Source organism: Synchiropus splendidus, chromosome 3, assembly GCF_027744825.2.
Source record: "Synchiropus splendidus isolate RoL2022-P1 chromosome 3, RoL_Sspl_1.0, whole genome shotgun sequence".
NCBI classification, from domain to species: Eukaryota; Metazoa; Chordata; class Actinopteri; order Syngnathiformes; family Callionymidae; genus Synchiropus; species Synchiropus splendidus.
The window spans coordinates 6,578,296-6,699,421 of record NC_071336.1 but is presented as its reverse complement, the minus strand read 5'-3'; the positions used below and the strand labels follow the sequence as shown (position 1 = coordinate 6,699,421).

The 121,126-nt window shown below is 44.1% G+C and overlaps 13 protein-coding genes, 2 long non-coding RNA genes and 1 other non-coding gene across 31 annotated transcripts; 9 read left to right on the top strand and 7 right to left on the bottom strand.

Moving 5' to 3' along the window:
* The first annotated feature begins 899 nt into the window (after positions 1-899).
* LOC128756441 (uncharacterized) lies at positions 900-6,795 on the top strand. The gene is made up of 4 exons (XR_008414232.1): positions 900-1,067; positions 4,806-4,868; positions 5,393-5,485; positions 5,595-6,795. It is a non-coding gene; the product is annotated as an uncharacterized LOC128756441 (long non-coding RNA).
* mettl3 (methyltransferase like 3) lies at positions 6,381-12,480 on the bottom strand. The gene is made up of 11 exons (XM_053860959.1): positions 12,265-12,480; positions 10,641-10,828; positions 10,105-10,569; positions 9,844-10,019; positions 9,133-9,346; positions 8,874-9,061; positions 8,633-8,671; positions 8,446-8,554; positions 8,308-8,373; positions 8,127-8,239; positions 6,381-6,557 (listed from the first exon to the last, which is right to left on the bottom strand). Exons 1-11 carry the CDS (start codon positions 12,365-12,367, stop codon positions 6,443-6,445), a joined length of 1,776 nt encoding a protein of 591 aa, XP_053716934.1. The 5' UTR covers positions 12,368-12,480; the 3' UTR covers positions 6,381-6,442.
* A 265-nt stretch (positions 12,481-12,745) lies between these two features.
* Positions 12,746-18,360, top strand: ttc5 (tetratricopeptide repeat domain 5). 2 transcript variants are annotated; one of them, XR_008414164.1, is made up of 10 exons: positions 12,746-12,950; positions 13,383-13,515; positions 13,592-13,803; positions 13,957-14,107; positions 15,817-15,908; positions 16,002-16,205; positions 16,569-16,783; positions 16,858-17,002; positions 17,076-17,280; positions 17,827-18,360. XR_008414164.1 is itself a non-coding variant. In XM_053859605.1 (9 exons), exons 1-9 carry the CDS (start codon positions 12,888-12,890, stop codon positions 17,193-17,195), a joined length of 1,335 nt encoding a protein of 444 aa, XP_053715580.1. In that variant the 5' UTR covers positions 12,746-12,887; the 3' UTR covers positions 17,196-18,360. The 2 variants fall into 2 exon arrangements, 1 of the variants encoding a protein (XP_053715580.1); XM_053859605.1 differs by having other exon boundaries at positions 17,076-18,360.
* On the bottom strand, positions 17,927-20,231 carry LOC128755688 (E3 ubiquitin-protein ligase CCNB1IP1). 4 transcript variants are annotated; one of them, XM_053859610.1, is made up of 5 exons: positions 20,022-20,231; positions 19,087-19,278; positions 18,857-19,003; positions 18,524-18,689; positions 17,927-18,263 (listed from the first exon to the last, which is right to left on the bottom strand). In XM_053859610.1, the coding sequence occupies exons 1-5, from the start codon at positions 20,157-20,159 to the stop codon at positions 18,106-18,108; spliced, it is 801 nt and encodes a 266-aa protein (XP_053715585.1). In that variant the 5' UTR covers positions 20,160-20,231; the 3' UTR covers positions 17,927-18,105. The 4 variants fall into 4 exon arrangements, with proteins under 4 accessions (XP_053715585.1, XP_053715584.1, XP_053715582.1 ...); XM_053859609.1 differs by having other exon boundaries at positions 18,608-18,689; positions 19,087-19,431; positions 20,022-20,081; XM_053859607.1 differs by having other exon boundaries at positions 19,087-19,431; positions 20,022-20,077.
* Positions 20,232-23,040: 2,809 nt separating this feature from the next.
* On the top strand, positions 23,041-29,452 carry si:ch211-212k18.5 (sal-like protein 2). Its single transcript, XM_053860796.1, has 3 exons — positions 23,041-23,337; positions 25,032-28,369; positions 28,680-29,452. The coding sequence occupies exons 1-3, from the start codon at positions 23,262-23,264 to the stop codon at positions 28,836-28,838; spliced, it is 3,573 nt and encodes a 1,190-aa protein (XP_053716771.1). The 5' UTR covers positions 23,041-23,261; the 3' UTR covers positions 28,839-29,452.
* Positions 29,453-33,585: 4,133 nt separating this feature from the next.
* slc7a7 (solute carrier family 7 member 7) lies at positions 33,586-42,710 on the top strand. Of its 2 annotated transcripts, none has more exons than XM_053860797.1 (10): positions 33,586-33,672; positions 36,289-36,881; positions 40,213-40,338; positions 40,523-40,667; positions 40,843-40,966; positions 41,044-41,147; positions 41,218-41,314; positions 41,401-41,550; positions 42,043-42,226; positions 42,412-42,710. In XM_053860797.1, the coding sequence occupies exons 2-10, from the start codon at positions 36,389-36,391 to the stop codon at positions 42,477-42,479; spliced, it is 1,491 nt and encodes a 496-aa protein (XP_053716772.1). In that variant the 5' UTR covers positions 33,586-33,672; positions 36,289-36,388; the 3' UTR covers positions 42,480-42,710. The 2 variants fall into 2 exon arrangements, with proteins under 2 accessions (XP_053716772.1, XP_053716773.1); XM_053860798.1 differs by lacking the exon at positions 33,586-33,672 and adding an exon at positions 34,637-34,714.
* Positions 42,711-43,376: 666 nt separating this feature from the next.
* Positions 43,377-47,129, bottom strand: oxa1l (OXA1L mitochondrial inner membrane protein). Its single transcript, XM_053860211.1, has 11 exons — positions 47,004-47,129; positions 46,258-46,392; positions 45,933-46,049; positions 45,633-45,864; positions 45,415-45,558; positions 45,241-45,326; positions 44,798-44,962; positions 44,205-44,309; positions 43,971-44,133; positions 43,813-43,893; positions 43,377-43,586 (listed from the first exon to the last, which is right to left on the bottom strand). Exons 1-11 carry the CDS (start codon positions 47,106-47,108, stop codon positions 43,468-43,470), a joined length of 1,452 nt encoding a protein of 483 aa, XP_053716186.1. The 5' UTR covers positions 47,109-47,129; the 3' UTR covers positions 43,377-43,467.
* Positions 47,130-47,371: 242 nt separating this feature from the next.
* LOC128756144 (ubiquitin carboxyl-terminal hydrolase 47-like) lies at positions 47,372-51,120 on the bottom strand. 2 transcript variants are annotated; one of them, XM_053860392.1, is made up of 9 exons: positions 51,019-51,120; positions 50,842-50,947; positions 50,655-50,770; positions 50,372-50,442; positions 50,192-50,305; positions 49,540-49,635; positions 48,785-49,078; positions 48,683-48,717; positions 47,372-48,617 (listed from the first exon to the last, which is right to left on the bottom strand). In XM_053860392.1, exons 1-9 carry the CDS (start codon positions 51,059-51,061, stop codon positions 48,464-48,466), a joined length of 1,029 nt encoding a protein of 342 aa, XP_053716367.1. In that variant the 5' UTR covers positions 51,062-51,120; the 3' UTR covers positions 47,372-48,463. The 2 variants fall into 2 exon arrangements, with proteins under 2 accessions (XP_053716367.1, XP_053716366.1); XM_053860391.1 differs by having other exon boundaries at positions 50,192-50,442.
* A 4,411-nt stretch (positions 51,121-55,531) lies between these two features.
* On the top strand, positions 55,532-64,106 carry LOC128755230 (uncharacterized). 5 transcript variants are annotated; one of them, XM_053858392.1, is made up of 18 exons: positions 55,539-55,738; positions 56,944-57,178; positions 57,274-57,447; positions 57,555-58,049; positions 58,127-58,354; positions 58,418-58,642; positions 58,968-59,111; positions 59,229-59,331; positions 59,935-60,044; positions 60,376-60,446; positions 60,514-60,639; positions 60,716-60,811; positions 60,944-61,072; positions 61,143-61,271; positions 61,720-61,754; positions 61,839-61,870; positions 61,936-61,974; positions 63,254-64,106. In XM_053858392.1, the coding sequence occupies exons 2-18, from the start codon at positions 57,001-57,003 to the stop codon at positions 63,388-63,390; spliced, it is 2,451 nt and encodes an 816-aa protein (XP_053714367.1). In that variant the 5' UTR covers positions 55,539-55,738; positions 56,944-57,000; the 3' UTR covers positions 63,391-64,106. The 5 variants fall into 5 exon arrangements, 4 of the variants coding, with proteins under 4 accessions (XP_053714365.1, XP_053714366.1, XP_053714367.1 ...); XM_053858393.1 differs by having other exon boundaries at positions 55,540-55,738; positions 61,720-61,732; positions 63,254-63,339; XR_008414089.1 differs by having other exon boundaries at positions 55,532-55,738; positions 58,493-58,642; positions 61,839-62,399; positions 63,254-63,271.
* trnal-gag (transfer RNA leucine (anticodon GAG)) lies at positions 62,482-62,554 on the bottom strand. The gene has a single exon. It is a non-coding gene; the product is annotated as a tRNA-Leu (tRNA).
* A 1,308-nt stretch (positions 64,107-65,414) lies between the features above and the next one.
* LOC128755233 (uncharacterized) lies at positions 65,415-69,903 on the top strand. The gene is made up of 4 exons (XM_053858401.1): positions 65,415-65,920; positions 66,530-66,630; positions 67,026-67,172; positions 67,269-69,903. The coding sequence occupies exons 1-4, from the start codon at positions 65,758-65,760 to the stop codon at positions 67,722-67,724; spliced, it is 867 nt and encodes a 288-aa protein (XP_053714376.1). The 5' UTR covers positions 65,415-65,757; the 3' UTR covers positions 67,725-69,903.
* Positions 69,904-74,639: 4,736 nt separating this feature from the next.
* On the bottom strand, positions 74,640-77,475 carry LOC128755232 (tubulin beta chain-like). Its single transcript, XM_053858400.1, has 4 exons — positions 77,302-77,475; positions 76,519-76,627; positions 76,321-76,431; positions 74,640-76,242 (listed from the first exon to the last, which is right to left on the bottom strand). Exons 1-4 carry the CDS (start codon positions 77,356-77,358, stop codon positions 75,182-75,184), a joined length of 1,338 nt encoding a protein of 445 aa, XP_053714375.1. The 5' UTR covers positions 77,359-77,475; the 3' UTR covers positions 74,640-75,181.
* A 3,039-nt stretch (positions 77,476-80,514) lies between these two features.
* LOC128755234 (uncharacterized) lies at positions 80,515-81,510 on the bottom strand. Its single transcript, XR_008414090.1, has 2 exons — positions 81,356-81,510; positions 80,515-80,961 (listed from the first exon to the last, which is right to left on the bottom strand). It is a non-coding gene; the product is annotated as an uncharacterized LOC128755234 (long non-coding RNA).
* A 9,585-nt stretch (positions 81,511-91,095) lies between these two features.
* LOC128755231 (uncharacterized) lies at positions 91,096-101,190 on the top strand. Of its 5 annotated transcripts, none has more exons than XM_053858398.1 (20): positions 91,099-91,295; positions 92,076-92,310; positions 92,406-92,579; positions 92,687-92,886; positions 92,962-93,181; positions 93,259-93,486; positions 93,550-93,774; positions 94,095-94,229; positions 94,325-94,427; positions 95,006-95,115; positions 95,447-95,517; positions 95,585-95,710; positions 95,787-95,882; positions 96,015-96,143; positions 96,214-96,342; positions 96,788-96,822; positions 96,907-96,938; positions 97,004-97,042; positions 99,148-99,197; positions 99,849-101,190. In XM_053858398.1, the coding sequence occupies exons 2-20, from the start codon at positions 92,133-92,135 to the stop codon at positions 99,933-99,935; spliced, it is 2,367 nt and encodes a 788-aa protein (XP_053714373.1). In that variant the 5' UTR covers positions 91,099-91,295; positions 92,076-92,132; the 3' UTR covers positions 99,936-101,190. The 5 variants fall into 5 exon arrangements, with proteins under 5 accessions (XP_053714374.1, XP_053714373.1, XP_053714371.1 ...); XM_053858396.1 differs by adding an exon at positions 91,940-91,993 and having other exon boundaries at positions 92,687-93,181; XM_053858399.1 differs by having other exon boundaries at positions 91,096-91,295; positions 92,687-93,181; positions 93,625-93,774.
* A 1,394-nt stretch (positions 101,191-102,584) lies between these two features.
* On the top strand, positions 102,585-105,535 carry LOC128756058 (E3 ubiquitin-protein ligase ARIH2-like). Of its 2 annotated transcripts, none has more exons than XM_053860208.1 (4): positions 102,585-103,403; positions 104,021-104,121; positions 104,354-104,500; positions 104,592-105,535. In XM_053860208.1, exons 1-4 carry the CDS (start codon positions 103,241-103,243, stop codon positions 105,051-105,053), a joined length of 873 nt encoding a protein of 290 aa, XP_053716183.1. In that variant the 5' UTR covers positions 102,585-103,240; the 3' UTR covers positions 105,054-105,535. The 2 variants fall into 2 exon arrangements, with proteins under 2 accessions (XP_053716183.1, XP_053716185.1); XM_053860210.1 differs by having other exon boundaries at positions 102,601-103,403; positions 104,354-104,514; positions 104,592-104,734.
* Positions 105,536-105,759: 224 nt separating this feature from the next.
* LOC128756091 (E3 ubiquitin-protein ligase ARIH2-like) lies at positions 105,760-108,887 on the top strand. The gene is made up of 5 exons (XM_053860285.1): positions 105,760-106,420; positions 106,499-106,656; positions 107,949-108,049; positions 108,171-108,317; positions 108,397-108,887. The coding sequence occupies exons 2-5, from the start codon at positions 106,521-106,523 to the stop codon at positions 108,856-108,858; spliced, it is 846 nt and encodes a 281-aa protein (XP_053716260.1). The 5' UTR covers positions 105,760-106,420; positions 106,499-106,520; the 3' UTR covers positions 108,859-108,887.
* Positions 108,888-121,126: the final 12,239 nt, after the last annotated feature.

Here is a 121,126-nt window from a genome sequence, read left to right as displayed (position 1 = left end):
TTGCTTTGATTACTGCTTTGCTCTCTCTTGGCATTCTGGCACTGAGCTTCATGATCACGTGGTTTTCCAACAGGTGTACCTCTCAACCAAGCGTATGGTGGCTACATTGAGTCACATCAAATATAAAATACAAGTTATAGAAGTTATTTAACATTTTTCCTTCCTCGCTTCTTAACTCCATTTATCTTGCTTGATATACAGGCTGTCTTCAGCACGTGTCTACAATGTAGGAGACGGATGAGAACTGAATGAGACTTTTGACTGGTAGCGCACATGAAAGGAAACATCATGCATGTGGTTGAACATGGCCATGGTTGGGCTGGTGCCTTCATGTTCTTGTGCCATATGAGCTCTGCAGTGCAGTCAGTGCCTTCCTTGACTTTGATTTAAGCTGCTGTTGTCCTCCTACAGCTGAGGGGTACAGGTCACTACTTACAGTAATGGTGGAGAGGGTGTGGCTTGTGCGTATGGACCAGATACTTTAAAACAAAGTGCTTTGAGGAGCATGTTTCACAACAATCTCTTATCGTGACAGGAGTACATGGCATTGAAGCAAGTAAACATAGGGAGACAGTAAATTCGAAAGGCTCACTTTGTTTTTTATGTCACAGCCTATGTGCCAGTGATGCTTCTGTGCAGAGACTGCAGTGAAAGCAGACAGGGAGCTCTGCAGAGGAAGTTAAAGAAAGTATGGTGAGAGTTCACAACTGACACGTGTCACCAGCAACACAATTATTTATACACCACCAACTATTCCTGGAGTAGCCATTGTTTTTCAACAAATGACCGTGAAGGGAGATGGAGGTAGAGGGTGAATGCAGGCCATCAGATGAAAGTAGCAGGGAGAGCTGGAGGGAGGGGTGTGAGAGAAACAGGCGTGTCCCGCTGCAGCTCTCGGGATTTGCTATTTAAAGTTGAGTCTCTGCTCCACTGTAACGTTTCATGGTGCCAACACTGACGCGTCTGCATGCGCGCAGTTTTTAGCACAGAGAAGTTTTGTGGTATTTGGAGACAGCGGTGATAAGAAAATAAAAGACAGGGTGGTCGGGACAACACAAACATCCAAGGTAGGTTCAACCCTCCTCTCGGACGTTTCTATACCGCTTTCACGGACATCAGTGAGGATGGGGGTGTGTCGGGGTGGAACTGTGATCGATCCGGAACATTTGTTTTCCTCCACTTCTCTTCCACACGTGAAAGAAAACTGTTGAGCTTGGATCGTGTTCCACCAACAGAGAGTGTTGCTGAACTAAAAGCGCATGAGGCTGCGGTTCCTGGATGATCTGCTGTGTAAACAAGCATCGTTTATTTGAGGAGGCAGATGAAAAGAAACTTAATAACAGCCTGCTGCACCCGGCTTGTTCCGAGTAAACATGATTTCTGGATAGAATTGCTGATGTAAAACCATGATGTTTTCTGGGACATAATACGTTAACAAACCGGGCATGTGTTTGCTCAGTGATTAAAATCCTTCACCATCGTAAAGATCATTGTGCGCGTGTATTTGGAAGCGCATGAAGTGATGATTTTTGTCTCGGAAAAAAAACCAAAACAATCATAAATACCTTTAAAGCATTACAAAACTGTTTGTTAACTGTAACAAATGAGAGATGTTAATATACAATGTGTGTGTGCGCGAGTGTGTATGCAACCTTGTTGGGATCGATTTGCTTAAATTTGAGGGATAAAATTGAAATGTTATTATTATTATTATAATGGGGTGTAAGTTTGATTGAGTTTGGACATTTGTTTTGGATGGTCATGTTTAAGGTGAGAGGCTGGGGAAGGCACTATAGCAATTGAAATGTCCCCACAAAAGATAGCAGTACAAGTGTGTGTGTGTGTGTGTGTGTGTGTGTGTGTGTGTGTGTGTGTGTGTGTGTGTGTGTGTGTGTGTGTGTGTGTGTTTAAAGCTCTCCCTGCCACAATACTGCACTTTCATTCCACAGCCCTGGCGAGTGACCTGTAAAAAGGGGGAGTGCAGCTTAAATGTGGAGCTGTAAGAAGGTTATCTACGAGTGACTGTGTGTGTTGTGCGGTACATTTCCCAAGCAGATAAGAGGCTGAGTTGTTCCTCCCTTCCAATACACTGGACACTGATTTAAAATAGTGGCAACTTGTGAGAGGGTCACAGCGATAAATCATCAGCCTGGAGCAGGAGGCCACTTGCTAATGTTTCTGTGAGGCGATTGCACAATTTTTCCAGCTCCCTAAACAAGGCGCCACTGATTGAACAAGTAAAACGGCATTATTCACTCGCACTTGTGGCCTGCAGTCAGGCAGAACATCCAAACTGTGAGTTGATATTTTCCCCAGTTTGTATCTATATCTACACATCACGTGTTCGACCTTCTTTTTTTTTTTTTACATGCAGAAAGTGTTTTTGCCATCTGGGTTGTTTTTCTCCTCCGTGTCCCCAGGCAGCTGGCACACACCCCAACTCTCTCCAGCCAGTCATCATCTCAGCCAAGATTCCAGACCACTGACCAAAGCCCAGTCAGAACAAACCAGCTAGAATGGAAAACAACACAAGAACTGTGTTGGTTTGTAGACATTAAAATGAATATATAGTGAGGTTGGCACATATTTGCTACACAGACATCGTGGATCCACCCATTAAGTCACTATAAGGAAACAGATTTCAGACTGACAATAACATTGTGTTGTCGTCGAGTTTGTCGAGACCAGAGCGTACAGAGACCAAGAGCAATGAAAGGATTTCAGTTTTTGATTTATTTTGGGAAAAAATGACAACCTTTCAGAAAGAAATAAATGACGTGTCTATATAACTAAGGCTTGTGCTTCTGTGTTATGTATTCTATGTATTCTAGGCTGTTTGGTCTCGGTCTTGGCCTCTGTATGCTCTGGCCTCGACACAATCTTAACTATAACACAAGTATAAAGTATGGCCACATTCCAAAGTCACAGGTGCAGGCATGACTACAACGGGTTGTAGAACAGATCATTTTCTTTATCAGCTCTTTCCCCGACTCCACTTTGCAGATGATCAACACATCTGTGTTATGGAATAAGAGAGGCCTCTACCTTTTCCAGATGGCCCTATGGGTTGAAAACCCTACGGTAACATAAACAAGCAGCTTTTTGTTTGTCCATTGTCGTGAGCATGACGTAGGATTGAAGCTGCCAACTGCTTCTGTGTCTGCCCGGCATTTGTAATGCTACCGGATGAACAAGAAGATAGGAGGGAAGCTGGACGCAGGAGATAAACAGTCAGCGTGGTCTCTCCTCTGCTAACAATGTGATCTATAGAGGCAGCTATAATGGAGTCACTGTCAGTATTTGAGGCTCAGGTTTCAGAACCACGCCTTTTAGTTAGGTAGACAGAGGAACGCAATAAGAAACCTGAAGAAGTAAGATTTTAAGTGGAAGAGAAAACTGCAGATCAGACTACTCCAGAGGTCAACGGGTCATGGCTATTCTGACCATGTCTGAGGATGGAGAGAAACCATTCACCAGTGACCAATGGAGGACTTGTAGATCCATTACTTTTTGGGCTCTTAAATAATTAAAAAATTAAATTCATTACGTCACACATTTTGCAGCTTAAGAATCTTACCGTCACTTTATCGAGGAACTGAACAAACAGTGGTAGGTGCAAAATCAGTCACATCATTGTGACCATGAACATTTTCATGGGAAGTGTTTTTTTCTCAGGGAGCAAGAGCTGTTCTGTGGTCCCAGTCACCCATGGGGATGGCACTTTCTTAATGTAGAATAGGCAAACAAACTCACAATATGTGGTTGATTGATGTTGAACTCATGGTAAATTTTCTCTCAGTGTGAGGTCGCTGTGATTATGCAGTGATGGGTTGGAAGTGGGGCAACAGAGAAGAGAGCAGGCCAGCAGGTCAAATACTGTGGGTCAAATTGGAAAGAGGAAAAATGTTTTGCAGATAAATAATTCAAACAATGTGATTTTCAAAAGGCATTTGTCCCTCGCTGCATTCCAACATGAAGTTATTCAGTCCATTCACTTGACATTTTCACTAGAAATGAGGTGGATTGGTGGCAACGCTCCACTGACCTATTTGTAAACATGAAATAAATAGCAAACAAAGCTTCATTCTGGCCCTCTGACTTATCTTATCGCTCGCAGGCGCTGCAGAGGCTGAACTGTTCCTTGTCCATTTAGATTGTCAATTAGATATTTTTGAATGAGGATAGAGGACAAACAGGGCCTTATCAGTTAATGGAGCGCAAATCAAACCATGGCCTGAATGAACGTGCGAGATAAGGTGTCCAGGCAGGTGCAGTAACTTTGAATCATAAAAAAGTGGATGTTCCTTTTGGCTGACGGTCTCCGCCCCTTATGACGCATCAAAAACATCAGGAAGTAACAAGAGGTCAGCCAAAATATTGACGAAAATGAGGTTGAGTCTGGGAGCTTCCTGGCCATTTGGAGGACGCTGGTAAACACATGAGAAGACAGAGCCACCTCTGGGACACATTTAGCAAGGGCCTGCACATGAGCACAGGGACAGACCCTGTGGTTGGAAACAATGGCTGTGAGTCATAGGAGATGACCTCTGGAGGTGTGAGTAACGAAAGGGTTTACCAGTGTCTGGAGCTCATTGACGTCCAGGATTAGACTACGTTGATCGTCTGGCTGCAGCCTCAGTCTCACTCCCTCACGCTGTCAGATTACATTAAGCTGGAGAGTGCAGGTTGAAAATTCCATTAAAGCATGACCTGCTGAGGAGACAAGGTGCTGTCGTCAGAGGCAGAGGACAAGTGAATCACAAGACTTTACACTGATAACACCAATTCAATTTGGTGTCTTTCAGATCCCGGTTCAGAACACGGACGAGAATAAGTGACCCGGATTTCCTTTGACAGCCAACGATACGGTATGTGACAAGTTCCCTGAAAATAAACAACCTACTGATAAAAGGAATTTCAAGCTCAGTTGCTCAACAGTCCAGGGTCCTGTGTTGCACCGATCATTTTCACAGCCCGATGAGACCCCGGGCTCTCCCCTCCCCAACTGTGCTCAGAAGCTGCTGTTGTTTTTGATATCACCATGGTGTAACTGGGATGTCCTTGAAAAAGACTTGGACAGCAAAGCATGCTGGTCACATTCCGGAGGGACTGTGTTCAATGAGCAGCTTCCCAAAGTTTACGAACCGCTCTCTGCAGCATGAGGACTCAATGTCGCCTTCAGTCTTGGAAAGAAGGATTGAAAAAAGCAATGAAACACGAGATGTCCACATCACTTGAAGGAAGGAGGATGATCCTCTTTCCTTCAAGCATTCTTTAATGGAGTCCGGAAGAATGAAAATGACCAGTATGACCAGTGAAGAAACACAAACCGGTGTAATTAGTCTAAGTAATGAATTAATTTGAATAATTTTGTCCTTCCGCTGTTCCGCAGACTCAGTCATGGGTGTGAAGATGCTCCAGTGTTTTCCCTTCTACAGGCGCAGCAAGGAGCGCTGCAAGGGTAGACAGAGCCCCCCTGTGGCCGGTAAATGGAACTGTACACTGTGTTTGAAAGACGAGCAGTAAATTGAAGAATTTAATTTTCTCTGACTGTGAAATAGAATGTAACGGAAACTGATCTTCTCACCGTTCAGTGTCGGTCCAAGATAGGAAACCACGGCTGGCGTCCACAACATCCTGGGGGAGCGACAGCGAGGGGTCAGGGGGCCTCAACCGGGGCTCTCAGATTTATTTCTCCACGAAAGCCAGGGTCTCCTTCAGACACCAGCTGGACAGCAACATCAACGCAGTGGACGCCACATACTGAGGATGAGAGAGCCTGGGAACTGATCCAACCTCAAGGGACTGGTCACTTTCTGCAGTTCCTCTACTTCCAAACTACTGCTGAGAGACAGCGGCACAGGACAGGCTCCACCAGCACGAGGACTGGAACAGTTCAAACCTGGCATAAAGTGATGAACTGGATTTTTCTTCCATCAAAGTCCATGTCAGTTTACACCAATCACCATCATGTGCTTTATTTTTTATTTTAGAAAAACTCTTGAAAATTTTCCACCAAAATGTGTATATTTCATGTACAGTAGGTCAACGTGAAGGAGGATGGCTCCACTGCAGGATGAGCTGAATGACTCTAGATGATACTGGGTCTGACTAAACAAATGTGATCACGAGAAAAACAGAAATTCCTTAATAAAACTTACTTTGCATAATACTTTTCATGCATATTTTCCACTGACTGTTTTGGTATTAAAGAGCTAATTAACAGAAATACAAGCACATTTTTGGAGACAGAGTTTTAAATTGCATTCTGCATTTGGTCAGGTTTCATTTATGAAACCTTTCTGTAATGAAACCAATACAGTGTGAAATGTGCCCCCCAAATATGTCCCTGCTCAAAGATCAACCAAACAAAGCACAAGTACGCCGATTAAAGCGTTTATTTCAAAATGTTGGCGTTAAAAAACTAAAAGATGACGGTGGATCACTGCATGCTCTTGGGTTTGGAGATGACACCATCAGGGTAGCGCTTCTTAAAGCGGGCGACGACGTCAGGGTCCAGGAGGTGAATTCCATCCAACTGATTTCCCAAAGTGACCCTAAAAGGAGGGAGTGAGATAACAAACTCATATTACCACACTGCTTTGAGGTGTTGTACCTCGTGCAGAGCCAAAACAGACTGGTAAACAAAACAAAAAAGAAAATAGTGAGATAGAAATAAAAGATCACAATGAAATTGCTGAAGATTTGAATATTTTTAACACGCTCCATTCAGGTAATATCTGTTTTCCCAACCTTCTGGTTATGAATCTGTTCCTTTCAATAAGGCACAGCCCACCTTCAATAGAGATGAGATAACTGAAACTGAAGTCGGCAACATTATTAGTTCGGCTAAGGAAGACGCTGATGCCAACTTCATAAAAGAGCATTTACACAGACTGGCGCCACCAATCACGCATGGTGAATCTGTCACACACTCAGCAGCAGTCCCTGCTACATGGAAATGGGTGTGGTCAGTCCAATATTCAGATACGGGGCCAAAACAGACTAACATAACTATAGACCAATAACATCCTTCCCATAAAAATAACATGGGTTGTGAGATTATTCATGGGACAGTGTAACGTGAGTCACAATCCTCTTCATTCAATGCAGTTTTTGCACCCATCATTCACCTGAGGGCGTGTGTTTTTAGAAAACAAAAGGTTTCCTGGAAAGACTGGTTGGATCGGTGCAGGATTTTTGATCTGGACCACAGAATTTGTACTCTATTAAAATTTCTTTTAGTTATTCCCAAAATGCCATTAACTGGATGAAATATATATATGACCAATAGAATGCAGCGTGTTGTGGTCAACGGTGTGAACTCATCATCTCGGGAGTGTCCCACGGGAGAATCTCAAGGTTTCATTTTAGGACCATTTCTTTTAAGAGCTCAAACTGGCGCAAGCCTTCAAGTACCTTACAATGTGAGAGTGGTCCCTCATCCCACTCTCATCTTCAAAAGTCAGGTCAAGAAACACTTAAATTTAACCTTCACAATTTTAGATACACTCGATCATCAACGTCACCTCGGATGTTTTTGCATGCTATACTGTTTCCACATACAGAGTACAGTTTCACAAACTGGTTTCTCACAAATGAAACTATACTCAGACAAATATGAAAGAGCAATAAAATACTGGCCAGACCAACCAGTCTCATACTATCACGGGCATATTCTGAAGATTTACAAACTTTTGAGACTTTCAAACGTTTTAAGTTTGCTTGTACTATATATAATATACTCCATGGACTTGAGAACTACCAAGACAGAGCCGCTCGGCCTGTGATCAGAAGATACTGTCAGGTACCCTACCCAACAAGCCACCTTTGGATCGTTTGTTCAGTCAGTCAGAGGCTATAACATCTGGAACATACCGCACAACATCAAAGAAGGCCTCTCATATAACACCTTCAAACCAGGACTTTTACTGTAGTTTCTATTAATTTTGTACACAATACACTGTACACTGTCTTTTTTGTCTGTTGATCTGACTGAGGACAACAGATGGAATTTAGCCAATGGCTACAATCAGGTGTGGCATGTTTACATGCACATACTTTATGCCTTGTTCATGAACAGGCACTGTCCTGACCAAATAAATCACCAAAAGAAAGCATTTTACCAGTTGGGCTGCACGTTGTGTGGCCGACCAAACAGCTCTATCTTGCGTGTCCCAGGTGAGAGCCTCTCTATCATCCCGTAGATTTCATCTGGCTTGTGACTGGTGGAGCGCACCTGGGAGGAGAGACGTCCGGATAAATCCCACGGTCCTTGCAGTCACATTTCATCTGACTGTCGCTCACCTCAGCCACAATGACATCACAGTCCAAACCCCGGTTAAATCCCTGAGGGTTCCCTTTCATGCCCACCTGAGCAAACACATATTTTATCAACAATGTAGGCACACCAGGTTCAAGAGTCCAGACAAGAGTGGAGAGTACCAGGCAGTGCTCCTTCCCATGGTTGAGCCAGTGGCCCGTCCTGCCGGTGCGGATGATTCTCTGAAGCTGGTTGGTCTTCACCCAGATGATTTCATCCACATGCTCGTAGCTAAACAGACACACACGGCGCTCGGTTTGTCTCCAGCTGAGGAAGTGACCTGACGTCCAATGCTGTGTAAACACCTACCCCCAAAGACTGAGACACTCCCGACCCAGCTCCATGGCTCTGAGGAAACAGATCTGTCATCAGCTGCTACGAGGCTTATTTCAATATACAATTAAATGGATTCATATCAGCACAAAATGGTTCAGCGTAAGTAGTAGAGGCTCCACTCTGCACTTCACAAAGACCTTGGGCTTTTTAGTCGCTCGATGAAAACTTTCATCATGAATTCAGTCATGCTAGTCCAAGACGTTCCACTTGGTACCTGCCAGTGACCCAAAGGAAGACGAAGCCATCGTCCTGCAGCATGGGGATGTGCAGTTTCCTCATCTCGTCGTCAGTCAGGGTTCCGTAAGGCAGCTCCATGTGGATATCCCATGGAGGATCAGCCATCACCACAGCAAACTTGCCCAGGATGGAGACGTCCAGGTAGCGGATGTCACAGCAGATCCACTGCAACAGAGCACTGTCAGTGCTGCTCCACGCTCATATGAGCACGGGTTCTGTCTGGCGCTAATCATCACCTGCGATGGGAACAATTTGCCCACGTTGCTGTCAGCGTCTCCGGAGTGCAGACCGAGCTCTGTGGCCCCCGCCTGAGGCCCCAGCAGGCTCCCCTCGGCCTCTGGGACGCTGTCGATTTCGTAATGGACGTACTTACAAGTGTCCATATGAAAGCACGTGTTGAGGAAGGAGCAGTCGCCCAGGCTTTCGTCTGTGTGCTTGTTGATGATGCGGCTGAGGGCAGAGAGTTGTACATGATGTTTTAATAATCTTTCACAGGAGTTTCACTGATACTGATGCACTTAACGCAGTAGATTCAGTCACCTTCACTATCTTTTTTCAAATCTTTTTTAAAGGTTAATTTCCCATCCATCAGCCAGTCGCCAGCATTGTGGACGTTTTGGTCATGACATCACATTTTGTAATGTGGTGCCCCTGGTATTGGTGACTGAGAAAAGTCCCCTGTCAAAGAATGTTTATAGGGTAATTGGTCTTATTTTTGTCTGTAGTTAATTCATGGACAATAATCTCTTGAAGTCCTGGCCATAATATTTTATACATGCTCCCTGAAAATCTGATTACACCTACAAATAGTGTTGAAAATGGTACAGTACAATGCAGTGCCAAGTCTGTTCCAACTGACAAGTAAAATGTTGTCTTAGTTTAGGAGAGTGTAGAACCCAGACCCAGCATACACCTGAGGTAGCCATGACAGAAGAGGGAGGACCTACCGAAAGTGCAGCTTGGTGCACGGCTGAGGTGTATCCCCTGAACGTACACACTCTTCTTTTGTCCCATGGTCACAAAACTCTTGGACCTGTGCTCGGCCACGAGACCGGAACTTTTCCACAATAGATTGCTCCTTTGCAGTGCTGGTGTTGAGCAACTCCAGGATTTCTCTGCTGACCTGCACAGAAACATCCGCGTTATCTACACCGAGGGATAGTAATTATGTGGATCAGAGTTCCGACGTCAGCACACTTGGCTTCTACCTTCTTACTCTGCTGCTCTTTGGTGGACTGTTGGCTAAGGAGGCTCTCAATCTCTAAGTCCAAGTGTGAACACTGACTTTTGCTGCTCCGGCCTTTCTTATCGGCGCTGCTCCCTGATGCTGATGGTACAGCCAGTTGCAAGGATGAGGGTGGCGGGGCAGATATAGAAGAGGAGTGCGGTGGAGAAGCAGAGCTCTGTAAGGAAGGCGAGAAACCTGCTGTCCTTTTACTATGAATTTGGTCCTCCGCTTTTCTCTTGATGCCTGTCCGCTGGGCTCCAGACGCTGATCCAATCATGGCCCAAAGCTTGGTGTGGTCCACTGCAACAACAACTGTTGAGGCGGCGGGTGTAGTTGTTGCAGTAGATGAAGACAAAGAAGCAGGCTGTCGTATCTCTATGAGTTCCTGAGCTGAGAACTTCATCAGAAGACTCCTGATGCAGCCATGACCAACAGCGGCCTCAGACTGGAAGCAGGTTGGAGGAGATCAGAGTTGAAAACTATTTGAAAGACTGTGTGATCTAGAAGACAACTTACGGTTTTTAGATCATTTGTGATGGCTAGAGAGTCAGTTGGCAGTGACAGACTCAGATCGGACAGATATCCCAAAAGCCTCTTCTCTAACTCTGGGTCGGGAATTTGTTCTGTCTGGTCCTGAGCGGGGCTTGGTGCTGACGGAGTTGGACTGTCGCTCCTGGCAGTAATGGCATCTGCTCCTCCAACATCTGAAACAAAGATTATTGTGAGAGCTCAGATTATGAAGTGCTGACCTCCAAGAAAAATGCAAAAATAAGTTTTTTTATCTATGAATAAATGTAAAATAAGTAAATCAAATAAATACATCTGTTCACTTCCACAAGCTATGATACTTCAAATGGTTCTGGATTTATCTCATTTTCCTTCTTTTCATTGTGCTATTGAGCTCATCATTGATGAGGTGACAAAAAATGGGAAACAATGAGGCAAGGACACAGATGGTGTACAAGTCAGGGGAGAGCTGGTATTATATTCTGTGCACAACAGCAGTGTCATTGGAACACGACACCTGGGAGCATTTCCACAAGAAGGACCGCTGCACTGCAAAACCTCTGCCATTCCTTGAACCTCTGTGTTACAGGAATGACTTCTCCGTAAGGTGTAGCTACCCCATGGTAATTTCAACAGTGAAGATAAACATTTAAGAAGACATCCAACACAACCTGCTGCTGGAGAATACAAGGCATTCGAAGCAGGCGCTCAAACAGGTCATCTCCACGTTGCTCTCATGACAGTCAGTGGTTGTGAAGTTTGTTATGGTTGGATGGATGATTACACAATAGCAAATAAGATGGTGTTCATATAACTTGCTGTTTTGATTCGGATGTAATAAATAAGAGATTTATTTCAATCAGGAATGCTGTGTTTCACTTACTCAAATGTGTACTTGACCTGTAATTGACGATGACCCTAACGCCATGGTGTACAATGAAAGTAGGAGTTTTTCATTTAAAGCAGCAATACTTCCAAATTGTATTTATTTCATTTTTACTAAGGTTGCGACGACTAGTCCACATATTGGACCATAATGAACTAATTCATTAGCTGTTGAGGCTCGGGTTCCATCAGAAAATAAACCATTGAAACCACATTTTGAGCAATTACAATGTTGATTTTCAAAACACAACGTAGTAAATATCACTACGATGTACACATCATATGCAGACAAATAGATTAATCGTTCATATAGTCATGACGAGCCGAAAGTCAATACGTGTGACAATTTACATTACATACATTTACATTCTCTAATGACTATATACACCATAACCACACAAGTATATGTTCATACACCGAAAAGTTCCCTAACCGTTATGACAGTTGGTGTCTAGTCCACTTCCATTGGTTTGAAAAAAGATGAACTCATGCATTGTAAACATTTCGTTTTCGACGAGACAATGTCATCAATTTTTATTATAACAACTGGTGTAAAAAAAAACCAAAAAAAAAACGAACCACTTGAAAAGAAATCAATGCCCGGACTGAAATCTCAGAGGTGAGAACATGCCACGGCACTGCATAATTGGGGAAGGTCTTTAATACTAAGATAATCAGTTATTTTTAATTCGATCATTTACATGACTGTTCTAAACTTGGCAGAATTACTTGAAGATGCTACACCAACCCGCTGCCAGCACAGTTGGATCCTTCCGCCGCCGCTGGAGTCTTTCGCGCAGCGAGTCCAGCTGCTTCTTGTGCGCCTGAATGTTGCTCCATGTGTCCGACATGTCAAATTTGAACAGATGATTGAATAAACGTCGAAATCGGATATTATCTTAAAAACATAAACAAAGCGCTACCCGCCCAAGAGCGAGTGCACAATGTGAGGTACACCGCGAAAACCGTCTGCTCAACAAGATATGAACAACAGTTCCGCATAAGTCCTTCTCAATACATCGTGAAGGGTGAACTGAAAGGACAAACATAATAAACAAGCGGAAACATAACTGTTAATCAAAATTTTAAAAAATGCATATACGATATTTAAAGCGCAATAAAACCAACAAAACGGCTATTTCAATATGAGTTTTGTTTCCCATCGGAATCGTTTTAGAACGCAACACTGGCAGCGTCTGGCAAATTAAAAGTCCATTTCCGGTTGTCGATATTTGCGTTTCTAGTGGAGATATCGTGGTGGAAGTGCTTGCCTTTTTACGGCGTAAGAGCTCAGCTATTTTGGCTTTAATGCCCCAACTGGTTTAGCCACATTTAAAAGCACCTGTGTGTAGAGTGCTCTTGGACAAAGAGATGGCGGAAGACGAAAAGAGTGGCGAACCGTTGGGAGAAGAAAACGAATTACAAATTATTAAGGTAAATCCTTGCCAAAATGATTGACGTTTATTGGTATACCATCATATACAAAGGCATCTCCACTAGTTATGTATGCATACATAATCTACGTGTCTTATATGTATATGGGTTACTATAACAACAGGGTCTCAGATCAGCTTTCAGCTCATTTTACATTCTCTGTAAGAGCCGTATTTCCGGATTCACCGTTTACACGAAATCAACCTTTCAATATGTCTGCATTTAAACACTACATTAGTGTTTGGTGTCGACGTACGCGCAACCGAAACTGTTGTAATAACGTTGTTTTTCTGCTTGAGAAGGTGGGTTTGCATCCTCAGCAGGATGACACAGTACTCCTGTGCTCGACAGAACATAGTTGTATATACCTAAATGTCCTGCAAACATAAATGTGCCTATGATTGCTATATTGAATTTTTCTTTCCGTTCCAGGAGCTTGTCGATCAACTGTACAACTTCAGAGACTGTTATTTTGAATCTCACAGTGTAGAAGATGCTGGTAAGAAACAGCAGGATGTGGCACAGGAGCAGGAGAAGACACTGAAGAAACTATTGGAGAAAGAAGGTGATGACGGGATGTTACTGGACAGACGTTTGCCTGGAATTCCAGTGCTATTTATTAAATATTCTGTCTTCTTTAGAAAGCTTCAAACACAAGGCTGAGTATCTGCTGCAGAAGGGCAGGTGCCTCAACGTTGCTCCTGAATTCAGCAAAGAAGCAGAAGAATGCTTATCCAGGGCTGTGAAGCTGGATCCAAGCATGCTTGAGGCCTGGAACACATTGGGCGAGCAATTCTGGAAGAAAGGAGACCTGGCTGGGGCCAAAAACTGCTTCACTGGGGCTTTGCAACAGGTGAAACCATAATATTTAACCGTGTCTACAATATCTCTTGAATTAAAGTAACCTGGGATCAGGTGGTTTGAAAACACTACCAGAACCCCACTCCATCTACTGATGTAGCCTGGTAGTTTGTTGTCTTACTTTGGATCTATCCATCAATTCCAGAGCAAGAACAAAGTTTCGTTGAGGAACTTGTCCATGGTGCTGAGACAGCTGCCAGCAGCAGACAGCACGGCGCAGGGCAAGCAGGTGATAGAGAGTGTGGATATGGCCCGCCAGGCCGTGGAGCTGGATGTGAAGGATGGCACATCCTGGTGTGAGTATCAGTGTTTTTACTAGGGATGCTCCGATCGATGGGTCACCGATTATGATCGGCTGATACCAGCGTGATCTGTGAATGCCGTTCACTACCTGTCATTGCGATCACAACAACTGGTCACCTGTGACAGCCGGCGCTCTGATGAAGCCCTGCTGGTTGTGAAGCGTCCACTCCTCCCTACTCGCTGTGCACTGGGCAGCAGCGTGTCTGGCGCGAAAGTTCTGTCATGTAAAGTGTACATCCTGCAGCACATGCACAGGACAATGCTGTGAAGGAAAACGCCTTCAAATTAAACACACCATTTAAAGCACCAGCACTTGACGGAGCACGGAGAGTTTGCTGGGCTCATGAACGTGAGACCGCTGATTCCTCAGCAGCAGGCTATTAGCACAGCTGACGCTTAGCAACACCCGCCGGTCCAAGCATGACATTTGGAATGATAAGAAGTGATCATTAATTTCACCGACCTAGATGACCAGCCTTTCTCAGGTGTCGTTTATGTGGAGACAGAAACGACCGAGTCCGTCGCCGCTTTGGAGTCAGGTGCAGCGTTTGTTAGCCACCTGAATCTGAAACTTTTGAAAACATCCAGAGTGGAAACTTTCATAAATGCAGTGCTCTCTCTCTCGGAGTCCCGCTGCAGTATGTAAATATTTCACAGACATAACAAAGTCTCTAGAGATTCATGTGCGACGTCTCGCATCGAATTAAATGTTTTCCAGTTGTCCTTTTGACAGAATAATTGGTGCATTCAGCAAGTTTTTTTCTATTTTTTGCCACCTTGAATAGGTATATAGACATGTGTCTGAATTAATATGATTTAATGGTTCATGTTTTCACATCACGTACACAGAAGGTCTCATCATTTTGATTACAAATTCATTGTCAATCCATGTGATCAGTGTTGGTGATCGGTGGTGATCAGCACTCTGGCTGATCGTGATCGGCAGCAAAAATCCTGATCAGAGCATCCCTAGTTTTTACTAGTGTTCCTGAATACCGACAGGTCCACTGTGAAATTACAAGCAATGATGTTGGAAACAAAATGCATAAATAAAAAATGCATAAATAAATGCATTTATTTGAGGCATAGGATTGCATTGACATTCGCATCTCACATGGCATTCGTCTTTAATCATTATAAGACACTTTATGAGGAGATAAACTTCATAATAAGCAACGTAAAAAAAGTCTATATATGTATATTATAGTATGCCAAAAAGTCGTCTTCTATAATTTGTTTGGCACTTACATATATTTAATGAGCCGCCAATATGCTGTCGTAATAAAGGGCTCAACACAAAGTCTTTTGCTTGTCTGTGGTTAGTCGCACTGGAGGGGCTTATCGAAAACAGGACGGAATTTGAGGTTTTGACATTCATATTGAGCCTCCTCAAGCTTGTTCCTCTGATGTTGGATAGTGGGAGTGGCCTGTCGTCAGAGGACACCCTGCGGTCCTTTTGAAAAAGGGTCTCCTCCCTTAACTGCTAGTCAAGAGCCGCCTGCTCAGATGTCGTTGCTCCGATGTACTAATATGTCAACCTAAACAGCCCTGTAACATCTGAAGCCTTGTGGATCTCTTAGGTCATAGCCACTGTACCTGGTATTCACTAGGTGTTGCTCGCCTCTACAGTGATCATAGTGAAGGATTTTGTTGACGTTGTATCACAATAATCTCTAAAACATGATGTTATTGTTCTCAACAGATGTCCTCGGAAATGGCTATGTGTCATTGTTTTTCTCTTCTGGCCAGAATCCTGACTTGTCTCAACGAGCACTTAGTGCTTATGCACAGTCTGTGAGTTAATCAGCTTTTGTAAATCGTTCTATGTCTAATGACTTCTGCCAAATGCAAACAAAACCAACCAACACAATGTTTTTCCTTGTGCAGGAGAAGGTGGACAAAACAGCCTCGAGTTACCCAGAAATGCATTTCAACCGAGCCACTCTCTTTCAATATGAGGAGATGTTTGGTTCAGCTCTTGCTAGCTTTAGCCATGCTGCTGCGCTTGACCCTGGATGGGAAGAACCTCCTGAGAGAGAGAAGCTGCTGCTGAAATACCTGGGAAAAGTCACAGAACTAATGCAAAACAAGGTTACTTTACACAACATTTATATCTAATACTGCTGTACTGCAGTTATCATAATAACAGCATGCCATCTGACAAATATGAGTCGATGTTTATACTGTAGCAATATTGCAGCAGATTTATATATATAATGAGCCAAACCTTTTATCACCGACTTGGTTCTACTGAATGTCCTCAATTCACTCGAGTACAGTGGTGAACTGTAAATGAAAGAATAAGAGGTTTTGTTTCCTACATTTAGGGCTCTAAAAAGTCATTATCATTATTACATGTGGTGGAGAGCTCTGGCGTCTGTGTAGTTTTGTTCTCTGGCCTTAATATAGCACCAAAGACTTGTTCCTGTGTTCTAATGAGTTTGGTCCTCTCAGGGAAAGGTGAAGGCACGGAAGTTACGGACGATGCTCTCCAGCTTGAACACCTCAGCCTTGGGTCCGTGCCTGTCCGCTCAGTTTCGAGCCCCCTCTGGCAGGGTGGGCAACTTGCAGCCGAGTTCCCTTTCTTCTCTCACTCACGGCCTCAACACAGGGGTTGCCGCGATGGGAAAGGTGGTGTTCAGTTTGGGTTTTGAAGGGCATATGGCCTTGTAAGTCCATTTTACCAAGTGTTGTTCTTCGCGCAAAGGCAGTGCAGGGTGTTTAAGTTCTGATCTCTTTCTAGCACATTTGGTATGGTGGACAGTGAGGAGACGTGTATCGTGGTGATGGTTTACAACACTGCATTCAGCTGGGGCGTCCGGATAGGAGACACCGTAGTCATACCGGAACCTCAGGTCAAGAGACACAGTATCACACACAAAGAGACGGTCAGTGTTTCTTCCATCATTTCAAAATGACTTTGCTCTTAAATTTATTGTAATTGTATTTGCTCCTTTTCAGTCCTTTGACTTCAGAAGCATACGCGTGGACTCTCCTCTGCTTCTCATAGTCAATGGAAAAAGACCAAATGCCCAAAGTCAGATTGCCATCTCTGTCAGCTATAAAGCACAGAGTGAATGAGCTCATCACAATGCAACCGTGTTTGTGTGTGCGTGCATGTGCAAGTGTGCGGGAGATGCAGGGAAAATGTACACCTGTGAGTGAGGTTTGTTCCTTTTGTGTTTGTCTTATTTTATACACAGTTGTCATGTCGGAGTGTCAGTTGAGAGACCTGTATATTTATAAATATTCCTTTTTGTATTCTGTTGTAGTATCTTTTGAAACAAACAAAAGGGTTTTTTTTATATTAGGATGCCATCCAAACTTTCCATAATTAAGGTTAAGTTCTGTTTAGTAAGCAGTCTGCGGTTCTGGTTTGAGACTGAGGACTGTATTTTAGTTTCTTTCATTTGTGAACAGAAAGAAATGGTAAATATCAATTCATACACAGCTAAAAACATAATGACTTGCCCTATTTTTGAGTGGTCATTACCAGTTGTCACATACTTCCTTCATATATATCCACCCACTATGTAAAGTAGCCAATAGAATTGAGTAGTTTTTCCACATTTCATAAACTCATGTTTCTAGGCCAGGCGGCATTTTGTGATGCAACATTTATAATGTAAACATCCAGGACCTTAAGCAACATTTGGAGAAGTGTACCACATGCCGGTGCTGCAAGTGTTAACTCTTTTGTCTCCTGCCACAGTGAAAGAATTGACAGTGTCTCACCAAGTTCAGCCCGGGCAGCGGATTGTTCTCCCATGGTTTGTGGCCAATAAACAGATCTAAAACGCAATATGCTGCATTTATTGAAACGTAACAAGAAAATGTGTCATGAAAAGGCCTGTTTTGTGTGCAATCCAACAGTCGAGAACATTTTAGCAGGACTAAACAGTGTAACACATCTAACGCCAAAGTACAACATGGCCAACACTGAAAACACTCACCAACCAACTTAGTTAAGGTACTCATGGTCTTGCTTCCATCAGTGCCTCTTAAACTTGCATGCCTTCTCTTTAGCAGGAGAGTTGAATGGGAAGTGAGTCTTCAATCCATCTCCATTCAGACAGGAGAAGAACTGACTCTCCCCATCATGACGGTGGAACTGCGGGCTTCTCTGGGGGGACACCTGCTGAGGAAGCCCTGTGTGACCCGCAGGGAGGTGGATGTTAGCATGGTTGACTCTGGCCCACTGTGGTGGATGGCTATGTTCAAAAAACATGAGCTCAAGATAAATAAAATACTAATAAAACTATGAATTCAAAGTTTACAATTAGTTAATGATTCATTGAGCAATGTAACTACATTCTGTACAGGAAACAAACCATGATAGTTACACATGACAATCTTTCAATCTAATCTATAGTACATCATGGGAACCCAAGAAAGCTAGCAAATCCGACCTTTGTCAAATTGGTGGTATCCGGGTGGCAGGTTTTCTCGCTCGTTCACCAACATGTTGCGCATCCTGAGAGCGTCATACATGCCTTGTAGTTTCTGATACTGGCGGCTCTTCTCCATCAGCCTCTCAGACACCTCGCCATACTTCCTCTTGTACTCCTCCAACACCTATGTGGACCCACAATTGAAAAATCAATCAGTTTTAAGAGGAAACAGAAGAAGAAAAACAATTGAATACATTAAAAACCAAAATTAAAAAAAATAAATGATTCCAAGAGTGTAAAATACTGGTCCTTTCTGTTCTACTCAGAAGGATTACACTTTTAATCACTTGCTTTCTTCAGAGAGGTGATTTCTCCTCTCATGGCTGACAACTCAATCTCTCTGCTCTGGTTCTGTTGAACCAACAACTTCTCCAGCTGCTTGAGTTGGATCTCTGCTCGGGACAGGCTGTATTCTTGATACATCCGCTCCTGATAGACCTGTGTTTGATATGAAACGTAGTTCCAGTTATTAAATATTTACCAGAATAATATTTGGCAGCAGCAGAAAGACTTTATTCGACCTGATAGCTCCAGAAGGCCAGCGCGCGGGTGCTTATATCAAGCACTACGTCTGGTCGCAGACCTGCCAGGACCATAGCTTTGAAGTCCTCAGAGGGAGACAACTCAGTCCGAACAATATCCAGCTTTCCAGACAGAGCTGAGGAGCAAGCCGGGCAGGTGGCAGGAGAGCGACTGAATTCTGCTGATCCGTGCTGATCACAGAAAGCATGGGAACAGGCTGTGACCCAAGCAAAGCCACTCAGCTTGGCTCGACACTTGGGGAAGTTACACAGGAGGGTATCGTCGCAGAGGGACATGAGGACACAACTCTGATGGGACAACTGTGTGAATCGGGTGACAGAACACTGTAGAGGATTACATCAAAGAAAGGATTTTTTTCATTTGAATTCCGGTAAAATGACACAGGTCTCATTAAACTTTATTAACAAGGCAGAATATATTGTTTTAAGAGTTGATATAAATTCGTTAAGATTTTAGGTCAGACTATATTTCGTATAAACAACACATTTACACAACAATACTGTGGGCTAAATGAAGTATTTAACAGTTTGGAAATCTGTGTACTGAACCACACTGAAACTACCTTCAGTGACTTGCGAGGGTTTTCTGAAAGTAATTTCCTGCGTCGTTCAGCTTACTACTAGCACTACGCTTTACCCCGCACTTATTACAGAGAGTTTAAATGTCATATTTAACAAATAAATAAATAAATAAATATCCGTATTTTAATGGGTACATTTTCTAAATGAATCGCGTCGCTAACGGCTAACCATTTTCCATGCTAAAAGTTAGCATTGACAACTCACTTAAGTAGGGTGCAAACTAGTTATGATTACTTCATTACATTTCCTAACTTATTTTTGAAACAAATCAAATTGTCCTGGGGTTTAATTAACCCGTACTAGCGAATATTGCATGAGAAATGCGACCATACCGAAGGTTCCCGCTGCTGACTCCTCACGGACTGGGTGGGCTGCAGCAGGTGACCAGCAGGTGGAGCTAAATGACTCACAACTCGTCTGAGAGCATTTGGTTTGATAATAACTTTCAAGCCGATGACGACGTGATACATGCGCTTGAAATAAACAATAGAGACTATAATTATTTCTCTTGGTTCCTTCCATATCCTTCGTCCTTGCCTCGTGACTACTTTAATGATATCCTATCATCCTCTATTGAGAGCTTTGAAGTAAATTTGAAGTCAATCCTCAACACCCAGAAATCCCCAAATAGGCTCAAATCCCTGTGTCTGCTAGATATCACAAATTCTCATCTGCCCACAAAACAACATGACAACTTTAAATTTGATCTTTTGGAATCCCAGCTGTAGTAGGAAGGGACAAATACAGCAGAGCATTTCTACTAAAACTGTGCAGAGCCAGCTGCTGTGTCATCCATTAGCTTCGGACCCGGACGCTTCGGATTCTCCATATGAGAGCAGGCCATGTCCACAAGTTGTTTTCTACTGAAAAATGTCAAACCTATGGCCCTTGATTAAAATCAATGTCAATGTATTTGCTCCGTCCGTGTTTTTGGTCCCTTGTAGTGTTGAGTTTTGAAAAATTGCTGGTGAGATACCGGACCAAATCCATGCTGCAAGCTCTGGGTGGCCATTTGTGGCTATGACTCACAGCTTCTGTCAGCTAGAGAACAGGCATGGCGTTTAAAACATTTCATGGCATGTATGATACTTTAAGACATCACATCAGTGCCTCACATCAGCACACGAGTTCCTCAGAGTTGAGTGACTAAGTGACGACGACTGAGTCATTTGCTAAATACTGAAACCCTGTCTGTCGTTGAAAAAGGAGGAGAAAAGTAGTTGAAAGTAGTTTTTCTTCATGTTTTCATGCTATTTTTATGGAGCGAAAAAATGTCAGCCTGGCATCTTTGCCTCATCAAAATTGGGTCTTTTTGAGCCAAGTCTGGACTCCCTGCCTGGAACCAGTATGGTATCTGGTGCGCACACAAAACCCACAAGGAAGCAGGTATAGACCAATGATGACGGTTCTGGTTTACCATTGGAAGTGAAAATGTGTGTTCAGGCCACACATGGTAGCAACTTGTAGCGCACTACAGCATGAAAGTTAAAAACTAAGCCTCAATAATTTCCATCAGTATTTGTATGAATTGCAATGGAGATGGGAATTCTGATTGATAACAGACATATACAACATCATAATATCCATCCACACTTACTGTACAGGCCAAAAGTTTGGCTCCGCCTTCTGATTCAGAGTTTTTTTCTTTTTATCTTTATATCTTTCTGTATTGTAGATACCTACTGATGGCATCTAATATATGAAGCAGGATATATGGAATTGTGGAGCAAAGAAAAATAATGTTGAACACCACTAAATATTGCTGCATATTTTAGATGACTCAAAGTAGCCACCTTTGTTGGCAGCACTGCAAACCCTTGGCTTCTTAATAAGCTTCACCATGTAGCCACCTGTTGGAAAACCTTATCAGGTGACCACATCATGAAGCTCATTGTGAGAATGAAGAGTGTGCAAAATAGTCATCAAAGAAATATTGGCTGTTCTGAGGAATCTCATATATAAAAACATGTTTTGAGTAATTACACGCGTCTTTGTTTATTACATCATCCATTAGGGTCCATTCATAAGTTTTGATGCCTTCAGTGAGAACCTACAGTGTAAATAGCTGTGGACAATAAGAAAATGCATTGAATGTGAGGTGAGTCCAAATGTTTGGCCTGCACTGTATATGGTCATAACTTAATCAGGACGGGATTTTCAACTGTGAAAGTTGCACGAGAAAAGAAGCCAAAACCGAGTGACACATCAGAAACATCTGGTCATGAAATTTTACAAGGAAGGTCAGAAATCATAGATTATGGTACATGTGTGACAGACTGGAGTGGAAGAAATTAATTTGTACAATACTGTATGAGTCCTTTCATCACAAATGCAGCGTGATGGAGTGGTGTCACAGGCAGTTCTTACACCTTCTGCACTCCTACAATTGGACTATATATATATATATATATATATATATATATATATATATATATATATATATATATATATATATATATATATATATATATATATTGTGAGACACCTATACTTCAATATGACCCATTCCTCCTCCCTTTTTCTTTCTCTTTCATCCATTTCTCCACGTGGTACAGGAGTGAAGGCAGGGGGTGAAAGGGGGGCATTGTACTGTGCAGCAGTGGATCCGGGGGTTCATAGTGAGAGAGGAGAGATGCTCACTCAACTGTGTCCAGCACGCCATTGTCAAAGATCCCCATCTATTCTTTTCCTTTTAAATAGAGCTCCAGTGTAAGATGCTTTTTAGGGTGGGTGGAAGAGCGAGGTGGGTGCAGTGAAATACATGCATGAGGAAGAGAAATGTGGCCCCGCTTGCACGCAACATCCATGCTGATAATTGGCTGGATTGAAATGAAAGGTTATACATTTGGACATCTGGAAATACCACAACTGGGAGAGTGGGTTGAAATGTTACCGCTCCATTTGTTTGCTTGTAAACTTGAAAACCGAAAATCTTTTTTTTTCCTCCACAAAGTCACCTGTTTCACTGTGGTGACTTTTAGTCATCTTCTGTTTAAAGGCAATGAATTTGTGCTCTCATACCTGAAATAACAATGAGGTGTGTCAGTTTTTGCTGTTTTGCCTCCTTAGAGGAGTCATTGTCTTGTTTTTGTGGTGGGTTATAGCTGATGATGAGTGTTAAGAAAAATAAAGCAGAGGGACAGAGAACCAGGGAGCCTGTGTGTTACACGCCATTGAAATGCAAATATCATTGAAGAACAAGGAGTGGTTCTGTGTGTGTAGTGTGTGTTTGTGTGTGTGTGTCCGCTGTATGTGCATGCAGCGGGCAGCAGCGAGAGAGGAGGGGCGCAAATTGGACAAGTTTTTGGAGGAGAAGAGACTTTAGGAGACAGCAACACACGCATCCGCGGCAGCTTGATCTGACGTGTTCCTGGATTTCTCCTACCCTGTAAACTTCTGCCGCTGAGAGTCGGAACTTTTGAAGCGCTTCAAAGTTTTTCAACTGCGCTTTTGGCTTTTGAAGGATTTGAGGTGGATGGTCCGGCTCTTCCAGGAGCGCGTCCAAGTGCGCGGAAACGTGTCTGGTGTCTTTGGACCGACTGATGCCCCCCTCTCCCCCTGACTCGTGAATCATGTCACGCCGGAAGCAGAAGCGACCCCAGCATCTCGTTAATTCGGACCCAGGAGGCCCACGGTCGCTATCGCAGGGTGAGAGAACTTGTTTGGTGTTTCTTTCTGCACATTTCCAGCGAGACTATTCCTCGCGCAACAGATGCGCCTTGCCTAAGAAACTTTTACGCAGACATTTCCACAAATTAATTCATCGTGTCAAGCTTCATCGAATGCTTTTAATTCAACTATATTAGAAGATGCGCGCAGTCACGTTTCTTTTCGATCTTTTTAACTGACTCAAAAGCTGAGGTCTAAAAGTTAGTCAGCCCCTTCTGCATGGTCATTCGCTGCAATGGGCCCTTGTGAATCAGGGCCTCTGGCCCTTTGGTTAGGTCCAATCAACTTGTGCGTTTGGAGTGAATAGAGAAGGATTAACTAACATACATCTGTGGCTGTTTTCATGTGCCGTTTGTCCTCCAGGAATCCAGCTGGCCGTTCAGCGCTGACCACTGGGGGTCTTTGATTAGTATTGAGAACTCTCTTATTTGTTAACAATAAGGTGCATGGGTGGGGGAGGGGAGGCTGTGTCTTGCTAAAGATTAATCTTCCTCCCCTTATTCTCCGCTTCTTTTACTTTTCATCCATGCCTTTCTCTATGTGCACCCCTCTTCTGCCATTCTACTTTCTCAGCACTTCCCTCCCCTTTATGTCTCCCCCTCTCTCACCGCTCATTGACTGTATACTCCTACACAGTTGGGGGTTCAATGAACGTGAGGAATAGATTCATAAGTGATTGCACTCAGAGTTGTACATGTGTTGATTCACCTTTGCTTTTGAACACGGTTACCTTCAACACATTCACTGAAGGTAAACTACGTCTGGATTTAGGATGATTTCAGGAGCTTCAAACCAAAGGTATTTCACGGAGGTGTAGTCTTTCATTCCATCACTATATCTCTCCAGGAGGGAATAGTTAGTTTGTCTCTCCATTGTTGTTACCCTCCCCCCGTTTTTCCTTTTACCCTTTCTCACTCGAGAATCTGAAAGAATTTGACCCCCAAGCAGCAGAGGTTAGATTAGTTGACCAATCAGAATGTCTGGACAGTGCCCAAGACCCTTAGTATGGCCTGACCCTTGACCTCCACTGTGACGTAAGGGGGTCGGGTGAATGAGGAGATGAAAGACGTAACCACTGAAGGAGGGGGGTGGGTTAAGAGGGGTTATGGGTTGTCCTGGTGATGCCCATTGTCCTCTGAAATGTGTTGCCATAGCAGCAAGGTGGTCTGTAAGCTTTTTTGTGTGTGCAAGATGTTTGAGGAGTTTTGCTCTGGAGAGCACAGATTGAGACAAGACAACACAAAGACTCATAGACCGCAGCGGTTTTCTCTCTTGTTTATTTGCTGGTTCAAGGCCATTTCCTCGCAGGCATTTCTTTTGAGGATTGAACTGGATCTCGATGTGGACGTGAAATTTCTGAACACTGTTTGTGAACCACTCATTTTCAAAGTATGAAGTACTAAATCATTTGTATGGAATCATGGCAGTGAAAGCCGGAAATGCAGTGTGTGGTCTAGTCCCACTGGCAGATATCAAGGGTGCAGGCTAATTAGAGACAGTTTTAATTGATCTTAAACTGAACTGTGAATAGACAGTAAATTGGATTTGGGTTGGATGGTCAGAGTAAGCAGTCACATCCTGTTCTCCTGCTGTGATCCCACTTGAGGATTAGCTTGGTGGGGGCTGACAAAGCAAATGTTTAAAAAGCTATTTGCATTCTTGTTTTACTGCAGATGAACACCTGGGCATGAAGTCTCCGTCTACGTCTCTGGGCTCAGAAGTTACCTCATCTGGATCCTCTTCTTCATCCCCCACTTCTCTCCAAGACTGCCAGCCACCTCTGGCCCCTCGCCCATCCCCCGGTGGGCTCCACGCGCCCTCTTTACCAAACGAGAGTTCACCGCCTCCCCATTGGCCCAACCACATTGCCCCTTTTACCACCTCCCTTCCAAACACCCATTCTTCCCTCTCCCCTGACTTCCCTCATCCCTCCTTATCATCGCAGACACATTCGCCTCCTCCACTTGGTCAAACCTCAGGCGCCCACATACTGTCCCACCAGGGAAACTCCCATTCCACTATGACATCCCCGACAATGGGCAGTTCAGCCACCACCACTACCTCCTCCTCGTCCTCATCATCGTCTCAGTGTGCTGGGACCCAGCGTGACAGCTCAAGTCCAGGTCAGCAGCAGGCCTCTGCTTCCCCTGCAGAGCAGGGACAAATGCAGGTGCCGCCAACTTTGGCGATACTTTTAGAGGAGCTGAGGGTTTTACAACAGCGGCAGATCCACCAGATGCAGATAACCGAGGAGATCTGCAGGCATGTGCTCAGACTTGGAGGGGCTGTATTTGGTCAAGAGGGGAATATACAGGTTAATGGTGGAGAGAGCAACCAGAAATCTGTGGCCACAGCGTCACAGTCCCCTACTCATCCCTCCACAGCAACTCCAACCACAGTTTCATCTCTTCTGACAAGCCTTCCCTCCTCCCTCTTTCAACAACCCCCTGCCTCCAAAGCTGCGCCTACACATGTCAGTAAGGCTCTTTCTTCCACTGCGCCCACAATATCTGCCTCCAACCCCGCCATTCCCTCCTCTCTCTGCTCTTCGGTTGCTTCCTTGCATCCACTGTCCTTGTCATTGGGCCTGCCACCACGCTACCTCCATGAGAAATCCTCAAACACCAGTTCATTTGGACACACTAATGCGATCGGTTTTCCCACTTCCTCCATTTCAAATGGTAGCCACTCCCAGGATCACCAACCCAGCTCTTCTGTTGGAAATGCCTCCTCCTCTGGGCGCCCACAACATGTGTGTCGTTTTTGCGGGAAGGTTCTGAGCAGTGACTCATCTCTGCAGATCCATCTTAGATCACACACAGGTGAAAGGCCATACCAGTGCCCAGTCTGCCTCAGTCGCTTTACAACCAGGGGAAATCTAAAGGCCCATTTCCTGAGGCACAGGGAACAGAACCCAGAGTTGTCGCTCTCACTGCTCCCACCTGCTCTGTCAGAACAGACTCATAGTGGGTCGGCTCCTGGATCAGCGCAGAGAAGGAGAAAACGTAGAGCTGAAGATGAAGAGCCATTTAATGGAGTGAAAGGAAGTGTACCAGGGATGGCGGACAACATGGCTTTAGGGTTCTTGTCTGGAACATCCACTCGCCCTTCCCCATCTTCTCTACCTCTGCCCCCGACTGTGGACATGGCACTACTATCGACCGCTCATTCACTTCTACAGCTAAACAGAGCATCAGCTGCCGCCAGTGTGTCAAGTTCTGTGCTGTCCTCAACATCTTCATCATTGTCCTCCTCTCCCATGGGAAGTCAGTATAAAGGAGCCAAGCAGCAGCGCTTTGATGAAAATACACCGCCACAATCAGCACTCCATACACCTGCCTCATATCCCCAACTTGCACACCTTCCCAAGATTCTCTTTCCCGGCGGCACTTCACCTCATCACCTTGCACTTCTGCGAGCACCGGGCCATCCATCCACATCCCAGCTTACCTCACCCCATCAGCTTCCCTTTCCCTTTCCTCCCTTTCCCAAGCCAACAACTTCCTCCCCTTCCTCCTCGCCAGCAACCTCGAGTCAGACCTCAGACACCTCCAAGTTACAGCGGCTAGTTCAAAAGCTTGAAAAGCAGCCACAGGGTTCCTCTTCGTCCTCAAACGCGTCCTCCACCTCGTCACTAAGCTTTGCTGAGGCCAATGGGGACACGAATGGCCATGATCTGAGCACCACCTCGAGTGCTTACCGTCGGGAGATGTTAGCTGCTCTGGGTCTGAGTCCAAGTGCAAATTCTTCTGGTGTTGCAACAAGCCAGGGGGAATTGGATTCCCACACAACAACCTCCACTGCGCCATCATTGCCCACTACACAGACTGCCAATCAGTGTGGGGTTTGCTTGCGTGTCCTCAGCTGTCCAAGGGCTCTTCGTTTGCACCAGGCAACGCATATGGGAGAGCGTCCATTTCCTTGCAAGTTATGTGGCCGCTCCTTCTCTACCAAGGGTAGCCTAAGAGCCCATCTTGCAACTCACCGTGCAAGACCACCAAACTCTCGTGCCCTAAACTCATGCCCATTGTGCCCACGCAAGTTTACCAATGCCTTAGTTCTTCAGCACCATATACGCTTACATCTTGGAGGTCAGTTACCCCCGGATGAAGACATACCACCTGAAGATGGTGGTGATGTAGAGAATGGAGCCTTTGAAGATGGCGTGTGTGATACTAACGCCTCTCCAGCTAAAGGTCCACAGATTCTTCCCCTCGCCTTAACATCAGGCTTGAAGCCTGTCAGTGTTACTGACTCAGCTGCTGCTCAAAAGAAACCCGGATCGACTGACAAGTATTCCGTTAGCACTGACGGATTAGGGGGGTCAACACCGAGTGTGAGCCCCCCTGTAACCTGTAATTCCTCTTCAGTGGGAACTAATGACCCCCTGGATTTAAGAGAAAATGCCCAAGTTGATGATACCGCCGTGAATGGCTCCATCTACTCTGACCAGGAGACCAAAGTTGATCCAGGCAACACAGTTGAAGTGCCCTCAGCTGGCTCCCAATTTACTGACATGAATGGTGATGCAGAGAGTGACGACAGCCCACTTTCCCTTTGTGTTCCTAAGCCTTGTGGTGAAAATGATGTTCCACTGAAAGAAAGCGGCAATGCTGCCAGGTTGTTAGAGGAAAAACACATTCCATTGAAGGAGGATCCCAAAGTAAGCGCTGAGTCCCACCCAGAGACCCAAGCTGTGAATCCACTGCCTGCCCTAACACCTCCTGCCAGTCCACGGGCAAATTCAGAATCCAAAGAAGTGGATCCAGTGACAGATGAACTTCAGAAGACGGAGGACAACCAGAGTACAGGGCCGGGTGAGACAAGCACATCCAGAGACACAACTGTGGATGAAGAGCACATGCTAAAGGAGCCGAGTGACAGTACTGCTGAAACACCCTCAAAGGACCCAGACCCTCCTGCTGCGCAACAAACCCCTTCCACCCGCGCCGACAAGCCCTACAGCTGTTCGCTGTGTGGGAAGGCGTATGCTAGCCGCAGCGGGCTCAAGGTAAGATAAATACTGTGATGGTGGAACATTAGAGTTAAGAAAATGTCAGGGCATACAATGACAAACCATCCTCTTCCTAGCATCCTTCAACATGTCTAGCATCTCATTGGCTGTCTTCTGCTTCTCCTTCTACCTGGTGCTTCCATTCCGCTTCTCTCCTTGCTGTCCCTCTGATGTGCTACAGAAAAGCCAGTGTTTCCACAGAAACTATCCCATATTGATCAGAAATCATCATCATAGCCGGATGGTTAACATGTGTTGCAGTTCTGCTCATGTACACTGTTAAAGAGTTGTCTTTTGTTTCCTTCAGGGTCATATGAAAACTCACCCCGGGGCGACGACCACGTCCACGTCCAAGGTTCAGTCCGGTGAAGGAGACACCACGGAGGAGAAAGAAGAGAAACAGGAATGCACAGCTGCTCTAGGCGATGCTGACCAAGCTGGCGAGCCCATGGACACAACAGTCTAGTTTTATAGTTAGAATTGACGCACATCTAAAGGGTCCTGACAAAGGAATGTATTTTTCCATGTTTTTGTCTTATTAATTCATTTTTACAATGGTTTAAATTTGAGCTAGAGTGTTATTCTAAGTGTGAATGTAGTCGTCTTAGCTGTGTAGTTTCTTCAGACCACAGTGAGGCCTCAGCCCGACAGGCCTCACAGCCTTATGTTAAGAGCACAAGCACGACATGTGTTAGCTGGTGTGAGTTCTACTGACGGAGACTCGACATATACCAAATTAGACCTGAGTAAGCACTGGCCAGTGATTGTAAATACGAGCCGTAGTTGTCATTGAGATGCTGCTGAACACATGTTGATGATGAGTTGCACTGTGACTTTCTCTGGATCTGGCGATGACCTTGAAGATGATGTAACTCTTTCACAAGTGCTGTGCTTAATAAGCTGCCACTCTTGATGTATATATTTATCTGGTGCTCTTAGTGAAGATCTTGACAGCAGTGACTCCCGTCCATGACACCCCCCATCACTTGCCCATATCCTGCTTCTTCAGAAGTTGTCAGCACTCCTGCTTTCAAGCTAGTGTTTGTATATCTTGTACCACTTGTAACCTTTTTTGTAGCAATGACACAAGACATGTTGATTCTCATGTAATGTATAAAAATTCAATAAAAAATATAAAGTGAGAAAGAGAGTTCTGTGTTGTTTTCCTTTTAAAAAGAGCTGTAGTCGCCTCTTTGTCCATTCATTGATGTTAAGTATTCACTCTGTGTGACACAGACTCTGCTTGAGCCTGCGTGGATGCTGTTTCTCAAGTTCTCCTGTTTGTTCCAGCTCTGTCTGGATCTGGGCTTCTTTTGTCTGAGGTGGCAGTCTCCTAATTCTGCTTTTTTTTTCCTTCAATGTCTTTTAATATGTTTCAGTTCCCCGCCACAGCCAGTGTGTATGTGTGTGTGAAAAGGATAATCAGAGCCTGTATGAGTGTGATTGAGGACGCAGCTGTAGAGGGCACCACCTCCCTCCTTCCCTTCACCCTCTCTATGTCATACTCTTTCATACCCACCCTCTTTCATTTTCTCTTTCATTTCTCTCACCCAGTCTTTCTACTCCCCTCCTCACCCTTTACCTCCCCCTTCCCACCCCATGTAATGAGCTGACACACAGGAAGCGCTAATCCCCTCACAATACCACCCCTCTTCCCCCCAGAGTGACTGGGAGCGGGACAGGGAGCAACAGGGACCAACCTGGCCCAGCTGTCCCCAAAATGGCCGCCTTTTAATCCGTCCAGTTTTCAGTCGACAGGGGCTTCAGGAACCATGACAACCAGTAACCAAGGAAAAGAATGCCCAGGGCAGAGGGCAGGACAAAAGAAGTGAAAGGAGCCATGTGTGAGAAGTTTGTCCACATGCGTTGGTGAGCGACAAGGGACACGTCTCAATCACAAAAAAAAAATAGTTGAAAAAAGAAATCGCGTCAAGTTTTCAGGATTCAGAAACTGAAAAAGAGACGTTGAGCACGAAGAGCATCACAGCTCAGCGGAGTGGACAGTGTTGGATCACACACCATTCACTTATGGTTCATCATCAATCATTACTGACAATCAGCGAAAGGTGAAAGGTTGAGTGGCGTTTCAGGTGACGCAGTCCTCATCAAGTAGTGGCTTCTCAAATGACCAAACTGAGCTCAGCAGCAGAGTGTGTGACAGTCCTGCCGAGAACAAGCGCCACAGAAGCATCTCTCGCTCTTTGTCTCAGGCAGAAAACTCAACAGAACCCGACTCCTGCTGGCCAGCCTCCCAATAGCTCAGCAATGATCCATCCAACGATTATACATTGCCACAACTTTTTTTCTCCTTCCCATGTTTTCAAATGTATGACTTTTAATTTTTTTTATTTCATTGTTACCAGTATTACGTAACTGGTTTAGAGTTTCGAGGTAACATTCATCTGTTGTCAATGTTTTCACCTCTCACATGAAGAAAACCAATGAAACTTTTCCACTTTCTCAGAGCCATTTTTGTGCACGTTTGCACACAGCATTACTTTCGGCCAACGCTTTGTCCTTCCATTGTAGTCCGTGAGTGCACTGCTCTGTCAAACGGCAAACAAGCAAAAAAGAAATTTATTCAAGTCTACTGTGAACAGTTATTTTATACTACTACTGAGGAAGTATACTCAAGTTTGCTATTGACATACTACATTTAAAATGGATAAAAGTAGCACACACAAATGCAGTATGTCAAAGGTAATCGTCACGTATACTTCCCTTAGTTTGCGAAGGGTAAATTGACATGTTTGTTCTAAACTGAACGATATTTGAAACTGTAAAATTTTGCGAGTCAAGACAAGATTAATTTTTTCCCTTGTTAAAAAACACTCAATATAATGTTTTGTGAAATCATGGACAATGTAAAAATGTATGTCAGTCATCTACTAACTTCCTAAACTTTGTCTTTGCAAAAGTTCGCCAAGTCTTTTTAATTAGATCAGTTTCCTCTACTTCTTTCAACTACTACACGACAATTCTGGTCTGTTGGGCTGCATGTAATTTACCATGAGGTCACAAGAGGGCGTGCGTGTTATAGCGAAGCCACAACTCTGCAGTATGAAATTAGCGGTCAGATGGGGGGAAATAACTATCGGATCATGAAATTGTTGTCGTTTTACCGTTCACCAATAGGAAGTATTGTCAAAGGTGTTCAGTGATATGTGGTGAGCGAATTGGTATTTGGTTTACCAATTGCATTCACTTGCCCTAAACGGATGATCTGACGCGCTGCAGTCATCACAAAGTCATTGTTTCTTCTGTTCAGATTGTTTAACAAAAACAGCCATCTACATTCCTCACTACAAGACAACGTCATCATCAATATACATTATTACTTTTATTATTATTCCCAGTGTCTTGGGTATCTTTGAGGAAACATGCATACATCTTCTATTCCTCTTTGACCTCAAGAGCAGGAGCTGGGCCAATCTCAGCATCAACGGGCGATAGGCGGGTGACACCGGCCAGCCCATCACAGGGCAGCACACATATAGACAAACAACCATTTGCTATGGCAGTTTAGAGGACTCAGTTAACGTGAATGCGACCCAGGCCTTCTTGCTGCAATGTGAGCGTGCAAACCAATAGGCCTGTATGTTTGAGCATGGTTTTGAAATTATGAATTTAAATCATGTTTATGCTCCAATGATCAGATAAAAACGTTTTGACATCATTTCATATGGTTGAAAGAACGACAAAACAACACTAAACATTAATTGATTTGCTTGTCCTTAACTGCATTGAAATGGCCATGGAGTGCTGGAATACATCCCAGTCACTTGAAGCCAGAAGTGGGGGAGACGCTGGACTACCTTGCCAGTCCAGCTCAGGGCACATACTCTACAGCTGGGGTCACCAGGATGGTGCCCACAGGCAGAGACCAAAAATAATTATAATAATGTAAATTTTCATGTTATTACATTATTATTATAATGTTTCATTGTGTGGTTCTTTTTTTGTTGAGCCATTGGCAATTATTGTGAAAACTCAGCAGTGAGACAAGTATTTGAGAGGAATATTACTTATCATCCGATATATATTGTGATTTCAGAAGCGTGTACTGACCTGATGGTTACAGACAGCCACTCAAATCTACAGGCAGAGTCACTTTAGCATCAGGACTTCCTTGTCAGTTCTTCCCATCTTTTTCTGAAGAGATAATTCTTTTCTGTAATTTGTGTGAAACCTAATCTCAGTTGCATGTCATCTACTCTTCTGTGCGTTCATTTGCTCCATGTTCAGATCTTTGAAGTCGTGTCCGTCTAAGAGTAGTCGGCATTTTTATCCTTCACATTACTTGAGTGTTTCAGCTCCTCATGTCATGTCTTTCATGTCAGTTTGTCCCAGCCTGCATGACCTGCAGTGTCTTCAGATCAGGCGGTTTCGCGACTCTTGCAGGTCACTGGTGAGCACTCAGTGCTGCGTCTTGTGTGTTCTTCATAGAGCCGTCTCCGGAGAAACGGTCAAACAGTGGCCTTGTGGTACTTCTACTCTCAGCAGAGGTGGAGGGTATTATTCAATGAAGGACACTAAAATATGCCTGGAGCCCCATCTGAACACTGGTCACCGGGACAACGTTCATGTTGATGCATGTCTGTCATTATGGTCATCATCTTCAGCTGCAGGGTTTTTTCTTGGTGGACCGCCACTTGTTCTGAGAAGAAAACATGCCACGAGAAACAGCCAACTGCAGGAAATGTGTGCTTCTGACAGAAATGTCACTTCTGACCCTTCCTTGTTGACCACTGTCCACTGGCAAAAAACTGCTAAAAAAAAAAAAAGCAAACTAACGTGTAAATAAAGACAGATGTCTGACCTTTATGCCACATCATGTTGCTGGTGATGAGCGTTAATCTTTGAGCAATTCGAGATGCGCCTGCACTTAATCTTCGATAGATAAACAGATTTTCCTACAATTTAAGTGCATATTTAAATCACATCGTAAATGTAAAAACGTGAAAGGAGAGCATCAATGGTAATCTAAATCTAACGTTTAATTGGTCGTCCATTGAATTAACGACGTCCTCTGGTTATCCACTCAAGTGAACTACAAGATGTTTGATGTTCGTGAATAATCGAATTACGATCAATCACGGGACACAATGAGCGGTGATTCAGATCAGCCTCCTCCCCCTCCTCCTCACCCACCGCTCCGCCCGCCACCTCCCTGGAAACCTCGTACTACTTAAACGCATCAGCTGAGCGGAGAGAAGAGGAAGCGGCTCAGGAAGAGGAGACACTCGTCCATCCTGCGGACAAGAGGAAGAGTCGCACGGGAGGACGTTTCAGCGCGTGAGGTGAGCACTTGAATGAGCGTCAGCTCCTGCAGCTCCACCGCTCACTCATGAGCTCTGACACACGCTGCTGAGATTGCGACACTGCACTCGAGGTCCGCTATCTCGCTGGGCATAAAGATAAGGAGCCACACCGGGAAGTGGATTTTGACGTTTGCGTTAATTAGTGTCCCAATGCAACAGCTTTGTGCATTCACTGTCGTTGCCGCAGTTTCTGTCCTGAAAACAGTCGGAGTAGTTGTCATTAACAAGTGCCTGAAAAGTGCTGAGGATGCTGTCGTCACCTGAGGGTCCAGGTCAGCTTCCATAGTACAGGCTTGTCTTGCAAAGTCTCGCACTACAGAGGCCCGTTTTACGTGGAAAGGGTTCCAGATGTAGAAATTCTATTTCCATGTTCCCATTATTGGTGGTGCTAATGTGAGAGTCACAATGACCAGAGTCCATTTGAATATTGGTGGGCTCTTATGAATGAAGTGTATTTGTTTATTTGACAGACTACTAGTGAGTCTGGGTGAAGGAGAGTGATCAGAATTACGTAATGGGATGCAAAAATATGTATTTAACAACCAGAACCTGCAGCCTTTACCACAAAATAATGGAGGGTTTAAAATGGATTTACATTCACAAGATCATTTTTGTTGAGTGTGACCAACAAAGTGAATCTTTTAAGTTTGTCTCAAACGTGTCTGCATGGTACAGTGTTCTTGCCCCGGTCATTAAAATGACGATGGACTCGGCAGCGCTGCTGTGTCCAGGATGAGAACACAGCTATAACCAGTCAATGATTGTAGCTGGTTGTTTGAAATCCTCCTTGAGTTATTAATCCCTGATAAGAGGGCGACTAACACATGACACTCAGGTGGGGAGGATCTCCAAGATCAGGGATATAACCTTGAGCAACTCATGCACAAGAACTTATCGGCGCTGTTTAGACCTTGCTCTCTCTCTCTGGAGACGCCTCTGTCCACTCGACCACATACTAGGAATCTCAGTCCGGTCTTCTGCGGCCTCTGGAAGCCATGCTCTACTGATGGGTTGCTGCGAGGTACCATTGAGCTCTTCCTCTCCATGGCATAATGATTATTCCCCCTGTTGTCTGTCTTGTATCTACAGTGGCCTTTGTTTACTGTCTGTGATCAATAGTTGTGTTTGCTCACTGTCTCAGTCAATGGTCTTGATTTTTCCATCTCATTCCGCCTCAGCTCATTATCAGAGATAAACATGGTAATTCCATGAAACATTGCTGAGTTCCTCCTAAAGCCTCCCCTGTGCCTCAGTAAGATCGAATCATTCCACCCCTCCTTCACCTTCTTCTCTGTCATTTTGGTTCTCGCACTCAAAATTAATTCAAGATCCGCGATTACAGGATGAATGTTGGATGTTTCAAGAATGTTTCTGTTTCCATGTAAAACAGGGCCTTTTATATCGCAGTGAGAGGCAATCCAACTAACCTTTTTCACACCTGCTCTCTTGTTGATGATAGAATCCAATGCAAAAGTGAATCCAAATCAGTTTTTATATCTGGGGAAATGATGCAGGAAACTAGTTTACAAATAGTGATACACATTTACAACATTTCAAATCTATTTAGCCAAATAATTGTCTCCTGAGATTGTAAGTGTATTTCCCAATTTGTAATTGCGCTTTTACAGTTTGTAAATTTGAACATCTTTCTGTACTTCATTGACACTAATGGCGATCATAAGTGGAACACAGAAACCGCTTCCAGATCACATCCATAATTTGGTGCCCTTTCTTCCCGCTCAAGTCTTTGGGTTTTTTCATTTTCATACACTGAAAACACATTCATAAATACACTTACAAACTTGGGAAAAAATAGTTTGCTGAAGAAGTTGAAAGTTAAATTTGTTTGCTAAATAAAGTAAATATGTTTAAATGTTGTAAATGTGTTTTGCTGTTTGTAAATTCGTTTCAAACGTTTGTAAATGTGATTTGCGCTACTCAGTCACTGGAGATTTCCCCCTCAGTAGCTATTAAAACAGTACCTGGTTAGCTCCTTCTCTTCTTTGGATTTTGCACCGATTGTTTAAGAATGAGTCGCCCTTTGGGTGTCTCAGATAATAGTCAAAGACAATACAGTTTGCTCAAGATAATGTACAGGCCAGGAGCCAGTGGTCAGAAGTCTAATGAGATAACAGATATTATGGGCCCGTAAACAGAGAACGGCAGCAGCACATTCAAGGCTGCCAGGGAGCAGAAGACACACTTGTTGAGTCATCATCAATCTCCGCTCATGTGGAGGATGATGAACTTTGACAAACACGTGAGCAGTTACTATGCTGACACTTGGAAATGTGTGCGTGCGTGAGTGAGTCACAGAGACAGAGGGGAAGGGCATTTCTGCTGGTGCTCTAGGTGGCTGGAGAAGCGGTGTTCTCAGGCATGTGCTGTGTTTGCTCCTCTTCCTCTCCCTCTTTCTGTCAATACACTCAACCACTAATGGCTGATCCAAACCATCAAACTGTGAGCACACGGTGCGTCGTGCTCGTTCCCACGTTTGTTTTCAAAATGTAAATGTGTTGTTGTTAGATGACAGCATTGAAACTTTTCTGTCTCCATGGTAACGCAGTTGCTGATAAGACTGTTTCTGCCCCATAGATGGCAGGCAATGACGCAAGATAGCTGAGGAAAAGGCTTTGAATCAATAAGGAGAGCCACAATTGCGATCATTCGGACTTGTGAATCTACGACACGAACTATGGCGTCCTACAGCCCCGCTCCAACACAAGAAGGCCAGAACGGTCATGCCAATTCTGTGAAGTCCGATGGCTCAGGGGAGTCCATGAAACTGAAGAAGGAGATCTCCCTGCTCAACGGCGTGTGTCTGATCGTGGGCAACATGATCGGCTCGGGAATCTTCGTCTCTCCCAAAGGTGTGCTGATTCACAGCGCCTCCTATGGCCTGTCACTGGTGGTGTGGACCATTGGCGGGATCTTCTCAGTGTTTGGGGCCCTTTGCTATGCTGAACTGGGAACCACCATCACAAAGTCAGGGGCCTCCTACGCATACATCTTAGAAGCATTTGGAGGTTTTATGGCATTCATCCGTCTGTGGACCTCGCTGCTGATCATCGAGCCGACCAGCCAGGCGGTCATCGCTATTACCTTCTCCAACTACATGGTGCAGCCCATCTTCCCAACATGCGTCGCTCCGTACCTGGCCAACCGCCTGCTGGCCGCCGCCTGTATCTGTAAGTACACATCTGTTATTAGATCTAGCTGAGAAGTCAGGGAGCGAGTCCTTTGCTTCCACGCTTCTGTCTTCAACTTCTCTGATGTCGTCTCTTTCTGTTCCATTTTTATTATAAATGTAAAGCTCAAATCCTTATTAAAACTTCAATTAAATGCTTCATTTTGTACTGGACACTGATGTTATTTAGTTAAAATAGGGTATGTGAGAAGAGACATACTATATACATAGGTGCTGAATAGAAGCTCCAGGAGCAACAAGTTTGGACGTTTCAACATGAGCACTGGTTTCACTTCCTGAAAAGTGGAGTCCTTGTTGACGATGCAGGGAAGTGAAAATGTGGAGGTCTCAGTCAGCAGGTTGTCTGTTGTAGACGCTGACATATAACAGGAGCCGGGGGATAGTACAGTTTAGTCAGTCTGGTGACTCGGAGCTTTTGTCCTGGTCACAGCGAGAAGCTACATAAATACAAGTGTGACCTTTCCACTGTGGTAACAGGAACACATTACAAACCTGTTTGAACAGACTGACAAGAGAAAACAGCGCCAAGCAACAGAGAAGAATCCATATGCTGAGAAGCGCTGGTGTTGATAGCGCTTAGATAAGAGCGTCCGCTCTCGTGCCTACATGACGTGTGAGATGTGCGCCTGTAGAGAAGAGAGCTGATAGCTGACACCCGAGCACAGCAGTTCTAGTCGAGTTGTTGGTAGGAAGGACACAAACGTTGGACTCTGGAAAACAAAGAGCTCCAACCAAACACTCAATACAGATCAATGTTTGTCTGTCAATGCAGTTTTCACTGTTCACTGAAATGAGTGAAGTCTCTCAGGTTGGGCAAAGCTTTCTTATCGGACTATCATTATTGAGTTCAGCAGCCTGTTGTGAGGACGCTCGAAAAAAGATTTTGGCCCTTTCAGTTCATGTCTTCTGCCACTGGAGACTGTTTGTACAGTGGTACCTCGTGGTCCCGTACTTCGAACAAATCGGAGTTTGAACAAAAATTTTGAGATTTTTTTTGCTTCGGATTTCGAACGAAAATCCAGAACTTGAACGCCCCCCAAAAAAGCCGGAAAAAAACATAACGTGCGCTGACCGATCAGCTGACCCACGACATGCTTTGTTATTGTGTATAACGCAGCCTCTGTATGCAGACGTGTCCCGTTAGCTCCATTTACTGACTGTTTCTTCTTCATATTGAGGTGTAAAACCTTTCCTGTCTCCGCACTGGACCGTGGTAGAGTGTCACAGGGGAGGTGCTCGCTCTCGACACCTCCGAGGCTGGAGCACACACTCCAGGGTTTGATGTCCTGTTGTGGGCTGGAGCTGGGACAGGGATGAGGCGAGTCTGGGACAGAGTGTTACTTGGTTTATGACTTTGTCACAGCCAAACTGCACAGAAGCGCACATTCAGAGCTGGACACGCACCGGGCACCTCCTCACTTCTGGAGAGACGTCACTCACTCGGCAACCCCTCCCACATGCAGCGGCCACACACATAGAGGAACAGCGCACCTGCAGCAGACACTCTACATTCACTCCTACAAAAGAGTATTTTAAGGCTTGGAACGCATTATTTCTTTTTCATTCATTGTAATGGGAAAAATTGATTCAGATTTCAAACAAATCACTTCTTGACAGGCCGTGTGGAGCGGATTGTGGTGGAGAACCGGGGTACCAGTCTATTCACAAATGGGGACCAGCACACACATGACTCAAGTATAATCACGTTCTTCAGACACTTGGGTAGACGGCAATGTAGGCGTCCACAGTGAGAGCCTAGCTCTTACTTACTTTTACAGCCTGGTTGCATTCATTCTTGCTTCCTATGATTTTGTGACTGGACGTCAGATCAGATGGCAAAGAGCAGGTTCAGCAATAGGGCTGGATGTATCTGGAGGAGCGGCGTTGTTTCCTGACAGCTTTTTGTGGCACAACAAGTGTTTTTTTCTGGTCACTCACATCATAAAGCATTGTCCAGTTCATGAAGTTAAACTGTATTATTTCTAAATTTGAAATGCTTATGTAAAATTTAAAAACATTCATTATTTCTGACTATTTATCTCCATTAAACTTTTTCTGAATTCATGAATCAGTTAAAACTGTTGATTCTAAATTAGGTTACAGAATATAATAGTTTTCTCTTTTGATCTTCACATTTGTGGTGAGAGAATCTTTGCTCTAATTTTCTTTCACTGATAAAAAGCTGCTTGTTTGTTTGGAGGTATTCAGTTAGTGCTTTCTCTACCATTTGAAATGCAAGAAAACAAATTGATGACAAGCCTCTTGTGACAGATTCAGGCTGACTGCACCTGTAGCGTTCCAAGGCTTCCCGCACCATGTATATAAACAGGCCTCTGTTTCTCCTGACATGTGGACCACATGTGACCTCCACATCCACACGACCCCACTCCCACAGATGCGCCCTCACCTCTCACCCTTCTACACTTTCACTGTCAACACATAGGCCTCCGCTTCTGTGTGGCGAAGCCTCCACTCTCTGTACAGTGGTGTAGCCTGAGCATCCCGCTGAGCGTGGACGTGTTATGATCCACCTGCTTGAACATGATAGTGTTATGACTTGGTGTGTGAGTGGGAGGTCTTTCCACCCATCAACACAGAGCTAAATTCATGTTTTCTTCGAAGTGATGTGGAGGTCACAGAGGGCGGCTCATAGAAAGTCTTTTTTAACCTGCTGGAACACTGTTGTACCTCCTGAACCTTGATGGTGCTGATATGTGAATAATGTTGGCAGGAAACATTGATCTTCTATAAAAACGAAGATCTCCTTTAAAAGTTTATTTTCTCACAGAATCATTGAAGTACTTTGGCCGAGCCAATGATGATAACGTGTCATGTCAATTCTGGTACTCCTGACCTACATTGTTGCTGAAGTCAAAATAAATCCCCCAACGTATCAGGAAGGTGACATTTATTATAGTATTTTACATAACATAACATTACTGACACTAGATCCAGTGAGTCCACTGTGACTTTGAAACCATCATAGAGGGTCAAAACCACAACTAGAATCAAACCTACTTACTCGACCAAGCCATGCTGGAGAGTAATAGATGAATATATATTAAATATTTCAATCTATTTGAAGTCCCAGGTACTTCTTCATAATGTACTTAGTTACATTTTATAATCTCTGATAACTGAACCGGGTTGTCCTGCCCTGAGCCGTTTCCTCTGACACACAAGTCTGCTTGAGTCAGCAGCACCACTTCCTCCTCTCACACACACAAACCCACCAACACTGTCCCTGCGACATTTCACCTTGCCCTGGTCGAGTCTCTGTACTGATGACCACTTTGCTTCTTGGCCGTCAGGTCTGCTGACATTTGTCAACTGTGCCTATGTGAAGTATGGCACCAGAGTACAGGACTTCTTCACCTACGCCAAAGTCATCGCCCTCATCGCCGTCATCATCACCGGCCTGGTTAAGATCGGACAAGGTGCGTATGTTGCGCACATCAAGACTTGAATCATAGTGTTACAGAATATGCAAATATATCAAGTGTTACAGAATATGGTTTGCTTTCATGGTAAATTTGAATTAAACAAATATTCACGTCTGCTGGGAGTAAACAGATATTCTGTCGTCCTCGTCAACGAGCGCCCTTGTGTTGTGCTTTGAAGGTCATACGCAGAACTTTGAGGGTCTCTTTGATGGCTCGTCGCGGGACCCTGGAGGCATCGCTCTAGCTCTGTACTCCGCCCTATTCTCTTACTCTGGATGGGATACGCTCAACTTCGTCACAGAGGAGATCAAGAACCCAGAGAGGTGAGAGCATATTCTAAACCTTGAACATGAAGAGAGTGGTGGATAATCCTGCCACATGAGAAGCTTCTTGGTCGGTTCCCAATCACCCCCTTCTTCCTTCAGCTGTCTGATCACCAGTTCTTGACCTCATGACTTTCCACACTCAACAATTTATTTCCTCCTGCGTTCATGACAGGAATCTCCCATTGGCTATCGCCATCTCCATGCCCATCGTCACCATCATCTACATTATGACCAACGTGGCCTACTACACTGTGCTGCCCATGAACGCCATCTTGGATAGCGATGCGGTCGCTGTGGTGAGTGCTCTGGACTCTTGTGTCCACCCACCATTTGCAGGAGAACATGACTCAGTGAAGGTCTCTTCTCTCTGCAGACGTTTGCAGATCAGGTGTTTGGGGTGATGAACTGGACCATCCCTCTGGCTGTGGCCCTGTCCTGCTTCGGAGGACTGAACGCTTCCATTCTGGCGTCGTCACGGTGTGTATATCTGAACCTCTTTAAGGAGCACAGGCATCATTTCATCTCTAACTGATGAATGTCGCCATAGGCTTTTCTTTGTGGGCTCCAGAGAAGGTCACCTGCCTGACTACCTGTGCATGATCCATGTGCACCGCTACACTCCCATCCCAGCCCTGCTCTTCAACGTCAGTACCATCTTCCATTCAGTTTTAGTTCACCGCTATAGCTTTCTCAGGCGTTTTCCAATGACTGTGTCCGTCTCTCTCTGCAGGGGATCATGGCTCTGATATACCTGTGCGTGGAGGACGTCTTCAGACTCATCAACTACTACAGCTTCAGCTACTGGTTCTTTGTGGGGCTGTCCATTTTGGGCCAACTATACCTGCGCTGGAAGCAGCCGGACAGGAAGAGGCCGCTGAAGGTAACTGTGACTTGGTCCAACACTCTGGAATTGAATATTAAAAAGTATTTAATGCTGCAAATGAAATAGATCATTATTGTAGCACCAGAGGCACTGTGTACCTGTGTACCATAGCAAGGATTTCAATTGATACTGCATTGGTACTGACATGTAGCAGTTTTTCACTATTACATGACACATTAGCACATAAACGTTGAGTTATTGTGAAACAATATAGGGTTTCCCACCGATGTTGTTAGCATGGCGTGCAAACATCAAGTAATATGGCATTTGAGGAAAAGAGAGAACTTATTAAGCAACTTTTCATTTTTCAAGTCAAGATGCATTTGTTAGGTAATACCATTACAAACTAGCATTTTAGCATAATGGACTACACAGATAAACATCTAAAATATTCCCGTTTGAGTGCAAAGAAAGTTTGTGCGCCCTCTCCTGGTAAGACTGCGAGTTCACAGAGCTGACGGAGCACCTTCTCTTCTTTTCTTCTTCCAGTTGAGTGTGGTCTATCCCATCATCTTCTGTCTGCTCACCGTCTTCCTGGTGGTGGTACCGCTCTACAGCGACACCATCAACTCCTTGATCGGTATCGGCATCGCTCTGTCCGGAGTTCCTGTCTACTTCCTCTGCTGCTACACACCTGCCCACAAGAGGCCGCTGTGGCTTCGCCGCTTCATAGGTAAGAGACGGCTCAAGGCTTAGAAACGCTGATGGACTGTGTTTTGGTCCATGTGGATTTGGACGGCAACGTGCACATCAGCTTGTGCGTATACAAATAGTGAAGAATGAGAACCTGCTAATGCCTCTGCATATAATGTATTCACTGATTGATAACGTGTTGCTGTCTTCACTTCTGTGTTTCAGCGAAGTCTGGCATCCTCATTCAGAAGGTCTGCTACTCAGTTATAACCGACATGGACAAAGACGAGTGAGTGTACTCCCTCCCGCTCGGATAGACTTGAACTGGGGCCTGACGGATCACCTGACTGCGAAGGAAGGCCTCAGCGGAGCCGACCCATTCATGAATCTACGTGGATGCCTTTAATTATTGCAGGCCTGGAAAGAAGAGTTTTATTAATGGAGAATATGGCCTGACACACCAGCTTTAAAATTCAGATATGCTTTTGTGGTCAGATGATGGTCTCTGAGAGACGATCTGTTGACACACACATATATATATATATATATATATATATATATATATATATATATATATATATATATATATAAACCTTTTAAACTTTAAAGCTGCAAGTTTTATGAAGGGCTTTTTACACTAATTATATTGTTTGTTCTTGTGTTTCACACACTTGAGCTGCGTTTGGCAGCAAATATATTTATAATAAAAAGATTTGTGAAGAACAATTTGCCTTGTTTTCTTTTGTGTTACATGGTGCTAAAACCAAGCAGAAACAGAGCTAACTTTCGGGAGTGATTTCAGCTGTTCAACAGGTTTGCCGTCATATATTTGGGAGCAGACATCCTCAGCAGTTTGTTGTTCATAACATTTAGTTCATAAAAAGGAACATGAAAATTTGTCATGCTTCTACAAAAAAAGTAGTGACTAGACTAGAGGGCAGGTTTTTGCTCCGATCAATCACAAGCTCACAATTAAAGCAAACAGCTGTCGGACTTGTGAGAGCAGTAAACAGTCTGTCGTGCCTGTTTGGTTGGAACAAAGTTGCTGACACACAAACTCCTTTTGTGGACCGGTGTCCCATGCCTGTTTTAGCAACCCTCCAGGGTTCTCCAGAACAGACAGAATACAGCTTCTCTCCCCTGCTTAGAATAAACAGTGAAAAATCGCTGAACAAAATTGAGACGGTGGGTCAAAGGTAGACAGTGCCTTTTAATCAGAATAATATTTCACTGAAGTTTTGTCCACTTCCCAACACTATGTACACAATCCCTTCGTCTCATTCAGCCCAGTGTGTCTCGCCATTGCTGGGCTTTCTTACTGCCTTTGTCTTTGGCTGATGCTGCAGATATAGGAGGAGTCTGCTGTACAGGATTGTGAGTAAACGTCTGTCTCAGAGGACCTGTTAAGGGAGAAAGAGAACAGATATTGGTCGGTGTAGAGAGGGTTAGGGTTAAGGCTGGTTATGTAGATGGACGCTGATTCTGAGTTGATCATGTTTAGGCTTTGGCAACAATAAAAGCCTTACAGCACAGTGAAAGACGAGTTAAGATGGCAAACTGATCTTCCTTCCTTAAGGATTAATTTAAAAAAACACCCAAAGAGGCAAATATTCTCATTTTTCTTACCTTTAGCAGCAAGATCCAGGTGATTTTTGATCCGACGATCCCTCTCCTCCAGCTGCTGGGCCAACTGAGCGTTCTTCCAGCCTGGAAACAGGTGCAGGGTCACAACTGCAAGACCCACTACTGACCACTTGAAATTGGAATGTGTTTACGATACTGACCACTCTTCATACTGGCGAAAAAGCCCTCCGTTTGTGGGAGGGCAGACGGAGGGTGTATGATCCTCTCTGGGATCCGCAGCTTCTGTCTGACAGTGGGGTTTCTGAGCAAAGCCACTTGACACAAGGAGAAGCAGTTGGAGGTCAGCCAGTAGGTAAACACGGCCTGCAGAGGCAAGACAATGAATCAGTGTGGTGGAATCAGGAGTTTTGTCATATTAAGAAAGTTGGACTGACCGTAGGAAAGTTGATTGTGAGAGGGAGGATTACGAAGGGCATGATCCTGAAGACAGCCTTCATTGCACGAAGATTGGGGTTGTCGATGCCAGACTCTGCACCAAGCTGTAAAAAATAGTTACATTTTTAAGTAAGAATAGATTAAAGGCATGTAGTAAAACCGGCATGCAGCATGAAACAACCCTCTTCAGGTAATCTCAAGTAAATACCTGGGCTCCAAGCAGAGTTCACAGGTTTTCTTTCTCCTGCGTTACCACTCCAACTGCTTCTTAGACACATTGCTCTTAAAGCAGGTACTAAAATGTTGGCTATTTCCAATTAGTACATGTAACAAAGTATTTTATCAAGACCCTTCTCTAAAATGTCACGCTCGGACCGGCGGGTGTTACTTAGCGCTGCAGAGTTCAGTGAATGACTGGTAAATGAATGGATTTCTAAAAATAGAATGACACTGAAAATGAGAGATATTTTACATGTAGGCAGTCATTCAAAAAACAGGTGAAGCAAGGTGTCACTGAAGATAACTATAAATGGATAACTAACGCATCAGATCGTGATCAACCTATTACAAGCATAAGGTGCTGAGTGTTCACCTCAAGGATGAGGAACATGCTTCCTGTGACAGCAATTGGAAGCAGGAAGTATGGATCAGCAGCAGTCAGATCAGTGAACCATAGAGCGCCTCCTGTCTGCAGGCTTGGAACCGGCAGATAGGCCATCTTTCTCAGTCCGACAAAGAAGGAGATGAAGACGGGCATCTAGGAAAGCGACAGGAGAGGATATGTTGAGATCTTTGCCAATGATCTCCTTTTTTACCCCTTAAATGACTTGTAAAACGGTAAAACAGTAGTCAAAACAGTATCAGAAACCCATATGACAGGAAAAAATTGTATGTTTGCAGGGCCTAAACCTGAAAAGTGAACAGAAACAACAGAAACAGAAACAGAAACCTCACTGCCAGGGTGAAGAATGAGGAGTTTGGGAAGACATAGAGTACATGAACAACAACCACCCGCACTTCGGTAGATAAACTGACCTGAGCCATTGGCACCAAAAAGCCACGTAATGGATTCACATCATGCTTTTTCTGGAACGTGTTTAGATCAGTGTAGGCTTTAGCAACTGGAGCAAAAGGAAAAGGAGGTTCAGTCCCAACTATTCTCAACCTGATAAAACAACGATCAAGAAGATGAAGCAAAAAAGCAGTTACATTCAAATTTGTTTCCACTCTGTTTTGCTTCATTCATTTTGGTGGTGAGTTTGGTCATCTCAGGCATGACGTTGTTTAATTTGGCTGCCTCCCTCTGACCCTTGACAATGACAGGAAACACCGCCAAGCGGGCAAGCACAGTTCCTTAAAGTGAGAGGAAAGGAGTCAAACCCAAACAGAAATAAAAGCATGCCGCCATGTTGTTTGAATTTGTTTACCAGTTACAATGGCTGCCCACCAGGGCAGACCAAGATCCATGTGGAAAAACTCTAAAATGTTCTGGATCAGGCCCACAGGAGTGTAGGCACCCAGCCCTAACTCAGTTAAGCGGGGTTCCACTGCTTGTAGAACCTCAGCTGCAGTAGTTGCCGCATCAAGCACTGGCTCCATCACAGGTGGTGTGACGTCCACCGGTGTAGAGGCTGCTGTGGAAACTGTTTCGACTGTCATCTGTGAGAATAATAAAGAATAACACAGTGAGGGGAGAAGGTAATGAAAACAATTATTACCTCTTCTACCTTTTCTGTGAGAGGCTGGGCAAGGATTGGAGCAGGGTCTGCAGGGGTTAACACCTGTTGAGCATCAGGGGGCCGTGGACTGTCAGTGGCCACCATGAATCCTCCCTCAGAAGGAACCTTCCAATGAAGACACAAGCAGAAGTCATATGCTATAATGTATCCTAAGGAGGAAGTGGCAGTATATTTTAAAAGGTTCACAGCTCAGCGTGTATACAAATGTGCATGCAACAGCCGCTCCTGTCTAGGTAGACAGGTAGTCAATTAACTCCAAAAATCTGTTGAATCCTCTCCATTTCCACTGAATTATCACACAGTTGGTGCTCACCTGTGAGCTATTTTGTCTGACCGTCACAGCGTTGACCCACAGAAGCTTCCCTTGCTGCCTGCCACCTAAGAGAGTCCTGGTGCCTCGGCTGGTGCTCTCAAACATGGTGTGGAGATGAGAGCACTGGATTAACCGCTGCCATCACCAGAAACAATGTTAACTTACACAATGTCATTATTAGAACATACACTTACACAGAGACAACCATGGATTAAGACACTTTGCAGCATGCCAAATAACTGACTTAAGACGTCGCACAAATGGACACTTATATTCATTCATTCACTCAATCATTACCGTCCATTACCGATGGAACGGTAGTGCATGTATAGTGAAGAACCTTGCATAAGGAGATAAATATTTCCACTAGATTTCTAGATGCAACCCTATGTAGCTACTAACGGTTTAAAGAGCAAGACATTTTTCTCCAATTATGCTTTTCGTAAACCGTCGGTTTCGTTCCCGGTTTGGTAAACAGCATATAGCTGTATAGACACACACATGTCATTGAGTAATTGACCGGGGCTTTAATGTTCGAGTCGCCAGCAGTAGTTTTAAAATAATCCACACAATAAACGACTGAAAACGAGTATTAGAAGCGGTGTTCTTTGCAGCGGAAGTGTATGTCAAAGTCAAACACATGCCGGACTACTGCGCAGAAAGGTTGCTCAACTGCTAGCCGTCAGCGTTCAGTCGTTTAACGACAACCAAATCGCACTAAAATCACCACAAAATGGTCCACATACGTTGCTTTGCATGTGTGAAAGTCCCTGGCGGTTGCTGGCATGCTTTCCCCTCAGCAAACATCTTGTTATACATATCGGAGTCACCCCACTTCTGATGGCAGCCATGTTGCCAGAAAGGAAACTACGGAAAGCGCGCAAGACCAATTCACAAAGGCAAAATACAAAACATCGTCTTCCGATCGTGTACCGATTGAGTAGCAGAGATGCACCTCTACAGTATGATGAAAAAAGGAATTTTAAATATGAGTTAAAACGTTTGAAACGCATCGAGACGTCGATGTTTACATCGCATTTGTTCTGTTAATTTCACTGGGATTTCTCACTATGCCATTAAATTACATCAGGTGTTCTTTTTTGTATACCTCTTATACAAACCAGTAGAATTCACCTACTCATTTGGAGCACAACAACAACTTACATAGGTTTGAAAATGTTTATGATCGTTCATTTAAGTGAGATACATGCAGAATTAAGTCAGCATGTTTCACTTCACAAGAAGAAAATCATCATCACTTTGAATTAACATGTTTTCTTGAGAAAACCGGGTTGCTCTCAGGTATAGATGAATGTGAAGCACTTTCTTATTCTTCATCGTAAGATTTGATATGCTGCCATGTTAAGACATAAAAGCAGGGGCCATTGGGGTGAAAATTATATAGTAAGTCAGAAATATCTTAAAATTCATTGACACCTTTTTCATATGAACTCATAATTAGGAAAGACACAGACAAGGGAAAAAATTGAAAATATCTTATCCACTGTGGAGTCAAAATCAGTGTCACAATATACACCACAAGAATAGCAATCTAATATAACCGTGACACATCTTACCTGGAAATCACTAACATTAAGACCCTTTAAGTCCTACAACATGAACATCTAAAAGTGCATTCAGAAATTAAAACGGCATTGAGGATGCGTTAGCCAACAACCGGTTTTACAGTATAACGATGTAGTGTTTTGCTGCTCTTCGTCGTGTCGTATGTAAACTAAAAGCCAAAGAGTGATTAAAGTAATATTGGCATTTTCTTTTTTCACAAGTCAAGACAATAACTGCTGAAAAAGCAACTTTGATTTTGTGGGTCAGTCTGTCCATTTCTTTCACTGCTGTTCCTCGACTCCACCAGACCTATCCACGCTCTGTTCCTTTCTGTCTTTGATGTGTCGTCTAAACAAATTTCTGTTCTCTGTGAATTTGTCGACACATAAGAAATGTAATCCTCCTATCTGCCAACGTCACAACTATTTTCACTATGAGAAGCCATTCTGTGCCCAGATTGTTTCCATCCTGACACTGGTTTTGTTTTACTTCTGACTGTTACTCGTTGGATTCGGTGGATCCTCTGTGTTGCCCGACAGCCTCCAATCTTCAGGTTGGGTTTTGCTGGTTTCTGCGTTCTTTGTCCTCTGGGGACTAGTGATAGTAGCTTCTGTAGAGTCATGGGAAATCCTGATGGATCTCAGCAATCCTCTTGTCCTCTTCCTTCCTCTTCGGTGTCTGTATTGAGTTTCAAGCGTGTGACAAAACAGCCACACTCGTTCGAAATACCCAAACACCAATGACTGTCTTGCTTTCGATTGTATTGCTTTTTTTGGTAAAACAGCAGATAAGCACTGAGGGGAGTGAAGAAGAAAAACTTGTCAAATTAAGTTTATGAAGTCGTGTGGAGTGAACTTACTTTCGTAGTGTGACATAGTCTCTTTGGCAGTCCAGCTTTGAAAAAGCACAGATATATTGTCACTCTTGCTGAGAACAGTCCACTGAAAGACATGTCACTTACCACGTCACGATAAACATTTTCATCATTGAACGTGAACCATCGGTCATGAGCTTTGATGGTGGCAGTGTAGTGCCCACCAGCCAGGTTCCCGAAATGCTGCACAAATCCATACAGCTCATAATGATGACCCTCTCTTTTTAATTTCAGGGGAGCCTTCACATGGGGGTCATTGTTCCTGCAGTTTTGAGTCTTGTACACACTGAAGCAGCCACACTTGGACTTCATCAAGTGTTCGGTCTCCAACCTCTTCAACAGCAGCATCAACACGTTTGGATAACTGCTGACATGGGCTCGCTGAATGGTAATCAAAATGAAGAGAGGAGAGAAATCACACTGTTGCAACGTAAAAAAAATACATGAAACAGAAAGATGAAGGCTTTGTTTGCTCGTCTGACAAACACAGAGTGCTTCACATTCACAAAGGACACATTCCACCCGGTCTCTACAGTTTCAGAGCGTAGCCATGATCCACTTGGTGGGTGACACTTTGAGTAACCTCCATTCCCAGTTCATGATCCACCTTTTTCACTTTTGTCAAAAGCATGTTGACCCTAAACATGCCTTTGATTTATTGCCATCAACATCATGAATGAAAATGTCCAAACACACACAACTATTTTGCAAATGTTTAAAATGTCTCCAGCACTTGTTCAGAACAGACAGTTAACACTTTACAGCTAACTTCAGTTAACACTGAAAATATTAAGCTACCAAAACGTAAATACATTCTAGAATGCTTGTTGCTCAATACTTACGATTGTAGCATCCCTCTTGACGCCACACTTCTGACAGTAGACCTGGTTTTCTTTTTTTAGTTTAAGGCGCCTGAACAGACATTCAAAAGCTTTTTTCTAGGAAAAGAACATTAAGGATTATATAAATCACAATAATTTTGAACACAAAAATTAAAAAGTTACGGCAGCCAGACTTTCTACTGGGTCCGCTGTGTCAAAAGTGTCATGTTTTTAAGCCTTGGCTCCAGTTCAGTTGTACCACCCCTTAACCCGAGACTGTGTCAAGACAGCAGATCATACACCAAGATCCAGAGTGAGGAGAGGCGAAACCAAGGCCAAGACTGTGACCAAACCGAAGGCAGAACACACAGCCTTTCACCCTTTCTCCATGATGTAACATCTACAGGCACAGAGGTGGCAATCTGATGGCAGCTATTCTGAACCACAGGACTTTATCGGCTGCATTTAAACGTCACACATTTAAGATTTGTGATTAAAAACCCAAGCTGAGGCTTCAACTGATACAGTACAGTCAGACACTGCCTTTTCCTACACTTTCTCATACCACCGAGCAACGTCACCTTTCATGTGTGTCAATGACTAAATTAGCGGCAACATATTTAAGGAATAAATGTTAGACAAGAATCATCGTGCCAAGATCAGCGGTTCCTACCAAGCTTTTGGAATTCCGCATCTCAATGTGGAGCAGCCAAAATGGCCCATCGTTCCCTGTTTCTGTTTGGCACGTGGAGCATGTAATTGTTCTGCTCAACTGACCACGGAAAATCTGTTTCAATTTTGAAAAGCAATTATTATTTGAGCAGACACAAAAGGCGAGGGCAAGTATTTTTACCTGAGAGGCTGTGGGACTGGTGAGACTTAAAATCTGCTCCAAGTACTCAGCAGCATCCTGTTGTTGGGTGACTAGGAACACATGCAGAATACATGGCTCAGTGTGGTGGGATCACTCCTCCATTGGCTTTTCCTGAATCCCTAACAAGTCGCTTTGACAGTTACATCAGTCACCCAAAGCAAAGTGGACCTCAGATTTTCACCTCAGTTTAACTTTCAACATGACTCTCTTTGTTCCTGCAGGGCAGACCTCGGCGCACCATGATCTAAGAAAATGACTGTACCAGAATCAACGCCCAGTTTGGTGATGATGTCTGATGGCGAGCTCGTATCCTCCTCCAGCTTTTCAAAGAGCGACGCCAGTTCTTTGTCAATGTATTCTGGGCGTTCAGCTGCAGTGCTGCGAAAAGCCACGCAGTGGCAGTATCACGCAATAATATTCCACTTGTTAGTAAACTAACCGATACTAACCTTTTCACCGCATCTCTGAATTCTCTGGTCATGAACAGAGGCTGCAGAATACAGTTCAAATAACAATATGTTCTGGATGGGTTTCGCAGACCATTGTACCGGACCGCTGTGGAGAAGGCACAGATCAAGAAAAAGACAGTCGCGCTCAGTCGCGTTCTGAAAACGGCGCCAGCATACCTGCAGAGCTCGTATCATCCCGAGGCTTGACCTTTCTGTCCATTGTCCCGATGCGACAGACAGCTCCTCACAGAGTGACAGACTTTTCAGCCCTCCCTACTGTGGAACAAAAGTGGTTTCACTTTGACTTGTTCGCCGTATGCGGCATTCAGGGTGTGTCGGATATGAGACAGACGTAACCTGGTACTCATCTCATTTGGTTGCTACTTTTTCTGTGTTTGGATTCATATTGTATATTTACAAGCACATGTGAATATGTGTGTCAATGCACACAAAGACACATTTTGGTCACACTTCAGATCAGGGAACAAATATTCACTATTAATGAGCCAAGCACTTGCTTATTTAGATCAGTGATTTTCAACCACTGTGCCGCGGCACACTAGTGTGCCGTGAGAGATCGTCAGGTGTGCCGTGAGAAATTATCCAATGTCACTTTTTTTTTTTAATTAACATTTATTAATAATTTTCTGCAAATATTATGTCATTGTCCAGTGTCCGTGCTGTAAAGGCTGGCAGAGTAATGTAATATTTGTCCGTGTGGCAACACGTAGCTGATTGCCTCGTTCCTCCAAGAGAATTAGTGATGCACCTGAGCTGTTGAAGAAGAGCTTCGTGTGTGTCTTTCTTCTATTCCTGCCAGGATATCGGCTTTGTGTTCATCTAAACAGGCCCAGGTTTCACACTGACTGAGTATAAATAAATTGAGAAATTATATTGTAATTAAATATACTATACAGAGTGTCATTTTGTAACATTTTTGGTTAGTGGTGTGCCACAAAATTTTTCCAATGTAAAAAATGTGCCGTGGCTCAAAAAAGGTTGAAAAACACTGATTTAGATTATTGCTAATAATGAGTAATAGTGTTGCTGTTTAGAGTGAACTTTCAGCGTAAAATAAAGTCAGGCTGAACAGGATGCTACTAAGTATGATGATAAATTACAGGCTAACATGTAGCTAATGGTCATATATGTTCCCTAATCTAAAGTGAGACCCACATTTGAATTAGCTGTAAGCAAAGTCAGACTCGCACTTAACATGACGCGTATTACTTAACAAATATCTCGTATTTATTTCAGTCTGTCAAGTGAGTTGGATGTCAACATCATTTTTGTCATCAGCAATGGGGTGGACCTGTTGACCACAAAGACCAAACTTGAAGAACTTGGATTTTGCAGTGACGGCACTGAGACGTTAGAAAGCACCAGCTCAGTCAGTAAATTTCTTAAACCTTAATACAACCTGAACCCACTCAAACTGCTTAGTAAATTACATGGCATGGCCAAACGTGTGTGTGAGTGAACTACAGATATATTTGTGTTCTTTATTTGATATGATCAGCCCACAGTGTTTTTACATCACCATATACATATTTTAAACACTTCATTTGGGGACAATGAAGTGGCCTTTTGTAACACAAACATCATGTAGAGCACTTTTCTGCTTATACACAGTGTTTTTGTCTCTCTTTCCCCTATTGTACTTCAAAGGACACCGGCTGCCATGTCTGTGTGCCTGAAAAAAGTGGCACAAATCTACAAATTGTGTCGAAAAGTGCTAATCAGTCTGGTGGATCTAAATGGCCGTCGGCTATCTTTATGCTTATGTGATCAGCCTCTTGTGTGCTGGCCTCTGTTTGCATAATAATTCAAAGAGCTTATTGGAGCTTTTCACTTTAATCTTAAGTGATGCAGTCCTGATGTGATTCTCTACAGGCTCCTCTTATTTTGTTATGAAATAGATCAGATTTGTTTTTCAGAAGTGTTTGCTGAGTCCTCTGCTTGCTAAGTAAATAATTCATTTGTCACCCATCGGTGATAAAAAAAAAAAACCCAGATCCATTATTACTCCGTAAATTAAAAGCAAACAACTGAATCGAAATCAGACTTGTTGGAGAAAATAAATGTTTAATCCAAATCATAAACATTTTTCATTACATAACATACATAAGTATCCCACCAGAAATTGATCACATCAAATTCTCCTTTTTGTCGTAGCAGGTTCAGGTAAAAAAAAATTATATATATAATCTCTGATATTTTGACAGAATTTGACCTTGCTCTGTTTTGAGAACTCAAAATAGATTTAGAATGAGAGCCACAACAGTCAGAAAGAAAAACGAATTCTCACCACTAAAAATTTTATACAGCTAAATATATAGTGTTCTTGGAATCGGATGTTCTGTAAATGAAACCAATGCAGAGGAGTCTTTTCATTCATTTGAGTTTCACACTTTATTGGTCAAACTTGTTCCTGAAGATGGGGGTAAGTTCTGGAGATATCAGTGTCTCTGACTTGATTAGATGCGAAACCATCAACAACCTCCTTAATGGGTTTCACTCACTCAGGCAATTCGATGAATGACAAGATGAGACGACTCTATTGTCACGGTAACGACTTTCCAGAGTTTAAATGTGGGAGTCTCAGCAGGTCAGAGCAGAAGGAGAGTTTGTCTCAAGAAGAAACAACTGCCACATTCTCAGGTGAGTCCAGTTTCCTCCATCGAGAGCTCTGACCTCCACTTTTATTTCAGTTCTTGTGTCTACAAGCTGCTCTGCTGTGAGTGTTTTTGGGGTGACATTTGTTACTATTTCATGTTCCAGGAGTTGAAGACATCTGATCATATTGGATCACAATGGGCCGACAAACACATTCCGTACAAAGGAAAAGCAGGAAGAGGAACTCTACATGTGAAGCTCCAAAGAAGCAGAGACCGGCTGAGACCATCAGTGCCCAGCAGGAGGTCATCAAGGAGGAGGATCACATTTGGAAAGACAGTCAGTGTGCAGAGAACAAGAGCCACAAAGTGGAGCTGGAGAACCAGAGGCTGCTGGTGGTGGTGGAGAAAGACGTGGTTCAGGTGAAGCTCCAAGAAATACAAGCGATGAGAGAAGCTCTGTTGGTGGAGAAAGAAGAGATGGAAAAAGAAAGAGAGGATCTCAAGAGACTGAGAAAGGACGTCCAACTACAGGAAAAGAAACAAGAAGCTGACAGAAAAGCCTTTGAGGCTGAGTTTTCTGAGAAGATGAAGGTGCTAAACACTGAAAAAGACACCTCGATGGAGGAGAAGAAGGAGCTGGAGATGTTGAGAGAGGCTTTTCGTGAAGAAAAGTTGGAGATGGAAAGGATGAGAGAGAGTTTCCTCCTGGAGAAAAGCAACATGCAAAAGGAGAGAGAGAAGATTCAGAAGGAACTCAAGATCCAAAAGATGACGACAGATGCCTTCGATGATGAGACTGATAGGATGATTGCAGAAAGAGAGGACTTTGAAATCGAGAGGCACGAGATGGGGATGATGAGGAAAGCCTACATGAGGGAGAAGATGGAGATCCAGAGAGCCAGGAGGGAATTCCACCTGGAGAAAGAACACATGGAAGAGGCCAGGAGCACTTTCAGGTTCGAATATCGTGAGAAGTTCAGACGGCTCAGGAGCTTCAACGCTCAGAAAGATAACCTGATGAAGGAACGGAAGGTTATGGAGATGGAAAGCGAAGAGATGGAGAAGCTTAGGAAAGTTTTTATCGAAGAGAAGATGAGCATCGAGAAGATGAGAATGCAGTTGCAGCTGGAAAAGGACAACATCCAGAATGAGCTGGAGAGCCTCCAAGGAACAGGCAGACAACCTGAGGAGTGAGTGAACATTCTGCACCATGATGACTGACACGAAAATGTCAGAGTAACCTGCGACGGACGTCGTCATTTTGCATCCTGCCAACACCACACCGCAATTATCTTGTGTAATTTGTCAAATGTGTTAGCGTAAAATGTGATTGGACTAGTCTGGAGAACTATCTTGGATTTTTTTTAAACGATGCTCTGATCAGTCAAAGACGTGAACTTGAGAGCCACAACAGTGCACTGAGTATATTATTGTATTGAAAACATATTTTGTTAATTATTGTTCTTTTTAATGCTCTTTTTTATCTGAATGCATGCACAAAACAAATAAAAAGGCTTGTTCCCAAAAAACACTTGTGTGTTCCTGGCTGAACTCTGAGTGGTCATGAAGCCCTTTGGGGAAACAGTCTTCATGTAAATTACTCAAGTCATGACCAACATGAGCCATCATGTTCACATAGAGATTTGTCATAGGAAAAAAAGCTCTTCATATGGCCAGAAAGCAGAACCACAGAGGGCAGACAGCCAGAGCTTATGAAGAAAAAAGTACAAATACAGAAATACAAAAGTGAGAGTGGGAATATGATTGTGTCATCACAACTGTGGCCTGGTTGAGTCAAAACTTCAGACACAGGCGTCTAAGTGAGAAAATGAGACAAGTGAGAAAAGAAATGTTTTTGTAATGGGACGTTTGCTTGTATTTTTTTTTTTTTTTTATTATCCCGGTAGGTTTTTCTTACACAGCACAATTCTTCATACAACCCTTGGAAAACAACTCTCTTGTGTGCGGGCGACTTGACGCGTGCGTCCTCCATTCCTCAGTAACACGGAACACATCGCGCCCCCCAATAGTTCAGTAAGGGGTGCCTCTGTTGACCTGTATAATATAATACGAAACGACTCCGGACAGGAGAGTCCAATGCTCTCACAAGGTCAAGTAAATCATACCACGGAAAGAACTTGTTGTCTCTCTTCACCAACGTCAAAACAGAAACTGAAAGTCATTTCACCCGCGCTGCTCACTGTCACGCAGACACCCGGATTAAAAGCGCACGCACACTGATCCGAGAAACGTTGACGATCAACTCTCCAGGCTCGTCAGTGAGTATATCTATGTTTAATCGGGGAACGATGTGGAACGAAATAACGTGACGACTTCGGTTTTACAGTTCGTTCTAGTGAGTAAAGTTGTGTTGAATGCGGAGAAGAGACGTTGCCCATTTTGCGCTCCCTACGTTGATTAAAAACACCACACGAAAGACAACGTTTAAGGGTTACATTAAGCCACGTTAAGAAGCTAACAGTAATGAAAGTAAAGCGTCTCGTCCGTGCAGGGAAGTTGGTGTAGTGATGTAATTATTATGCGGAAGAGAGTACCGTTCGCGGAACTGTACGGAAGACATTTCACCTGACGGTGAACCAGCAATGACTACTAATTTACGCAATGGCTCTAAAATGTCATTTGTCAACTTTGTCTACCAACTACCCCCTATGCTTTAGTAAAATCAAGAATACATTTTTGAAGCCATGAACAAACCTTGCGATTAATTTATTGGTGAAAAGATTTTTTTCTTCAGGAAGCAGTATATCAGAGGGAGAGCACATGTCAGGTGTTTAGAAGACAAAGTCAGAGAGGCTAGATGGAGATGGTTTGGACATGTGCAGTGGAGAGATAGTGAGTACATTGGTAGGGAGATGTTGAGGTTGGAACTGCCAGGCAGAAGGTGGAGAGGAAGGCCAAAGAGGAGATTTATGGAGGTGGTGAAGGAGGACATGAGGTTTGTTGGTTTGAGAGAAGAGGAAGCAGAGGACAGGGTGAGATGGAGGAAGATGATACCCTGAAGGGAGAAGCCGAAAGGAAAAGAATAAGAAGTTTTCTATTCATAGAATCTACATCTAGAGATTGCTAATTTAATCGTTCTTCTTTAACACTTCTTTCCATTTGCCACCCTCACGACGACGCTCATAAAAGGACAGGAGCGTGTCGCTGTAAATGCTAATTGTGCTGTTTATAAACCATCGCCACAGTCGTACTGGCCTGTTGTAAATAGAAAGGTCAGGAATGTGTCGACAACAGTAGTGATTGATTTCATTTACACAACAAAGTCCAGTTCACATGCAAGTGCAGCTATTAGACATCAGTTATAGCTCAAGTGTTTTGCTGTTGTTACTGTAATGGCAGTACTTTCCAAAGTTACCTCAGGATCGGCCCATGTTTGACATGTAAATGAAGGAACATTCAAACATGTTTGTAAACTTTTTGTTTTGTTGAAAACTGTGTGTGATGTCTGGATGGTTCCCTGCAGGTGAAGGGGGGAACAGTGAAGTGTCTGGTCTGCTGAGGTTGGTTGAAGATAACAGAGATGGACAGCAATCCAATGAACAGTGACACCACAAGTCTGACCACAGAAGGACGGCTGAAAGAGGAAGTCATGATTGCTCCAGAGGAAGAAATACCTGAGCTGATGGAAACTGAATCAGAGGAAGGGCATTTTGATTCGTCTCCACAGTGTCATGATAGGCAGACGATGGAAGGAAGAGGTAAGAGAGGGTCACTCACTCGCCGTCTTCACTTGCCCGTATCACAGGTACTGTATCACGTCACGCATTGACTCTGAACTGAGACATTTTTCCAGGAGAGGAACAACAAGATGAAGTACCCATGGGCGTTGATGTGAACACAGATCAAGGTGGACATGGTGGAGCTGGTGTCTCGACTGTGGATCATAGTGCAGATGTCAATGCCACTCAGATGACTCCACAACCACCAGGAGATGAAGAGACGGCATCATGCCAGGACGACCAAGGAGGTAGCAGGGAGCTCAGCTCACTCTCAGACCTCTCTTAAGAAATGCAAGGCCTACCTTTTGTTCCATGCTGTGGTGTGTTTAATTAAACACCTGAGTTTGATTTGCAGGTGACATTCCCAACAGCACGAAAGATTTTGCCCTTCTGCAAGGTCATCAGTTGGACAACTGGACTTCAGGAGCAGAGCAGCCTGGCACAGAACACGGACAGAAGAACGAGCCAGAAGCAGAAACACACGCTGAAGAGAGAACAGAAGGCGATGACAGTGGAGAGACAGAAGAGAAACGTGAAGATAGTGGAGCTGCAGAGGTGGACGTGAACACTGGAGCAAGAGATTTAAATGAACCAGCAGGTTGGTCACTGACATCTACCTGCATCCACGAGAGAGAAGACTGCAGGACGGAGGATGCCAGTGCAGAAAACAGAGGCAGGACTGTGGTGTTGGGAGAAGCTGGTCTGGTGAAGGCCGATGGTGATGAGAAGTGTGAGACAGCACTCCAGATCACCCACAGTGAAGCTGTAGAGGCAAGCATGTCTACAAAGCTCGATCCGTCTGGCGAAGTGGGAAACACCGGTGAGAAGATCTCAGAAGAGAATGAAGGAGGTAAGTTGGAATATGAAACATGATAAGTTTGTCAGAGGTTCACCTGGGTGTGAAATGACTCTTCTCTTCATCTGAAGGGGTGTTGCATGAGAAAGAGGTTCCCACCACGATAGACAGCAGGACTGAAGAGATGAAGACTCCAGTGACACGTATCGATGAAAAGGATCATGAGGCAGAGATGAAATTACAAGAGAGCAGTGGGACACCGACCAGATCCCAGTCATCTGTGACCACGCATCATCCATGTTCCCTCCTAACCCAACAACCATTCGGACGCAAGGCTCTCCTGGAGGAGGAACCTGCAGGTAACCAGAGCAACTCTCAACTGATCCATATTGGGTTGGTTCATTGTTTTCCTCTGTGGCCAGGTGACAGCAGTATTGTGGCCCAGGCTGGGAGTGTTGTCACCAGTTTGACCAATCACGAGTTTGCTTCTGTGGAAGGGAGAGATGAGAATGTTCACAGGAACGCACCACATGATGCGATCAAGACACAGAGCGATCAAATGAGGGAAACAGCTGTGAAAGTCAATGAAGCAGAAGAGACACTGATGCAAACTAGGGGACAGAGAACTGAGGAGAAAGACCAAGCAGGTGACTACATGATGCACCTCCACTGACATCTCAACCATGACACCCAACGTTCATTTTAGGCTCGATAAACGTGTATGTCCCGCGGTCTGTGATTTCCATCACACGTTTGACTTCACTTTTTCTATTTATTCCCGACTGAACTCTGACCACATTCATTTTTCATAATGTGTTGCATTGGATATCTACATTTAGTTATAAATATTGAGATATATGTTGCTGCCCGTACATGGCCAATGTTTCACCGGCAGTCTGCTGTTGATAACTGTGTTTCATGTTTGCTGAAATATATTTATGCCCACAACCTCCCTGAACTTGTATTTTACAGAACCCACATTCATGATTCCAGGACTCTCCCCGCAGCAGGAGAAGGAGCAGCATGATGAGACTTCACTGCTGGGAGGAGGAAGAAAGAGAAAGAAACATCCACGTGACTCATACGAAGCAGAGGAAGAGAAGAGAAGGATTTTAGGTAAAAAATGTCTCAGATCAAGTCACAAGATGCACACTGAACTTTTCAGTGTGTTCCAATATGGACGCTCATCATGTCTGTGTCAGTTGTTAATTCATCATTCTCTTTGCTGTTAAGCTGCTGAGCCACAATCACACTATGGTCTGAGGAACCAAGGAGCCACATGTTACCTGAACAGTGTCCTCCAGCTCCTTGTCATGACACCCGAACTCAAACCAAGGTTTGAAAGACACCTTTTCACATTGAGCAACACACTAGGACACTTGTACTGCAGCATCACATGACCTTGTTCTATATTTGGAAAAGAGCTTCGGAGGTAACAGCGTGGTGAACAAACCGACTCCTGGCTGTGGTTTGATAAGGAGGATCAACATTCTGGTGCTTCCAGTTTGTGAATGTTTGAGAACCAAACCTGCTGCGTTTATCAGAAACCCATCGTCGTGGCTTCTTCAAATCCTGTTGACAAACTGCGACAGCAGTGTTGAAGATTGACAGACCTGTTGAAAATAACCTGTCCTTCACACCATGAGCACATCAAGGCCCCTCAGAGCACCAATAATTAAATTAAATTAAAAGATGCAAGTGGACTAGATGGTCCTTTTAGTTTCCTAAACACCTGGCAGAAGAGCTGCAGCTCATCATCAGTCTTCTTCATGAATCAGTGGGTCATCAATAGGTGAGATCCTCTGAACAAACCATTACCACGATAATGTCTCCGTGGTGAAAGAGCTGCTCGACCTTTTGGACGTCAGGAACCTTCCACGTTTTGAGAAAAAGATTTTATTGTGGCAAATTTCACACTGAGACCTCTGTGTGTTGTCAGGCTGGATTCTGAGAGAGAGTTTGACCAAGAGCTCCAAAAACTCTTTGAGAGCCTTGAGCACAGGGTATGTGAGACAAGGAACATCACCAGGCTTTTGGGAATTCAAAGTGGTAAGTCATTAAAAATCATGTTTTAGAGGCAGAAGCAACATCAGTGGAAGGTTCTGTTTTGTGAGTGCAGGGTTGCAACCTATGCACTCAAAGACATGTTTAGAATCTAAATGTTGTACACTGAAGATGAAACATTATCATTATTGTTTTGACAGTGTAGATTTACAAGCCAGTTCTTTGACTCCACCCTACAGTATATTGCATTCTAGCTTCACACTTGTTTACAGTGCTGAATGTGGAGGAAGCAAGGTGCAATGCCAGGCAGTTCAGAGAGCAGCGGTGGTCAGACTGACTGGCCTGAAGCATTTACTGGTCTTCATTTGTTTTGCAGTGTTTCAGCAGCGTGATGCGGCTGAATGCCTGGACGATATTTTCCAACGACTGAGCCCACAAGCCTCTGAGGTGAGCAGTGATGCTGTCTTCTTCCACTGTCACCGTCTGCCATGATAACTGATGTTTCTGTGTCCAGCTCTTCAGAGCAACTTGGAGAAACTCGACAAGATGCCTCAGGCAGCATGACATCACCACTGAGGACCTCCAGTGTTGGTCTTTGACTCTCCCACTGATATGTGATGAAAACGGCGAATACAATGTGGTGAGTATCTCAGTTCTACATGTCCAATGACCCTGTCGCTCACCGATTGATATGTTTTTGGTTTCCACCTAAACAGAAGGAAAGTGTGTGGATGTTCTTGAAGCCAAAGTCTCTGAGCGCAAACAACAAGGTGTTCTGCCCCACATGCTGTGAGAAAACAGAAGCGACACAAGTGAGTTTCAGTCAACTTCTAGCTGAGAACACTCAAGTGTTGGAGTGTAGCTCTTCCCTGTCTGGCCATGTGTCTGCAGAAGATGGAACTAGAAGCGCAACATTGATAGTGAAAAGAATGTTTTGTCTGCAGGAGCGTGAGCTGCTGAAGTTTCCAGAGAACTTGATAGTGCTTCTAGTCAGATTTGAGTTTAATCCTGACTCCCGGTTCTACATCAAATCCCAATGTGATGTGCTTGTTCCCACTGCATTGAAGATGGAGGCGAGTAGATGAGTTTATATTACGTTTCCTCTGGGTACTCCACTTCATGAGTGACTGCTTCCTGTTCTAGGACCGCGACTACACACTGTGTGGGATGGTGGATCACACAGGGGGTCTGTGGGGAGGGCATTACACCACCACGGCCGGGTCCAGTCAAAACCAGACCTGGTATCAGTTCAATGACTCGTGTGTCACAGAGGTGAGAAAAGAGTGGAGCAAAATGACCTGACTTGGACTGGAGCTAGTGTCCAGTTCAAGTCCCTTGAGTGACAGATTTGACCTCTCTAGACTCATTGAAGCTTGACATTGAAACTCACTGGAGATTCAAATGAGAACAGCAATAATAACTGACAAAGCATAATGACCTGACAAAGCCTTTATTGTTGTGAAGGCAGTATGAAAGAGTGATTTTAGAACTTTGATGTCTACTGTTCTGAACTTCATGTAGCCAAAAAAGTGCATCCGACACGCTTGAAAAACCTTGTCAGCACACAGGATTCAGACCTTTCGATCACTGAATATGTTGACTTTGAATTTAAAGCAAGCATTTAGAGACTTGAAAACCAGTGACTTGGTTTCACTCCTGAACTAAAGCATCATCCAATGATGATCATCTTCCCCTAATATCTCTCTCTCTGATGTTAAAGGTTTCAAATCCTTGTGAGTCAAAAGAGAGCATCAGGTCAGTGTTGGAAAAACAAAACACATTTCAAGATTATGGCTTGAATCTCACACATGACTTTAATTCACCTGACTTGTTCAACAGATCCAAACATGCCTACCTTCTGAAGTACAGAGGTAAGACACGACACTGCACGTCTGCTGACGGATCCCGTTTCACCACCTGTCACTCACATGTGCAGCGACATCAGCTCCACAGAGCAACAGCATTGCCATCAAGGGTGAGCTTTAACACCACGTTTGTCTTCACTGGGTTTGAAGCAGCTTCAATGGTATCACAGGCAAAATGGGAAAATGCTTCTCTCATACACCAGACATTACATTATGACCACCTGGAGCCAGAACAGTGACAGAAAGATGTGGGAACAAACACAGGTCTGTCACAACAGTCGGTGTGCTGTAGCTCTGAATTCATCCCTCACTGGAGGAAACCCAGGAGTGTGTCACTCCCAGCCAGGTCCTTTTAATAACTCAAAGTCATGCTGACATTTTGCACCAAGTCCGTTAAGAATCCCTGCTTACATGTTTGCCATTAGTGCTAGTTGCTAAGATTTTGAAAAATAATCTTGAATCTATTTTTTGCTTCAGAGTCGAGGAGAAATGTGCTCTGTCTGAGTGTCAAGCTAGCTCCAAATGCAGCAATCATGTAAGCGACTAGAAAATGCTCTCAGAGCACAAACCTCCACCAAGCAGCTTCAGTCCACTCCCAGCACAATCTCCAATGAGTCTGTTGAAACCCGGGATCAAACCAGGGACCTTTAGATCCTCAGTCTAATCCTCTCCTGGCTGAGCCATTTCAGCACGGACACACAAGTGAAGTACACACGAGTGTACTCTGAGTCGCAGACATGCAGTTTATCAAGTTAAAATTCCCGGCTCCAGATCACTCCCAAAATTGAATCATTTCTTCCTTGTCACATTTCTTGTCTTGTTTGGATTTACAATGTGTTATTTCATCAGTTTGGTGTTGGACTTGGACATGCTTCAGTCTTGGTATGCTGTGGTCTTTACTCAGTCCCGGGATAGTGTTAACTTCAACACTGAGTGCAAGTACAAATCTGGGTCTTGGTCATTCACAGACCAATCTCTGCAGCGCTGTCTCATGCTGGAACTCTCGGGTCATGTTTCCAGGCTCAAGAGAAGGGCACTGTGTTAAAGTGTGTTCCCACAAGTCTTTTAAGTTCAATTGGAGCAGCTGAGCCTCAATGTTTGAGTCACACAGTAATTCAATGGTCTGAGAAAACCTGCTGATTCATGCTTCTTAGATTAGATGAGATGGCCTTTATTAGTGCCTCAGTGGGGAAATTCAACATGCCACAGCAGCCAATGACACAAAAGCATTAATGTCAAAGACATTTATATATATATATATATATATATATATATATATATATATATATATATATATATATATATATATATATATATATATATATATATATATACATAGCTGAATGATGAAAGTAAAGGAATGATGGACTTATTCTTTGTTTTTTTCAGAGGACGAAAAGGAGCCATCTGGGCGGTTTCCCTGGATTGTTCTTGGTGTTGGTGTTGGTGTTGGTGTTGGTTTGGCCGTTTTATGTTCTGTAAAACATGTCTTTAACAAACGCATGACTTGGAAGATTTGGAAGTAGGTGTTTTTCCCGTGCAGTATATTGAGACGAATTTTTATTCTTGCAAAAAAAATGTTGCATCATTATTTGCCAGATCAGCAGGTAAATGAAAGGTACGGATAAAATTCAGACTGCGAGAGTAGTGAGACTTGAGAGGAGTGTTCGTCACACTGGAATGATATTAATCAAGGCTGTGTTCATGGCTACAGTATAATGGGATGCATATATTGTAATGCATTCTCAAATGACGTTACACTGTAAAATCTTTTAAGATTAAGCTTCAACCGCAATAATGTTTTCATAGTTTGAGAAATGGATTGAAATACTTAATGACCACTTGCTCTGTTTGTTCTTCTTGTTTGAATGTGAATTTGGTGTGTTGTGGGTGGATCCATAGATGTGATGTGGGAGGAACAAAAATGCTTGTGGGTTGATTTGAAGTTTGTCGAATGTGGTATCAACATGCAGCTGTCAGGTATTGTCTTCTGACTGCAGCAGCCAAAACAAAAGCCTGTCTTTGACCCAATGTACTGGGCCAGCGAGCACCATGGGCTCAGCACTGCAGAATCCACAAGGAGTGCACCTGGAAGACGTCTCGTCGAGAATGAAAGTGAAAGCTTGACAACTGATCCAAAGGCGGGTTTCCCCTCAGAGTGTTTTTCCACTGATTATGATATTGGATATGATTTTAACACCCAAATGTGTCAACATGAATAATTAAAATGGATTAATGAGAAGTGAGATGAATTGAAAATGGTGTGTCTTCCTTGTTTTGTCTTCAAGTGTCTCACTTGTCTTGACTCTAGTGTGTCGGTGGTGCTTCTGCATTTAACTTTTTACATTTCTCCATTTTGACGTCCTATTCACTCTTACATGATTTGGAAACTGTGAGCTTTGCTGTGTGCATCTCACCACTCCAGTTCAGTGTAGTAAAGCACACTGTGTATTCAAAAATGAAAGTACTGCTGTTAGGTGAGTTCATTATTATTTGTTTTGCTGAAGGTTGCTCGGGGGAAACCCTGAGTTCACTGATAGACCACGCTCCTAGAGAGAAATTCCCTCACATAAAATCCGCAGCTCACACTGGTCAACAAGGTAACAACTAAGTTATTGTTGAATGCAGCGTTTCTTGAATGTTGTTATCTACTCAAATGGAGACTTGATGAATGAACACTGGACCAGTGGGTCTGTACTAGACAGCTCCATTTTTTTTTTTATTCAGTGTGTTCCATGGACGTTTCCATCGTTGAGCTTCTGCCTCGGAACATTGAATTGAATTTACTGTAGATCTTCTAGCAAAGCAACATCATCACCAGGACTGGCCGACTCTGGACCTTGTCTACATCCATCACATGCTCCATTTCTAGGATCCATCGCAAATGGCACAGCAGACTGTATAACTAAACTATATCGGTAGCACATTTATATATATACAATATGCAATACCAAAAACTTCTCAGGCTTCTGTGATGTCATGTTGTCTTTAATTCAGAACAGAAGGACACAGCACTTGTCCAAAAAGCTTCTAACAGAAAAGAAAGTCTGAAACAATGGCAGGAATAATGAATCCAAGTGGATGAAACAAATGTTTGGCTCCTTTGTTTTTCCCACCCGACAGGACTGAGCCCAGAAGAGACCTTTGCTGCTGCATTGATGTGAGATGAGAATCTGAGTGGCATCACAGGTGTCCACCAGGAAGCAGCAGCAGGACTTGGATGGTGGACATGTGTCTGAGTCCATGTTGAGCCAGGAGAGACTTGTCTGTCAAGTTCTCGCTCTGGTAGCACACACGGAAGTCTGAGGCTGAAAGAGACGCAACATGTTTAAAATGAAGCCACGGAGATAAAAATACACCTATCAGCCACACTTGACTCTGTGTAGTGTTATAATAATAATATTAACATTATTATTATTGTTCTTATTATTGTTCTTACTAAGAATAAGAATAAGAACATGAAGAATAATAATAATAAGAACAAGTATAAAATTAAGAATAAAAATAACAATAACAATAAAAACGTAATAATTTGTTTTAAGTTGCAAGATAAGACTTGCGACAATAGCGAAGAAACGAAGTCGGTCTTACTGAGTTGCAGTTTCGTTTTGAGAATCTCTTTCAGCGCCGTCACGGTCATTTTCCCGAACTGCTCTTCATTCTGGCACAGATCGAGGACCAAACTCTCCCCTCTGGGTCCGCTGACGTAAAGCTGGATCACCATGCTGCTGCCTCCTCGGGTGGGATGAGACACTTGGTTCGAGTAGAACAGTTCTTTCTGATCTGGCTTTTTTCATGAGACCTCCTCCAAGCACAAGTCACGTGATTTCTCTGAACTATGGACGAGATCACAACTCACCTAACGAAGATATCTGGAGACTGAACAAGCAAACATGGGCTTCTGGAATTCTAAACCCGCTGTGACCAACACGACCATCAAGAACACATCTACTGAGACACCGACCAGAACCGACATTACCCGAACTGCTGAGGAGAAATGCTACGACCCGAAAGACCCCGACCTGAAGTTTGTGGAGCGAGAGGACGAGATGGACGGTGAGAGGGAAGGAAACCCAGTGGAATCTATTGATGATGATGTGCAAAGTATTTGTAAACTTGGGACAAGTAACTTGAGAAGAAGCGTAATGTGAAATGATTAGACTCAGACCAGGCTGTGGCATTTAAAAACACGTGGTTTCCTTCTTTTGACAGAACGCGTATTTTATGATTAATCCTGATTCTGTTACAATTATACGGGTGTTTAGATCCAGCTCCATTTTTGCTTCAACGCTGTAGTTTTCTATTTCTAAGAAGTATGTCTTTGCTTTCCTCGGAGGAACAAATGACGCCATTTAAAAGTTTTTTATTCCTCGTTTTAGATCCCTGCACCTTTAGAAATACATCACTTTGTAATGTAGTTATTGTTATTATTTATAGCTGTATGGAATTGGCAACTAAAGAATGCTATTGTTAACCTTATTTTCCAGTGACTTTTTTCTAAACACACTTAAAAATAATGCCCTACATGCATCTAAAGCTGCCATTATAAGCTTGTTTTTTAGTAACTGTTCTGACCTCTGACCTCGAATTTCTGTGTAAATTAGGCTTATCTGAAACATGATTTTTTTAAAAAGTTAATGATCTTTTGTTATGTCTGTTCATCAGTCTTGTGCGTGGGCTACAAGTCTCCAAGAGCGCTGATGTCCTGCGGTCACTCCGTCACCCCCATGTCACTCACAAGTTACTGCCGTCATTTATTGGAAGAGGTAAATGTGGCCGTAGAGCTGACACTGAACTCACCAGTTCTCATGCAATATGTGGGTGTTCATGTTGTGTCACTGACAAGTTACTGCCATCAACTGCTGTCCATGGTACATCATAGATCTGGTTGGTGTTGAGAAGGAGTTGATACTAATGTCAGGAAGTGTTTGCTCTGTGACTGAGGGAGCATAATGCTGAAGGACAGTCCTGCTGCTTCTGTCAGAGCTTGTACTGTTATGTACCTATAAGATTGTTCATGGTAGCGAGTAGTACTACTGACCTGAATGCAATCCATCACCAGTTCTCCAGGATCCATTGAAATTGTTTTATTTTCTACCATAAACTTGTGGCCGCTGTTGTTATTCTACTTTGCAACTCTATATTTTTGTCAATGTCCCAGGGGAGCAGCCGATTTGAGTGTGCAGTCTGTGTAGGCCGCTGGACGTTTCAGGAGGTTCAGAAAATGGCTCGTCTTTCTCCTCAAGAGGCGGATGACTTTGTCAAAAAAATGTGGAAAAATTATAAAATAGAGTGTCAAGTCAAGTCAGTAAGTATTAATGACTGTGCTGATGAATGAATGTGTTCTCATGTTCTTGCGTTCACAGCTAATGTCTTTTGTTTGCTTCTGTCAATGCTTTCTCAGTGTCCAGGCTGCAAGTCTTCTTTCCTGAGAACCAACCCCAACGACCTCAGTGTCAAATGCACAGTTTGCAGTGCTGGTAGAGTTGGCATTTACATCTTCTGCTGGCAGTGTTTGAGGGAGTGGAGAGGTCCAGCTCCTCGAGCAGACCGTTGTGACAACGAAGGTTGTGGTACAATGTTGCTTGACATATTGAAAGAGTGTCCAAATATTGAGTTTGAAAGTCTAGCCTTAGCAAGGCTCAAAGGATGCCCCACCATACGGGCCTGTCCTTTTTGTGGACTCCTGGTGGAGCATGATGCAAGTGGTTGTAAATGCATCACATGTGAACGCTGTCAAGTGTCTTTCTGCTTCGTTTGCCTGAAGACTGAAAAGAAGTGCTCAGAAACCAGCTCTCCTTTTGAATACTGTGATTTGGCCCCAAGACAAACCTCTATCCCAGCTAGACAAAATATATAAAAGGATGCTACAGTTTGAAATCGTGGATTTAAGATTATTAAGTATTTGACTGGAAAACTGGAAAATGAAATAAATGTTTTGCTCTGTACAAGTGCTGTTGTAAACTAGACGATCAGAACGGATGTAAAGAGCGTGTTTTCTGCCACCACATCAGGATGAGGAAGCAGCTCATTTACACCGCCTCTCTCCAGTGAGGGCCCTGGCGGTTTGCGTGGACCGTAGCAAAGCAGTACATAAATCCGGGAGGTTGTGTGTTGTGGTGGTCAGTCCACTGGGAGGGCGGAGACCACGCCACGTTTGGCTCATGGGAAATGTGGAGCTATCTCCAGAGCATATGAGGTCACAGGAGCTGAACACCCTGACGGGTTGATGTCTCACTCAACCAGGGTGATCTCTTCGTCGGCAGCCTTGTTTAGAGGTGTGTCCGTGGCAGACATTTGTGAAGCTGAATCCTGGTCTTCAGCTTCTACTTTCGCTCGAGCTTATCTCAGAGATGTGGCGTCGGGATCTGGGGCTCATTTGGTTCTACAGACAGTTTCGGGACCACCCTGAGATGGATCCTGATGGTTCTTATGTGGAGTGGTTGAGGGCCATGCTGGGAGGGAATTCATCTCGACGGTCTTTGGCGTGGTATTAACCAAAAGTGAAGCCCGTTAGAGGGCGGAGCACGTACGACATAGAAATAGTAGTTACCTGAATGTAACTATGAATACATGCATGGCCCTCTAACGGTGCGCCCAGCAGGCCCTGTTCTTTCTCTGAGTTTCCAGAAGGAGATGAGCAGTGAGTAACAGAAGATTTTATTGGGAGAGGTGGAGCCTACCTGGGCAGAGAGTGAAGTGAATCAATTCTCAGGCACGAGGCAGAGCCTCGGGCTGGATTAACCAATAGCGAAGCCCATCAGAGGGCGGAGCACTTGTGACATAGAAGAGTCTGTCGGCTCAAACTCGCCTGGACATGGTTCTGGGACTCCATAGCATGTCTTATGGCCAAAGCAGCCGGCTAGGTGTTAGCCAAAGTCGTTGGCTGTTAAGTCACCCGGGTCACACGACTCAGGTCCCTCGAGCAACAGGACTAGGAGCGGGCAGTTTAAATGAAGCACTGGGTCACTGACAATCAAAGCACTTGAAACGGTGCGTTCACCGCACTCAGGGTGGGAGGGAGCTGCAAGAGAAATGCCAGACAACACAAACTCTTAGACAGAGAATAGTGTCTGGACATCTATTGGTTGACTGTAAATGACAGCGGCCCTGGGGCTTGGGTCCCCTTGCGTTGCTGCCCTAGTAGGTGTTATTGAAATGATATTTGCGATGCCTATGGAAAGGTTTTTGTTGGCCATCATGGCGAATGGTTTAGGCTTGATGAAGCACCGGTGAGTAAGTGCATGAGTGTGTTGAGCATCCAATTAATAAAGCAAGCACCAAAATGAAACTGTTGTCTTCATTCAAGCTCCCAAAATAACAAAATTGGTGAGCAGGATTATAAGAACGCTACGGCAGTGAAGTCTGGACGGACACAGGTCGTGAGCCGACAAGTAACGGGACGTTTTTTGGCGGAGGTGCTGGGCACGTCAGACTACGGAAGAAGTTGTGTCGACAAAGCAAAAATGGCTCTGCAAGTGGAACGAGTGGATGAATATAATGAAAACAAGGTACATTTTGAGTCATATGTGGAAGTGAATGTTGGCAAATGATGTCAGTAATGAGTAAGTGAATTTATGCGCCTTCCACTCTGTGATAGTGGCGGCCACTCACAAACTTCTAAAGATTCTGGTTTGGCCAGCAGCGCCCGGCACCTTACATTAATACCGTGTGAAGAATGTCTGGCAGCAGCATTATTGACCAGTGCAAATTGTCATTGGTGAACGTTTTTGTTTTCAGAAACGTAACCAAAAAGTGAATCGGCTTCTGATCATGTGGTGCCTTTGAAAACACTGTGATGGACAAGAAGAAATATCAGCACGACAATAACAAAATCTTTGAACATGTCAATTTGACAAATTTGAAACCTAAATAGTAACCAGTAGTGGTATCACACACGGTCCGCACAAACCTCCTCCAGCTCCTCCCGGGGGATCCCGAGGCGTTCCCAGGCCAGACCGGAGACATAATCTCTCCAGCAAGTCCTGGGTCTTCCCCAGGGTCTCCTCCCGGTCGGACATGCCCGGAACACCTCCCCAGGGAGGCGTCCAGGGGGCATCCGGATCAGATGCCCGAGCCACCGCAACTGGTTCCTCTCGATGTGGAGAAGCAGCGGCTCCACCTCGAGCTCCCCCCAGATGACCGAACTCCTCACCCTATCTCTAAGGGTGCGCCCAGCCACCCTGCGGAGGAAACTCATCTCAGCCGCTTGTATCCGCGATCTCATCCTTTCGGTCATGACCCCTCCCCTTTTCCCTCACTCTCACAAGACCCCGAGATAATTAAACTCCACCACTTGGGGCAATAACTCTCCACCGACCTGGAGAGAGCATACCACCTTATTCCGGTCGAGAACCATGGCCTCAGACTTGGAGGTGTTGATCCCCATCCCGGCCGCTTCACACTCGGCTGCAAACCACCTCAGCGCATGCTGAAGGTCCCGGTCCGATGAGGCCAGCAGAACAACGTCGTCCGCAAATAGCAGAGATGAAATTCTGTGGTTCCTGAACCGGATCCCCTCCAACCCCTGGCTACGCCTAGAAATTCTGTCCATAAAGTATTCTTTCCACTGCCCGACAACATCACCATCCGCCTCTCCCCACGGACAACTCCAGAAAAGTAGAGGGTCCAGCCTTTCTCGAGGAGTTGGGTTCCAGAGCCCAGGCTGTGCGTGGAGGAGAGCCCGACTATATCTAGCCGGTACCTCTCAACCTCCTGCACAAGCTCAGGCTCTTTCCCCCCCAGCGAAGTGACATTCCATGTTCCAAGAGCCAGAGAATGTCCACACGAACCAGGTCGTCGGGTCCCCCGCCCTCAACTGCCAACTAGTTCTCTTTGCACCCGACCCCTATGACTCCCTCTGTGGGTGGTGGGTCCGCAGGAGGGACGGCCCATGTCATTCATTCAGGCTTGGCCCGGCCGGGCCCCATGGGCAGAGGCCCGGCCACCAGGTGCTCGCATTCGAGCTCCAATCTCTGGCCTGGCTCCAGGGTGGGGCCCCGGCTGCGCCATGCCGGGCGACGTCACAGTCCTTGTTGTTGTTGTTTTCATCTGGGCTTCTGAACTGCTCTTCGTCTGACCCGTCACCTAGGACCTGTTTGCCATGGGAGACCCTACCAGGGGCATAACGCCCCCGACAACATAGCTCCTAGGATCATTCAAGGTACACAAACTCCCCCACCACGATAAGGTTGCAGTTCCAGGGGGAGTATCATGTTACCATATGGATAAATGAAATCCCAATATATAAACTGACAACCTACTTAAATCCCTCTGAATGGCTTTAAGTACTGTGCACATTGGCTCCTGGAGTTCACTTCTACAAATAGTACAAAATTTGAACATGGCGTCTGATAAAACTCGGGAGGATTGCAAACATTTATAACCATTTGGAAGCTGGTCATCCGTGCTCAAGACACAAAAAGTTGACACGTTCAAAAGGTGATGCAAAATGACAACACACGTATACAAAACATCATTATGCAACTCTCTAAAAGCGACAATAATATAGAACAGCGAAGTTAACAGAAATAACACATAAAACATCTCCACTCTGATGAGGCCCTCAGAGATTGTTTTGTCAGCGGTCTGTGTTCAGATGTTACACAATGTAGGTTACTATCCGGAAGTGATCTGGGTTTTTCCCAAGCGTGTGAGGTTGCTGTGTCGATGCAGTTGGCATCAAAGATGGGTTAGGTTAGGGTTCCCTGAGCATGGTGCACAACAACTGGTCTTTCAGGCTGTGAAAAAGCACAGAGAGTTGATGTGCCCATGGGAGACGAGAAGACAACAATGCTCCTGGATACAGGCTCAGCAGATTTAATTTCAGAGATGTTTTATAAAACCCACCTGTCCAGGTATCAGACAAGACCAATGACAGAGATGAAACTGAAATCATGCTCATGGGTACATCACAGTTCGAGAAAGTTAGTGTTGGTCATTGTGAGAGGAGACGGAGCAGCACTTGGACGAAACTAGTTAAAGAGGCTAGATTTAAACTGGAAGCAGATGAGTACGGGAAACAGCTTGATGAGAAATGTCGAATGTGACAGGAGAGTGCAGCAGACAGTCAGCCACCAGCCTGTTTTCTCAACTGAACAGGGATGTTTTACAGGTTTTGAAGCAAAGCTCAGAATGAAGTCAGACGCTTCACCTATTTTCTGCAAGGCTCGTGTAGTTCCCAACACACTTGACGGAAACATGGCGGACTTTGGAGCAATAACCAAAGTGGAGAAAAGTGAGTGGACAGCTCCCTTAGTTGTCGTAGTAAAGGCTGACAAAACATTCAGTATATATGGTGATTATGAGGTCAGTGTGAATCACTGCATCAATGACGAGTCATCAAATTCTTCAGGGTTTGGTTCAGGAGATATGTTTTTTGGATGATGTTCTCATTCCAACTCAACTGCAGGCTCAGAATCAGAGGACTTGAAAAGTGCCGGATGAAGTGTTAACGCACATGGAGAAACATTGTCAATTAACCAGCGCTTATTCCTGTTCAGGGTTGCAGGGAGTGCTGGAGCCTGTCCCAGCAGTCATTGGGCTAGAGGCAGGCATACACCGTACACAGGTCGACAGTCCATCGCAGGACACACGTGTGTGTGTGTGTGTGTGTGTGAATGGGCTGTGGGAGAAAAAACCCATGGGGAGAACATGCAAACTCCATGCAGAAAGGCGATCAAACCCGCAACCTTCTTGCTGCAAGGCGAGAGTGCTAACCACTAGGCTGCCGTGTGCAGTGTAAAGCTGTCAAAATGTCAAGTCCTCAAGAGTAGTTTGGAGTATGTGGGACATCAGATTGATAAAGATGGTCTCCAGCCAATGGAGGAAAAAGTGGCATGAAGTCATTGTTCCAATGCTTGGCAGCCCTGAGAATGCAGCATTGAGCTCTCATTCTGATGGCCTACAGCTATAACACTGAATAGAAGAGATCGGCGGAAAAAATGCAAATACTGTGCATTGTCTCGCGTACCTCAAGCTGCTGAGAAATTACCAGTTAGTTCTATAGACAATGAGAAGGCTACTCTCAAGGATCCTGCGCCAAGCATGGTTTGGACTTGTACATGCATGGATGACCTAAATCTAAACATAAATAAAAACAAACATAAACCTGCAAAAAAAGTGTTCAAAATGACAATTTAGCAGACATAAAGATTAGTGCAAACATGAGCACATAAATAAGGCACAGGGGCAAACTATCAAAGGCAACTGTAAACAAGAGCACAAAAATTGTAAACAAAAGTGATATAAAAAAAAAAAAGATTAATTATATCTTCTCTACCATCTTTTTAAATGACTACTCAAATATCAAATGTGTTTTATTGTGTCTGTATGTTCAATAATCATAAATACAATATACTGAACTTTTTACTCTGGTTGGCCTCCTGTTGCCGTTACGATCTACTTTTAAATGTCATTGTTTGTTTTTAAAAGTCTTAATGGGTTGGTGGCTCCCTCGTATCTCTCTGAACTGCTTCATTTGCACGACTCAGGCAGGCCCGCGAGGGCATCTTCCCAGCTGCTCCTAAGCTGCCCTAGGACCAACCTTGAGAGGGACAGGGCTTTCCCTGTATCTGGTCCCCAACAGTGGAACAAACTCCCTCCAGATGTCAGAGCTGCACAGTCACTTGAGCATTTAAAATCCACCACTTTGTACTGGTTTTTAATCCAACCTGAGCATCCAAATTTGCCTCTGAATCATTGTCTGGCGAAATCCCTTCTGATGTATTGCAGTACACCTCAATCTCTAGTATCTCCTGCACATCAACGTAGATTTAGCAAAGTGCATTTATCAACAAGTAAGACATCGCACCTTGCAATACTCACCATATACCAATGCCAGCAGACCTTTGAGTACATACTCATACTCTTATTGTATTACCATTAAAAGTGTTAAGGTGACTGTTAAATCTGTTTATTATAAATATTTTGTAGTGTGACAACAGTTTAGCATAATATTAAAGAGATAGTCTGGCAGAATGTTTCATACACCACATTTTGTACTGCATATTGTTTCATAATTTTAGATTTCTATTGTATTTGGACATTTGGACTTCACATATTTCAAAATATACAAACAGGTTTTGTCACATTAAATTCTGTTTTCATGACGAAAAGCTGTAGCCTTTTTAAAGTCTGAAATGTTTTATATATAGTTAGAAAAATCTGCATCATACAATGTGCTTTTTGTCTGTATTTTTTTCCAGATATAGAGACATGAAATGATTTTAAAATGATCCAAAAGAACGAAAAAAGCAGCCCTGGACTTTTATATTTTATATATTATTCATATTCATGTGTATTCGTATAGTCCATTCTGCGGATCAACACGTTTGTGGATTTGACCATCTTAACACATTAATATTTAACTCTTTAACTTGGTAACTTTGCTGTCTTGACTCTGGGCGATTAGATCAAAACTTGAGTTTGAATTATTTTCTTTGCTTGTCTGTCAGATGAAAGTGCCAAGAAATGCATTCATTGTGAATATAACGATCATAATAACAGTACAATGTATCTCAAGTTTCATGTCTCCACAATTCAGAGTGAGATATGCAGTCAGTGTTGCTGATCTGCTCTTTATTTTTTACAGACAAATCCTTGTCCTTGGGAAAAATAATTGCCAACAGCTGCAGTCCCTTTTGGATAATTGCTGCCACCTGGCGGTAAAAAAAGATTCAGGACCCTTCACTGAACTGTCCAATAGACCATTGAAACCGCATCGTGTCACCAGCGGGGAAAGCAAAGTGGACACCACGAAGTTCTATCACTGGGAGTCAGAAACTTTATTTCAAGATGCAGCAAAAGAAGGAAGGCAACTGAAGTGTTTCAAGAGAGTACAACAAACAAAAAGTCAAAGGGTCAACTCATTGCCATCCTCAGCAGTGAGATGTATATTTGTAGATTTCAGTTTATCACCATGTGTACGGCTCTCTGCAGTACCAGTTTGGTGTTCTGACAAATATTTTTTGCTTGCTTGAGTGGCATTTTAGTGCTCCACTTAAAACTTTGTAACTTCATGATTCTGTGTCCCGACTACTTTCTCTTGTGGCAACATTAAAATGGAGTCTGACAGGAGCCGGACGGGCACAGAATCCAGTAGACAAAATGGTGAGTGGATAAGACTTATTTTACAGGATGCTGACGATTGTGCATTTGTGCAAATGGGAGAAATAAGCTGGGCTAAAAAGTGCTACTTTCAAGAACAAGCGCCAATACGAGAACCATCTCCTCCAATCACCTGGAAACCTAGATCAGACTTTGGCCTCAGTAGAAAATCTCAGAAATTAACAGATTTTGGCGTCATAAGTTGAAGGTCTAGGCAAGATCCTCCTCGCCCTCTTCTTCCTCAAACTCCTCCTCGTCGGCAGTGGCATCCTGGTACTGCTGGTACTCGGACACGAGGTCGTTCATGTTGCTCTCAGCTTCAGTGAACTCCATCTCATCCATGCCCTCGCCTGTGTACCAGTGGAGGAAAGCTTTGCGCCTGAACATGGCGGTGAACTGCTCAGAGATGCGCTTGAACAGCTCCTGGATAGCGGTGCTGTTGCCGATGAAGGTGGCCGCCATCTTCAGCCCACGGGGAGGGATGTCGCACACTGCTGTCTTGACATTATTTGGGATCCATTCCACAAAGTAGCTGTTGTTCTTGTTCTGCACGTTCAGCATCTGCTCATCCACCTCCTTCATGGACATGCGACCACGGAAAATGGCGGCCACCGTCAGGTAGCGGCCGTGGCGTGGATCGCAGGCGGCCATCATGTTCTTGGCATCGAACATCTGTTGGGTGAGCTCAGGTACAGAAAGAGCCCGGTACTGCTGGCTGCCTCGGCTTGTGAGGGGGGCAAAGCCGGGCATGAAGAAGTGCAGACGTGGGAAGGGCACCATGTTGACGGCCAGTTTGCGAAGGTCAGCGTTCAGCTGACCGGGAAACCTGAGGCACGTCGTGACACCGCTCATCGTGGCGGACACCAGGTGGTTGAGATCACCGTACGAGGGGGTTGTAAGTTTGAGAGTACGGAAGCAGATGTCGTACAGAGCCTCGTTGTCGATACAGTAGGTCTCGTCTGTGTTCTCTACCAGCTGGTGGACAGACAGTGTGGCATTGTAGGGCTCCACTACCGTGTCTGACACCTTGGGGGAGGGGACCACGCTGAAGGTGTTCATGATACGGTCGGGGTACTCCTCACGAATTTTACTAATGAGCAGCGTACCCATTCCAGAGCCGGTGCCACCTCCCAGTGAGTGTGTGAGCTGGAAGCCCTGGAGGCAGTCGCAGCCCTCGGCCTCCTTCCTTACCACATCCAGGACAGAGTCTACTAGCTCTGCGCCCTCGGTGTAGTGACCCTTGGCCCAGTTGTTTCCAGCACCACTCTGGCCTGGGGAGGAGAAAACACAATATGAACTACATATCTCTCAGGTCAACACCACTTGTATGCATCAAGACAGGAATTTACCAAAAACAAAATTGTCTGGTCTGAAGATCTGGCCAAAAGGTCCAGATCTAACCGAGTCCATGGTTCCTGGCTCCAGATCCACCAAGACTGCGCGGGGGACATACTGGCCACCTGCGGACATCAATACACATGAAAATGTGTTTTTATTTTTAAAATGAAATGACAAAATACTGTCACAGCCCATCACTTTCTACTCACCAGAGGCCTCGTTGTAGTAGACATTGATCCGATCGAGCTGCAGGTCACTGTCACCATGGTATGCACCAGTCGGGTCAATGCCATGCTCATCGCTGATCACCTCCCAAAACTACAATTCGATATGTTTGAAATAGTTCAATGAATGTAAACAGGTTAAGCTTATAATGGCACATCATTCACGAAAGACATTATTTTGATTTCACTTGTTACCAGAACAGCAGAAACAGTCAGTCATTAATAATTAAGCACAGCAATGGAAGCAGTCGTCTGTTCAAACTGATTGATCACTTTTCTATACACTACAGGATTCATGTGGTAAGTATTCAGTTTACCTGCCAGATTTAGACAAAACACAATGCACACCTGCTTTATACATTGCAACTTATGTACATTATCGTGGTAAGATTTTGGTGCCCAAATATAGACCCCTGGTCATTTGATCGTCGGTCCCGCAACTGTAAGTGTCTTGCGAGACAGCTTCACCCCGTCTCGTGTTCCCGACTTTTTTTCTGTAGTCGCAGCCGACGATTTGGAAATCCGCCACACAGCCCTGAACTCACATTCTCTAACTGGTCGCAAACCTATTGAGAGCAGACACCCCCCAACGTCTTTACGAGGACGGACCCCAATTGATAGTTACGAAAAGCTAAAACATGCAGTCATATCCATTAAATACGGGAAGGATAATATAAGGCCTGCAACTCGAAGTGGAGCAAAAAAAAAACGGTCTGACTGACAACTTAAAAATGTGGCACACTCAAACACACAAAAAAGCATACTAACCTTTGCTCCGATTTGGTTACCGCACTGACCGGCCTGGAGATGGACGATTTCCCTCATTTTGAATGGACAGACGTGGAAGCGACACGTCGTAACCGCTCCACGGGTCTGACTCAAAACAACCGCCGAGAAACTTATCTTCTACGCCACTGCTTCAACTGTCGCCCAGGCCACATCCGTGAGGCTCCTCACGACCCCCTACCGGACCGGAGTGTGAAGTACACCCGCTGAAACGGAAAAATCAAGTGTGGATATAATCCGAATAAAAACTTGAAGGAACGTTCGGGGAAACGTGTAATTCCACAGTCGAAGGTCAAAGATTGTGAAAGAATTGGTGATAAACTGCCAGAGAGATGATGAAAATGTTTCGGCGGTGAAAAAAGTCAAGACTCAGACCTCAAGAAAAAACGCCCACAAATGAAAACGCAACAGTTTAAAGGAGATATGCACAGACTCGCCATTGTAATATTGGTTATGGTTACTGAAGGTGAAGTACATTTGAGCTCATCTCATCAGGTATAATGAATAACATACTCTAAATGTTATAACGTTTATTTGGAGTTGTAAATTCAAAAGGTGAGGACTGTCATAGATTGTGTTGTTGTCACTGGACTGATAGTTACAATGCCTATGAAAAGTTGTTTTTTTTTTTTTTTTTTTGCCAACAAGGCGAAGGGGATGAAGCACCTGTGAGTAAGCATGAGTGTGTCAAACATTCAATTAATAAAGTGTACAGTTGTCTTCATTCAAGCTCCCAATATATTACAATAATGGCTATGGCTCAAAGTTATACTAATGGTTATAAATAATAGAGTGTGGTGTGTGCTGTGTGTAGCCAGTATCAAAACAACAACTAGAATTTAGTCCATGTTGTCTGGGGTTAGTAGTCAGCCTTTGCGAGAAATCCTGCCTCCGTCCTAAATACTCATGAACTAAATGAACATGATGGTCTAATACAGTATGTGAATACCATCCTGATATTCTTCAAAGATAAAATACCATTAGCGTTTTGCTTCACTGTAAAACTGTGCCAGTTCTGAAGAAGGGCCAGTGAAGGTGGTTCATTTGAAACCCACATTCCTCTGTTGGTGGAGCAAGCAATTGCTTCCGTGTTGAATAGTTAGTGAAAGATCACAGAAACACCCAGGTCTTCAAAGCAACGTTTTAGTTTTGAACTCGATACTACATTCCTCTAAAATAAGTCTGAGTCAGATTCTCATGGACTCATCAGGAGATTTCTGATACCACCACGATGCGCTAGCGTAGCAATATAATGTGGAAAGCCGCACCGCTGACTTTCAAAAGGTTATGGCCAGAAGTCAAATTCTGGTGGTCAAGTGGCTATTTCTGTTTATGAAATTTCAAGGTCAAACTAAGTAACCTTACCCAATATCACAGCGTGTGTCGGATTCAGTCTTTTACAGCAAGGCCACATAGAGCAGTTTATTCAGATAAAGATAACTTGATGAATGTAATGACAAAATATCATTATTCCCATAAAGTCCAGGCTTGGCTAATGTGACTGCTTGCCCATCTGTGCGGGCCTATCTGACATGTGTGCTGGTGGAGCACAACTCAAATCATTGTAAGTCCATCACCTGTAGTGGCTGTAAAGTGCTATTTTGTTTCATCTGCCTGAAAATCCCGGAAAATTAAAGTGTTAGGCAACTCTGTGATGCAATTCTTGCATGGCAGACGACATAAAATGAGGCCAAAGACATTGTTGTTAAATTGTTTTTGTTAATGTTCCATATTTTCTCCCCAAGTTTTCCGATTTAAAATTAATTTTGCCATTACTTTCTCCTCCATACAATGTAGCGTCACTCCTCTAACCTTGGCCCTTATCACCTGGTCAGGAAATGTTGGACACAGTCAATAAGTGAGGGAATGGCACTGGTCACTCTATTATTGTGCAACAGACCAATGATTAAAAGGACAACAATTTCAAACCCACACGCAACATGGACAGTTTTGCTTTCATTTACAGGAATGACCGAGACACTGAATGCCAGACATGCACTTCAGTTGACAGGTGTGTCCCACAAAAGAATGTTTTGCAGTGCATCAATTCTGCATGTCTGACAGCATGTTGTTATATGACACGAACTTGACATCAACGAGTGTATGTGCTGGGGAGGAACCAGATCCAGAGTTACTGCTGTGTAATACCAGACCTACGAAGTCATGCGACGCCCTTCGTTTCATAGTTTACCACTGCGAAAGATCATTCTCTCGCTCTCGGGAGTTAACACTGATCACGTAGAAAAAAGCATTTAGGGCCACCGTAACTTCAAGATCTTACACGGTAAATACACACGTACTCATATATATTGACTATATAAGAGCGAAACACAGGAGCAGGAAGTTGCAAAACTAAATCAGTAAAAAGGATATGGAATGCTGTCAGATTAAAATAACCAGGAACAGCAGCTGCACTTTCGTTTTCAGTGTCTCTCCTCTGGGTTCACTGGTGTAAAGCTGGATCAGCATTCTGCTGGCTCCACAGGTGAGGTGAGAGACTTAACTGAAATTGTCTTCAGTCCTCTTCCTCCGATGTCATCTGTATGACGTGGTGAAAAACATCAGGTGATTCTCTGAAACATCTGCTAGATTTTTTAAAGACGTCAATCTCCTGGTTGATCGATTGTCGAACTGAGGTCGAACAAAATGGGCTCCTGGAATTCTACACCAGCTACCGCTGCCCAGCACAAGACCGCTGCTGAGGAGAAATGCTACGACCCGAAAGACCCCAACCTTGTGTGTATGGTTGTTGGGAAATTAAACAGGTTCAGTCGGAGTCATGCATGTGTAGAGGAGCCCCACATTTCCTCTTGTTGCAGCCAATGTTTCGGTGTTCAAAATTAAATGGAGAGTCTTTTGAGAGGTTTATTAAAAATGTTAATTAAAAAACACTTTTTGAGGTCTGGTTTGAGAGAGACGAAGAGTTGGGGGGCGAGAGGGGTAGGCTCCAATACTCTGCTCTTTTGGAAATGCCAAAAGAAGAAGACTAGACATGATGTGCAAGTCTTCTTGTGGAGATGTTGGAATCATAATGAAAGTAAAGTAAAAAAAAAAAAAAAATGCTGTGAGTCACTTGAATCTGGCTGGTGCAACAGGTCAGTCTGCAATGCTGACATCAATATGACATCCCTGCTCTATTCTTATCCTATGATTTATGATGATCTATTTCTGAATATAAAAAAAAACATATTCACATGTGTTTCAGGCTTTATTGTTTTTCATTGATGGTGCACTCATGGTCACTCATCGTACAGAAATATGTCCGAAACCTGTTCGCTCATGCTTTGTGAAAGCACACCAAGCTATTTCCCAGACAGCGGGCAATGATTCGATTGTCTGTAAGGGACAAAGTACCAAGCTGCCCAAGTTAGTGCTGTCATTCAGTGTAGTTTGGCACATTTACATCAAATTCATGGAGGAGGAGAAAAGTCTGATTGCTATATTTATCACAAGCGATCAGCTCAAGCATTGAATGAGCCCAGATGAAGCTTTTGCTGCAGCGTTGACAGCAGATGCATCACAGGTGTCCACCAGGCAGCAGCAGCAGGACTTGGATGGTGGACATGTGTCGGAGCCCATGTTCAGACAGCATTGCAGTCTCTGTCAATTTCTTGTTCTGATGGCAAACACGGAACTCACTGGCTAAAAAGAGACAGAACATCATTGAAATTAGGCCATTGTTTATTGTTATTATTATTATTATGATTATTATCATTAATAATAATAGTAATAAGATGAATGTTGATGATGGCTGACGCCAAGAACAATAATGTGAATGCTATGATAAATCTTTATATCAGAGCAGAACTGAAATCAACAATCAGGCATGGCATACATAATAATAACAATAATAATAATAATTGTTTCATCAGACGTCTAAAACAGGAAATAATGACAGCTTTAAATACATGTCTACATCAAAATGCAAATGGGCTTTGGTCACATTGCTGAGAGACGCATATGAGCGCATAAGGGTACAAAAAGCAGTTAGGTGAAACAATCTGGCTAGAAAGGGAAGAAAAGAAGTCGAACTTACTCAATTTCAGTTCCTTTTTAAGTGTCTTTTTCAGATCCTCAACGGACATTTTCCTGAACTGCTCGTCATTGTGACACACGTCGAGGACCAAACTCTCCCCTCGGGGTCCGCTGACAAACAACTGAGGCGCCATGCTGCTCGCTCTTCAGGTGAGATGACACACTTCGCTTTGCTTCTTATTTATTATCTGGCTTTTTATTGACAGACCGCCTCCTCTGTAAGGCATCTGAAGTCACGTGGTTTATCTGAAACCGTCGGTGAAATGATTTTAAATTCTCTTCAGGTGAAGGTGGAACGAACATGGTTTCCTGGAATTATAAACCCGCTGCAACAAATTAGACTACCATCCAGAACACATCAACTTGGACTATACAATACTGCAAAATAAAATAAAATCTACTTTATCAATCAACTTTTTGCTTTAACGGGTCAAGTCAAGTCGGTCAATAAATAAATAACATTTATGACAGCAGTCGACCGTAATTTTTTACCTGAAAACTTATCTCGATAGCATTTGAAACCTTGGTAACTGATTGAAAAGGGAGTTTCCACTCTGAAAGTTTTTCCATTGTTCCTTCTGTGTGTTTGTTTTGTTGCAGGTTGCTCGGGGAAAACCACTGACATTGCCAGATGATTCATCTGCAAAGCAAAGCAAAGTCCAGGAATTCCCTCACCTAAAATCCCCAGCTCACCTGAGCAAAACAGGGCAGCAAGAGAATGAAAGTAGAGTTATTATTGAGTGAAGTGAAAACGCACCAGGTTCATTGTTGATAAACATTTGTGCTGATGACACACATTCATTGGGAACACGGTACAGTCAATGAAGAAAATTATGATATGACGTGACACAAACAGACTCTCCCTAACCGTGGACAAAGTTCATGTTCTTTTCTAATCGAAACTGTATTAGCTTAGCTTATCTTTGATTATCTTTGTTAAGATAAGCTTAACTTATCTTTGACAATTAACGGAAAGAGATTAGGTGAGCAGAGGTGACATTTCTGGGTTTCATTATAGAAGAGCAGCTCACATGGAAACAGCGCATAATAAACAGCAGAATGAAACTATCCAGACAACTACATATACTAATGCAAATACTACTTGAATGAAAGAGTCCTGAGGACCCCGAACTGTACTCTGATACTCACACACCTACTCTACGGAATCGAGGTGTGGGGGAACACCCACCCAGCAATCCAGATCATCTCCAAAGACTGTTTAAACTAACTCCTGAAGAGGAGGAGCAGAGAAGAAGAGAGAACTTCTCCCAACCATATGCTAGAACCACACTGAGACAAATGTACGCTGCAAAAATGTAGGCAGCCGTTCTCAGCCAATGACTCGGCCGCAGGATACTGTTTGTGGACTTCATTGGATTACAGACCTCCTGACCAGCCATACTGTTTCCGACACTTGGACCCTCAACATCGGGTCTCCTCAGGACTGTGTTCTGTCTCCGTGGCTCTTCTCTCTGTACACTAATTGCTGCACCTCCAGCCACCAGTCCATGAAGCTGATCAAGTTTGCGGATGACACCACCATCATCGGGCTCATCTCAGATGGAGATGAGCCGCTCCACCTCCCTCCTGGAGCTCAACGCCCAGAAGACAGTGGAGATGGTCATAGACTCCAGGAGAGTAACAGTTTCTCTGTCTCCTCTCATGTTGGCTGGTTTAGCCATTCCTATTGTGGACTCCTTCTGCTTCCTAGGAACCACCATCACTGAGGACCTCAAATGGGAGCCAACCCTCAGGTCCCTCTTCAGGAAGGCCCAGCAGAGAATGTTCTTCTTGAGGCAGCTACAAAAACTACGACTGCCGACGAAGTTGCTGGTGGAGTTCTACGCAGCCATCATCCAGTCCATCCTCACCTCCTCTATCACCGTCTGGTACAACAGCGCCACCTCCAGGATCTTCATGACCTGTATGTCTCCAGGACCCAGAGACGTGCAGGTCGGATCAGAGCCGACCCTTCTCACCCTGGTCATGGACTGTTTGTTCCTCTTCCCTCTGGCAGGAAGTTACGGTCGATCGAGACCAGAACCTCCCGTCACAGGAAGAGCTACTTCCAAGTAAATGTAAGTAATCTCCGATTACACTGGAGAACGGACGATAAAGATTCAAAGCAACACAAAAAGGACGAGAACAAACCACACATCCACACAGTAAATAAATAATTCTCACGCACCCTCAAACACGAAAGTAAAAGTAATCCACAAATGATCAGAGAAATAAACAAATAACATTGACAATAAAGCGCAACTCGCTCACATACTCACAGACACACACACGCACACAGGCACACAAACCTGACACAGACACAAGTTCAAACATGTACAAGCAGCCACTGATCCAAAAATAGGGAAAGAGACACAAAGTGGCAGATATCACAAGAACTGTTTTTCACTCTGCTCCTTTTCAACCTCTGTGTCACGGAAGGAGAAATGCTGACAGAGTTATATGCAGTGCATCAATTAGTTAACCAAATGACATAATAATTACAAAATCTAAAAATGAAGTCTAACTTCATGGCTTCTCAAGGTCCGTTTCATTGCAGAAGCAGGGGCAGATCCTGATCTTGTTCAACTGCCAACAGGTGTGGCACAAGAACTACTGGATGTTAGGATCAGGACATCCATACTGTTGCTCTTCAACATTATCATCATAAATGTCAGGAATAGAGAATCTCTCATCACCACTTGCTCATGCTCCACAGGGTCAGATAGCAGCTTCTTCTCTAACATGGGGACAGTGGTGCCAACTTAACATCAGCCGTGCTGGACTGGCACCTGTGGCTATTGTTGGAGTCGCTCTACAACACATTAGAGCCATCAAACCCATAGTGTCTGCTGATACATGTACCATGATGTACCATTGTCACTCACAAATACCTGTGGTATTACCACCTGGCAAAATTCTATTCACCCGAAGGCCTGACGTGGAAGGCAGGTGTGTTATCTCAATGTATCTTGTGTAGTAGTCAAGCACTATCAGATAACTCTTTGATCCTAGCTCACAGGTGGTCAGGGAGTGGAGTAGTGACGAGTGGTTCACTCTTCTGCTTGGGTTTGTGTTCAATACCGAATGTACAATTCTTCATTATCTCTTTTATGTCTTTGCTAATTCCACCACGAAACCCTCATTTACCCTCTTTCACGACACTTGGTCAACCCCTGGTGTCCCGTGTGGATCATTGCCAACACCTCTGCTCGCATCTGCATCGGGTCTACTATGCGATTTTGGTACAGCACAAGCCCCTCTGCCTCAGTCAGATGTTGTCAGCACTTAGCCGCCGAAGACAGGCCTGCTGGGCAGCCAGTTAGAGGGCTCCGAACATATTCATAGAACTGCGGTTACATTAGGTAAACAGGATTTCTATGTCATATGTGCTTCGCCCTCTAACGGCCTTCGCTATTGGTTAAAAACCACAGTGAAGGCAGTTGGGATTTGTTTCCTCCCAGCATGGCCGAAGAAAGAAACAAGACCATACCATATGAACCAGGTAGTTGACGTCCTACCGGCTCGGCTGAGGACGAAGATGCACCTCTCGAAAGGACAGTATGGGCAACTGAAGTGTCCACCATGTCCTTCAAGTAGGTTCCAGCGAAGGTCGATGCAAATGACCAGGATGCCGCATGGCAGATGTCCTCCATGGAAGCTCCGCCATACAGCGCTGCTGAAGTGGAGATGGACCCTGTGGAGTGTGCTCTGAGGCCCTCTGGGACTTCAGCTCCTGTGGCCTCATACGCCTTCTTGATGGCTGAGCACACCCAGTGTTCCAGCCACTGGGAAGAAACCAATCTCCCTTTCAGACTCCCGCCATCACCGACGAACAGTTTGTCCGACAGTCTGAAGTCCCCAGTTCTGTCAATGTAATCTGCAAGGGCTCGAACTGTGCACAAATGATGCAGTTTCGCCTCCTGCTCACTTTGATGAGATGATCACCTGTGATCGGTATGCCTCGGTGATCACCGTCGGTCTGAAAGCAGGGTTAGGGTGTGCCACGTAATGACATATGTGTATATGCGAATACATGTTGACGTTCGACTATGAGAGAACCCGGTTGTTTGAAGGTCAGTCTGTGTGTTAACTTCGATTAAAGAACTGATTCAACGAAGACCGTGGTCGTCCTGCCTCCTTGGAAGCCTGATATTACATGGTGTCAGAAGACAAAGTAAATAAGGATGGCGCAGTTTCAACCACCTGAGTCTGCAGGGCAATCTCGCTGAAAACTGGAGAAGCTGGATTCAACGCTTCGATCTGTTCTGCACAGCCAGTGGAGGTGCAGTCTGCCACTTTTTTACATGTTGCGGGGGACGAAGCGATAAAAGTATGGAATACTTTTGAATTCGAGGATGACGAGGCTGATAAAATCGACGTATTGAAAAGAAAGTTTCAAGAATACTGTGAGCCACGAAAAAACTTGCCGTACATCAGACATATGTTTAAGGTATATAAGGCATAAGGTCACAGAAACCGTCCGAGACAATAGATGCATATGTCACGGATTTGAAAAACAAAGCTAAAGACTGCAAGTTTGGTCACCTTCACGATTCCCTCGTCAGGCACAGAGTTGTGTGTGGAATAACCAATGATCAAGTCAGAGGCAGACTGTTGAGAGAGGCAGATTTGACTCTGGAGAAAGCAGTGAGCATTTGTCGAGCCAGTGAAATAACGTCGAGCCAAGTCAAAGCACTCACAGAAGAATCAGAGGTTAACAAAGTTAAAAAAATCTGAATAAAAACAAACGTCCATGGAAAAGCTGCCAGCCAAAAGAATGCAGAATGCAACCGATGTGGATATGTGCATGAAAGTGTCCGGCAATGGGTCAAGTTTGCAAATTATGTAAAAGAAAAAATCATTTTGCAAAAATGTGCAGAACCCCAAATCGACAGAGTGGGAGGAAAGTCCACATTGTTGAAAACAATCAACCAGAAGACATGTTCATGGGTACCGTTCAAGTGTATCAAGAAAAGCACATCAAAGTCATGGACAACGAAGAGGCAAATAAAGAAAGATGGACAGAAAACTTGAGAATAAATAATATGTGTGTGAAATTCAAACTCGATCCAGGAGCCGACTGCAACACTATGTCGATGAAAACATATGAATCTTTGAATCTAAAAGGACACCTCAAGACAACCAACAGCAAACTGGTGAGTTTCTCTGGACAAAGAATAACACCGCTGGGCAGGAAATCTCTGTCACGTGAATACAAAGGAAAGAAGCACAGTATTGAGTTTGAGATAACTAAAGAGAGTGTACCAGCCATACTGGGTGTTTCTACCTGCCAGAAGCTTGGCATGATTCATGAACTTGGAAGAGAGAGTGTTTGTCTCAAGGATTACGAAGGATTAAGAAGGTTTGGGCTGCTTACCTGGCAAGTACCATATTGAAATCGACTCAACAGTAAAACCAGTGGTTCATGCTCCCAGAAAGATTCCAGTTGCTATTATTGAGAGAGTCATTGAGGAGCTTCACCGCATGGAAAAGACGGGAGTCATCGAGAGACAGACAGAACCAACAGAGTGGGTCAACAGCATGGTGACTGTTGTAACACCAAATAAAACTCGAATCTGCATGGACCCAAAGGATTTGAATGTAGCCCTAAAAAGGGAACATTATCCATTACTGACAGTGGAAGAAGTTGTGTCTAGAATGCCAAATACTAAATACTTTTCAGTTCTGGATGCAAATCGAGGATTTTGGCAAATAAAACTGGATGACCAAAGTTCCACACTATGCACGTTCAACACTCCTATTGGCCGATTCAGATTCAAGAGAATGCCATTTGGAATTTCCTCTGCACCAGAAGTGTTCCAAAGAGCAGTGGCCCAGATGATTGAAGATCTGGATGGTGTGGTGAACATCATAGATGATTTGTTGGTCTGGGGAGAAACCAAAGATGAGCATGACAGCACACTTAAAAAGTTGTTAAACAGAGCAAGAGATTACAACTTAAAGCTGAACAGAGACAAATGCATCATCAGAACCACAGAAATCAAATACATTGGACATGTCCTCCTCAGCGCTGATGGTCTGAAACCGGATGAAGAGAAAGTGAGCGCCGTTACAGAGCTTCCGCCACCAGAGTGCAAGACAGAACTGCAAAGGTTCATGGGAATGGTTCAGTATCTGGCAAAGTTTATTCCAAATTTGTCAGATGTCAGTCCTCCTTTATGACTGTTGCTCGAGGGAGATATCGAGTGGCACTGGGAAGATGCTCAGCAGACAAGTTTTGAGAAACTCAAGCTGCTTGTCACCAATGCACCGACACTGAAGTTTTTTTGATGTGAGCCAACAGGTGACGTTGTCTGTGGATGCCAGCGCAGAAGGAATTGGGGCCGTATTGATGCAGCAAGGACAACCTGTGGCATATGGTTCTAGAGCCCTCACTGACTGTCAGCGAAGGAACGCTCAAATAGAAAAAGAACTACTTGCAATTGTGTACGGGTGTGAAAAGTTCCATCAATATATTTATGTTTAAGTCGTGGTGGAGAGTGATCACAAGCCCTTTTTTTGCATTTTTAAAAAAACACTATATCAGGCACCAATGAGACTGCAGAGAATGTTGCTGAGACTCCAGACATACAGTCTGAAGGTCACCTACAGGCCAGGAAAGGAGCTGCACATTGCTGACACCCTGGGCAGAGCATTTCTCAACGAGCAAAAGGAGGATTTGCTAGAGAAGGAGCTAGAGGTGAGCACCATCACAGGTCAGCTTCCAGTCTCAAATGAAAAATTAGAAACATTCAGAAAAATGACTGCTGAGGACCCTGAACTCAGAACTCTGAAGGAAGTCACTCAAAGAGGGTGGCCAGGAAAGAAAAGTTCAACACCATCAGACGTTCTCCGAATATGGGCCAAGCATGGGAAGTCAAATAGAGGAGTTGGTCTCTAAGTGTGCTACCTGTAATGAAAACAGAAACAGGAACTCAAGAGAACCACTGATTTCACACCCTATACCACACAGACCCTGGGAAAAAAGTAGGAACAGACCTTTTCCATCAAAGAGGATCTGACTTTCTACTATGTGTTGACTATTTCTCGAAATTCCCTGAATTCATGAAGTTAACTAACACAACGACTCAAAGTGTTGTTGTAGCCTTGAAGTCATTATTTGCAAGACATGGTATTCCAGATTGTGTTGTTTCAGATAATGGACCCCAATATTTAAGTGCAAGGTTCAAGTGTGTTGCAGAAAAATGGGAATTTAGACATGTTACTTCCAGCCCTGGACATCCTCAGTCAAATGTTCAAGCAGAAAGAATGGTGCAGACCATCAAGAACTTATTGAAAAAATCTGAGTTTGAAGAGGGAGACCCATACATTGCTTTGCTGGAGTTTCGAAACACACCTTTGGAAGGAATAGGACTGTCTCCTGCTCAACTCTTGATGGGAAGAAGGCTGAAAGGAAAGATTCCTGTGTCAACGCAGCTTCTCACACCAGAAGGAACTGAGGAGGTTAGGAAGAAGTTGGAGGAAAGACAACAAAAGCAGAAAATGTACTTCGACAGACGAACAAAGATCCTTCCAGGACTACAAGCTGGTGAGAAGGTCCGACTACTCAAGGGTGACACCTGGCAGCCAGCTGTAGTATTGAGTCAACATGAACAGCCAAGATCTTTTCTTGTTCAACACCTGATGGCAGTACCTACAGGAGAAACAGGAAGTTCCTGAGAAGAACGTCAGAGAAAGTTTTTTGAAGGGAGGTCGACCAAGATGTTGGTGGAAGTTTGGAGTCAGAGTTTCAGAAAAGTGATCAGTCACAAAGTAGCAAGCTCACTGAGGTCTCCGCAGAAAACTGTCCAGTTCCTGAATCATACAGATGTACGAGATCTGGAAGACAAATTAGACTACCAGTTAGATATAGAGAATGAATATTATTGTGATAGTTCTCTGGGAGAGTTCATTGAAAAAATAGTGTTATCACTGAGAATGTGTTTTATGTGTTGTGTTGGAAAATAATATTTTCATGAAACTGGTCATTCAAGAAAGAAATAATGTTGAGACTCAAAAAGAGGGGGATGTCACGTAATGACGTATGTGTATATGCAAATACATGTTGACGTTCGAGTATGAGAGAACCCGGTTGTTTGAAGGTCAGTCTGTGTGTTAACTTTGATTAAAGAACTGATTCAACGAAGACCGTGGTCGTCCTGCCTCCATGGAAGCCTGATATTACAGGGTGAAGGGATACCGAGTCCCTTCCACCGCCAAATGACATGCAGTTAGGGTTGACTGATAATGCTGTCAGATCAGATTAAGGGTCCGCTCCTCCAGAGAAGACGTTCGAACGTTCACACAGGCCTTCCAGGAGTTAGGCTCCTTACAGGAGGCCTGGTCTGTCTGGCGCCAAGCAGAAACCTCTTGATGATCGGGTGACTTCTCACAGAGAAACAACCCAGGCCCTGGTGTCCCACAGAGTAGGCCCTATTGGTGGCCGGTGCTCGGGCGCTCTGGACTGTTGAAATAACTGCTTCTGACAAACCCATGTTAAGAAATTTCAACTTTTCATCGTCCAAACCTTGAGACGTCCTATCACGGAGCAGGCTCGACACACTCCTCCGGCTTGGGTCATCACCCGGGAACATCCGGGATTGGCCATGGAGGGCCTACCGTCAGGCTGACCAGGTCCGGACACCATCTCGTGTTGGGGCTGTGCAGAGCCACCGTCACGACAGAGAGTCTCTGTTCTCTGATGCGCTGCAAAAAAAGGCATCATTAACCTGAGCAGGGGAAACGCGTAAAAAAGCCCCCGTGGCCACACTGAGCCAATGCATCTACTCCGAGCGTCGGTCTGTCCGATGTTCTCAGTGAGAACCACAGCAATGCTTTGGTGTTCTCCTTGGATGCAAACAGGTCCGCCACAGGAGTCCTGAATCGCTGCCTCTGGTCCGAGGGCCCATTCGTCCACAAAAGCGCCCCCTCTTCTGTCCGCACCCAGATTTAGGGCACCTGGGACGTGGCGCACTCTCATGGACCGGAGATGGCTCGCTTCCCACGTCAGGATATGGGCCGCCACCCTGTTCAGGGATACATCTCGTACACATCACCAGATGGTTGACAAGTCACAGGCTGAGTGGAAAAAGAGGCCGCGCAGCGGAAGATGAGGGGTGTTATACACAGTGAGGAGTTCCTTCCTAGGCGGAGAGCCAACCGATTGAAGTCTCAGACAGAGGCCAGAGCCTCGATGAGGATTAACCAATGGCGAAGGCTGTGGGAGGGCAAAGTTTAGAACTTGAGGGCATAGAATGTATTATGGTTGCACTAAAAGTGTTAGCAAACAATGGCATTCCTGATGTTACCATCTCACAAAGTGGTCCTCAGTATGTCAATGCCGACTTCGAAGAGGTTGCAGAAAGGTGGGACTTCAGAAACAGCACATCCAGGCCCGGTCACGCCCGGTCAAATGGTCAAGTAGGAAAGAACAGTCGGACGATAAAAAATCTGCTGAAGTAATGTGTGCTGTGGAGCAGGAAGGAGCAAAAGTCACATTCCGCAGAGATTGAGATTTGTGCGCTGGCAGCGGTGGATTTGTACACTTAGAAAAAAGGTCATTTATAATTTACAATTTGCACAAGTGTATCTCTGAAACGGTTTTCTTCGTCACTTCAGGTTCATAGTTACACATACTTCCGTTTTGCACCCCAGGTACCGTCATATATTTATTGGAACATGAAACCATCAAAACGTGACAACTTCTCTTTCTGCTGTTTTTGGTGGTGGGCACCAGTGGGCGCAAGTGTTGTTTGTGTCAGTTGAGACCTGTCGACACAGTTGACGGCGTTTCTCTTTATTTAGTTTCACGCGACCCCAAAGCAACGTTACAGTTAATATAATGATGTTGCGCTCCACCGACGTCAAAGTGAAACTGAAACGCTTTTCACCCGCGCGACTCAAGCCACACCCCCAAGAGAAGAACAGAGAGCCGAGAAGAGGTAAAGTGGATGTTTTGTCACTTGTTTTTACCGTTTATTTGAGTCTATTGAATACACAGAATACATTGGATTCATGTTGAATATCAACTTGTTGCTATGCTAAAGGTTATGGACGAGGAAGAGAATAATTCACTGCAATGAAACATGGGTGACTCGTTCGTGGACATTATGCCTCTCAACTGGCAACCCAACGATCGGCGCACACCTTTGAGCCAGGATTTCAGTTTCACGGACATGAGTCCTGGTCCCCTGCTGGTGTCCGAAACTAAAATAAAAGAAACCACCAGACGCCACCTATAAACACAGATAGAAACTACTGTATGTCCTGTCGCCTTCGCCAGTGTCATTAAACAATCGTATTCATAATCATGTCTCACATTTGCTCTTAGTTTTGTTTATCTAAAGTACATGTAGTGATTACTAATTTAAAACAACTATTTGAATGTGAGCAATGGTTAGTATAATTGACATTCCCAAGGGTCCAGAGTCATTTTTTCTGTGCACACAAGTGCAGCTCTAAAACATCAATTATGGCCTTAGAAGTGAAGGATGAACAATGATGATGTCTGTGTTGCTGCAGTTTACCATCATCGACCTCAGGCAGAAATAATTTTATGTGGTCTCATGTCTATTGTGTTTTACAGTCCTATAGTCCATGTTGGTGATGACTGGGCTCCTTGTCCTCTAAGTCATATCAAGTAATGATAATTGCCAGATAACAATAACTTTTTTATTTTTTAAGTTGAAAACTGCGTGTGATGTCTGCATGGTTCCCCACAGGTGAAGGGAGGCACTGTGAAGTGTCTGGTCTGCTGAGGTTGGTTGAAGATAACAGAGATGGACAGCAATCCAATGAACAGTGACACCACAAGTCTGACCACAGAAGGACGGCTGAAAGAGGAAGTCATGAGTGCTCCAGAGGAAGAAATACCTGAGCTGATGGAAACTGAATCAGAGGAAGGGCATTTTGATTCGTCTCCACAGTGTCATGATAGGCAGACGATGGAGGGAAGAGGTAAGAGAGGGTCACTCACTCGCCGTCTTCACTTGCCCGTATCACAGGTACTGTATCACGTCACGCACTGACTCTGAACTGAGACATTTTTCCAGGAGAGGAACAACAAGATGAAGTACCCATGGACGTTGATGTGAACACAGATCAAGGTGGACATGGTGGAGCTGGTGTCTCGACTGTGGATCATAGTGCAGATGTCAATGCCACTCTGATGACTCCACAACCACCAGGAGATGAAGAGACGGCATCATGCCAGGACGACCAAGGAGGTAGCAGGGAGCTCAGCTCACTCTCAGACCTCTCTTAATAAATGCAAGGCCTACCTTTTGTTCCATGCTGTGGTGTGTTGAATTAAACACCTGAGTTTGATTTGCAGGTGACATTCCAAACAGCACGAAAGATTTTGCCCTTCTGCAAGGTCATCAGTTGGACAACTGGACTTCAGGAGCAGAGCAGCCTGGCACAGAACACGGACAGAAGAACGAGCCAGACGCAGAAACACATGCTGAAGAGAGAACAGAAGGCTATGACAGTGGAGAGACAGAAGAGAAACATGAAGATAGTGGAGCTGCAGAGGTGGACGTGAACACTGGAGCAAGAGATTTAAATGAACCAGCAGCTTGGTCACTGACATCTACCTGCATCCACAAGAGAGAAGACTGCTGGACGGAGGATGCCAGTGCAGAAAACAGAGGCAGGGCTGTGGTGTTGGGAGAAGCTGGTCTGGTGAAGGCCGATGGCGATGAGAAGTTTGAGACAGCACTCCAGATCACCCACAGTGAAGCTGGAGAGGCAAGCATGTCTAAAAAGCTCGATCCGTCAGGCGAAGTGGGAAACACCGGTGAGAAGATCTCAGAAGAGAATGAAGGAGGTAAGTTGGAATATGAAACATGATAAGTTTGTCAGAGGTTCACCTGGGTGTGAAATGACTCTTCTCTTCATCTGAAGGGGTGTTGCATGAGAAAGAGGTTCCCACCACGATAGACAGCAGGACTGAAGAGATGAAGACTCCAGTGACACGTATCGATGTAAAGGATCATGAGGCAGAGATGAAATTACAAGAGAGCAGTGGGACACCGACCAGATCCCAGTCATCTGTGACCACACATCATCCAAGTTCCCTCCTAACCCAACAACCATTCGGACACAAGGCTCTCCTGGAGGAGGAACCTGCAGGTAACCAGAGCAACTCTCAACTGATTCATATTGGGTTGGTTCATTGTTTTCCTCTGTGGCCAGGTGACAGCAGTATTGTGGCCCAGGCTGGGAGTGTTGTCACCAGTTTGACCAATCACGAGTTTGCTTCTGTGGAAGGGAGAGATGAGAATGTTCAGAGGAACGCACCACATGATGCGATCAAGACACAGAGCGATCAAATGAGGGAAACAGCTGTGAAAGTCAATGAAGCTGAAGAGACACTGATGCAAACTAGGGGACAGAGAACTGAGGAGAAAGACCAAGCAGGTGACTACATGATGCACCTCCACTGACATCTCAACCATGACACCCAACGTTCATTTTAGGCTCGATAAACGTGTATGTCCCGCGGTCTTTTGACTTCACTTTTTCTATTTATTTCCGACTGAACGCTGACCACATTCATTTTTCATAATGTGCCGCATTGGATATCTACATTTAGTTATAACTATTGAGATATATGTTGCTGCCCGTACATGGCCAATGTTTCACCAGCCGTCTGCTGTTGATAACTGTGTTTCATGTTTGCTGAAATATATTTATGCCCACAACTGTTCTCCTCAACTCCCTGAACTTGTATTTCACAGAACCCACATTCATGATTCCAGGACTCTCCCTGCAGCAGGAGAAGGAGCAGCATGATGAGACTTCACTGCTGGGAGGAGGAAGAAAGAGAAAGAAACATCCACGTGACTCATACGAAGCAGAGGATCAAGTCAGAAGTGAGGAATGCACACTGAACTATTCAGTGTGTTCCAATATGGACGCTCATCATGTCTGTGTCAGTTGTTAATTCATCATTCTCTTTGCTGTTAAGCTGCTGAGCCACAAACACACTATGGTCTGAGGAACCAAGGAGCCACATGTTACCTGAACAGTGTCCTCCAGCTCCTTGTCATGACACCCGAACTCAGACCAAGGTTTGAAATACACCTTTTCACATTGAGCAACACACTAGGACACTTGTACTGCAGCATCACATGACCTTGTTCTATATTTGGAAAAGAGCTTTGGAGGTAACAGCATGGTGTGCAAACTGACTCCTGGCCGTGGTTTGATAAGGAGGATCAACATTCTGGTGCTTCCAGTTTGTGAATGTTTGAGAACCAAACCTTCTGCGTTTATCAGAAATCCATCGTCTTGGCTTCTTCAAATCCTGTTGACAAACTGCGACAGCAGTGTTGAAGATTGACAGACCTGTTGAAAATAACCTGTCCTTCACACCATGAGCACATCAAGGACCCTCAGAGCACCAATAATTAAATTAAATTAAAAGATGCAAGTGGACTAGATGGTCCTTTTAGTTTCCTAAACACCTGGCAGAAGAGCTGCAGCTCATCATCAGTCTTCTTCATGAATCAGTGGGTCATCAATAGGTGAGATCCACTGAACAAACCATTACCACGATAATGTCTCCGTGGTGAAAGGAACCTTCCACGTTTTGAGAAAAAGATTTTATTGTGGCAAATTTCACACTGAGACCTCTGTGTGTTGTCAGGCTGGATTCTGAGAGAGAGTTTGACCAAGAGCTCCAAAAACTCTTTGAGAACCTTGAGCACAGGGTATGTGAGACAAGGAACATCACCAGGCTTTTGGGAATTCAAAGTGGTAAGTCATTAAAAATCATGTTTTAGAGGCAGAATCAACATCAGTGGAAGGTTCTGTTTTGTGAGTGCAGAGTTGCAACCTATGCACTCAAAGACGTGTTTAGAATCTAAATGTTGTACACTGAAGATGAAACATTATCATTATTGTTTTGACAGTGTAGATTTACAAGCCAGTTCTTTGACTCCACCCTACAGTATATTGCATTCTAGCTTCACACTTGTTTACAGTGCTGAATGTGGAGGAAGCAAGGTGCAATGCCAGGCAGTTCAGAGAGCAGCGGTGGTCAGACTGACTGGCCTGAAGCATTTACTGGTCTTCATTTGTTTTGCAGTGTTTCAGCAGCGTGATGTGGCTGAATGCCTGGACGATATTTTCCAACGACTGAGCCCACAAGCCTCTGAGGTGAGCAGTGATGCTGTCTTCTTCCACTCTCACCGTCTGCCATGATAACTGATGTTTCTGTGTCCAGCTCTTCAGAGCAACTTGGAGAAACTCGACAAGATGCCTCAGGCAGCATGACATCACCAATGAGGACCTCCAGTGTTGGTCTTTGACTCTCCCACTGATATGTGATGAAAACGGCGGATACAATGTGGTGAGTATCTCAGTTCTACATGTCCAATGACCCTGTCGCTCACCGATTGACATGTTTTTGGTTTCCATCTAAACAGAAGGAAAGTGTGAGGATGTTCTTGAAGCCAAAGTCTCTGAGCGCAAACAACAAGGTGTTCTGCCCCACATGCTGTGAGAAAACAGAAGCGACACGAGTGAGTTTCAGTCAACTTCTAGCTGAGAACACTCAAGTGTTGGAGTGTAGCTCTTCCCTGTCTGGCCATGTGTCTGCAGAAGATGGAACTAGAAGCGCAACATTGATAGTGAAAAGAATGTTTTGTCTGCAGGAGTGTGAGCTGCTGGAAGCTCCAGAGAACTTGATAGTGCTTCTACTCAGATTTGAGTTTAATCCTGACTCCTGGTTCTACATCAAATCCCAATGTGATGTGCTTGTTCCCACTGAATTGAAGATGGAGGCGAGTAGATGAGTTTATATTATGTTTCCTCTGGTTACTCCACTTCATGAGTGACTGCTTCCTGTTCTAGGACTGCGACTACACACTGTGTGGGATGGTGGATCACACAGGGGGTCTGCGGGGAGGGCATTACACCACCACGGCCGGGTCCAGTCAAAACCAGACCTGGTATCAGTTCAATGACTCGTGTGTCACAGAGGTGAGAAAAGAGTGGAGCAAAATGACCTGACTTGGACTGGAGCTAGTGTCCAGTTCAAGTCCCTTGAGTGACAGATTTGACCTCTCTAGACTCATTGAAGCTTGACATTGAGTCTCACTGGAGATCCAAATGAGAACAGCAATAATGACTGACAAAGCACAATGACCTGACAAAGCCTTTATTGTTGTGAAGGCAGTATGAAAGAGTGATTTTAGAACTTTGATGTCTACTGTTCTGAACTTCATGTAAGCAAAAATTGCATCTGACACGCTTGAAAAACCTTGTCAGCAAACAGGATTCAGACCTTTCTATCACTGAATATGTTGACTTGGAACTTAAAGCAAGCATTTAGAGACTTGAAAACCAGTGACTTGGTTTCACTCCTGAACTAAAGCATCATCCAATGATGATCGTCTTCCCCTAATATCTCTCTCTGATGTTAAAGGTTTCAAATCCTTGTGAGTCAAAAGAGAGCATCAGGTCAGTGTTGGAAAAACAAAACCCATTTCAAGATTATGGCTTGAATCTCACACATGACTTCAATTCACCTGACTTGTTCAACAGATCCAAACATGCCTACCTTCTGAAGTACCGAGGTAAGACACGACACTGCACGTCTGCTGACGGATCCCGTCTCACCACCTGTCTCTCACATGTGCAGCGACATCAGCTCCACAGAGCAACAGCATTGCCATCAAGGGTGAGCTTTAACACCACTTTTGTCTTCACTGGGTTTGAAGCAGCTTCAATGGTATCACAGGCAAAATGGGAAAATGCTTCTCTCATACACCAGACATTACATTATGACCACCTGGAGCCAGAACAGTGGAAGATGTGGGAACAAACACAGGTCTGTCACAACAGTCGGTGTGCTGTAGCTCTGATTTCATCCCTCACTGGAGGAAACCCAGGAGTGTGTCACTCCCAGCCAGGTCCTGTACCTGTTGACCTCTTAGGGAGGCAGTCACAGGCTCACTCAAGCAGTATTTAAAGCCAGTCGATTCTTTTCGTTCCACAGTGTAGTTTAAGGATTCAGTTTAAGGAAGAAGACAATGTGAACATCTGTTCAGTTCATGCTTTCACTGGGCTCTTCCAGGTTTTCTCTGTCTATATCCAAACACATTGATTGTTGCCACCTGAGTTGTCTCCCCTCGCGACTGGGGCTTATAGGCATCGCAGTCATCAGCACCTCATACTTCAGTGCAGTTGTTAGTCTTTCAGTCTGCAACATTAGAATCTGCCTCAATTCAATGAAGAGCCAACCTTTTAATTTTTAATGCAGGTTAAATCAAGGCAGAGTCAAAACTGTGGAAAACACTTCGGAGGGGGCCCAGACTTTTTCAGTTTGTGAGCTGCTTATAAATGGTCTTAATGATACCACAAAAATGCAAATCAAATATATTTTTATGAGTAATATAATATAAATAATACAATGTCAAGTAAATAAATGATCTAAAGAGAGTAGTCTATCTTGTTCTTGTTTGTTATTCTCTCCCTCTCTGCTGCAGGTTCAGAACAATAGGCTACAATTTGGTGACAAAATACACAAAGCATCTTGAAACTGCTGAAAAATACTGAACATGTCAGGCAAATGTCATGTAATTAAGCCTTGGCTATTTTTGTCTATTAATGAAACAAAAGAGGAATAAGACTTTACATTTCTTCACATAACTGTTTCAAAACAGGATGTTGTTACTGCATGCATCTATATTACACAATGCAAATCTCATCTTTTTTCCACCGGTCTATAAGCAGTGCAGTCACTACAAATGCCATAGAATGGTCAGGATTTCCATGTTCCAGCTCTAAAATGTATGAGTATATGCCACATCACTTCTGAAAAGGGTCTCCAGGTCTCAGATTCAAGTCACCGTAACTCGAGAGTGATGGAACCTCACATGCTGATCGTTGTTATGGAAACACTGAAACAGACAGATCAAACTGGTCTCGGGGATCCGCTGCACGACTCTGCAATCTGCTGAGTCCGTCTTTGCAATCGACCGGGAGACATGAATGGAACTCCTGATCTGTATTTATTCTGATTTACCATGGACTTGCGATGTGTTCATTTACGTTTCCAATCACAGACTGTGATCTGAGAGACCCACCAGCGCTCTGTGTGGGCGTTGAAGAGATGCTGCAGACCGGCTCCGCAAACAAATGACTTCAGACTTTTAGCGAGGAGGGCGTCTGCATGGGCGGCCGTGGCGTCTGCATGAAAAAATGGACATCCAATTCTTGACCGTATCTTGGCCACCAGATTACGCTGGTATATGGTGGCATGTGGCGGCCAAGCCGCGGTCGAGAATGTGTCGTCCATTTTTTCATGTTTTGCAGACGCCCTCCCAGATAAAAGCCTGCTTTACGGCAATCTGTGACCAATAATAGACGAAATACATGGCACGAGTGTAGTTTAGGTCATAACAATGTGAAACGCTGAACTCATTCACCGAGTCAATCATGCATCTGATGATGCGTCTACAGGCCGTGACTGGCATTGAAAGAATCCAGCTCTCCACAGAGTCTTTGTCACTACCAAAGTCATTTATTAAAAGCAACAGCATCAGGAACGAAACCGATCCAGGGAGGATGATTCCATAGGAACTAATGCGAACATGCTTCTCAGCAAATGGGACTAAAAAGAACTGTGCAAACATGTAGTGGAACCATTAATAGTAATCTGTAAAATGTTTCCTTGAATTCAAAAGGTTCCTACAGTGCAAATGCACTGAAGGTCAGCATCCCCCAGTAACTAATCTAAATATGGCATTTTCTAATGTATTATACAACTTTGTTTCTTTCAAGTGCCAAAGGTCGACCGCTCCATTCAGACCAGTGATGAAGGCCTGTTAAAGGTAAATGACTCATATGTGATATCCAACTCCAGACGGTGGAGAGGTGGCAAACGTAAACGCTGTGCTGTCTCTTCCCGCTGCCGTTTCATGCAGCGCAGCATTGACTACTTTTGTCTCATCTAAAATCACTCAGTTAGAAATGCATGAGAAATGGGAGGTTTGACTAGTGTATACATATTGCAGCACGGGTGTGAGGATGGGTTGCTGACATGTATCAGGGGACTCCATATTTCAATCAAACTTTCAGGGCTGGTTGGAAATGAGCTAGCTGCATTGTGTTCTCTATTCAGTTTTGTCTTGGTCTTGACTCAGTCCCGGGTTAGGTGAGTTTAACTTCAACACTGAGTTTCATTCACAGACTCACTGTCGCGCTGTCTCATGCTGGAACTATCGGGTCATGTTTCCAGGCTCAAGAGAAGGGCACTGTGTTAAAGTGTGTTCCCACAAGTCTTTTAAGTTCAACTGGAGCAGCTGAGCCTCAGTGTTTGAGTCACACAGTAATTCAATGGTCTGAGAAGACCTGCTGATTCATGGTTGTCATCTTGATAATGAGAGTCTATTTTCATCATGCAGCTTCATGTAAATATGATATGTATATACAGTATTTGATGGGCGTGTATATATCATGGACTTATTCTTCCTTTTTTTCAGATGATGATTCTTCCAGTTGTTTTCATTGGATTGCTCCTGGTGTTCATTTTTTGTGGCAGTTCCATGTGCTGTAAAACTTGTCTTTAACAAATGCATGATTTGGAAAATTTGGAAGTGAGTGTTTTTCCCGTGTGATATATTGAGAAGGACTCTTCTTTTATTCTTACAAAAAAATGGTTGCATCAATATTTGCCAACTCAGCGGGTAAATGAACAGTCCAGGCAAAATTCAGACTGTGATTGAAACAGTCATGGTTGTTGGTTATTATAATCTAATAATATAATAATATAATGATCATCAGATGCATATATCAGAATCACTTCTCAAATTGTGTTTGACGTCTGACTCTTTTACAAATTAAGCTTCGAAGTATTTCAAAGTATTCATTTCTTTACTGTCGACAACTAGTAAATAAATGTTGAATAGAAGTGCAATTGTTTGTTCCATATACCCTTCGCTAGGTACCATGTGTCTGTGATTCCTGTCAAAACAACTCCCCAGTGCACAAGACAGTGGTCTCATCCAAGTCTGGTGACCAGAGTTGTGAGTTGTGTTTTAGTGGGAGCAGTTATACACAGGCAGAGTGGTGATTTCTGTGAGTAGACAGTGCAACGCTGTACAACGCTAGCAACCTCTTCAAACACCTGAAGTGCAAACATCCCAAAGCTTGTGCCAAAACTGAGAGAAGGAATGAGCCAGAGAAGTCTGCTGCAACTGCACCATCACAGCGAAGAACTTTGCTGGAGAGTTTCAAGAAGAGCCATGTCTATACAGTCAATGTGTCTATCACTGGATACGTGAAACAAAGTTAGGTTTCAAATATGTTGCTTTATGTTATTCATATTTATGCTAATTCTCTGTTTAAACATTCCTATTTTGAACCGTGCACATTAAAGCTGCTGCATATGGACCTTGTCGCCACAGCCAGTCATTATCCTCCACCTCAGCCTCTCTGTTCATCCTCCCTAATCCTCCTTCATCATGTCCATGAATGAAGATAAATCCTTCTGATGTTCTTCATGCCTCGTGTTCCCTGTCTCTCCTCTCCATCTTCATCGAAGTCTGACCTCCCTAACTTGGTCTCAAAACCTCTTCACATGATTGAATTTTTCATTGTAATGTCAGACATGCAGCTATCAGGTATTGTCTTCTGACTGCAGCAGCCAAAACAAAAGCCTGTCTTTGACCCAATGTACTGGGCCAGCCAGCACCATGGGCTCAGCACTGCAGAATCCATAAGGAGTGCACCTGGAAGACGTCTTGTCGAGAATGAAAGTGAAAGCTTGACAACTGATCCAAAGGCGGGTTTCCCCTCAGAATGTTTTTACACTGTTTATGATACTTTGAGTGCTTTTTGGATTTCATATTCAAATATATCAACATAGATAATTAAATGAAGTTTCAAAATGGCGTCTGTCTCCCTGGTTTGAAGGTGATGTTTCACTTCTCTAGACTGTGTGACTACTGCATTTGACGTTTTACACTTAAGCATCTCTGTTTATTTGCATCCTGTTCACACTTGCACGATTCAGATGTGAAAACTGTGAGCTTTGCCGTGTGCACCCCACCTCTCCACCAGTTTAATGTCGTAAAGCACAGGGTGTGTTCAAAGATGCTGCTCACTGTTCACTGAGAGATTCATCTGCAGATACGAACTGCTGAGGAGAACCAAGTCCACCCTCCTGGAGAGAAATTCCCTCACATAAAATGACACACTGGCCAACACAGTAACAAATAGTGGGGCTAAAACCCACCTGTTTCCTCAATGCAGTGATCGACTGAAGCGGAGACTTGATGATTGAACGCAGGACCAGCTCGTCAGCATTAGTCCATGTTTTCAGATTCCACATTTTGACAGACTAAGAAGAAGGTCTGTGGCGCAGACTGAAGACTTGAGATGATGGGTGCATCTGCATGTAGTTTTTATTTTCACTGTCCAGGAACTCACAGAGGTTTCTTGATGGCACTTAACTGTCCATAGATGCTCTTATGTGAACTACTGCAATTTATTTCTAACACCACAAACAAACTCCAGGCAAGGAATGCTGCAGTGAAAAGCAAGCCATGTCCTTTGTGCAAAGGAGACCTGGGATTTCCATCGTGTTCAAGTCATGAGTTCATCTGCAAGTACTATTGGGTAGTGGCTTGATGACACTGTTAAAAATGACTGCAGTGTGGCTGAAGTGCGCCACTGGTTGGTTGGTCACCAGTGTGCACAGTGGACTTGGCTAGTGTTCAACATTACTTCAGCCAGACAGTGATTTCATTGGCGGTAACTCTGTTCCAGAGGCCCATCATAAACTCATTAACCTGTATCCTTCAGTGCTAAAATCCACATAAAATAATGAGGGCAGATTGTCAGGGGTAAAACCAAATTTGAGATATAGACCGTTTGAGAAATATGACCTTTGCAAAGGTTGGGGTGTTTCGTCAAGTCAAGTTTTCTGTTTTTTCATGTCGGTTCTGGGGGGATCTGAGATGTGGATAACCAAAAACTTCTCAGGCTTCTGTGATGTCATGTTGTCTTTAATTCAGAACAGAAGGACACAGCACTTGTCCAAAAAGCATCTAACAGAAAAGAAAGTCTGAAACAATGGCAGGAATAATGAATCCAAGTGGATGAAACAAATGTTTGGCTCCTTTGTTTTTCCCACCCGACAGGACTGAGCCCAGAAGAGACCTTTGCTGCTGCACTGATGTGAGATGAGAATCTGAGTGGCATCACAGGTGTCCACCAGGAAGCAGCAGCAGGACTTGAATGGTGGACAAGTGTCTGAGTCCATGTTGAGCCAGGAGAGACTTGTCTGTCAAGTTCTCGCTCTGGTAGCACACACGGAAGTCTGAGGCTGAAAGAGACGCAACATGTTTCAAATGAAGACACGGTGAGATAAAACTACATCTATCAGGCACACTTGACTCTGTGTAGTGTTATAATAATAATATATTGTTAATATTAATATATTATTAATATTATTATTGTTATTATTGCTGTTGTTATTAAGAATAACAATAACAAAAAAAACGTAATAATTTGTTTTAAGTTGCAAGATAAGACTTGCGACAATAGCGAAGAAACGAAGTCGGTCTTACTGAGTTGCAGTTTCGTTTTGAGAATCTCTTTCAGCGCCGTCACGGTCATTTTCCCGAACTGCTCTTCATTCTGGCACAGATCGAGGACCAAACTGTCCCCTCTGGGTCCGCTGACGTAAAGCTGGATCACCATGCTGCTGCCTCCTCGGGTGGGATGAGACACTTGGTTCGAGTAGAACAGTTCTTTCTGATCTGGCTTTTTTCATGAGACCTCCTCCAAGCAGAAGTCACGTGATTTCTCTGAACTATGGACGAGATCATAACTCACCTAACGAAGACATCTGGAGACTGAACAAGCAAACATGGGCTTCTGGAATTCTAAACCCGCTGTGACCAACACGACCATCAAGAACACATCGACTGAGACACCGACCAGAACCGACATTACCCGAACTGCTGAGGAGAAATGCTACGACCCGAAAGACCCCAACCTGGAGTTTGTGGAGCGAGAGGACGAGATGGACGGTGAGAGGGAAGGAAACCCCGTGGAATCTATTGATGATGATGTGCAAAGTATTTGTAAACTTGGGACCAGTAACCCGAGAAGAAGCGTAATGTGAAATGACTAGACTCAGACCAGGCTGTGGCATTTAAAAACACGTGGTTTCCTTCTTTTGACAGAACGCGTATTTTATGATTAATCCTGATTCTGTTACAATTATACGGGTGTTTAGATCCAGCTCCATTTTTGCCTCAACGCTGTAGTTCTCTATTTCTAAGAAGTATGTCTTTGCTTTCCTCGGAGGAACAAATGACGCCATTTAAAAGTTTTTTATTCCTCGTTTTAGATCCCTGCGCCTTTAGAAATACATCACTTTGTAATGTAGTTATTGTTATTATTTATAGCTGTATGGAATTGGCAACTAAAAAATGCTATTGTTAACCTTATTTTACAGTGACTTTTTTCTAAACACGCTTAAAAATAAAGCCCTACATGCATCTAAACCTGCCATTATAAGCTTGTTTTATAGTAACTGTTCTAACCTCTGACCTCAAAACGAATTTCTGTGTAAATTAGGCTTATCCGAAACATGATTTTTTAAAAAGTTAATGATCTTATTATTGTTATTTCTGTTCATCAGTCTTGTGCGTCAACTACAAGTCTCCAAGAGCGCTGATGTCCTGCGGTCACTCCGTCACCCCCATGTCACTCACAAGTTACTGCCGTCATTTATTGGAAGAGGTAAATGTGGCCGTTGAGCTGACACTGAACTCACCAGTTCTCATTCAATATGACGTGTACATGTTGTGTCACTGAGTGGAAGGAGACAAAGGTCATCATAATCAAATGTCATTATAAAGCAGGATTGGAATTACAGGATAAATAAAAAATATTTTTAATGTTTCACTGTTCACAGCCTTCAGCTGAACACTGAACACGTTCAGAGTGACTTCATTCCCTTTTGTCGTCCCAGGGGCGCAGCAGGTTTGTGTGTGCTGTGTGTGAGGAAGAATGGTCCTTCCAGGAGGTTCAGAAAATGGCTCTTCTAACTCCTCAAGAGGCTGATGACTTTGAGAAGGTGATGTGGGAAAACTATAAAGAGGAATTTGAAGTCAAATCTGTGAGTTCAATCAGGTATTTCTTCTTGTATGTCCAACACCTATATCTATATATAAAAACTTTCTCCAATGTTTCCTTCTTCTCCTCCTCAGTGTCCAGGCTGCAAGTCTTCTTTCCTGAGAACCAACCTCAACGACCTCAGTGTCAAATGCACAGTTTGCAGTGCTGGTAGAGTTGGCATTTACATCTTCTGCTGGCAGTGTTTGAGGGAGTGGAGAGGTCCAGCTCCTCGAGCAGACCGTTGTGACAACGAAGGTTGCAACAAAACAGTACTGGAGACACTGAAGAACTGTCCAGACATTGTCTTTCAACATTCAGGTTTAGCCAAGGTCACTGGTTGCCCTTCAGTGCGGGCCTGTCCCACATGTGGTGTCCTGGTGGAGCACAATTCAAATCACTGTAAGTCCATCAACTGTGACCGCTGTAAAGTGCCCTTTTGTTTTATCTGCCTGAAAATGAAAGAAAAGTGTTACGCAACAAGCTCTCCCTACACACCGTGTTGTGATGGTGTGGCTCCAAGACAAAGCTTCATTCCTGCACGGCAGAAAACATAAAATGAGGCCAAACATAATGGCAATAATTGGCTTTTGTTTATTTTTTTCTTGTCGACTTTCTTGTCATTGTCTGATTCTTTTTAAATGGACAGATACCAACCTCTGTCACAATCAGGGGTTTCAGTCTGGTGCAGTAATAAAGTTACCTTTGTACTTGTTACATTTTTTAGTGGGGCTAGTGCAAAATGTCTTTCAAACATTTCATTCAGATGAAAGGAATTGCATAAAAGGGATCACAATGACCAGGGGCTGTATTCCTAAATATTGTTTGTGGCCACATTCTTAGAATCGTGATATTTTCTTAGAATTTCCCCTAAAAATGAGGAGTGAATCCTCATAAAGGGAAAAGCTGGTGGCCAGAAGAGGCAGGAGAGATATTTGTGTGAATGCTCGATGGATGTTCTTAGCTTTTCTTTCATAGTTCGTCCACCATTTTTTTTCTTCACAACTCCTCCTTTAGTAGCCCTAGATTCACCAAGACATTTCAGGCTTTTTCCCAAAGTTTTCCTATTTAAAATCAATTTTGCCAAGATTTAATTAAAGCTCCTCCTCACTTTCTTCTCGAAACTCCATCAAAGGCTTAACATGTAGCCACACTTAACTGTGGCCTGAAATCAAAGGTTTGTGCCAATTCTTGAAAAATGAGACATAATGCATGATAAAAATTTATCATTTCCTCAAGTAAACAATGTTCCCGCTTAAAAAAAACCCTTTTCTCGTGTCATCCGGTCAAGAAATGTGGGACACCGTCAGTATGAGAGTGAATGCCACTAGTGCTTTGTTTTCACTTTATTATTGCGCAATTTCAAACCCACACGCAACATGGACAGTTTTGCTTTCATTTACAGGAATGACCGAGACACTGAATGTCAGACATGCACTTCAGTTGACAGGTGTGTCCCACAAAAGAATGTTTTGCAGTGCATCAGTTCTGCATGTCTGACAGCATGTTGTTATATGACGCGAACTTGACATCAACGAGTGTATGTGCTGGGGAGGAACCAGATCCAGAGTTACTGCTGTGTAATACCAGACCTACGAAGTCATGCGACGCCCTTTGTTTCATGGTTTACCACCGCGAAAGATCATTCTCTCGCTCTCGGGAGTTCACACTGATCACGTAGAAAAAAGCATTTAGGGCCACCGTAACTTCAAGATCTTACACGGTAAATACACACGTACTCATATATATTGACTAGATAAGAGCGAAACACAGGAGCAGGAAGTTGCTAAACTAAATCAGTAAAAAGGATATGGAATGCTGTCAGATTAAAATAACCAGGAACAGCAGCTGCACTTTCGTTTTCAGTGTCTCTCCTCTGGGTTCAGTGGTGTAAAGCTGGATCAGCAATCTGCTGGCTCCACGGGTGAGGACTTTAAACTGTTTACAGCCCTCTTCCTCTCTGAAACATCTGCAAGATTATTTTAACACATCACTCGGGCAGGGTCGAACTGAGATCGGACAAAATGGGCTCCTGGAATTCTACGCCAGCTACTGCAACAACTACGACCACTGCCCAGCACAAGACCGCTGCAGTGGAGAAATGCTACGACCCGAAAGACCCCAACCTGAAGTTTGTGGAGCGAGAGGACGAGATGGACGGTGAGAGGGGATCAATACCTTGCGGTGGTCTAATGCAGAGATGGGCAATTGTTTCTCTTAAGGGCCAGGTTATGTATTGTGACCATTGAGAGGGGCCTGTCAAACTCAAAGAAGGAGGCTAAGAGAAAATTGAAAGTAAAAATGAAGCGATGACATCACTTGTGATTGTGAAATTACACTTTTAAAGATGCAGAGAAAAGTTGGTTTGGTGTGTTTTGTTTTTAAACCACATTCCATTTAAAGATTCTTGATGTGTCTCATACATTTCAAAATCTACTTTTAATTCTGATGTTTTTTAAGGGACAAGAAATACTCCTAAAGTAGTAGTAACAATTAAGAAAAATAAGCAAAGACAAAGTTGTGTTTCAGTTGCATCATAATGAACAAATAACAATGCAAAAGACAAAAATGTCAGAGACAATGTCAGTTTTAACGTTTTACTCGGACTGCAGAAGGGCCACGTAAACACAGTCAACGGGCCACACTTTGCCCACACCTGGTCTAATGTGTGTATGGTCGTTGTGCCAGTTGTGAACAAGTGGAGATGAAACAGGTTCTGTTGTGCTGTGAACAGAGTAGCCCCACATGTCCTGTTGTTCATTAAAAAAAAAAAAACATTTTGAGGTGATGCAAGCAAAAATAATTTCAGTGTCAAACTGCAGGTCGAATAATAATTTAATCTGTTCCTGCCACAACAGCAATCTATGTACTGCTCTCTGGTCATCTTGAGCAGAGCACAGACTCTCCTCAGCTCCAGCCTTTCTGTCATGTTCTGTTCTCCCGTGCTTTTATTTTGTTCGTGTCTCGTTTCCTTTTCCTTCATTCCCTCCAGCGTCATGGCAGCGCAGCTGGATCTCGTCTGATGAAGTCTTCACTGCTGTGCCTTCCTAAAGGCCCTGGGGGTGTCACTCAGCCAAACTTCCGGCAACAACCTCCAGACTAATAGACAGACAGAGACTGCCGGCCGAGAGCTGGATCCCTTGCTGAGATACATCTCTGCGCAGGATCCTTCCTCCTGGTCCTCCCTCCTTCCCTGGGTGGAATATGCCTTCAACTGCCACACCTCATTGTCCACGGGCATGTCTCCCTACTTGTTCGCATATGGGTATCAGCCTTCTGTCAGCCTGCAATTGCACCAGGGTCCATCCATAGGCAATCATGACACTTTCTGGTTCCTCGGGTCAGCACAGAATGTACTTTTTAACCTCTCATCTGAGAAGTCGGGCATGGACGACTGTGTTTTGTAAATGGGTAACAGACTTACATGAAATTGTATCATGTTTGTTCATCAGTCTTGTGTGTCGGCTACAAGTCTCCGAGAGCGCTGATGTCCTGCGGTCACTCCGTCACCCCCATGTCACTCACAAGTTACTGCCGTCATTTATTGGAAGAGGTAAATGTGGCCATCGAGCTGACATGTAACTGTGACCTGTTTATGAAGTAGCCTTTCCTGTCATCAATGAAATGAAGGTAAAAGTGAAATATAGTTTTCATTCATTCTCTTGTCGTCCCAGGGGCGCAGCAAGTTTGTGTGTGCTGTGTGTGAGGAAGAATGGTCCTTCCAGGAGGTTCAGAAAATGGCTCTTCTAACTCCTCAAGAGGCTGATGACTTTGAGAAGATGATGTGGGAAAACTATAAAGAGGAATTTGAAGTCAAATCTGTGAGTTCAATCAGGTATTTCTTCTTGTATGTCCAACACTCAAAAACTTTCTCCAATGTTTCCTTCTTCTCCTCCTCAGTGTCCAGGCTGCAAGTCTTCTTTCCTGAGAACCAACCTCAACGACCTCAGTGTCAAATGCACAGTTTGCAGTGCTGGTAGAGTTGGCATTTACATCTTCTGCTGGCAGTGTTTGAGGGAGTGGAGAGGTCCAGCTCCTCGAGCAGACTGTTGTGACAATGAAGGTTGCAACAAAACAGTACTGGAGACACTGAAGAACTGTACAAACATTGTCTTTCAAAGTCCAGGCTTGGATAACATCACCAATTGCCCCTCAGTACGAGCCTGTCCCAAATGTGGTGTCCTGGTTGAGCACAACAAATCCGGATGCAAGTATGTCGTCTGCCGCCGTTGTAAAGCAAAATTCTGCTTCATTTGCTTGAAGATGGAAAAGGACTGTTACAGGCGATTTAGCTGGTTTGATCCCTGCAGTGACGGTGTGGCTCCCAGACAAACTTCCATTCCTGGTCGACGGCCTGTTTGAAGGCAGCACGTATACAATGGCTACATTTGTTTTCAGAAAAAAATCTACAAGGGAAATTTCTTGTCACAATCGGATGATGGGCCCATGAAAGTAGATCTGTTGATGAAACTTTCAAAAGGTGCCAAGTCTTCCTTGTGCAATTATAACGCCTCTTCATACAGAATGTGTTACACTAATTGAGCGAGTAAATGGAGTCTTTTTACATTTATTTTGTAGAACCAACTTCACAGTGATTGTTTTTCCCCCAAACCTTTTTACACTGGTAACAAGTAAGTGCCCTGGAACAACACCTTTGAAGACACCTGGTGTAGCCATGAACCATGTTGGGTTACACGTGTGAATAGTGTGAGGGCCGTACACTCTCATGCCACAGTGGAATCCATGGACCATCCATAGAATATTCTGCTTCAAGTGTTGCAGTTTTATAGGGCTTGACAAGTGGCAGTGCAAGCCATCCACTATTGCATCCAGTGCTGTCTGCGGATAAAAGAAATGTGATAAATTAACTAACTTGAGCAATCTCTTATTTTATTTATTTATTACTAAAAACATGCGGCACAATTACAAACGTAGCTTTGCCCACCAAAACCACATTCCAGTTGCCTGTTTTATGGCAAGCCTCTGAACAAGAGAGAAAGAGCAAACCAGAAAACATCTCGCTACCATCAAGTAGATATTTGTCGGCTAGCATCTAGAATTCCATGTCATCTCCTCACGTTGGTAGATGGTCGACACGTTCTAATAGATTCAATGTCACCATATCGTCCACCTCTACCTCCGGACAAATGAGGTGAAACTGGTTCATCACAGCACAGCAGTTGAAGAATGCTGTTTTAGACACTGGAGCTCTGACACAAAGTTGGCACAGTTGAAGTTGCTCAGGTTTTCATTGGGAGAGGCCAGGAAGGACAAGAATAGACACGTGTACATCAGAGGAACAGCTCATGGAGGAAAGACTGGAGACAAAGTTAGGGAGGCCAGGTGATTTGGGCACATAGAGAGGAGAGACAGGGAAGATGTTGAGTTGGAAATGGAAGTCACATGTAAGAGAAGGAGAGGAAGACAATCGATTCATCCAGATTCATGCATGTGATAAAGTACATGAAGAGGAGAGGTGTGACTGCGGAGGATGGACAAGGCAGGTTAAAGTGGAAGAGGCTGAGTTGCTGCTGACAGGAAATGCCAAAAGATGAAGACTAGACATGAGTCTTCTTGTGGAGATGTTGGAATCATAATGAAAGTTAAGTAAAAAAAACAAAAGCTGTAAGTCACTTGTATCTGGCTGGTGCAACAGGTCAGTGTCATGGTTCGTGCTTTTACTTTGTCACTTCCGGTGTACCGGTTCCTTGTTTTCCTGTTTTCTTTCTCACTCCCTCCAGCTTCATGGCAGCGCAGCTGGTCCTCATTCCACTGATTGCCTCTGCTGAGATTTATACCTTGGAGAACCAGCATGTGCTGCCAGGTGATCGTCTTATGTTCTCATGGTGCATTCTCTCTCTCTCTCTCGATTGCTCCGTTCGCTTGTGACCCTGTTTATCTCTCTGCTTTGCTCTGCGTCCATCTCCTCGTTCAGTCACCTTTGTCTCTCTTCTCGCTCTATCTAGCTCTCCTATCGCTTGCTCCCTGTCATTAGCTCCACATTAGCTTCCTCGTGTGTTTGTGTTACTCGGTATTTTAGTTCAGCCTGTGTGCTAGTTATTTCCTCGGTTAGAGTGTTTTTTTAGTTTTGTATTAGCCATGTGAGAGTTATATCCGAGTGTTTCTTAGTTGTCCCCATTTTCAGGCTTGTATTTCTTACACCTGCTTTCTGTTTAAAGCTTATCCCCTCCGTTCGTGTTTGTTGTCCGTGCTCCGCTTCTGGTGTCGTCGCCCTCAGTTCACCTTATTGTTCGTGTTTGATTTGTGTGTTTTTTTGTAATAAATTATTCGCTTGTCGAATTCTCGCTTGTCTGAGTCCTCTGTGACTTTGGAATCATCTGCTCTTGGGTCATCTTAGATGAGCAGACATGACAGTCAGTCTGCAGTGCTGACATCAATATGACATCCCTGCTCTATTCTTTACCCATGATTGTGCAATCTCCATTCTGTTTCTGAATATAAAAGACATCATATTCACGTGTGTTTCAGGCTTTATTGTTTTTCATTGATGGTGCACTCATGGTCACTCATCGTACAGAAATATGTCCGAAACCTGTTCGCTCATGCTTTGTGAAAGCACACCAAGCTATTTCCCAGACAGCGGGCAACGATTCGATTGTAAGGGACAAAGTACCAAGCTGCCCAAGTTAGTGCTGTTATTCAGGGTAGTTTGGCACATATACATCAAATTCATGGAGGAGGAGAAAAGTCTGATTGCTATATTTATCACAAGCGATCAGCTCAAGCATTGAATGAGCCCAGATGAAGCTTTTGCTGCAGCGTTGACAGCAGATGCATCACAGGTGTCCACCAGGCAGCAGCAGCAGGACTTGGATGGTGGACATGTGTCGGAGCCCATGTTCAGACAGCATTGCAGTCTCTGTCAATTTCTTGTTCTGATGGCAAACACGGAACTCACTGGCTAAAAAGAGACAGAACATCATTGAAATTAGGCCATTGTTTATTGTTATTATTATTATTATGATTATTATCATTAATAATAATAGTAATACGATGAATGTTGATGATGGCTGACGCCAAGAACAATAATGTGAATGCTATGATAAATGTTTATATCAGAGCAGAACTGAAATCAACAATCTGGCATGGCATACATAATAATAACAATAATAATAATAATTGTTTCATCAGACGTCTAAAACAGGAAATAATGACGGCTTTAAATGCATATCTAAATCAAAATGCAAATGGGCTTTGGTCACATTGCTGAGAGATGCATATGAGCGCATAAGGGTACAAAAAGCAGTTAGGTGAAACAATCTGGCTAGAAAGGGAAGAAAAGAAGTCGAACTTACTCAATTTCAGTTTCTTTTTAAGTGTGTTTTTCAGATCCTTAACGGACATTTTCCTGAACTGCTCGTCATTGTGACACACGTCGAGGACCAAACTCTCCCCTCGGGGTCCGCTGACAAACAACTGAGGCGCCATGCTGCTCGCTCTTCAGGTGAGATGACACACTTCGCTTTGCTTCTTATTTATTATCTGGCTTTTTATTGAGAGACCGCCTCCTCTGTAAGGCATCTGAAGTCACGTGGTTTATCTGAAACCGTCGGTGAAATGATTTTAAATTCTCTTCAGGTGAAGGTGGAACGAACATGGTTTCCTGGAATTATAAACCCGCTGCAACAAATTAGACTACCATCCAGAACACATCAACTTTGACTATACAGTACTGCAAAATAAAATAAAATAAAATCTACTTTATCAATCAACTTTTTGCTTTAACGGGTCAAGTCAAGTCTGTCAAGTCGGTCAATAAATAAATAAGTAACATTTATGACAGCAGTCGACCGTAATTTTTTACCTGAAAACTTATCTCGATAGCATTTGAAACCTTGGTAACTGATTGAAAAGGGAGTTTCCACTCTGAAAGTTTTTCCATTGTTCCTTCTGTGTGTTTGTTTTGTTGCAGGTTGCTCGGGGAAAACCACTGATATTGCCAGATGATTCATCTGCAAAGCAAAGCAAAGTCCAGGAATTCCCTCACCTAAAATACCCAGCTCACCTGAGCAAAACAGGGCAGCAAGAGAATGAAAGAAGAATTATTGTTGAGTGAAGTGAAAATGCACCAGGTTCATCGTTGATAAACATTTGTGCTGATGACACACATTCATTGGGAACACGGTACAGTCAATGAAGAAAATTATGATATGACGTGACACAAACAGACTCTCCCTAACCGTGGACAAAGTTCATGTTCTTTTCTAATCGAAATTGTATTAGCTTAGCTTATCTTTGATTATCTTTGTTAAGATAAGCTTAACTTATCTTTGACAATTAACGGAAAGAGATTAGGTGAGCAGAGGTGACATTTCTGGGTTTCATTATAGAAGAGCAGCTCACATGGAAACAGCGCATAATAAACAGCAGAATGAAACTATCCAGACAACTACATATACTAATGCAAATACTACTTGAATGAAAGAGTCCTGAGGACCCCGAACTGTACTCTGATACTCACACACCTACTCTACGGAATCGAGGTGTGGGGGAACACCCACCCAGCAATCCAGATCATCTCCAAAGACTGTTTAAACTAACTCCTGAAGAGGAGGAGCAGAGAAGAAGAGAGAACTTCTCCCAACCATATGCTAGAACCACACTGAGACAAATGTACGCTGCAAAAATGTAGGCAGCCGTTCTCAGCCAATGACTCGGCCGCAGGATACTGTTTGTGGACTTCATTGGATTACAGACCTCCTGACCAGCCATACTGTTTCCGACACTTGGACCCTCAACATCGGGTCTCCTCAGGACTGTGTTCTGTCTCCGTGGCTCTTCTCTCTGTACACTAATTGCTGCACCTCCAGCCACCAGTCCATGAAGCTGATCAAGTTTGCGGATGACACCACCATCATCGGGCTCATCTCAGATGGAGATGAGCCGCTCCACCTCCCTCCTGGAGCTCAACGCCCAGAAGACAGTGGAGATGGTCATAGACTCCAGGAGAGTAACAGTTTCTCTGTCTCCTCTCATGTTGGCTGGTTTAGCCATTCCTATTGTGGACTCCTTCTGCTTCCTAGGAACCACCATCACTGAGGACCTCAAATGGGAGCCAACCCTCAGGTCCCTCTTCAGGAAGGCCCAGCAGAGAATGTTCTTCTTGAGGCAGCTACAAAAACTACGACTGCCGACGAAGTTGCTGGTGGAGTTCTACGCAGCCATCATCCAGTCCATCCTCACCTCCTCTATCACCGTCTGGTACAACAGCGCCACCTCCAGGATCTTCATGACCTGTATGTCTCCAGGACCCAGAGACGTGCAGGTCGGATCAGAGCCGACCCTTCTCACCCTGGTCATGGACTGTTTGTTCCTCTTCCCTCTGGCAGGAAGTTACGGTCGATCGAGACCAGAACCTCCCGTCACAGGAAGAGCTACTTCCAAGTAAATGTAAGTAATCTCCGATTACACTGGAGAACGGACGATAAAGATTCAAAGCAACACAAAAAGGACGAGAACAAACCACACATCCACACAGTAAATAAATAATTCTCACGCACCCTCAAACACGAAAGTAAAAGTAATCCACAAATGATCAGAGAAATAAACAAATAACATTGACAATAAAGCGCAACTCGCTCACATACTCACAGACACACACACGCACACAGGCACACAAACCTGACACAGACACAAGTTCAAACATGTACAAGCAGCCACTGATCCAAAAATAGGGAAAGAGACACAAAGTGGCAGATATCACAAGAACTGTTTTTCACTCTGCTCCTTTTCAACCTCTGTGTCACGGAAGGAGAAATGCTGACAGAGTTATATGCAGTGCATCAATTAGTTAACCAAATGACATAATAATTACAAAATCTAAAAATGAAGTCTAACTTCATGGCTTCTCAAGGTCCGTTTCATTGCAGAAGCAGGGGCAGATCCTGATCTTGTTCAACTGCCAACAGGTGTGGCACAAGAACTACTGGATGTTAGGATCAGGACATCCATACTGTTGCTCTTCAACATTATCATCATAAATGTCAGGAATAGAGAATCTCTCATCACCACTTGCTCATGCTCCACAGGGTCAGATAGCAGCTTCTTCTCTAACATGGGGACAGTGGTGCCAACTTAACATCAGCCGTGCTGGACTGGCACCTGTGGCTATTGTTGGAGTCGCTCTACAACACATTAGAGCCATCAAACCCATAGTGTCTGCTGATACATGTACCATGATGTACCATTGTCACTCACAAATACCTGTGGTATTACCACCTGGCAAAATTCTATTCACCCGAAGGCCTGACGTGGAAGGCAGGTGTGTTATCTCAATGTATCTTGTGTAGTAGTCAAGCACTATCAGATAACTCTTTGATCCTAGCTCACAGGTGGTCAGGGAGTGGAGTAGTGACGAGTGGTTCACTCTTCTGCTTGGGTTTGTGTTCAATACCGAATGTACAATTCTTCATTATCTCTTTTATGTCTTTGCTAATTCCACCACGAAACCCTCATTTACCCTCTTTCACGACACTTGGTCAACCCCTGGTGTCCCGTGTGGATCATTGCCAACACCTCTGCTCGCATCTGCATCGGGTCTACTATGCGATTTTGGTACAGCACAAGCCCCTCTGCCTCAGTCAGATGTTGTCAGCACTTAGCCGCCGAAGACAGGCCTGCTGGGCAGCCAGTTAGAGGGCTCCGAACATATTCATAGAACTGCGGTTACATTAGGTAAACAGGATTTCTATGTCATATGTGCTTCGCCCTCTAACGGCCTTCGCTATTGGTTAAAAACCACAGTGAAGGCAGTTGGGATTTGTTTCCTCCCAGCATGGCCGAAGAAAGAAACAAGACCATACCATATGAACCAGGTAGTTGACGTCCTACCGGCTCGGCTGAGGACGAAGATGCACCTCTCGAAAGGACAGTATGGGCAACTGAAGTGTCCACCATGTCCTTCAAGTAGGTTCCAGCGAAGGTCGATGCAAATGACCAGGATGCCGCATGGCAGATGTCCTCCATGGAAGCTCCGCCATACAGCGCTGCTGAAGTGGAGATGGACCCTGTGGAGTGTGCTCTGAGGCCCTCTGGGACTTCAGCTCCTGTGGCCTCATACGCCTTCTTGATGGCTGAGCACACCCAGTGTTCCAGCCACTGGGAAGAAACCAATCTCCCTTTCAGACTCCCGCCATCACCGACGAACAGTTTGTCCGACAGTCTGAAGTCCCCAGTTCTGTCAATGTAATCTGCAAGGGCTCGAACTGTGCACAAATGATGCAGTTTCGCCTCCTGCTCACTTTGATGAGATGATCACCTGTGATCGGTATGCCTCGGTGATCACCGTCGGTCTGAAAGCAGGGTTAGGGTGTGCCACGTAATGACATATGTGTATATGCGAATACATGTTGACGTTCGACTATGAGAGAACCCGGTTGTTTGAAGGTCAGTCTGTGTGTTAACTTCGATTAAAGAACTGATTCAACGAAGACCGTGGTCGTCCTGCCTCCTTGGAAGCCTGATATTACATGGTGTCAGAAGACAAAGTAAATAAGGATGGCGCAGTTTCAACCACCTGAGTCTGCAGGGCAATCTCGCTGAAAACTGGAGAAGCTGGATTCAACGCTTCGATCTGTTCTGCACAGCCAGTGGAGGTGCAGTCTGCCACTTTTTTACATGTTGCGGGGGACGAAGCGATAAAAGTATGGAATACTTTTGAATTCGAGGATGACGAGGCTGATAAAATCGACGTATTGAAAAGAAAGTTTCAAGAATACTGTGAGCCACGAAAAAACTTGCCGTACATCAGACATATGTTTAAGGTATATAAGGCATAAGGTCACAGAAACCGTCCGAGACAATAGATGCATATGTCACGGATTTGAAAAACAAAGCTAAAGACTGCAAGTTTGGTCACCTTCACGATTCCCTCGTCAGGCACAGAGTTGTGTGTGGAATAACCAATGATCAAGTCAGAGGCAGACTGTTGAGAGAGGCAGATTTGACTCTGGAGAAAGCAGTGAGCATTTGTCGAGCCAGTGAAATAACGTCGAGCCAAGTCAAAGCACTCACAGAAGAATCAGAGGTTAACAAAGTTAAAAAAATCTGAATAAAAACAAACGTCCATGGAAAAGCTGCCAGCCAAAAGAATGCAGAATGCAACCGATGTGGATATGTGCATGAAAGTGTCCGGCAATGGGTCAAGTTTGCAAATTATGTAAAAGAAAAAATCATTTTGCAAAAATGTGCAGAACCCCAAATCGACAGAGTGGGAGGAAAGTCCACATTGTTGAAAACAATCAACCAGAAGACATGTTCATGGGTACCGTTCAAGTGTATCAAGAAAAGCACATCAAAGTCATGGACAACGAAGAGGCAAATAAAGAAAGATGGACAGAAAACTTGAGAATAAATAATATGTGTGTGAAATTCAAACTCGATCCAGGAGCCGACTGCAACACTATGTCGATGAAAACATATGAATCTTTGAATCTAAAAGGACACCTCAAGACAACCAACAGCAAACTGGTGAGTTTCTCTGGACAAAGAATAACACCGCTGGGCAGGAAATCTCTGTCACGTGAATACAAAGGAAAGAAGCACAGTATTGAGTTTGAGATAACTAAAGAGAGTGTACCAGCCATACTGGGTGTTTCTACCTGCCAGAAGCTTGGCATGATTCATGAACTTGGAAGAGAGAGTGTTTGTCTCAAGGATTACGAAGGATTAAGAAGGTTTGGGCTGCTTACCTGGCAAGTACCATATTGAAATCGACTCAACAGTAAAACCAGTGGTTCATGCTCCCAGAAAGATTCCAGTTGCTATTATTGAGAGAGTCATTGAGGAGCTTCACCGCATGGAAAAGACGGGAGTCATCGAGAGACAGACAGAACCAACAGAGTGGGTCAACAGCATGGTGACTGTTGTAACACCAAATAAAACTCGAATCTGCATGGACCCAAAGGATTTGAATGTAGCCCTAAAAAGGGAACATTATCCATTACTGACAGTGGAAGAAGTTGTGTCTAGAATGCCAAATACTAAATACTTTTCAGTTCTGGATGCAAATCGAGGATTTTGGCAAATAAAACTGGATGACCAAAGTTCCACACTATGCACGTTCAACACTCCTATTGGCCGATTCAGATTCAAGAGAATGCCATTTGGAATTTCCTCTGCACCAGAAGTGTTCCAAAGAGCAGTGGCCCAGATGATTGAAGATCTGGATGGTGTGGTGAACATCATAGATGATTTGTTGGTCTGGGGAGAAACCAAAGATGAGCATGACAGCACACTTAAAAAGTTGTTAAACAGAGCAAGAGATTACAACTTAAAGCTGAACAGAGACAAATGCATCATCAGAACCACAGAAATCAAATACATTGGACATGTCCTCCTCAGCGCTGATGGTCTGAAACCGGATGAAGAGAAAGTGAGCGCCGTTACAGAGCTTCCGCCACCAGAGTGCAAGACAGAACTGCAAAGGTTCATGGGAATGGTTCAGTATCTGGCAAAGTTTATTCCAAATTTGTCAGATGTCAGTCCTCCTTTATGACTGTTGCTCGAGGGAGATATCGAGTGGCACTGGGAAGATGCTCAGCAGACAAGTTTTGAGAAACTCAAGCTGCTTGTCACCAATGCACCGACACTGAAGTTTTTTTGATGTGAGCCAACAGGTGACGTTGTCTGTGGATGCCAGCGCAGAAGGAATTGGGGCCGTATTGATGCAGCAAGGACAACCTGTGGCATATGGTTCTAGAGCCCTCACTGACTGTCAGCGAAGGAACGCTCAAATAGAAAAAGAACTACTTGCAATTGTGTACGGGTGTGAAAAGTTCCATCAATATATTTATGTTTAAGTCGTGGTGGAGAGTGATCACAAGCCCTTTTTTTGCATTTTTAAAAAAACACTATATCAGGCACCAATGAGACTGCAGAGAATGTTGCTGAGACTCCAGACATACAGTCTGAAGGTCACCTACAGGCCAGGAAAGGAGCTGCACATTGCTGACACCCTGGGCAGAGCATTTCTCAACGAGCAAAAGGAGGATTTGCTAGAGAAGGAGCTAGAGGTGAGCACCATCACAGGTCAGCTTCCAGTCTCAAATGAAAAATTAGAAACATTCAGAAAAATGACTGCTGAGGACCCTGAACTCAGAACTCTGAAGGAAGTCACTCAAAGAGGGTGGCCAGGAAAGAAAAGTTCAACACCATCAGACGTTCTCCGAATATGGGCCAAGCATGGGAAGTCAAATAGAGGAGTTGGTCTCTAAGTGTGCTACCTGTAATGAAAACAGAAACAGGAACTCAAGAGAACCACTGATTTCACACCCTATACCACACAGACCCTGGGAAAAAAGTAGGAACAGACCTTTTCCATCAAAGAGGATCTGACTTTCTACTATGTGTTGACTATTTCTCGAAATTCCCTGAATTCATGAAGTTAACTAACACAACGACTCAAAGTGTTGTTGTAGCCTTGAAGTCATTATTTGCAAGACATGGTATTCCAGATTGTGTTGTTTCAGATAATGGACCCCAATATTTAAGTGCAAGGTTCAAGTGTGTTGCAGAAAAATGGGAATTTAGACATGTTACTTCCAGCCCTGGACATCCTCAGTCAAATGTTCAAGCAGAAAGAATGGTGCAGACCATCAAGAACTTATTGAAAAAATCTGAGTTTGAAGAGGGAGACCCATACATTGCTTTGCTGGAGTTTCGAAACACACCTTTGGAAGGAATAGGACTGTCTCCTGCTCAACTCTTGATGGGAAGAAGGCTGAAAGGAAAGATTCCTGTGTCAACGCAGCTTCTCACACCAGAAGGAACTGAGGAGGTTAGGAAGAAGTTGGAGGAAAGACAACAAAAGCAGAAAATGTACTTCGACAGACGAACAAAGATCCTTCCAGGACTACAAGCTGGTGAGAAGGTCCGACTACTCAAGGGTGACACCTGGCAGCCAGCTGTAGTATTGAGTCAACATGAACAGCCAAGATCTTTTCTTGTTCAACACCTGATGGCAGTACCTACAGGAGAAACAGGAAGTTCCTGAGAAGAACGTCAGAGAAAGTTTTTTGAAGGGAGGTCGACCAAGATGTTGGTGGAAGTTTGGAGTCAGAGTTTCAGAAAAGTGATCAGTCACAAAGTAGCAAGCTCACTGAGGTCTCCGCAGAAAACTGTCCAGTTCCTGAATCATACAGATGTACGAGATCTGGAAGACAAATTAGACTACCAGTTAGATATAGAGAATGAATATTATTGTGATAGTTCTCTGGGAGAGTTCATTGAAAAAATAGTGTTATCACTGAGAATGTGTTTTATGTGTTGTGTTGGAAAATAATATTTTCATGAAACTGGTCATTCAAGAAAGAAATAATGTTGAGACTCAAAAAGAGGGGGATGTCACGTAATGACGTATGTGTATATGCAAATACATGTTGACGTTCGAGTATGAGAGAACCCGGTTGTTTGAAGGTCAGTCTGTGTGTTAACTTTGATTAAAGAACTGATTCAACGAAGACCGTGGTCGTCCTGCCTCCATGGAAGCCTGATATTACAGGGTGAAGGGATACCGAGTCCCTTCCACCGCCAAATGACATGCAGTTAGGGTTGACTGATAATGCTGTCAGATCAGATTAAGGGTCCGCTCCTCCAGAGAAGACGTTCGAACGTTCACACAGGCCTTCCAGGAGTTAGGCTCCTTACAGGAGGCCTGGTCTGTCTGGCGCCAAGCAGAAACCTCTTGATGATCGGGTGACTTCTCACAGAGAAACAACCCAGGCCCTGGTGTCCCACAGAGTAGGCCCTATTGGTGGCCGGTGCTCGGGCGCTCTGGACTGTTGAAATAACTGCTTCTGACAAACCCATGTTAAGAAATTTCAACTTTTCATCGTCCAAACCTTGAGACGTCCTATCACGGAGCAGGCTCGACACACTCCTCCGGCTTGGGTCATCACCCGGGAACATCCGGGATTGGCCATGGAGGGCCTACCGTCAGGCTGACCAGGTCCGGACACCATCTCGTGTTGGGGCTGTGCAGAGCCACCGTCACGACAGAGAGTCTCTGTTCTCTGATGCGCTGCAAAAAAAGGCATCATTAACCTGAGCAGGGGAAACGCGTAAAAAAGCCCCCGTGGCCACACTGAGCCAATGCATCTACTCCGAGCGTCGGTCTGTCCGATGTTCTCAGTGAGAACCACAGCAATGCTTTGGTGTTCTCCTTGGATGCAAACAGGTCCGCCACAGGAGTCCTGAATCGCTGCCTCTGGTCCGAGGGCCCATTCGTCCACAAAAGCGCCCCCTCTTCTGTCCGCACCCAGATTTAGGGCACCTGGGACGTGGCGCACTCTCATGGACCGGAGATGGCTCGCTTCCCACGTCAGGATATGGGCCGCCACCCTGTTCAGGGATACATCTCGTACACATCACCAGATGGTTGACAAGTCACAGGCTGAGTGGAAAAAGAGGCCGCGCAGCGGAAGATGAGGGGTGTTATACACAGTGAGGAGTTCCTTCCTAGGCGGAGAGCCAACCGATTGAAGTCTCAGACAGAGGCCAGAGCCTCGATGAGGATTAACCAATGGCGAAGGCTGTGGGAGGGCAAAGTTTAGAACTTGAGGGCATAGAATGTATTATGGTTGCACTAAAAGTGTTAGCAAACAATGGCATT

Excerpts from the sequence above, each read along its gene's own strand:
- mettl3 (XM_053860959.1), bottom strand. The coding sequence starts at position 12,367 with ATGTCGGACACATGGAGCAACATTCAGGCGCACAAGAAGCAGCTGGAC. Across the intron at positions 10,020-10,104 it reads AAGAGCAGCAGAGTAAGAAG|GTCAGCAGAGAAATCCTGGA; the intron begins GTAGAAGCCAAG and ends GTTTCTGTGCAG. Across the intron at positions 8,240-8,307 it reads GTGATGTCATTGTGGCTGAG|GTGCGCTCCACCAGTCACAA; the intron begins GTGAGCGACAGT and ends CTCTCCTCCCAG.
- ttc5 (XM_053859605.1), top strand. The coding sequence starts at position 12,888 with ATGGCGGAAGACGAAAAGAGTGGCGAACCGTTGGGAGAAGAAAACGAA. Across the intron at positions 12,951-13,382 it reads ACGAATTACAAATTATTAAG|GAGCTTGTCGATCAACTGTA; the intron begins GTAAATCCTTGC and ends TTTCCGTTCCAG. Across the intron at positions 13,804-13,956 it reads TCACTGGGGCTTTGCAACAG|AGCAAGAACAAAGTTTCGTT; the intron begins GTGAAACCATAA and ends CATCAATTCCAG.
- LOC128755688 (XM_053859610.1), bottom strand. The coding sequence starts at position 20,159 with ATGTATCACGTCGTCATCGGCTTGAAAGTTATTATCAAACCAAATGCT. Across the intron at positions 19,004-19,086 it reads TGGCCTTCTGGAGCTATCAG|GTCTATCAGGAGCGGATGTA; the intron begins GTCGAATAAAGT and ends TATCAAACACAG. Across the intron at positions 18,690-18,856 it reads AAATCACCTCTCTGAAGAAA|GTGTTGGAGGAGTACAAGAG; the intron begins GCAAGTGATTAA and ends GGGTCCACATAG.
- si:ch211-212k18.5 (XM_053860796.1), top strand. The coding sequence starts at position 23,262 with ATGTCACGCCGGAAGCAGAAGCGACCCCAGCATCTCGTTAATTCGGAC. Across the intron at positions 23,338-25,031 it reads CCCACGGTCGCTATCGCAGG|ATGAACACCTGGGCATGAAG; the intron begins GTGAGAGAACTT and ends GTTTTACTGCAG. Across the intron at positions 28,370-28,679 it reads CTAGCCGCAGCGGGCTCAAG|GGTCATATGAAAACTCACCC; the intron begins GTAAGATAAATA and ends TGTTTCCTTCAG.
- slc7a7 (XM_053860797.1), top strand. The coding sequence starts at position 36,389 with ATGGCGTCCTACAGCCCCGCTCCAACACAAGAAGGCCAGAACGGTCAT. Across the intron at positions 41,315-41,400 it reads TCCCAGCCCTGCTCTTCAAC|GGGATCATGGCTCTGATATA; the intron begins GTCAGTACCATC and ends CTCTCTCTGCAG. Across the intron at positions 42,227-42,411 it reads GTGGCTTCGCCGCTTCATAG|CGAAGTCTGGCATCCTCATT; the intron begins GTAAGAGACGGC and ends TCTGTGTTTCAG.
- oxa1l (XM_053860211.1), bottom strand. The coding sequence starts at position 47,108 with ATGGCTGCCATCAGAAGTGGGGTGACTCCGATATGTATAACAAGATGT. Across the intron at positions 45,327-45,414 it reads GAGTGGAAACAAATTTGAAT|TTGCTAAAGCCTACACTGAT; the intron begins GTAACTGCTTTT and ends CTTTTGCTCCAG. Across the intron at positions 43,894-43,970 it reads TTTCGCCAGTATGAAGAGTG|GCTGGAAGAACGCTCAGTTG; the intron begins GTCAGTATCGTA and ends ACCTGTTTCCAG.
- LOC128756144 (XM_053860391.1), bottom strand. The coding sequence starts at position 51,061 with ATGGACAGAAAGGTCAAGCCTCGGGATGATACGAGCTCTGCAG. Across the intron at positions 50,948-51,018 it reads GGATGATACGAGCTCTGCAG|CGGTCCGGTACAATGGTCTG; the intron begins GTATGCTGGCGC and ends CCTTCTCCACAG. Across the intron at positions 49,079-49,539 it reads TCAAGAGGGATGCTACAATC|CGAGCCCATGTCAGCAGTTA; the intron begins GTAAGTATTGAG and ends ATTACCATTCAG.
- LOC128755230 (XM_053858390.1), top strand. The coding sequence starts at position 57,001 with ATGGACAGCAATCCAATGAACAGTGACACCACAAGTCTGACCACAGAA. Across the intron at positions 58,355-58,417 it reads CCTGGAGGAGGAACCTGCAG|GTGACAGCAGTATTGTGGCC; the intron begins GTAACCAGAGCA and ends CTCTGTGGCCAG. Across the intron at positions 59,332-59,934 it reads ACACCCGAACTCAAACCAAG|GCTGGATTCTGAGAGAGAGT; the intron begins GTTTGAAAGACA and ends GTGTGTTGTCAG.
- LOC128755233 (XM_053858401.1), top strand. The coding sequence starts at position 65,758 with ATGGGCTTCTGGAATTCTAAACCCGCTGTGACCAACACGACCATCAAG. Across the intron at positions 66,631-67,025 it reads GCCGTCATTTATTGGAAGAG|GGGAGCAGCCGATTTGAGTG; the intron begins GTAAATGTGGCC and ends TCAATGTCCCAG. Across the intron at positions 67,173-67,268 it reads TAGAGTGTCAAGTCAAGTCA|TGTCCAGGCTGCAAGTCTTC; the intron begins GTAAGTATTAAT and ends ATGCTTTCTCAG.
- LOC128755232 (XM_053858400.1), bottom strand. The coding sequence starts at position 77,358 with ATGAGGGAAATCGTCCATCTCCAGGCCGGTCAGTGCGGTAACCAAATC. Across the intron at positions 76,628-77,301 it reads GTAACCAAATCGGAGCAAAG|TTTTGGGAGGTGATCAGCGA; the intron begins GTTAGTATGCTT and ends ATCGAATTGTAG. Across the intron at positions 76,243-76,320 it reads ACCAGACAATTTTGTTTTTG|GCCAGAGTGGTGCTGGAAAC; the intron begins GTAAATTCCTGT and ends TCTCCTCCCCAG.
- LOC128755231 (XM_053858396.1), top strand. The coding sequence starts at position 92,133 with ATGGACAGCAATCCAATGAACAGTGACACCACAAGTCTGACCACAGAA. Across the intron at positions 93,775-94,094 it reads TGAGGAGAAAGACCAAGCAG|AACCCACATTCATGATTCCA; the intron begins GTGACTACATGA and ends TGTATTTCACAG. Across the intron at positions 95,116-95,446 it reads GCTTTTGGGAATTCAAAGTG|TGTTTCAGCAGCGTGATGTG; the intron begins GTAAGTCATTAA and ends TTTGTTTTGCAG.
- LOC128756058 (XM_053860208.1), top strand. The coding sequence starts at position 103,241 with ATGGGCTTCTGGAATTCTAAACCCGCTGTGACCAACACGACCATCAAG. Across the intron at positions 104,122-104,353 it reads GCCGTCATTTATTGGAAGAG|GGGCGCAGCAGGTTTGTGTG; the intron begins GTAAATGTGGCC and ends TTGTCGTCCCAG. Across the intron at positions 104,501-104,591 it reads AGGAATTTGAAGTCAAATCT|TGTCCAGGCTGCAAGTCTTC; the intron begins GTGAGTTCAATC and ends TCTCCTCCTCAG.
- LOC128756091 (XM_053860285.1), top strand. The coding sequence starts at position 106,521 with ATGGGCTCCTGGAATTCTACGCCAGCTACTGCAACAACTACGACCACT. Across the intron at positions 106,657-107,948 it reads GCGAGAGGACGAGATGGACG|TCTTGTGTGTCGGCTACAAG; the intron begins GTGAGAGGGGAT and ends TTTGTTCATCAG. Across the intron at positions 108,050-108,170 it reads GCCGTCATTTATTGGAAGAG|GGGCGCAGCAAGTTTGTGTG; the intron begins GTAAATGTGGCC and ends TTGTCGTCCCAG.